General features: G+C 41.6%; 1 protein-coding gene across 3 annotated transcripts; it reads left to right on the forward strand.

Moving 5' to 3' along the window:
• Nucleotides 1-34554: 34554 nt before the first annotated feature.
• On the forward strand, nucleotides 34555-120497 carry LOC143279978 (general transcription factor IIF subunit 1-like). 3 transcript variants are annotated; one of them, XM_076584377.1, is made up of 13 exons: nucleotides 34555-34721; nucleotides 37597-37721; nucleotides 41421-41493; nucleotides 42375-42586; nucleotides 45852-46022; nucleotides 52926-53064; nucleotides 62434-62524; nucleotides 78681-78834; nucleotides 84302-84486; nucleotides 88863-88948; nucleotides 98205-98292; nucleotides 100539-100623; nucleotides 118674-120497. In XM_076584377.1, the coding sequence occupies exons 1-13, from the start codon at nucleotides 34707-34709 to the stop codon at nucleotides 118879-118881; spliced, it is 1632 nt and encodes a 543-aa protein (XP_076440492.1). In that variant the 5' UTR covers nucleotides 34555-34706; the 3' UTR covers nucleotides 118882-120497. The 3 variants fall into 3 exon arrangements, with proteins under 3 accessions (XP_076440492.1, XP_076440491.1, XP_076440490.1); XM_076584376.1 differs by having other exon boundaries at nucleotides 84305-84486; nucleotides 98202-98292; XM_076584375.1 differs by having other exon boundaries at nucleotides 34556-34721; nucleotides 98202-98292.
• The last annotated feature ends 23142 nt before the right edge of the window (nucleotides 120498-143639 follow it).

Below are 143639 nucleotides of genomic sequence, written 5' to 3' on the forward strand. Positions count from 1 at the left end.
CGCGGGTTAGGAGGGAAAACTGTCGTCTGCTAATACAGCTTGTGCGTGAGGCAAGCTAATACAGCTCGTGCGTGAGGCAAATATTGGAGCAAGCATAGCGCTTGGTCACACACACACACACACACACACACACACACACACATATATATATATATATATATATATATATATATAAAGAGAAAAAAGAAAAGAAAACAAACACATTAATCTGTCAAATATTCCAAATTTTCGGAACGATCACGTTCCTTCCTAAAGGGATAAGTTGTTTACATGTTACCAGGGTCACTCTTACGCAGCTATTATGACGCAAGCACGCCATGACGTACATGTTGTGATGCAATTTCACAAAGCCAGGTTTCACCCAGAGCCTAAATAATTGCAATTGTCTATTTTCTGCTACTGTCAAAAAATAAGTTCCTTAAAACCTAACTTACTGAATAACTCAATCAACAGTAGAGAAATAAAACGATAAATAATAGCAATAAGAAGAAACATTAAATAAAAAACAGTGATAAATAAATAAAGAAAATAAATAGATATTTAAAAGAAAGAAAGAAAGAAAATAAGGAAGGGGGCGGGGCGGGGGGAGATAATCAGAAGAAGATTAAGAATGATAATATTCATAATAATAGAATTTAGAAAATAAAAAGATATAAAATAAATTAATTAATTTAAAATAACAAGAAAAACAAGAAAGGCAAAGCCTTCAAGGCTTACTTGTGATACATTTTTTTTTTAAATCCAAGCTTTTTATGTATTGAGTATAATGCATTTACTGTTATATTTATATTTTTCGTATCTAAACTTGGCAGTTTGATCTGATATTCGACCCAACAAAAGATCTGTCATTGTTATCATTTTTTGTTCAAACAGGAACTTCTTTTGCTAAGCATGAAAGTTTTGTTTATTGGAAACGTTTTGGTGCAGACAGTAAAACAAGGGAAATTACTCTGCTGGGGGAACTTAGTTTGCTTTAAACTGATCTTTCTCATCTTAAACATTACATTTTGAAATTATACTCAATACATAAAAAGCTTGGATTTTTTTTTTTTAAAGTGCATCATAAGTGAGTCTTGATGGCCTTGTCTCTCTTTTTCAAGCTTTTTATGTATTGAGTATAACTTCAAAATGTAATGTTTAAGATGAGAAAGATCAGTTTAAAGCAAATCAACTCCCCTAGCATTACAGAGTAATTTCCCTTTTTTTACTATTGCACCAAAACGTTTGCAAAATAAATAAAACTTCCATGCTTAGCAAAAGAAGTTCCTGTTTGAGCCAAAAATGATAATAATGACTGCTCTAGCTGTTGGGTCGAATATCAGATCAAAGTGCCAAGTTTAGAGAATACAAAAAATATAAATATAACAGTAAATGCAGTTTCCATATAATTAGGCTTCATTCTTTATTTTTTTGTGCCCATCCCAGAGGCGCAATATTGTTTTAAACAAGATGATTGGAAAGAACTGATTTTTTCCTATTTTTATGCCAAATTTGGTGTCAACTGACAAAGTAGTTGCAGAGAAAATGTCAATGTTAAAGTTTACCACGGACACACAGACAGACAGACAGACAGACAGACACACACACACACACACACACACACACACACACACACACACACACACACAGACAACCGAACACCGGGTTGAAACATAGACTCACTTTGTTTACACAAGTGAGTCAAAAATGAATAAATAAATTTAAAAAAAATAAAAAGATAAATAAATTAGAAAAAATAAATTAAAATAAAAAATAAACAATAAAAAAAAAGGAGGAGGGGTGTGTGTGTGTGTGGGGGGGGGGGGGGGGGGGGGGGGGTGGGGGGGGGTACATTTATAAACAATCAAATCGTTGAGAACAATGGGCTGTATTACAAAAAGAGAGGCATCTAATAAAAGTACTGATGAGGTGAAAGAAGGGGAAAGGGTTGAATTTTACATCTATGATTAATTGATGAAATAATGTAAAAATAAATAAATAAGATAAAAGAAAAGAAAAAAAAAACAACTGAATGAACTAGAATAGTAGGACATCTATCACCATAATCAGCACAAGCGTCACCTCCACACCCACAATCAGTAGTACTTGATGGGGTGGGGGGTGGGGGACGCGGGGGGGATTACTGTGTACGCATGCGAGTAAGTGAAAGTGTGTGTGTGTGTGTGTGTGTGTGTGTGTGTGTGTGTGTGTGTGTGTGTGTGTGTGTGTGTGCTACATATAGAAAATGATTGATTTAAGTTTTATTTTTTCGTGAACACACGCTGATGCTCCGATGTCAAAGTGCTATCGCTTGCCTGCGTCCCTGACGTGGAGTTCCTAACCATCCAGTGCCGACCCTTCTGCCTCCCACGCGAAATTTCCTCGGTGACGCTGATCGCTGTGTACATCCATCCCACACGAACCTCTCCGCCGCAAGACAAGCAAGTAGAGATCATCAGCGACTTTAAATTTCTCGGACTGATCATTTCCAACGATTTGAAATGGGAGAAAAATACGGAAAAAATTGTCAAGAAAGCACAACAGCGCCTGTAATTTCTTCGGCGCCTCAAAAATTTCGGAATTAAAAAAGAAATCATGGTTGATTTCTACCGAGCAGTCATTGTGCTAACCTTTGCTATTACTGTTTGGTACGGAAACATTTCTGTAGCCCTTAACAGAATCGTAAAAAAACTGCCACCAAAATTACCGGGGCTGATCTACCTTCTCAAGAAGACATATATTATAAGCGGCTACTCAAAAAAGCAAAATCAATCAGACAGGACGAATCACATCCAGCTTTTGGGATTTTCGAGATGCTCCCCTCTGGTCGACGGTACAGAAGTACAAAGACGAAAACCAATCGCTTCGCCAATAGCTTTTTCCCCAAAGCAGTCAATGCCCTGTCTCTCGAACAAATCCAGTATGATAAATAGAATTGTGCAATCAACAACCATCTACCTGAAGATCTAGACATCCACATGTAATATGCAGCTCCTGTTCAAACATGTGTGTGTGTGTGTGTGTGTGTGTGTGTGTGTGTGTGTGTGTGTGTGCACAAGTTCTTATATTGATATGCATTTGTATGTGTCTTAATTTCTACTGTATCTGTCTGTGTATGATTTTCGATTTATGTTCATATCTTGTAATGTACTATCCCCCACCCCCCACCCCCCACCCCATTCCTTGTGACCCCGGTACACTTGGAAATAAAAACATATCCTATTCTATTCTATTACTATCCTCTCTCTGGCGGAGGCCACGAGGTTGTCTTTCCGCCCGTGTCCCTCGGGTGTGGTGGGGCAGTAGTGTGTGTGGGTAGGGGTGGTAACGTGCAGTCCCATCCCTTTTTTACGTTTTGGCCTGTCACTCCTTTCTTCTTTCCCACCCCCTGGTTCTTTTTGTTTTTGTCTTTGTGCATCTTTGGAAGATGTACGGCTTTTTCTGTTTTGAAAATTGTGGTGTGTGTGTGTGTGTGTGTGTCAGACTCTGGGTTTCTTCTCCTGGCTCTCCACCTCCCCAACTTTTCTTAATTCGACCACCAGGATATTCACCGTACTTGCAAGGGTGTTTCAGCTTCATTCTTCTATGTCAAGACTCGGTCGAGAGACTTCTTCCACGTCAGGCTCCCAGTGTCCACACAGTGCTGGAGATGGTGCCAGATACGTCAGCTTATCACTTTGCCTCTCAAACCTGTCTGAAGTGAAAGGTGGACGGGGGGGGGGGGGGGGGGGAGTTAGCACCGGTGTCGTATAAATTTCACATAAATACTGTCGCTGCAACACTATTTCACGTGATATAATGCGTTAGTTTGTTTGTATGAATGCTCAAGCTACTGACCGATGTTCTGATAACACATATATAAAATAATATATATACATATGATAATATATATATATATATATATATTAGACTATAACTATATCTGGCTATATATATATAAACGTCTAAAACTGATCTATAACTACAACAGCCACCATCATTCTCATCATCATGATCATTATCGACATCATCAATATCATCATCACAGTGACACAGACATACACGGTTGACGGTATAAGGCTGAATTGGAAAGGATTATCATAAGAATCCTATTATCATAAGGATCATAATCGCTTTCATTATCATCACCCCTATCCTCCTGACAGACAAGAAAGACATCCTTGCCCGCTGGGCAGAGCATTTCAACATCCTCCTCAACAGGGACTCATCCGTATCTGACGAGGCAATTGCAGCCCTCCCACAGCTACCAGTCAATGACTCGCTAGCTGCCCCTCCCACCAAGGTCAAGACCCAGAAGGCCCTGAAGCTGACAACGTCAGGAAAAGCACCAGGAGTGGATGGAATCCAGGCTGACATATACAAGAATGGAGGCGAGGTGCTGACAGACAAGCTGACCGCCCTGTTCCAGTCTATCTGGGAGAGAGGGGAGGTCCCCCAGGATTTCAAGGATGCTTCTATTGTCCATATTTACAAACGGAAGGGAGACAAAACATCCTGCGATAACCACCGTGGAATCTCTCTGCATCGCCGGCAAGATCTTCGTCCGCATCATACTGAACAGACTGGTTGACCATGTCTCCAACACAGTCATCCCTGAAGCACAGTGCAGCTTCCGCTCAGGCAGGGGAACATGTGGCATTGTGTTTGCCGTACGCCAGATGCAAGAGAAGTGCCGTGAGCAGAACAAGGAGCTCCACATGGTCTTTGTAGACCTGACTAAGGCCTTCGATACGGTGAACAGCCAGAGAGCCTAATCCAGCTGATTTCGTCATTCTACGATGGCATGCAGGCGAGAGTACAGGAAAATACTGACATGTCGGATCCGTTTCCTGTGGTAAATGGACTGAAGCAGGGCTGCGTCCTGGCACCCACACTGTTCTCCATTTTCTTCTCTGCCATGCTGATTGACGCCTTCCAAGACTGTGACCGGGGCATCTACATTGAGTTTCGCACATATGGCAAACTTTTCAACTTGCGGCAACTCCACGCCAGGTCCAGGGTGTTTGAGGCACTGATGAGAGAGTTCCTCTTCGCTGATGACTGCGCGCTTGCTGCACACACCCATGAGGATATGCAGTTCTTTATGGACAGGTTCTCAACCTCCTGCAGACGCTTTGGACTCACCATCAGCCTCAGCAAGACCGAGTCCATGTACCAACCAGCTAGCTCACAGAACGCCAGTGCCTCCCCCCCATCTGCAATCAAGATCACTGACACAGAGATCAAGTCAGTCGACAAGTTTTGCTACCTGGGCAGCACCCTATGCAGCAACGGAGCCCTTGATGCAGAAGTGACGCTGCGCATCGCCAAGGCCAGCTCCGCCTTTGGCAGACTCAACAACAGGCTGTGGAACAACAAAGGCATCAGGCTCAGAACCAAAATGAAAACCTACAGAGCTGTTGTGTTGACCACCTTGTTGTACTGCTGTGAAACATGGACGACGCATCGCCGTGACATTCAACAACTTGAGCAGTTTCACCAGAGATGCCTATGAAAGATCCTCGGCATAAAGTGGTAAGACAGGGTCTCCAACCTCCAGGTCCTAGAGAGGAGCGGCCTGCCCAGCATCGAAAGCCTGCTGATCCAGTGCCAGCTACGCTGGACAGGACACGTTGTCCGCATGACAGACAGCAGGATCCCGAAGATGCTTTTGTATGGCCAGCTGAAGGAAGGCCACCGTGAACTTGGAAGACCCTGCAAGCGCTTCAAGGGCACCTTGAAGACAAACCTCAAAGCGTGTGACATAGACATCGCTTCCTGGGAAACTGATGCCCTTGACCGCTCTCCCTGGAGGATGCTGTGCTCTAGTGGCATAAAGACGTTTGAAAACAAGAGAACGCTGGCCATTAAGGAGAAGAGTGAGCGAAGGAAGCAGGGCTCAACTTCTGGAGATGTTTTCCCTTGCAACACCTGTGGGAAGTGTTGCGCATCCAGAATCGGCCTCTTCTCCCATATGAGGACACACACCGACAGATAGGCCTGCCTGCCTACTCATCCGTCGGACCGACGGGAGACTCCATCATCATTGTTCACCATCATCATCATTATCCAGTCATCATCATCATCATCATCATCATCATCATCATCACATCACCATCATCAAAGAGTACCTATCATCATGATCATCACAGTGACAGATAAAGACATTCACGACTTCCGATAGTATACTCAATGGTGGAAACACTACCCACCCCCACCTCATCTCTCTGTTAGTGAAAGAGAGAGGAGGTGGAGAGGAAGATAAGGGGGTGGGGAGAGTGAGATGTGCCCTAGGTCAAAGGTGAAGGTCATAGTGACGTAATTTATGTTTTATTCCTTCATGTCATGAAAGAAATGTACACATACGTGTATCTCAGCAGATAAACGTGGTAGAAGATTGTTTTTCGGCAGAATGAACGTGCATGCCTTGATGCTTAAATAAAAGGTTAATGTTTTCCCGTAACCATACTGGTAGCACGGTAATTTGGGACTACTATTGCATGGCTTGCCATCATGTATCTTTTTCATGCTTCTTTATTTTCAATGGATAAAAATCCTATGACACAGAAAGAGTCCTCATTTTGCTTTAAATTATGGATAAAGAAGCTACAAAGATGTCATGAAAATATTGCTGTCAAGCCAGTTTTGAATAATTTCTGTATTAATATTATATAAAATATAAAAATAAAATTTAAAAAAGTCACCAACACCACGAGTTAGCCTAGGCTGATACATGACTTTAACGAGTTCCATTGCTCACTTAACAATTAACGGTGCTTAGCGTGTAAATTAGGTACTGTTACAAGTTAGATACTCTGAATGCCTAGTCTACAAACTACTTATAGTGGCTGCATAGTCAACAAACTATGTAAAGTGGCTGCCTAGTCTACAAACTAGGCAATTTGCAAATAAAGCACGACCGAACAATAACCAGGCATCCTTGTGTGTGGAATAGACAGAATGCCTAATTTCTGGAATAGCCTGTTTAACCGGTTCCCTGCGTACGATTTAAGAACGCACTGTTTCCGTCCAGATTGATTACTTCATTGTGTTGTGTGTTTAGCGTCTTTTCATTATCAGTGATATCATCGCTGCAACGGCAGCGATGGCCAGACTGAACAGGGTATGGAAGAGTAACATCAGATTCCACACAAAATTCCTGCTCTACAAGTCACTGGTGGTCTTCATCCTCTTATATGGATGTAAGACATGGACACTGATGGCAGAAACAGAAAGAAGAATCCAAGCATTCGAAACCAAGTGCTTGAGGAGACTACTACACATCTCCTACAAGGAGCACAAGACCAATGACTATGTGCGGAACCTGGTCAGCAACCTTGTTGGGCCCCAAGAACCACTGCTGGCGACTGTCAAACGACGGAAGATGGCATGGTTTGGTCACGTCATACGACATAACACCCTCTCCAAAACCATCCTGTAGAGGGAGGGCGCAGACGGGGGCGGCAGAAAAAAAGCTGGTCTGACAACGTCAAGGAATGGACCAAAATGACGATGCCAGATCTCCTCACGACAGCTGCCAACAGAACGGCGTGGCGAGCTATGACATCTTCCTCATGTCCCCCCCAACGACCCCAGCGGTCGAGGGAATGAGTGAGTGATATTAAACGATGTGTATGATGTGTGTGTGTGTGTGTGTGTGTGTGTGTGTGTGTGACATGTTGTTACTCAGTTGTTATCCCCCCGTGTGTGTGTGTGTGTGTGTGTGTATGTGTGTGTGTGTGCGTACGTGCTTGCGTGTGTATGTGTGTGTGACATGTCACTTATCTCTTTTTGCGTTTGTGTGTGTGTGTGTGTGTGTGTGAGTGTAACATGTTGTTACATACTGTACCTTTTCTTGTATGTGTGTGTGTGTGCGTGTTCGCGCGCACGCGTGTGTGTGTGCGCGCGCGCGCGTGTGTGTGTGTATGTGTGTCTGTTTCTGACATGTTGTTAGTTGTTATCCCTTTTCTTGTATATGTATGTAAGCCTATGTATGTGTGTGTATGTGTGTGTGCACGCGTGCGTGCGTGTGCGTGTATGTGTGTGTGACAGGTTACTTGTTATCTCTTTTTGCGTTTTTCACCGTACCATACTATTGTTTCTTTCTTTTATTACGTTTTGCAGTTATTGTAAAGTGGCTTGAGTGTTGCAAGGTGCTGCACAAATTTTTATTACTATTAATATAATTACTATTATCAATTATGGATTCGGTCGAACCACGCCATTTAAGAAATTATACACACACACTCAATCATGTTTTTTGTTGTGTTTTTGTTTTGTTTTTAGTCAGCGAGACATAAGTGATAGGACTTCGTAAAACCGAATGATGCTGCAACTGTCATAACTTTCAAAATCGATATACCACTAATTAACACACACGCACGTGCGCGCACACACGATCGTAATATACTCACGTGTACAGAATCGAACATGCACAAACGAAAACAGGCAAATGTATGCCCTTGCACTTGAGCATGTGCACACACACACACACACACACACACACACACACACACACACACACACACACACACACACACACAAAGAGACACGGAGAGACAGAAACTGACAGACTGACAGACAAAAAGTGTGTGTGTGCGTGCATGCGCGTACGTGTAGTGCGTGCGGAGTTCTACGTGTGTGCACACTCGTTTATGTCAACATAGTTGTGTGGGATTTGCGTGTGCTTGTATGCGTTTGTCAATGCGTGTGTCCACCGGCATGTGTGTGTGTGTGAGTGAGCGAGTAAGATACCCAGTTTTGTGTGTGCGTGTGTGTATGTGTATGTGTGTGCGTGTTTGTGTGCGTACACCGTTTTCTCGCCCAGTTGGTAGAAATATTTGTTGAAACACACACACACACACACACACACACACACACACACACACACACACACGAACGCACACACGAACGAACACGAGACAGACAGACAGACAGAGAGAGATACTTTGACGTTCAACTGACGAACACAAGCATATAAACCAGTGATAAGTCTTGCAGGACAAGTTGGAAAAGAGTCGGCCAAAGACGACTGAGCTTCATTAGAGGTACTCGTCTTGTTCATTGTGGAATTAGCTATTTCAAGCTATCTGCATCAGTTGGTTTATTAGTTTTTGTGAACATTTCTAAACTCCAATCACACACAAACACAAACACGCACGATGAAATATTTAACCTGTGACTGAATCGCTAAAGTGAGATGAAAAGAAAAATCTATATGGACTCACGAGAAAGATCGAATCATTCACACGATCAGAATAAAACATATCTACATTTAAAACACCTACACCAGACAGTGAGTCTAATGAGAATGAATCAGGTTCACTGCAGATCATTCGAAACTTGGAAACCAAAAATACATAATATTGAAGAGAAATTATCATTTAGGAGGCTTTTGATAGTCATGTGTTGGAGTCAAAAATAAAAGTCTCGTACGAGACGAGGTCCTGTACAGGTTCCGCGTATACGGAGCAGACTTATGAATAATTTGCTGAGCATGTCTCGTATGCGCGGAGCAGGTACTGTGTATTCACAATAGAATCAGCATTTACGGATGGTGGTCCCACATTTCCAGACTAGGTCTCGCGTGTACAGATGGAGCAGATCCCACATTTTACAGAACGGGTCCCACGTATACGGAGCAGGTTCTATATGTAAAGAGCAGGTCCCGTATAAGTGGAACAAGTTCAGTGTGTGCACAGCAGTTCCGATTTTGTTGCAGCTCTGTGCCATGAATAACATGAAAGATGGATCGACTCTTGAAGCACCAAGATCTGGACCTCCAATGACCATAGAACTTTGTTTAAAAAAAATCAGGGGAAGGAAGAAATGAATGAATAAACAAAAGGAAGAAAAATGATAAAAAATATACACATTCGGCCTGGGGAAACATGGATCTGGGAGAATATGTGGTCACTACTGCAAAAATTCACGTGCAACCACTGCTCACGAAAAACACATCGCAATACAAGGCAGCCAGACCATGGGAAAAAGACCGGGGCTAGTTGGCTCCTATTCGCGTTCAACATTTATTACAGAATCAGAGGAATAATGCATGGTTCAAAGTGAAAGTTGATATTTTGCCTAAATTTGTAATGGAAATAAACAGCTAAACTATTGTATGAAAACTCACAGTTTGGCAAGTTGGCCCCTCTTTTTCAAAACGATTCACATAAACGCTGAACAGAGCAGAAAGGAACAGGAGAGGCAGACAGAAAAAACAATGATATAGGACGTACACCCCGAAGTATGAGCGACGCCCTGGGAGTCAAGGAACAGGAAATGAAATGAACCGAACTTGTTGCCAGGTCATTAGTGGTGTCCCTACGGTCTGAAGACTATTGGAAAGAAGAAAATGGTGATAATGATAATGATGACGATGACGATGACGACGATGATGATGATAATCATCATCATCATCATTTCCTTGTGACCAGAAAAGAAAACAATACTTCGGACTTAAAAATTGGAAAGGGGAAACAGAAGTCTGAATACAGGGGGTGAGCCGAGTGAGGATGAGCCCCCAGCTGCTCTATAAAATGCTCCCAAGGCGTGCGTCTCAAATAGCCTCTTTTAGCCAAAGCCCAGCTCTTGACCTCATGGCAGAGCCAAGATGACTGGGTGAAGGCAAGTAAATGGGGCTTTAAAACCAGTCGTTTCGGGTAGATGGTGTTCGTCAGCCTCGTGAGACAGTCCATCTGGGGGAAGGAAAACCCCGATTCCAGACCTCCGCTGCCTTGCCGTCATACCCTCTTAAGGGAGAGGCTTTGGAAGTAACTCTGAAGAAAAGTAAAGACAGGTATATTCTTCAGTCTTGGCCGGCCGGTCACCTACCAGAGCGAAACTGGACAACAACAACAACAACAACAGAAACAAACAACAACAAAATGCTAAGACAGATGTACTGGGCCATTGTGGCGCATAACGGCGGTAAGTGTTATGGACGGGACAACTGGCCTCGCCCCATACCTTTGCGGAGACAGAGGGTAAATATTACTGGCCAAAGAACATCAGACTCTCGACATTCTCCTCCAGTGGGTGTTTACAACAAGAAGATTCCACTCGCAGAGAGACTATGTGCTGAGAACATTAATGTGGCCTGTATCCAAGAGACACACCTGAACGCCAGGTGTTATGACGAAACTGACCGCAGATGAGATTAGTGGACTGGTAGATTGAGAACAACATGCTTCTTCTGAATGATCCAGATGACCCACAACGTCGATGGATTTAAACAGACAGTTTTTACAACTGAAGACCTTCAGTTCCCGGAAAATCAACAGGAAGATGCAGAGCCAGTTGGTGGGCAGTCTGGCCAGTGTTACTGGTTATCAGTCTGCAATACAGGCCCAGCAACCCATAGTCCTTCCCCAGATGAATTACAAGAAAACAGAATAGGAAATGTTCTCACGCCTCTCCGACAAATATTGCAAAGCCATCAGGTTAGATGACTTATAACACTAATTCAGCCTCCAGTCGCTTCAACCAGGCGTTCCTAAAAGTATCCTCTAAAACATTTCAACGCGGCGCCCGCAAATACTACAGGCCGCACTAGACAGAGGAACCACAGGAGCAAAAGTAACAGGAGAGAAAGTAAGAACTGGAGAGAACAATATTGCCCTTAAAGCCTGTGCAGCCAAATGTCGAAAGGCCTACATTCAAGCTGCAAGAATGAGTTGGAGGGAGAAAACAGAAAAACTGAACCGTGACAGACATGGAAATAAGCTTTGAAATGACACAAGGTCAGCCCCTATCGTGATTGAAAAATACCAGGCGATAGTGAGAGGGAAAAAGCATCAGATTATTTTATGTAACTATGAGATCAGCGACATCCAGATTCTAGAAAACAGGAAACAATGTTCATGACGAGCTAAAGAACCACCAGGACGAACAAGATCCACCAGAATACATGAACAAGCCTTGAGTTGGAGGAAGCACTGAAGACCCTTGAAGGATAAGAAATCTCCCGATCCTGACTGCTACCAACCCTGACAAAATTACTAAAGAGATGCTCGAAAACCTCGGCACCTAAGCAAATTCCTAACTCCTCGCTCTCTTTGATAACAGCTGGGAAATTGGCATGTTCCACAGAACTGACGAGAAAAATATGATCTGGATACAAGAAGGGCAAGGACTGAACGAAAGCAGCTACCGTCCCATCAGCCTTACCAGTTGTGTTGACAAGCTCATGAAACGAATGATCAACACCGTTCCAAACATTGAGGATAGCTTTCAGAAATGGAAAAGGTTATCGACAAAGTGTGGGAAAATGGGCTCCGCCTAAAACTCCAAAAGAGTGGTGTGGCCGACTGTATATATCAGTGGATCTTTCAGTATCTGAAAAAAAAGGGAGGCCCGAGATTACGTGAATGGAGCATACAGTCGAAAGAAGACACTGAGAAGAGTGCCCCGAGGCGTGTTGAGCCCAACCTTGTTCCTGATCTTCATTGTGAGAGATCTGCCACGCAAAGTCCAGGGAGCCATATATACTGCTGTCAAAAGACAGGCTGGGGCCCTAAAAACAGCAGCAGCCCATAGCTTTCATGCTACCCATAACGTAATTTTCCGAGTTTCCGTCCGTCCTGCGACTTACAGTTCAACAAAAATACTGACCTAAACGACCTGTTCTCCACTCTTTCCTCTCTTTGCAAGAGCCACGCTGTCGCCCTACAATTTATTCCCTGCACTGTATTGAGCATTGAGACTGCTGACTCCCTCGCACTCCACAATAGCAAACAAGATAGGTCCACCAGAAAACTGGTGAAAACAATCATCAAGACCAATCTACAGAAGTGGATGCAGCAGCATTTGTAAAATTTGTAAATTCCTACTACGTGCTGATTATGCGGAAACATGATCAGACTCGGGATAAGCCACAACCACATGAACAATCATTTAAACGCTGAATTCCTCATTGGTCACTCAGAACGGTGACACCAGATAACAGAAATTTGCTCAGGAAGAGGTTGTGGCCTTATCCTACTTCAGTGATCCAGAAGCTCTGTGACTAAGTGGGAGGACCTGAAAATTGTTTGGAACAAATTTTCTTACTTTTAATGATCAAAATCGAACCAGTTTCCAACACATGGGCGCTAGATTTTCATGGCAAGAAGGCATGACTTTGTCATGTGACTAAAATGATTGATAACCGCAAAAACTTCAAATAAAAAGTCCGACAGGCATACCCCGCAGGCCAGATAGCCTCAGTTTCCCCTTCTGATCTTGCATGACACACAGACCAGACTTGTCAACAGGCGATAGGGTGACACCAGCAAACGGAGTCAATAGGCAGTCTCAAGCAAACGGAGTGACACAAATTAAGACCGTGGACTGTGGAGCGTCTCGACTGCCTCAGCTGTCGAACGACGCGGCAGCATCTAAGCTAAGAAAGCACATTGAGCAGATCCCATGTGCGCAAAACAGATCCAGCATTTGCAATGTTAGGTCCCATTTTCCTGAACATGAACAGTTCTTCCGGTGTCTGTGATTTTGTTGTTGTTGTCGTTAGCTCCATTTACAATTTACAGTGCCGTTAACGATATTCATGGAAGGCATGTTCGAACCAAAAACAGCGAACAGACTTGGCTGATTTTGCTGAGCGTTGCATTCGGTTTTTGTCTACTGCAGTAACAAAATTCAGACGACAGTGTATGTTTGTGCTGCTTGATATTCAATGAATAAGAAACTAGCGATGATCACATCACGCGTCCATTCTCGTGTCTGTTCAGCATTGTTTTTTACTTTATTACAGGAGGCTGTACCAACATTGAAACATGTTACATATATTTGTGTCCATAAGATGAACAAAACAACATAACAATTTTTTCACTTAACCCTTTCACCGCCAGTCAATTTAGTACAAAATTCCCTTGTGGTATGAACACAGAAAAGACGGTGACTAAGATTAGCTAGAGATTCTCCCTGCGATGTATAGAAAATATGGCCTACATTAAGAGAAGTAGGTTCATGGATAACCAATGAATCGGTCCACTACCACGCCTGTGCATAAATGCGAGCTTGGCGGTGAAAGGGTTAACACTTGCTGTCTTTTTTTTTTCTCTTAATATAATTATTTCGGACACGCCAGTCAGGGAGGGTTAGCTCTGAAAGTAAGACGAGTCTCTTTGGCCTCCGTCTTCAGATATCCTTTATGCGCAGTTATCATCTGGAACAGTAACCATCTGGAAGGCTGACCATGTGCAGAAAATATCCGGAACGATCTACTTTTTCCACATTTCAATTACTGGGCAAAAGATACTTCATACACAAATACCGCCCGGAAGTATATCATTTATACACGCTCACGGTCCGGAAACTTTTACACACATTGAATAAATGGAAGTATGTCCTTTATGAACAGTATACATTCAGGTCAGGTCAGGGGCATAGCCCTTGCTACTGGTACCATGTGACCTAGTACTACCTGCCGCATGTGAAATCTCCCAACGACAGACCAGGCGGAGGAGGAAACCTTTCCTAACGGCTGTGAAGGAGGAAGAGGATGACCAAAGGGCAGGGGGAGCCCTCATCAGACTTGCACGCAAGCTCCAAACAGCCAGGCAGAAACCCCCTAGGAAGCTGAACATCCACCGCCTCCCTATAACCAAGGACGTGCTGCAGCAGCAAATCAAAGCTGCTCTCCAACAAATTCCTGCATCGACTGATGTAGAAGAGTAATGGAGCACCTTTAGAGATACTGTGCACACAGCAGCAGCTGACACACTCGACTTTGTACAGAGCAGCTACAAAGACTGGTTTGACGAGAACGTCTCTGGAATCTCCAAGCTCCTGAACACACTGTATATACGGCATCAGGATCACATTTCCGATAAAGACTGCCAGATGAGAGAACCAGTTCTTGCAAACCAAACAACTTCTACAGAAGAGGCTGCGTGAGATGAAGAACACCTGGTGGGAGAGAAAGTCCTAAGAGCTTCAGGATTTCAAGGATGCTTCAATTGTCCACATTTACAAACGGACGGGAGACAAAACATCCTGCGATAACCACCGTGGAATCTCTCTCCTCTGCATCGCCGGCAAGATCTTCGCCCGCATCATACTGACCAGACTGGTTGACTATGTTTCCAACACAGTCATCCCTGAAGCTCAGTGCGGCTTCCGCTCAGGCAGGGGATCATGTGACATGGTGTTTGCCGTACGCCAGATGCAAGAGAAGTGTCGTGAGCAGAACAAGGAGCTCCATATGGTCTTTGTAGACCTGACTAAGGCCTTCGACACGGTGAACCGCCGTGGTCTGTGGAAGATCCTCCTAACGTTCGGCTGCCCAGAGAGCCTAATCCAGATGATTGCGTCTTTCCACGATGGCATGCAGGCGAGAGTACAGGAAAATACTGACATGTCGGATCCGTTTCCTGTGGTAAATGGACTGAAGCAGGGCTGCGTCCTGGCACCCACACTGTTCTCCATTCTCTTCTCTGCCATGCTGATTGACGCCTTCCAAGACTTTGACCGGGGCATCTACATTCGGTTTCGCACAGATGGCAAACTTTTCAACTTGCGGCAACTCCATGTTTGAGGCACTGATGAGAGAGTTCCTCTTTGCTGATGACTGCGCACTTGCTGCACACACCCATGAGGACATGCAGTTCGTTATGGACAGGTTCTCAACCTCCTGCAGGCGCTTTGGACTCAACATCAGCCTCAGCAAGACCGAGTCCATGTACCAACCAGCTAGCTCACAGAAAGCCAGTGCCTTCCTTCCACCTGCAATCAAGATCGATGACAGTCAATACAACAACGGAGCCCTTGATGCAGAAGTGACGCTCCGCATCGCAAAGGCCAGCTCCGCCTTTGGCAGACTGAACAACAGGCTGTGGAACAACAAAGGCATCAGGCTCACTACCAAAATCAAAACCTACTGACTACCTTGTTGTACTGCTGTGAAACATGGACGACGTATCGCTGTGACATTCAACAACTTGAGCAGTTTCACCAGAGATGCCTACGAAATATCCTCGGCATAAAGTGGCCATTAAGGAGAAGCGTGAGCGAAGGAAGCAAGGCTCAACTTCTGGAGACGTTTTTCCTTGCAACACCTGTGGGAAGTGCTGCGCTTCCAGAATCGGCCTCTTCTCCCATATGAGGACACACCGACAGATAAACCTGCATGTCTACTCATCCGTCGGACCGACGGAAGACTCCATCGTCACATTTGGAAAAATATCCTCTATGCACAGTTACCATCTAGAAGTATATACTTTATTGAGTGGATAAAGCGTTGGACTTTCAATCTGAGGGTCCCGGGTTCGAATCTCGGTAACGGCGCCTGGTTGGTAAAGGGTGGAGATTTATCCGATCTCCCATGTCAACATAATGAAAAAATCTTGTGTATACCTGCTTGTTGCTGAACCCCCTTCGTTTGTATATGCAAGTAAAAGATCAAATGCGCACATTCAAATCCTGTAATCCATGTCAGCGTTCGGTGGGTTATGGAAACAAGAACATACCCGGCATGCACACCCCCGAAAAGTCGGAGTGTGGCTACCTGCATGGCGGGCTAAAAACGATCATACAGGTAAAAGACCACTCGTGTAGATACGAGTGAACGTTGGGATTGCAGCCCATGAACGAAAGAAGAAATCCTTTGTGCACACATACTTTTTGCACACTCATTCTCTGGAAGAACATACTTTGTGGACAATCGCTTATCTGGAAGGATATCGTTTTGGCACTGTCACTGTCTGGAAGGAACTCCTTTATGCAGATCCTTTTTTTTTCACTGTCAGTAGTCTGGGAGGATATCCTTTATATACAATAACCATCTGGAATTATGTACTTTATGCACACTCACTATCCGGAAGGATATCCTTTACTCAAAGTAAATAACAGGAAGGATATCCTATATCTGCAGTCAATAACTAGAAGTACCTTTCTTGCATATTCACTCCTTAGAAGTATAACCTTTTTGGAAGAATCTACTTTTTGCACTAGAGGAATTCCTCAATGCTCATTATCTGGAAGTGTATATCTTCTATGCGCACATTGAATAAGTGGAAGGATATACTTTATCCACAGTGAACAAGGCAGGCTAGCCTTTGTCCATACTCAATCACGATCTGTCATATATATAGAAGGATATCCGTTATGCACAGTTACCATCTCGAAGGATATTCTTTATGCACACTCATTATGTTGAAGTATGTGCGCTTACTATCTGGAAGTATATCTTTATGCACAGTGTATATTTGGAAGTATATCTTTATGCAGCCACTATCTGGGCACCCTTTTTACATAGTGTGGAAGGATCTACTTTTTGCAATCAAATATGTGGAAGGATATCTCTTATGCACACTTATGTATCTTGGGGGATACCTTTTTTTACGGACATGAAATGGAAGGATATCCTTTATGCAAATTAAATAACAGGCAGGATATCCTTATGCACACTCACTTTCTGGAAGGATATCCTGTGAGCAAGCTCATATCTGGAAGAATATCATCTATGCACAGTACATAGCTGGAAGGATATCATTTATGTACATTTACCATCTGGAAGGATATCCCTCATATCTGGTCAGATATCGTTTATGTAGAGCCACTTACTGGAAGGACATCCTTAATGCACAGTGAATAATCGAAAGAATATACGCTGTGCAGTTTCCACCTGAAAGGTTATCCCCTTCACACAAATACTTGGAAGGATATCATTTTATTCACAGTGACCATTTGTAAGGATATCCTTGTATGCACACACTGTCTGGAAGAATATCTTATATGCACAGAAATAACAGGAAGGATATCCTTTATGTAGTCACTGACTGGAAGAATCAAGTATATGGAAGGATATCATGTATGTGCAGTCACTCTATGGCAGGATACCATTCATGCCGTCACTAACTGGAAGAATATCTGATGATTGAAATGATATTTTCATGCACTGTCCCCATCTGAAAGGGTATCTCATGTTCACTCACTAACACCCATGGCATGTGAGAAAGGATACTTCACATACAATATGTTCGAGAAAGCTTATTTCATATCCCTTACACAGGACGGGTTAATTCAAATCATCACATGCACCTTCTCTGGAAAGTCTTACTTCCTATCGTCGTAATACGGGACACATGGTAAGGAATACAACCCAGAGCTTGTTTCACACCCTCGGTAAATGGGGAAGGTTATTTCAGATCAGGAACACAACACAACACAACAGGAACCTGTGCTAAAGCTAATTTCACATCTTCGGTATACGGGACAGTTTATTTCACATCCCTGGGAAATGGGAAATGACAATAAACGTACAATATGTTCGAGAAAGCTTATTTCATATCCCTGTTGCATACAGGACAGGTGATTTCAAATCATCATGGTAACGGAAAGACTATTTCACATGCTTCTTATCTGGAAAGTCTTACTTCATAATACCGTCATACCGAACAGGTTATCTAACATCCCCATGGTAAGGGATCTTTGATGTGACACAACTGGAATATATGCCAGAGCTTGATTCACACCCTCGGTATACGGTGAAAGTTATTTCAGATCCCTGTTTTAAGGGAAAGGTCATCTCACATCCAGAACTGGTGGTAAAGCTCAGTTCACATCCTTGGTTTACTGGACAGATTATATCACATCCCTTTGATAATGGAAAAGAAAGGTTATTTCATATGCACGGGACAGGTTATCTAACATCCCCAAAGTAAGGGAAAAGATATGACACAATCGGAATATATGCAAGAGCGGGGAAGGTTATTTCAGATCCCTGTTGTAAGGAAAAGGTCGTCTAACATCCAGAACGTGTTCAAAACCTTAATTCAAATCCTCGGTTTACGGGACAGATTTCACATCCTTTCGATAATGCACAAGTGATCTAACATCCATGGGATATAAGAAAGGATATTTCACATGCAATATGTTCGAGAAAACTTATTTCACATCCCTGTGATAATGCACAAGTTATCTAACATCCATTGCATTTGAGAAAGGATATGTTCGAGAAAGCTTATTTCATGTCCCTGTTGTATACAGGACAGGTTATTTCAAATCATCGTGGTAAGAGAAAGGCTATTTCATATGCACCATATCTGGAAAGGCTTATTTCATATCGTCGTAATACGGTACAGGTTATCGGGGAAGGCTATTTGAGATCTCTGTTGTAAGGGAAAGGTCATCTCACATCCGGAACTTGCGCGAAAGCTTATTTGACAGTATATTTCACATCCCTTTGATAATGGACAAGTTATCTAATCTCCTAGCCATATCAGAAAGGATATTTCACATGTAATATGTTCGAGACAGCCTATTTCATATCCCTGTTGTACACAGGACAGGTTATTTCAAATCATCATGGTAAGGGAAAGGCTATTTCACATGCACTGTATCTGGAAAGTCTTACTCGTCGGAACACGGGACACATGGTAACAGAAAATTATGAAACAACCCAGAGCTTGTTTCACACCCTTGGTATACGGAGAAGGGTATTTCAGATCACTGCTGTAAGAGAAAGGTCTTATCACAACAGGAACCTGTGCTAAAGCTTATTTCATGTCCTTGGTTTACGGGACAGTTTATTTCACATCCCTGTGATAATTGACCCATTATCTAACATCAAGGACATCTGGGAAAGGATATTTCATATGAAATATGTTCGAGAAAGCTTATTTCATATCTCTGTTGGTTACAGGACAGGTTATTTCAAATCATCATGGTAAGGGAAAGACTATTTCACATGCACCTTATCTGGAAAGCCATACTTCATATCGTCGTAATACGGGACAGGATATCTAACATCCTCATAGTAAGAGAAAGGATATGACAGAACTGGAATTTATGCTAGAGTTTGTTTCACACCCTCAGTATACATGGAAGGTTATTTGAAATCCCTGTTGCAAGGGAAAGATCATCTCACATCCAGAACGTGTGCTAAACCTTAATTCACATCCTCGGTTTACGGAACTGATTATTTCACATCCTTTTGATAAAGCACAACTGATCTAACATCTATATAAGAAAGGATATTTCACATGCAATATGTTCGATAAAGCTTATTTCACATCCCTTTGATAATGCACAAGTTATCTAACATCCATTGCATTTGAGAAAGGATATGTTCGAGAAAGCTTATTTCATGTCCCTGTTGTATACAGGACAGGTTATTTCAAATCATCATGGTAAGAGAAAGGCTATTTCATATGCACCATATCGGGCAAGTCTTACTTCATATCGTCGTAATACGGCACAGGTTATTGGGGAAGGCTATTTGAGATCCCTGTTGTAAGGGAAAGGTCATTTCACATCCGGAACTTGCGCTAAAGTTTATTTGACATCCTCGGTTTATTGGACAGTATATTTCACATCCCTTTGATAATGGACATATGAGAAAGGATATTTCACATGCAATATGTTCGAGAAAGCCTATTTCATATCCTTGTTGTACACAAGACAGGTTATTTCAAATCATCATGGTAAAGGAAAGGCTATTTCACATGCACTGTATCTGGAAAGTCTTACTTCATATCGTCGCAACACGGGATACATGGTAACGGAAATGTTATGAAACAACCCAGAGCTTGTTTCTCACCCCTGGTATACGGCGAAGGGTATTTCAGATCACTGCTGTAAGAGAAAGGTCATATCACAACAGGAACCTGTGCTAAAACTTAGTTCACATCCTTGGTTTACGGGACAGTTTATTTCACATCCCTGTCATAATTGACCCATTATATGGGAAAGGATATTTCACATGCAATATGTTCAAGAAAGCTTATTTCTTTTCTCTGTTGGTTACAGGACAGGTTATTTCAAATCATCATGGTAAGGGAAAGACTATTTCACATGCACCTTATCTGGAAAGTCATACTTCACATCGTCGTAATACAGGACAGGATATCTAACATTCTCATAGTAAGAGAAAAGATATGACAGAACTGGAACATATGCCAAAGTTTGTTTCACACCCTTGGTATACGTGGAAGGTCATTTCAGAACCAGAACGTGTGCTAAACCTTAAATCACATCCTCGGTTTACGGAACTGATTATTTCACATCCTTTTTGATAATGCACAAGTGATCTAACATCCATGGGATATAAGAAAGGATATTTCACATGCAATATGTTCGAGAAAGCTTATTTCTTATCTCTGTTGGTTACAGGACGGCTTATTTCAAATCATCCTGGTAAGAGAAAGGCTATTTCATATGCACCATATCTAGAAAGTCTTACTTCATATCGTCGTAATACGGTACAGGTTATGAGGGAGGGCTATTTGAGATCCCTGTTGTAAGGGAAAGGTCATCTCACATACGGAACTTGCGCTAAAGCTTATTTGACATCCTCGGTTTACTGGACAGTATATTTCACATCCCTTTGGTAATGATATTTCACATGCAATATGTTCGAGAAAGCCTATTTCATATCCCTGTTGTAGACAAGACAGGTTATTTCAAATCCTCATGGTAAGGGAAAGGATATTTCACATGCACTGTATCTGGAAAGTCGTAACACGGGACACATGGTAACGGAAAGGTTATGAAACAACCCAGAGCTTATCTGACATCCTCGGTTTACGGGGCAGTATATTCCACATCCCTTTGATAAAGGACAAGTTATGTAACCTCCTTGGCATATGAGAAAGGATATTTCACATGTAATATGCTCGAGAAAGCCTATTTCATATCCCTGTTGTACACAGGACAGATTCTATCAAATCATCATGGTAAGGGAAAGGCTATTTCACATGCGCTGTATCTGGAAAGTCTTACTTCATATCGTCGTAATACGGGACACATGGTAACGGAAATGTTATGAAACAACCCAGAGCTTGTTTCACACTCTTGGTATACGGAGAAGGGTATTTCAGGTCACTGCTGTAAGAGAAAGGTCTTATCAGAACAGGAACCTGTGTTAAAGCTTATTTCACATCCTTGGTTTACGGGACAGTTTATTTCACATCCCTGTGATAATTGACCCATTATCTAACATCAAGGGCATATGGGAAAGGATATTTCACATGCAATATGTTTGAGAAAGCTTATTTCGTATCTCTGTTGGTTACAGGACAGGTTATTTCAAATCAACATGGTAAGGCTAAGGCTATTTCACATGCACCTTATCTGGAAAGTCATACTTCATATCGTCGTAATACGGGACAGGATATCTAACATCCCTATAGTTAGGGAAAGGATATGACAGAACTGGAATATATGCCAGAGTTTGTTTCACACCCTCGGTATACGTGGAAGGTTTTTTTCTGATCCCTTTTCCAACGGAAAGGTCATCTCACATCCAGAACGTGTGCTAAACTTTATTCACATCCCCGGTTTACGGAACTGATTATTTCACATCCTTATGATAATGCACGAGTGATCTAACATCCATGGGATATAAGAAAGGATATTTCACATGCAATATGTTCGAGAAAGCTTATTTCACATCCCTTTGATAATGCACAAGTTATCTGACATCCATTGCATTTGAGAAAGGATATGTTCGAGAAAGCTTATTTCATGTCCCTGTTGTATACAGGACAGGTTATTTCAAATCATCGTGGTAAGAGAAAGGCCATTTCATATGCACCATATCTGGAAAGTGTTACTTCATATCGTCGTAATACGGTACAAGTTATCTGGGAAGGCTATTTGAGATCCCTGTTGTAAGGGAAAGGTCATCTCACATCCGGAACTTGCGCTAAAGCTTATTTGACATTCTCGGTTTACTGGACAGTATATTTCACATCCCTTTGATAATGGACAAGTTATCTAACCTCCTTGGCATATCAGAAAGGATATTTCACATGCAATATGTTTGAGAAAGCCTATTTCATATCCTTGTTGTACACAGGACAGGTTATTTCAAATCATCATGGTAAGGGAAAGGCTATTTCACATGCACCTAATCAGGAAAGTCATACTTTATATCGTCGTAATACGGGACAGGATATCTAACATCTGTTGCAAGGGAAAGGTCATCTCACATCCAGAACGTGTGCTAAACCTTAATTCACATCCCCGGTTTACGGAACTGATTATTTCACATCCTTTTCATAATGAACAAAGGAAAGGTCATCTCACATCCAGAACGTGTCCTAAACTTTATTCACATCCCCGGTTTACGGAACTGATTATTTCACATCCTTATGATAATGCACAAGTGATCTAACATCCATGGGTTATAAGAAAGGATATTTCACATGCAATATGTTCGAGAAAGCTTATTTCATATCCCTTTGATAATGCACAAGTTATCTAACATCCATTGCATTTGAGAAAGGATATGTTCGATAAAGCTTATTTCATGTCCCTGTTGTATACAGGACAGGTCATTTCAAATCATCGTGGTAAGAGAAAGGCTATTTCATATGCACCATATCTGGAAAGTCTTACTTCATATCGTCGTAATACGGTACAGGTTATGGGGGAAGGCTATTTGAGATCCCTGTTGTAAGGGAAAGGTCATCTCACATCCGGAACTTGCGCGAAAGCTTATTTGACATCCTCGGTTTACTGGACAGTATATTTCACATCCCTTTGATAATGGACAAGTTATCTAATCTCCTAGCTATATCAGAAAGGATATTTCACATGTAATATGTTCGAGAAAGCCTATTTCATATCCCTGTTGTACACAGGACAGGTTATTTCAAATCATCATGGTAAGGGAAAGGCTTTTTCACATGCACTGTATCTGGAAAGTCTTACTCGTCGGAACACGGGACACATGGTAACAGAAAATTATGAAACAACCCAGAGTTTGTTTCACACCCTTGATATACGGAGAAGGGTATTTCAGATCACTGCTGTAAGAGAAAGGTCATATCACAACAGGAACCTGTGCTAAAACTTATTTCATATCCTTGGTTTACGGGACAGTTTATTTCACATCCCTGTGATAATTGACCCATTATCTAACATCAAGGACATCTGGGAAAGGATATTTCATATGAAATATGTTCGAGAAAGCTTATTTCATATCTCTGTTGGTTACAGGACAGGTTATTTCAAATCATCATGGTAAGGGAAAGGCTATTTCACATGCACCTTATCTGGAAAGCCATACTTCATATCGTCGTAATACGGGACAGGATATCTAACATCCTCATAGTAAGAGAAAGGATATGAGAGAACTGGAATTTATGCCAGAGTTTGTTTCACACCCTCGGTATACATGGAAGGTTATTTGAAATCCCTGTTGCAAGGGAAAGATCATCTCACATCCAGAACGTGTGCTAAACCTTAATTCACATCCTCGGTTTACGGAACTGATTATTTCACATCCTTTTGATAAAGCACAACTGATCTAACATCTATATAAGAAAGGATATTTCACATGCAATATGTTCGATAAAGCTTATTTCACATCCCTTTGATAATGCACAAGTTATCTAACATCCATAGCATTTGAGAAAGGATATGTTCGAGAAAGCTTATTTCATAACCCTGTTGTATACAGGACAGGTTATTTCAAATCATCATGGTAAGAGAAAGGCTATTTCATATGCACCATATCGGGAACGTCTTACTTGATATCGTCGTAATACGGCACAGGTTATTGGGGAAGGCTATTTGAGATCCCTGTTGTAAGGGAAAGGTCATTTCACATCCGGAACTTGCGCTAAAGTTTATTTGACATCCTCGCTTTACTGGACAGTATATTTCACATCCCTTTGATAATTGACCCATTATCTAACATCAAGGACATATCGGAAAGGATATTTCATATGAAATATGTTCGAGAAAGCTTATTTCATATCTCTGTTGGTTACAGGACAGGTTATTTCAAATCAACATGGTAAGGCTAAGGCTATTTCACATGCACCTTATCTGGAAAGTCATACTTCATATCGTTGTAGTACTGGACAGGATATCTAACATCCCTATAGTTAGGGAAAGGATATGACAGAACTGGAATATATGCCAGAGTTTGTTTCACACCCTCGGTATACGTGGAAGGTTTTTTTCTCATCCCTTTTGCAAAGGAAAGGTCATCTCACATCCAGAACGTGTGCTACACCTTAATTCACATCCCCGGTTTACGGAACTGATTATTTCACATCCTTATGATAATGCACAAGTGATCTAACAGCCATGGGATATAAGAAAGGATATTTCACATGCAATATGTTCGAGAAAGATTATTTCACATCCCTTTGATAATGCATAAGTTATATAACATCCATTGCATTTGAGAAAGGATATGTTCGAGAACGCTTATTTCTAGGAAGGCTATTTGAGATCCCTGTTGTAAGGGAAAGGTCATCTCACATCCGGAACTTGCGCTAAAGCTTATTTGACATCCTCGGTTTACTGGACAGTATATTTCACATCCCTTTGAAAATGGACATATGAGAAAGGATATTTCACATGCAATATGTTCGAGAAAGCCTGTTTCATATCCTTGTTGTACACAGGACAGGTTATTTCAAATCCTCATGGTAAGGGAAAGGCTATTTCACATGCACTGTACCTGGAAAGTCTTACTTTATATCGTCGTAACACGGGACACATGGTAACGGAAAGGTTATGAAACAACCCAGAGCTTGTTTCACACTCTTGGTATACGGAGAAGGGTATTTCAGATCACTGCCGTCATATCAGAACAGGAACCTGTGCTAAAGCTTATTTCACATCCTTGGTTTACGGGACAGTTTATTTCACATCCCTGTGATAATTGACCCATTATCTAACATCAAGGGTATACCGGAAAGGATATTTCACATACAATATGTTCGAGAAAGCTTATTTCATATATCTGTTGGTTACAGGACAGGTTATTTCAAATCATCATGGTAAGGGAAAGGCTATTTCACATGCACCTTATCTGGAAGGTCATTCTTCATATCGTCGTAATACGGTACAGGTTATCGGGGAAGGCTATTTGAGATCCCTGTTGTAAGGGAAAGGTCATCTCACATACGGAACTTGCGCTAAAGCTTATTTGACATCCTCGGTTTACAGGACAGTATATTTCACATCCCTTTGATAATGATATTTCACATGCAATATGTTCGAGAAAGCCTATTTCATATCCATGTTGTAGACAAGACAGGTTATTTCAAATCCTCATGGTAAGGGAAAGGCTATTTCACATGCACTGTATCTGGAAAGTCTTACTTCATATCGTCGTAACACGGGACACATGGTAACGGAAAGGTTATGAAACAACCCAGAGCTTATCTGACATCCTCGGTTTACGGGACAGAATATTTCACATCCCTTTGATAAAGGACACGTTATGTAACCTCCTTGGCATATGAGAAAGGATATTTCACATGTAATATGTTCGAGAAAGCCTATTTCATATCCCTGTTGTAAACAGGACAGATTCTATCAAATCATCATGGTAAGGGAAAGGCTATTTCACATGCGCTGTATCTGGAAAGTCTTACTTCATATCGTCGTAATACGGGACACATGGTAACGGAAATGTTATGAAACAACCCAGAGCTTGTTTCACACTCTTGGTATACGGAGAAGGGTATTTCAGGTCACTGCTGTAAGAGAAAGGTCTTATCAGAACAGGAACCTGTGCTAAAGCTTATTTCACATCCTTGGTTTACGGGACAGTTTATTTCACATCCCTGTGATAATTGACCCATTATCTAACATCAAGGGCATATGGGAAAGGATATTTCACATGCAATATGTTTGAGAAAGCTTATTTCGTATCTCTGTTGGTTACAGGACAGGTTATTTCAAATCAACATGGTAAGGCTAAGGCTATTTCACATGCACCTTATCTGGAAAGTCATACTTCATATCGTCGTAATACGGGACAGGATATCTAACATCCCCTATAGTTAGGGAAAGGATATGACAGAACTGGAATATATGCCAGAGTTTGTTTCACACCCTCGGTATACGTGGAAGGTTTTTTTCTGATCCCTTTTCCAACGGAAAGGTCATCTCACATCCAGAACGTGTGCTAAACTTTATTCACATCCCCGGTTTACGGAACTGATTATTTCACATCCTTATGATAATGCACGAGTGATCTAACATCCATGGGATATAAGAAAGGATATTTCACATGCAATATGTTCGAGAAAGCTTATTTCACATCCCTTTGATAATGCACAAGTTATCTGACATCCATTGCATTTGAGAAAGGATATGTTCGAGAAAGCTTATTTCATGTCCCTGTTGTATACAGGACAGGTTATTTCAAATCATCGTGGTAAGAGAAAGGCCATTTCATATGCACCATATCTGGAAAGTGTTACTTCATATCGTCGTAATACGGTACAAGTTATCTGGGAAGGCTATTTGAGATCCCTGTTGTAAGGGAAAGGTCATCTCACATCCGGAACTTGCGCTAAAGCTTATTTGACATTCTCGGTTTACTGGACAGTATATTTCACATCCCTTTGATAATGGACAAGTTATCTAACCTCCTTGGCATATCAGAAAGGATATTTCACATGCAATATGTTTGAGAAAGCCTATTTCATATCCTTGTTGTACACAGGACAGGTTATTTCAAATCATCATGGTAAGGGAAAGGCTATTTCACATGCACCTAATCAGGAAAGTCATACTTTATATCGTCGTAATACGGGACAGGATATCTAACATCTGTTGCAAGGGAAAGGTCATCTCACATCCAGAACGTGTGCTAAACCTTAATTCACATCCCCGGTTTACGGAACTGATTATTTCACATCCTTTTCATAATGAACAAAGGAAAGGTCATCTCACATCCAGAACGTGTCCTAAACTTTATTCACATCCCCGGTTTACGGAACTGATTATTTCACATCCTTATGATAATGCACAAGTGATCTAACATCCATGGGTTATAAGAAAGGATATTTCACATGCAATATGTTCGAGAAAGCTTATTTCATATCCCTTTGATAATGCACAAGTTATCTAACATCCATTGCATTTGAGAAAGGATATGTTCGATAAAGCTTATTTCATGTCCCTGTTGTATACAGGACAGGTCATTTCAAATCATCGTGGTAAGAGAAAGGCTATTTCATATGCACCATATCTGGAAAGTCTTACTTCATATCGTCGTAATACGGTACAGGTTATGGGGGAAGGCTATTTGAGATCCCTGTTGTAAGGGAAAGGTCATCTCACATCCGGAACTTGCGCGAAAGCTTATTTGACATCCTCGGTTTACTGGACAGTATATTTCACATCCCTTTGATAATGGACAAGTTATCTAATCTCCTAGCTATATCAGAAAGGATATTTCACATGTAATATGTTCGAGAAAGCCTATTTCATATCCCTGTTGTACACAGGACAGGTTATTTCAAATCATCATGGTAAGGGAAAGGCTTTTTCACATGCACTGTATCTGGAAAGTCTTACTCGTCGGAACACGGGACACATGGTAACAGAAAATTATGAAACAACCCAGAGTTTGTTTCACACCCTTGATATACGGAGAAGGGTATTTCAGATCACTGCTGTAAGAGAAAGGTCATATCACAACAGGAACCTGTGCTAAAACTTATTTCATATCCTTGGTTTACGGGACAGTTTATTTCACATCCCTGTGATAATTGACCCATTATCTAACATCAAGGACATCTGGGAAAGGATATTTCATATGAAATATGTTCGAGAAAGCTTATTTCATATCTCTGTTGGTTACAGGACAGGTTATTTCAAATCATCATGGTAAGGGAAAGGCTATTTCACATGCACCTTATCTGGAAAGCCATACTTCATATCGTCGTAATACGGGACAGGATATCTAACATCCTCATAGTAAGAGAAAGGATATGAGAGAACTGGAATTTATGCCAGAGTTTGTTTCACACCCTCGGTATACATGGAAGGTTATTTGAAATCCCTGTTGCAAGGGAAAGATCATCTCACATCCAGAACGTGTGCTAAACCTTAATTCACATCCTCGGTTTACGGAACTGATTATTTCACATCCTTTTGATAAAGCACAACTGATCTAACATCTATATAAGAAAGGATATTTCACATGCAATATGTTCGATAAAGCTTATTTCACATCCCTTTGATAATGCACAAGTTATCTAACATCCATAGCATTTGAGAAAGGATATGTTCGAGAAAGCTTATTTCATAACCCTGTTGTATACAGGACAGGTTATTTCAAATCATCATGGTAAGAGAAAGGCTATTTCATATGCACCATATCGGGAACGTCTTACTTGATATCGTCGTAATACGGCACAGGTTATTGGGGAAGGCTATTTGAGATCCCTGTTGTAAGGGAAAGGTCATTTCACATCCGGAACTTGCGCTAAAGTTTATTTGACATCCTCGCTTTACTGGACAGTATATTTCACATCCCTTTGATAATTGACCCATTATCTAACATCAAGGACATATCGGAAAGGATATTTCATATGAAATATGTTCGAGAAAGCTTATTTCATATCTCTGTTGGTTACAGGACAGGTTATTTCAAATCAACATGGTAAGGCTAAGGCTATTTCACATGCACCTTATCTGGAAAGTCATACTTCATATCGTTGTAGTACTGGACAGGATATCTAACATCCCTATAGTTAGGGAAAGGATATGACAGAACTGGAATATATGCCAGAGTTTGTTTCACACCCTCGGTATACGTGGAAGGTTTTTTTCTCATCCCTTTTGCAAAGGAAAGGTCATCTCACATCCAGAACGTGTGCTACACCTTAATTCACATCCCCGGTTTACGGAACTGATTATTTCACATCCTTATGATAATGCACAAGTGATCTAACAGCCATGGGATATAAGAAAGGATATTTCACATGCAATATGTTCGAGAAAGATTATTTCACATCCCTTTGATAATGCATAAGTTATATAACATCCATTGCATTTGAGAAAGGATATGTTCGAGAACGCTTATTTCTAGGAAGGCTATTTGAGATCCCTGTTGTAAGGGAAAGGTCATCTCACATCCGGAACTTGCGCTAAAGCTTATTTGACATCCTCGGTTTACTGGACAGTATATTTCACATCCCTTTGAAAATGGACATATGAGAAAGGATATTTCACATGCAATATGTTCGAGAAAGCCTGTTTCATATCCTTGTTGTACACAGGACAGGTTATTTCAAATCCTCATGGTAAGGGAAAGGCTATTTCACATGCACTGTACCTGGAAAGTCTTACTTTATATCGTCGTAACACGGGACACATGGTAACGGAAAGGTTATGAAACAACCCAGAGCTTGTTTCACACTCTTGGTATACGGAGAAGGGTATTTCAGATCACTGCCGTCATATCAGAACAGGAACCTGTGCTAAAGCTTATTTCACATCCTTGGTTTACGGGACAGTTTATTTCACATCCCTGTGATAATTGACCCATTATCTAACATCAAGGGTATACCGGAAAGGATATTTCACATACAATATGTTCGAGAAAGCTTATTTCATATATCTGTTGGTTACAGGACAGGTTATTTCAAATCATCATGGTAAGGGAAAGGCTATTTCACATGCACCTTATCTGGAAGGTCATTCTTCATATCGTCGTAATACGGTACAGGTTATCGGGGAAGGCTATTTGAGATCCCTGTTGTAAGGGAAAGGTCATCTCACATACGGAACTTGCGCTAAAGCTTATTTGACATCCTCGGTTTACAGGACAGTATATTTCACATCCCTTTGATAATGATATTTCACATGCAATATGTTCGAGAAAGCCTATTTCATATCCATGTTGTAGACAAGACAGGTTATTTCAAATCCTCATGGTAAGGGAAAGGCTATTTCACATGCACTGTATCTGGAAAGTCTTACTTCATATCGTCGTAACACGGGACACATGGTAACGGAAAGGTTATGAAACAACCCAGAGCTTATCTGACATCCTCGGTTTACGGGACAGAATATTTCACATCCCTTTGATAAAGGACACGTTATGTAACCTCCTTGGCATATGAGAAAGGATATTTCACATGTAATATGTTCGAGAAAGCCTATTTCATATCCCTGTTGTAAACAGGACAGATTCTATCAAATCATCATGGTAAGGGAAAGGCTATTTCACATGTGCTGTATCTGGAAAGTCTTACTTCATATCGTCGTAACACGGGACACATGGTAACGGAAAGGTTATGAAACAACCCAGAGCTTGTTTCACGCTCTTGGTATACGGAGAAGGGTATTTCAGATCACTGCTGTAAGAGAAAGGTCTTATCAGAACAGGAACCTGTGCTAAAGCTTATTTCACATCCTTTGTTTACGGGACAGTTTATTTCACATCCCTGTGATAATTGACCCATTATCTAACATCAAGGGCATATGGGAAAGGATATTTCACATGCAATATGTTCAAGAAAGCTTATTTCATATCTCTGGTGGTTACAGGACAGGTTATTTCAAATCATCATGGTAAGGGAAAGGCTATTTCATCTGCACCTTATCTGGAAAGCCATACTTCATATCGTCGTAATACGGGACAGGATATCTAACATCCCCATAGTAAGAGAAAGGATATGAGAGAACTGGAATTTATGCCAGAGTTTGTTTCACACCCTTGGTACACATGGAAGGTTATTTCAGATCCCTGTTGCAAGGAAAAGGTCATCTCACATCCAGAACGTGTGCTAAACCTTAATTCACATCCTCGGTTTACGGAACTGATTATTTCACATCCTTTTGATAAAGCACAACTGATCTAACATCTATGGCATATAAGAAAGGATATTTCACATGCAATATGTTCGATAAAGCTTATTTCACATCCCTTTGATAATGCAAAAGTTATCTAACATCCATTGTATTTGAGAAAGGATATGTTCGATAAAGCTTATTTCATGTCCCTGTTGTATACAGGACAGGTTATTTCAAATCCTCATGGTAAGGGAAAGGCTATTTCACATGCACTGTATCTGGAAAGTCTTACTTCATATCGTCGTAATACGGGACAGGTTATCGGGGAAGGCTATTTGAGATCCTTGTTGTAAGGGAAAGGTCATTTCACGTCCGGAACTTGCGCAAAAGCTTATTTGACATCCTCGGTTTACGGGACAGTATATTTCACATCCCTTTGATAATGGACATATAAGAAAGGATATTTGACATGCAATATGTTTGAGAAAGCCTATATCATATCCCTGTTGTACACAGGACAGGTTATTTCAAATCCTCATGGTAAGGGAAAGGCTATTTCACATGCACTGTATCTGGAAAGTCTTACTTCATATCGGGACACATGGTAACGGAAATGTTATGAAACAACCCAGAGCTTGTTTCACACCCCTGGTATACGGAGAAGGGTATTTCAGATCACTGCTGTAAGAGAAAGGTCATATCACAACAGGAACCTGTGCTAAAACGTATTTCACATCCTTGGTTTACGGGACAGTTTATTTCACATCCCTGTCATAATTGACCCATTATATGGGAAAGGATATTTCACATGCAATATGTTCGAGAAAGCTTATTTCTTTTCTCTGTTGGTTACAGGACAGGTTATTTCAAATCATCATGGTAAGGGAAAGGCTATTTCACATGCACCTTATCTGGAATGTCATACTTGATATCGTCGTAATACGGGACAGGATATCTAACATCCTCATAGTAAGAGAAAAGATATGACAGAACTGAAATATATGCCAGAGTTTGTTTCACACCCTCGGTATACGTGGAAGGTTATTTCAGATCCCTGTTGCAAGGGAAAGGTCATTTCACATCCAGAATGTGTGCTAAACCTTAATTCATATCCTCGGTTTAAGGAACTGATTATTTCACATCCTTTTTGATAATGCACAAGTGATCTAACATCCATGGGATATAAGAAAGGATATTTCACATGCAATATGTTATTTCTTATTTCTTATCTCTGTTGGTTACAGGACAGCTTATTTCAAATCATCATGGTAAGAGAAAGGCTATTTCATATGCACCATATCTGGAAAGTCTTACTTCATATCGTCGTAATACGGTACAGGTTATGGGGGAAGGCTATTTGAGATCCCTGTTGTAAGGGAAAGGTTATCTTACATTCGGAACTTGCGCTAAAGCTTATTTGACATCCTCGGTTTACTGGACAGTATATTTCACATCCCTTTGATAATGATATTTCACATGCAATATGTTCGAGAAAGCCTATTTCATATCCCTGTTGTAGACAAGACAGGTTATTTCAAATCCTCATGGTAAGGAAAAGGTTATTTCACATGCACTGTATCTGGAAAGTCTTACTTCATATCGTCGTAACACGGGACACATGGTAACGGAAAGGTTATGAAACAACCCAGAGCTTGTCTGACATCCTCGGTTTACGGGGCAGTATATTTCACTTCCCTTTGATAAAGGACAAGTTATGTAACCTCCTTGGCATATGAGAAAGGATATTTCACATGTGATATGTTCGAGAAAGCCTATTTCATATCCCTGTTGTAAACAGGACAGATTCTATCAAATCATCATGGTAAGGGAAAGGCTATTTCACATGCGCTGTATCTGGAAAGTCTTACTTCATATCGTCGTAACACGGGACACATGGTAACGGAAATGTTATGAAACAACCCAGAGCTTGTTTCACACTCTTGGTATACGGAGAAGGGTATTTCAGATCACTGCCGTCATATCAGAACAGGAACCTGTGCTAAAGCTTATTTCACATCCTTGGTTTACGGGACAGTTTATTTCACATCCCTGTGATAATTGACCCATTATCTAACATCAAGGGCATATGGGAAAGGATATTTCAGATACAATATGTTCAAGAAAGCTTATTTCATATCTCTGTTGGTTACAGGACAGGTTATTTCAAATCATCATGGTACTGGACAGTATATTTAACATCCCTTTGATAATTGACCCATAACCTCCTTGGCATATGAGAAAGGATATTTCACATGCAATATGTTCGAGAAAGCCTATTTCATATCCCTGTTGTACACAGGACAGGTTATTTCAAATCCTCATGGTAAGGGAAAGGCTGTTTCACATGCACTGTATATGGAAAGTCTTACTTCATATCGTCGTAACACGGGACACGTGGTAACGGAAAGGTTATGAAACAACCCAGAGCTTATTTGACATCCTCGGTTTACGGTACAGTATATTTTACATCCCTTTGATAATGGACAAGTTATGTAACATCCCCCGCTCTGCCTAATTTTCCCTCTCATACAATCACAACACATGGAGAGGCTTCTATAAAGAGAAATGTCGTGACATTGTGATATTCCACTCCACCCAGGTGTGATCTCTACCACCGATCGAGGTACTTCCACATTTTATGTGTTTTCTATGAGGTTTTGACCTGCATGATAGTGTATGTCTGGCGTGCTGTTGTCGGTATTTTCTTATATGAGGGGAGTGTAACTGGGTGTGTATGAATGAGACTGCGTGTAGCGGGAAGTGAATGGTGTCTTATCTTGCTTAAATTAAGCTTATCAATTAAGTTGTACATTATCTTGTCTTAGTCATATTTTTTTTTATTTGCGGAAAGTTCCGGCAGAAAAATATGGTTGCTGGTGCACATAAGCTGGGCTGCTTTTTGTTTGCGAATAACTGTATCACAGAAGGACAACAACAACGAAAGGTCGGCATCTGTGGGAACGGAAAGAATACTAAAGAATGTGTTGAGAAAAGAAAATTGCTCGTCCAAAGGGGTTTGACCTCCCCCCCCCCCCCCGCCCCTGAAACCAGGGCGTTGGAGACTACGAGACTAAGATATTCAATTTCGCTTAGTAGCCAGTTATGGCGTCACGGATGCGTGTTGGATGCATGCTGACAGACTGGACTGACTTCACTGTTGTCTTTTGCCCGAGAACTGCATTGGTGTGACGTATCAGTTTAGATTTACCGGTGATGCAGATAGGAAAATCCTGCTTTTGACAATGGCGAATAAACCAGTAAGTATGCTAAACTTGAGATAATTATCAAACATTATTGACTTTAATTTTCAGTTTTAGTGGTTGTACTTAATAGCAGTAGTGTAGGCAGTAGTAGTTGAAGAAGGGACTGGCATTTTTGCCTTTAGGCCTCGCGGCCTATAAACGTCCCCTCTGTATTAATATCTTTTTGGTTTGCATTGCATGCTTCATTTTAGATATATCAAAGCAATTATTCGTCAGTTTTATAAAACATGTTAGAATTTTGGATCGCAGTCCAGAAAGTTCTTAAAACTGTTATTATCTTTTGCAAATTTAACTGAAGGTGTAGCGAGTTTCACATGTTAACAACACGAATAGAAAAGTTATATTTTCTTTTGTTAGTACAGAATGGTTGAACAAATATTTTTCCTTCAGAATTTCTTGTTATGCTTGACTGGCGAAGAGTAAAAAAAAAAAAGTTAGTATCAATGTCTTCAATGTTGTTAATAATTTTGTAAGTCTTTATCATATTTCCCCTAATCATACGTCCCTTCAGAGTGCAAATTTAAATACTTTAAATTAGTTTAATCTTTCTCCATATGTCATATTCTGGCATACCTTCAGCATTTTAGTAGCTCTCCTTTGAACATTTTCAATAGCTATTGATTGATATTTCCATGTAGGATACCACACACCATTCCCATATTCCAAATGAGGTCTAACAAAAGCCTTATAAAATATAATGTCAAATGTTAACCTTATCTTTAAAAGTAAAAACTCTATATTTCCAATTATTTGGTTAGCTTTATTTATAATTCTCTGGATGTGAGCCCCAAAGGAAAGTTTGTCATCAAACGTCACTCCTAGATCTTTTTCCTCTTTACACGCATTTATAATTTGAACATGATTACCAGTATTCATCGTGTAGTAATAACCAGGGTTTTGTTTGCCAGTATGCATAACCTTACATTTTGATATATGATGCTGTGCCTAAATGTGCTCTCAACAAGTCTCCAACTATATGCATGCACAGGTTTCCTTCTATTATACTATGCTGACCACCACTAACAATATTTTGAACAGTATAGGGCTTGAGAAGATGACGTCATGTGCGGTGCATTGTGGGACCGGGCGCCACTTTGTTGGTCACAATGAATGTAAACACACTCAAACCACGCGATTTCTTCCCTTGCTCTGCCTTACTGACTACGATCATCTCCACTAAGATACTGAGCGATGCCAAATACTTGCTGCATTATTGGCTGTACAAGCCAAGGATACCATACTGATTCAGGACCCACTGTGCTTGGCTTTTATCGAATTCCCAAGTTGAAAACTAAAGCAGGAAAGCAGGTTGAAAAATTGACAAGACAAAGGAGGCAGGCATGGGTCGCAGCTATCCAGTGTGCCACAGTGACGTTTGCAAATACCAGTGAACATTTGCATGTTTGTTCAACTTCAAGACATTTCCATGGAGATAACAATGTTGTTAGCTACGAAATAAAGTGAATTATCAAGTGTTCTCCCCCCAAAGGCTAGTTATCATTACATGTGTTGAAGCTTTGGCTTACACAAGCTTTTCTAGTGAATTCTGACCTGCGTTTAGATGAAGGCCCACAATCTGTTGGTTTATCAAATGGAATTAGCAACAACAACAAAAATTCCAACTGACAATACTTGAACGTATTTTATTTATCTGTTAGTGTTAGTTTCACTGATCAGTCTTGACCTGTGTCTGTTACTGTGTTACTGTTTCATCAGTCTCGACCTGTGTCTGTTACTGTTATTTTCATCAGTCTCGACCTGTGTCTATTACTGTTAGTTTCATCAGTCTCGAGTCCAGTTCCCTTCTGATGAACAAAGGAGAGAGAATTAATGTGGGCCGTGTCAGTGTCATTGTGGATCTTGCTCAGGAAATTTGGAGCACACTGTTTATATATAATCACTGTTTCAAAGAAAACCACAGAATACTGAAACAAGACGTGTCTTCAGATCAGTGTATAAGGTGAACATCAAACTGGATGTGCACATACACACACACGTATACACACACACACACACACTGATGTGCACACACACACACACACACAATGACACACACACATTGATGTGCACACACTCACACACACACACTGATTGACTGATGTGTGCACACACACTCACACACACAGTGTGATTGACTGATGTGTGCACACATGCACACTGATTGACTTATATGTGCACACACACTCGCGCGCACACACACACTGATTGACTAATGTGTGTACACACAATGACACATGTATGCATGTGGTTCGTCCGTCGGGATTGATGAGGACCATCTAGTCATCCTGGGGGTGGGTGGGTTGGGCTCTGTGGGTGCGCAGATGACTGGTCAGGCCAATCCACGCCCGGAAGGTTCTGACGCAGTGTGGACAGGGGATGGAGCTGCGGCAGATGCAGGATTCCTGGTTGAGCAACAAAGCTGATGAGATCCAGGGCTTTGCAGACAGAAACGACATGAAGAACCTCTATAACGGCCTGAAAGAAGTCTATGGTCCCACCACCTCCGGATCTGCTCCACTCCTCAGTGCTGATGGTTCTACCCTGATCACTGACAAGGACGGGATCCTTGAGAGATGGGCTGAACACTTTGTAAGGCGCTCTCTCATGGCCAGATGTGTGAGAAATAATTATTAAAAATCAAAATCTAATCATGTTCCCGCCAACTTACAGCGGTCAAATTTATATCAGCGTGATCAGTATGATTTATTCTATTTTATCGTGAAAAGAACGGTTTTGTTGCAGACATTTTGACCATTATTGTATCTGCGCTGGACTACAAGAGGGCAACCAACATAGATGACATAATTTCATTAATGTAGGAATGAAATTGGTGAATGATGAATCATGAATGCTTTTTTGCTTGTTGCAGGGTCCTTCAGGCCTGGGAGGAGGGATGTCCATGAGTGTGGGTGCAGGAGTGGGGGCGGGTTTGGCACCTGGAGCAGCCAGCAGTACCACCTCACAAGAATACAATGTGCGTGTGCCGTGTGCGAGGTGAGGGATCAGTGGATTCAGTCCTATAACTTTATCATTCATTCATATGCTAATTTATCACAGAGACTGGGAGTATGCTTGGATGTGCATGATAGGAAAAGACATTACACTACAGATTCTCTGGAGACTGTTCCTTGATGTTCCACCGTGGACACTAATGGACTTCTTGAAAGAAGTGAACATTTTTAATCAGATTTGGGTTTTTTAAACTCTGGAAGATTTTTAAACTTTTAAAATGAAAAGATTGAAGCAGTGGTTAGTTTATATTGCATTTAATTAATTCTTTTTTACCCTTGACTTGAAGTAGATGTTAACCTGGCGATATCCTGGAGATGGCCTTAGTGATCGGTGAGATTCTATTCTAACTCGCTAACTCTAAGCACAATAAATGCGCATAATTTGATTTTATTTGATTTGTGTGTCTGTGTGTATGCGTAATGTTTATTTTTGAAAAAAACCTCTTGTGCATCACTTGTGAATAACCCATTATCTTAATATTTTTTCTGTATTGTTAATTCATTTTCCGTGTAGAAAATACACTTTTAGTTACCTTTTGTCAGTTGGGAAATTAATCCAGATTTTTTTTTTTTTTTTACATCTACCTTTTTTTCTTTCCTTAAATTCCCCAGCAAATAGGATTCAGTTATTTGCCAAATTCCTTGGCAGGCTAAGGGTTAATTAATTTAAAGATTTTTTTTAGATCTGTCTGTCAGGTCTGTCTGACTGTTGCCTTCTGAAAATTCCTTGTGACAATACAAAAACCTATGGTGAACATTCTTTCCTCTTTGCTGGTCCTCATATCTGGAACAGCCTTCCTCATCATATCCATGCATCTTATTGTCTCCGCCTTTCACTCTTCAGTTCAATTTCATCTTTTTAAAACCTATCTGTAAGCACTCTCCGCTTCCTTCTCTAACACCATCCATGTCAGCTCACTTTGGATGCATGATGAACGAGAGAGGGAGAGTGGGGAGGCGGAGGAGGGAGGGGTTTTGAGAAAGAGTGGTCATGAATGGTTTATGTAATTTGTAACTTTTTCTTTCATGTATAGCGCCCTGAGCTCTTGAGAGAGAAAGGGCGCTATATAAATGTACATTATTATTGCTATATTATTATTGTTATCACATCACCGATGAAAAATTGTGCCAAACACCAGTTGCCTTGTTGAAGTGGTTAGCGTCGCAGACTGACAGTTTGGAGGACACGGGTTTGAATCCCAGTGGAGGTGGGTTTTTTTTACCTGTGGCCGGCTCCAACCCAGAGTTGAGTGTGCTATGGGCTTCAGTGGGAAGACTGTGACCACACAGTTGAGTATCATCCACTTCACGGACGCGTCTTTGGGTGTGTTGCTCTAATTTCCTGACCAACACTGCAAGTGTCTGTATCTCTCAGGCCTGGTTGATGCTGGGATATCATTATGACAGGCAGTGTAGAGTACAGCCTTGTCATGTAGTCCCAAATCTAAATGGACCTCCATATCAGCATCATCATCATGATCATCGTCATCCTCCTCCTCCTTCATCATCAATATTAAAAAAAAAAGCTCCAAATCATGTGACCTGCTCTCAGTCTCATGGTGATCTCAGTTTTGATACCCCACCAATTCAGTGCTTGTGAGTCTTCAGTGTTGGTGGATTCATGGGGGACTGCCGTTGGAGGGACATGGTGGCGGTCTCCACTCTGGGGGAGACGCTCACTCAGTCTGGCTCCAGGACTAAGCCATTATTGTCATTAGTAGGGGGCTTAGTAGGTGGTGTTTTAAGTATGTTAAATCAGAACAGGCACTACCGAACACCACCAAAGTGACTCAGCAGCAGTGCAGTCTTCTCTGGTGTGTGCCTTCTGGTGACCTAACATCGATGGTTCCTTATGGACTGCCAGCACTGGGACTGTGGCAGACGAACCTGGGTGTGGATGTGTTTGGGGGACTTGGAATGAGCAGCATGGGAGTAATGCCATTGAAACGGTGCAGATGATGGGGCAGCAAAAAACAGCAACAAAAAACAAGTATGCCAGACCATCAAGCAGCACATTGGACGTTATGATCTGCAGACATCAGTTAAGCAAAGAAAGCTGTGCTGGTATGCCCAGGTAACAAGATCCAATGGCCATCTAAAAGAATCCTCTAAGGAACTGTTTAGGGACGGAGATGGAAAAGGAAGACAAAAAAAAGAAAAAAGAAAATGAAAAAAAAGATGCAGAATAGACAGGAAAACCTTTTTGCAGAAACCCAGACTTTGACACCCAGCCGACAAACCTGGAAGAATCTGAACTGTTTTGTGTGGCACCCCAATGACTCTTCAAAGAGTTGAGGGAGAAAAGTATATCATTGAGTCAAAATTTTGTAGAAAATAGTATCAACACTAAAAGTTTTTGAATATGATTTGTGATTTTTTTTCATTTTCTTTTTTCGTCATATATTTTATATAAAGTTATTAAAGCCTTTCACTTCCGACCGCGAATATAGCCACAGTTTCCGGGTAACTGCATAATAACTTAAGGTGTCCAGCCACTCAGTTGCATCGGCTTACATCCCTTGCAATATATGGTGAAACCTTGATGAGTGTACAGAGCAATTTCTCAGCAAGTTCGAGCTGAATTTTCATGTGGGATTTTGCATTTTATAAAGCAAAAAGCTGTTGAGCGTGTCAACATGGCTGCCAGAACGTACAGTACATAAGAGGTGGCTAGAATCTTATTTGATTTTCTGCACAACATCAACAATAGCATCAACAAACATGTGATAGAAAATGAAAGTAATGTTCTTGTTGATCAACTGAAGTGATTCTGGTTATTTTGATGATGATTACATACTACAAGGGGGTGGGGTCGTGTCAGAAGTGGGTACAGAAAACCCCCAATATTTTAGCTCGAAACTTTCATTTTGGGATTTTCATCTGCTATGAAACCCTCCAGATGAAAGCTTCAAGCCAAAATATTGTTTACAGTGAGCTTTTGTGTTGTAATATTGTATGACAGTGTATGTGGGTGTTTGGGTAGAAGGGGGTGTGTGTGGTTATTTGTTGTAACCAGTATAGTGATCACTGTACATGCTTGTTGTGTATGATACATTTGCTGGTATTTTAGCACTCTTTCCCTCCATAAAATGAACTTGAATTTTTTATCTTTTTTCCAAAATATTCTGTGTATTTTTTTTTTCCTAAAAATCAGAGTTATTTTCCCCTGATTGGGAGTTACCTCATCATGTCAACATTGAAGTTTTGATGATTATAATCTCAATTCATTTTCCTTTAAGAAAACATATACTTTTGTATACGTTTGAGCATAATTTTAATTTTTATGATTTTTTTTTTCAGAGGTTGGTGATTATTTTGCATCAATCAAAATAGTTCCGGAAGGGACAGGGCTAAGGAAACATACCTGTGCTTGATTCTCTGTCTGGTGTGTATGTGACATTGTCCTGCTACTGTCACTGTTGCCATTGTATGTTTACTGAAGATAACATTGCTCCTGTTGTATAAATTGCCATAGTGATCTGTCTGTTGTCTTTATATATATGTTTTTTTTTCCTTGTATGCGCTTTAAAAAGTTCCGATAAGACCCCCCTCTCCTTCCCTTGACCCTGCCACCCACTCCTGGTATTTGAAGTTTTGTTTTTGTTCAGCAGGAATCACTTGTGAGCCATGAAGACTTTGCCTCTTGTTTTCAATCAGTGCATATTATGCTGTTGTGTGCCAGAGACCGCAAGAAAAAGCTGTCCTTGATGAAATTTGCATCAGGCATTGGAGTGGATTTTGCAAAATTGGGCAATGTAAGTTCATGAAATTGTTGGAATATTCATAAACTTGGCAATGTGAGTTCATGAAATTGTTGGAAAATTTGGAAAATACATGTGCAGCTTTGTATTATCAAGACAGGATTGTGAGTTGTGCATACTTGAACTATGTAAAAGCTCAAGTAGGTGATCTTTATGGAATGTGTTACTAATACAAGTGACTTGTAAATTTTAATGTGACTTAACCAGAAAATTTTGTAAAAGAGTGCTCTCCCCTTGCTAGGGAATTTGAGGATTCAGGGTAATGAATCGAAAATTCTTGCACAAAAACTTTCTGAGATACAGAATGAAAGTGAACATTTATGAACAAAAATGAATGAGGATTCTAATCTGAGTTTTTTTTCCAGATTGTTTTTAATTCCACCCCCACAGAATGACACCCAGAAAGAAAAGAAACAAAATACACTAGCTGTAGATAGCATGCTTGTCTAATAAAAACTTGGAAATCGAAATTAGAATGGCTTACAAGTTGATGATATTTGATAATGATCACATCACTTGTAGTCATGCAAGTGAGTAACTGTACTAGCAATGACATAATTTATATGAAAATTTATACCCGTTTTTTGTGAAAAAACTCGGGCAAATCTTATTTTCCTGGCAGCGAAAGGGTTAAGATGAGTTATATTGGCTATTGTCTCCCCAGAACAGATTACTCTCTGAATAGTAGGTATCAGTATTACACTTTTACTGAGTGAACCATATTTCAGATGGGATACATGATGTCTTTCAATTCTGTTGTATCAGTCAGGTTGTGGAGAGAAATTTTTTCCCTTTCCTGGTCCTTAACCATAGTGTCAGATGTGTCTTAATGATACCTGGAAGCTGAAATCTGACTCAACAGTTTCTGTCCTCAGACTCCTGCCAGACTGGAGCGAGAGAACAACTTGAAAGAATACAAGACAGCCAATGACCTTGACACAATGCCAAAGTTTGGCGCTGGCAGCGAGTTTGGACGGGACCAGAAGGAGGAGGCTCGGCGGAAGAAGTATGGCATCATTCTGAAGAAGTACAACCCAGAAGAGCAGCCCTGGCACCTCAAAGTCGGCAGTGGCAAACAGGCCAAAAAGTGAGACAAATGTCTTCATGACAGGGATACAGGAGAGGGATATATTTGGGTTGTTGTGTATTTCATTTTGAGGTATCTTAAGGAAATTGCTAGACATGGGTGAATCATGGTGCATTTGTTTGAAAAGTGAAGGATTATGTTGTGAAATGAATTATGATACTTGTGTACTTTTTATACAGCAAAGCAAACCACAGTTACATATACACTGATCATTTGCATGTGCACATCAGCTTACATTGAAAACAGGAAGAAAAGAGTGGTGAAGTATTTGATTGAGCACAATAGCCGAGTGGTTAAAGCATTGGATTTTCATTGAGTTTCAATCTAAGGGTCCAGGGTTCGAATCTCGGTAGCGGCGCCTGGTGGGTAAAGGGTGGAGATTTTTCCCAGGTGCAGACCTGCTTGTGCCTGAACCCTCTTTATGTATGTATATATATGCAAGTAGAAGATCGAATACGCACATTAAAGAACCTGTAATCCATGTCAGTGTTTGATGGGTAAAGGAAACAAGAACATACCCAGTATGCACAGCCCCGAAAACTGGGTATAGCTGCCTGCATGGAGGGGCAAATACCCCCCCCAAGAAAAAAACAAACAACAAAAAAACATACATATATGTAAGAATGTTACATGTCTGTCTGAATGTGTATGTGAGTGTGCCTGAAATCTGATTGAATGACACAGGAAATGAATGACAAGCGCCCAATGGCAGCCGTCAGTCGGCTATACCCAGGTGGGCAGCCTGTTGTGCAAATGACTTCGTTTTTTTTTTAAAGCGCATAGAGCTTGGTCTTCGACCATGTATAGGCATTATATCATGAATATCCATATCAAGTATCTGTCAAATAAATGAAGATAGCTGTGATGCATGATTAATGATCATTTGTACTGGTTGAAGTATTGTTTATCTGAGACAAAGATGGACATTGTTTATTTTGTGAAGTGGTGTTGGTCTGAGGCAGATGGAAGTAGATAATACATGGTTTTTTTTGTAAATTACTGAACTGCCAAAGAGCGAGATTGGTGGGGTGGGTGGGTGGGGGGGGGGGGGGGAGTCTGTAGTAGTTTTGTGTGGTGAAATAGTGTTGGTATGATATGGGTAATGTGTAAATTTATACTGTAAAGTTGTTGATCTGCATTGGAAAGAAGTAAGGTTTAAGATTTGTTCCATGAAATGGTTTCATTCCTACTTAAAACTGGTATAGAAAATGTAGCAAAGTGGATGAAACAAAACAAACTAAAAATGAACGATGACAAAACAGAACTCATGTTGACTGGTAATAAAGATAAGCTCAAGCAGATAAATACAACGTCTATCAGTTGTTCTGCCATAGAAATTTCTTTTTCTAGTTCTGTCCGCAATCTTGGTTTTTACCTCGATTCATCCCGTATGACGGAAACTCATGTGAACCATCTGTGTAAAGTTCTTTACTTTCAGCTTCGTAAGATTAGTAAAACCCGCCCCTTCCTATCTGTTGATGCCGTCGACAAACTTGCTGTTGCCTTCATTTTATCCTGCCAAGATTATTGTAATTCTCTCTTAGCTGGCCTTCCCAATGATAAACTCTACAAGCTCCCGAAAATACAGAATAGTGCAGCTTGACTCGTCCTTAAAAAGTTGAGGAGAGAGAGCGCTACTGCTCTCCTGCAGAGACTTCATTGGTTGCCTGTTCAAGCCAGAATTGAAAATAAAGTTGCCTGTCTATGCTTTCAGTGCCTGAATTGTCACACCACACCCTCATATCTTTCTGAGCTTGTTAACCTGTACTTGCCAAACAGAACATTGAGATCTCTTGATTCCTCCTAGCTAACTGTTCCCCGATACTTCCTAACTCCTGTGGAAAGAGTTCATTTTCTGTCTTCGGCCCAACAACTTGGAATTCTCTGCCTATTGCTCTCAGACAAACAACTCATCTATCTACCTTTAAAGCAAATCTTAAAACTTTCCTTTAAAAAATACTCGTCATAACTCAAATGGTGCTGTTGTCCCAGGCCCATGGCAATATGAGTGTGTGTGATGGGAGAGTAGAGAGAATGGGGGTGGGTAGATGGATGGTGGTGGTGTGGTTCAAAAGGGAGAATGACCCAATTTGTACCCCTTTTACCTTTTCTATCCAAATTTTTATTTTACAATTTTTACAAAATCTGTTGCATGCAGATTACAATTATGTTCCTTTTTACATGTATCATTGTATGTATTTTAAGTGAAAATTGCTGTCATCCCAGCTGTTTAATCATGTGTGTGTCTGTGCGTGCGTGTTAGTGTGAGTGTTCGAGTGTAACAGTTGTAGTATTGATAGTATGTTACTTTGTGAGCTTTATGCATTGTGTTTTTATAATATTAATGATTCTGTTTTATGTTTCTGCTACTTTTTATATGCTTTCTTGTTTCACTTTAGGTACTGGATTGTAAAGCACTTAGAGCTTGCTTATGTTTGTATTACAGCGCTATATAAAAATAAAATATTATTATTATCATTATTTCTGTATCAGAGTGTTTAGCAGTATGTTATCCCAGGTTAAATAGGAGAAGAAAAACAAAACAAAACAAAACAAAACAAAAAACCCTACAAAAATGGAAAAATAATGTGGAGGGTGGCCTCACTTTACTGACATGAACAGCTCCTTGTGAGCTATTGTGTTTTGCATTACTCATTTGCCACAACAGATTTCTCTGTGAAATTTGGGCTCTTCTCTCCAGTGAGAAGATGTCACTACAGTGCAGCACCGCTCATGTAATTTTTTCCCCTTTTGATCTGCTTGCAAGTATATTGTTTGTTTTCTTGCTTAAGTGGGTTTTTCTGCAGAATTTTGCCAGGGATGACCTATATGTTGCCTTGTTTGTTTGTTTTTTTTTGTTTTTTTTTACGTTTGCTAAGTGTGCGCTACACACTGGACCTTGGTTTATCATCTCATCCAAATGACAAGTGTTTAGACCACAACTCTGGTCAGGGGGGGAGAAAATACTGCTGCATATGGGATTTGATCCCGTGTACTCAAATTCTCTGGCTTCCTAGGTGCATGCGTTTCACAAGACCACCACACCATTTGGTGGGAGGACTAAGATAGAACAAGCCTTTGTGTGGTTGTGAATGGGGGATTCAGGATCAGTAGTGACATATGGAAAAATGCTGTGTAGTAGGCATAGAATGGGCATTATTGCCAAAGTGTGTGCACATGTTTTACTAAGGCTCGCACAACTGATTGGTCTGTCTGCTTGAACAGATCTGTTTTATCTTCACTTTTTTGTTTCTTGTGTGGATAGGTACCGTGGGGTTCGAGAGGGAACTATTACAGAGAATACATCATATTACATCTTCACCCAGTGTGCTGATGGAGCCTTTGAGGCCTTTCCAGTGGAAGAGTGGTACAACTTCACTCCTATGATTCGCTACAAATACCTCAACTCAGATGAGGCTGAGGAAGAGTTCAGCAGGTAGGATTTTTTTTTTTTTATTGTAATTATAATTCTCAGAATAATTAATGAGTTGTAAGTGAACATTTAAAACAAATGTAGTGTGTTTTTTGAATCTCCTGAGCTATTTTTTAATGTGGCTGTTTGTTTCATGTACAGGCCCACACAAAGTACGACTTTCACCAGTTATAAGCTTAGGAAATAAACCAGATGTCATATCTCAGAGTATATTTTCTCGTTTTGTTTGGTATTTCTACATGCCTTCTTGATTGGTTATTATTTTCCTGATTCCTGATTCATATTTCAGTGAAGATATTTGTTTTCTAAGCATGGACATTAGATCTTTTGTCTTAACTCACTCTGGCTGATAGAACGCCATAGCGTTCCTGACGTAAGGTAGCATTCTGGACGACAGAACGCTATAGTGGTTTCAACAATTAAAAATTTTTCCACGTTTTCCTCATGGGGTAGAATAAAAATCGCAGCTACACCGGGCATTACGAACGTGTCAAGGGTCAAATGGAAAGTTTCTTCATGAGGTTCCATAACTATACACTTGCTAGCCAGCCTTTGACCTTGGTACCCCATATGACAAGCTAATCTGCATACATATCGAAAATGGCATTGCAGGTGATACAAGTGGATATTTTTTTTTTTTTATCAAACTTAACTAGATCACTACAGCAGGTTTTTTACTGCTGCTGAAGTGATTGAAATGCTTCAGACTGAAGGTTTTGACATCAACCAGGATGATGAAGACTTTGAATAAAGTATCTGCTGTGAAGAAAGCTACCAGCAAGAAGGTACCGACGGTGACTCAGCTTCTGAGGGCTGAGAAGAGAGGGAGAGGGGTGGTCGTACACACAATGTGAGGAGAGGGGTCAGTGGGTCAAGTACAGTGAGTTTCATTCAGTTACTTTGTGGGTTTTTTTAAAAAATTTTTTCCTAACCCTAACGAATGGGTCGTCTGAGGAGGAAAGCAAGGGAGAAAACTATTTGTCCGGAGTGAGTTAATGTATAATGAATATGATGCTATGTCTGGGTTTTTAGATAACCTAGTGTATTCAGGGACATCAGTGCTGAAATGTGTAAATGCGCTTTTCCATTTCATTAAAAAAACCACAACAAAAATTTGTCTGATGGTTAAGCACATGGGTGAATCAAAATAGACATTGTACATTTTCACCATCTCAAGCTCTCAGACGCTCTGATCACATAGAAGTAGGCAGTTGCCAATTTGCTAGCCTCCACAATAGAACTGAACTCTGGATCTGCCAACAAACCTGCCCTTTTTCTAAAAACCAAAATCCTAAAAGAAAGAACACCCTGCAACTTCTCTTCTGATAACACAGAGAGCTATAACCTTTCTTTCACTCTGAGTGAGTTAAAATCTGTCCTTCAAACCTGCACAGATTCCTCTCCTGGATTGGACGAGGTTCATTATAAACTTTTAAAACATCTTCCGGAAACCTGTCTGGAAACTCTACTCAAAGTTTACAACCACATCTGGACCACAGGCTTTTTCCCACCCTCTCGGCAGAAAGCACTCATAATCCTTGTACCAAAACCAGGAAAAGACCTCTCAAAGTCAAACCCTTCCAATTACCGCCCAATTGCACTGACCAGCTGCATCTGCGAACTGATGGAGAAGATGGTCAACAGTAGACTGATGTGGAAACTAGAGACCGACGGCCTTCTGGTGAAAGAATAGTGCGGTTTCCACAAGCATCCTACTGTTGACCATCTGATCCATCTGGAAATCACAGTGAGAAACGCTTTCGTCAACAAACAGCATGTGGTGGCCATTTTTTTTTTTTTTTTTTCCTGAGAAAGCCTATGATACCACCTGGAAATTTGGAATCCTCTCAGATCTGCACAAGCTCGGCTTCCAAGGACACCTGCCCCAGTTTATCCACAATTTCTTGCAAGACAGACAGTTCCAGGTGAGGGTCAGCACCACCCTCTCCGACATTCACGAGCAGGAGCTGGGTGTTCTGCAAGGGAGCATTCTGTTCCCTGCTCTCTTCAGCATCAAGATCAATGACGTTGTCCAGTTGGTTCAGAAGGGATTGGACAGCTCTCTGTTTGCAGACGATTTCACCCTATACGCAACTGGCAGCACGTATGCCAGCATCCACCGACGGCTCCAGCTCTGCGTAGACAAAATTCAGCGTTGGGCAGAGGAGAACGGTTTCACCTTTTTGTCCACTAAAACTCAAGTATCCATTTTCACAACTTTTGTCAATTCTATCTGGACCCTGAAATCCATCTGGGAAAATCCACTATTCCGGCGGTCAAGGAAGCCAAATTTCTGGGGGGTCATTTTCAGTCAGAAGCTGAATTTCCTCAGCCACATCAAACAGCTGAAAACATCCTGCCAAAAAGCTCTGAACATCATCCGAGTCGTGGCACACATGGACTGGGGTGCTGATAAGAGAACACTCTTGCACCTCTACAGAGCCCTGGTCTGGTCCAAACTGGACTACGGGTGTGAAGTCTACGGCTCAGCCAGACCGGCTTACCTGAAACTGCTGGACCTGATACACCACCAAGGGCTCATCTCAGCTTAGGTGCATTCCGCACTACCCCTGTTCACAGTTTGTATGCAGAGGCGGGGGAACCGCCTCTCTCCAACCACAGAATTACTACTTGAAACTGTTTTCCGAACTGAAAAGTCCAGCTTACAATAGTGTCTTCAACAACCCCTTCAACAAGAAATTTGGAGACAACCCAAATTGCATCCCTCCACTTGGACTCCGAATTCAGCCACACTTAGAAAATGCCAATCTGGATGTCGGCAGCTTCTGAGATTTCTCTAAGTTCCCCGACAGCCCACCTAGACCTTTAAAACACCAGAGGTCCAGTTCGATCTAGCCTCATACCAGAAAGACACCAGTTCACGAGCCTATAGAAACTTACTTTTCGGAACTCTGCCACAAATTCCCCACCCTTCAAAAAATCTTCACTGACAGTTCCAAGTCGGAGGATGGAGTCACCCTTCCTGACTAGCCCTCAACGCAACACTTCCTATCTGACAGCTCAGTGTAAACAGCGGAACTGACCACACTGGTTCTGGCGGTAAAAATGACTCTCCTTTTGAAACAAAAGAGCTTCATGATCTTTTCCAACACCTTGTCAGCCCTGGAGACGATCGCACCTGCAGGAATCTGACTCATCCCAAATGGCTAGAATTCTACGATACTTTTACTCTTATAACAAAGAAAGGGTATGATGTTGTGTTGGTCTGGGTTCCCGGCAATGTTGGCATTCATGGTAACAAAAGGGCAGACCAGCTGGCCAAGAACGCTGTAAAGGAAGAATTATCTTGATCCTTCATACCATACACGGATGTGAAGTAGAAGGTGAACACTTATGTTAACCCTTTCATTGCCAGGAAAATAAGATTTAAGTGAAATCTATTTGCCAGGGTTTTTTTCCCCAAAGAACGTGTATATATATGTAAAAAAAATTCTGTGCTCTTTGTTATTGGAGAAAGACCCATATATATTTTCTGAAAAATAAATGTTTAAAGAATACAAAACACATGATGTTTTCTGATTTTATGTATTTTTAGTGACATGCTGTTGTTTTGAAATCAGTGCTTTGGTTTTTTGTCACATTTTCAACTTGTTCATTACAAACATTAGTCAGGTAATTTGCACTAAAATATGTTTTCTGGACAAATGGATAATACTTGCACACACAAATTAATCTAGAACAACCACAATAAAAAAAAAAAAAAAAAGAGAGACATACATGATGCACTGTGACCTCTCCAAGTGATAATATGGATGTGAGGCTACGCCCCCTCGGTCTCCACCCCTCTCCTCTTCACCCCTCTCACACACCGTCACACACTGTCACATCATCCAGTTCTCATCAGTTTGTGCTGGCTGAGTGCCAAGAAAATTGCTCACACTGTGTCCTGCTAAAAATTCGGTCACTTTCTGTCAACTGCTAGGGTTGTAAAGTTGGCATCACTCACTGATAGTCGTGTCTTAGCCAGTCTCTTCATTGCTCCCTTTATTTTCTATCAAATCATCCTTCATAAGTTCACCACTGTCTTTTCCTTCGAATTTACACTTCAGTTCTTTCTGAGCATCAGCTAAAGAAAGCAATCTTGGTTGGTTTCATGCAACCACGATCGCATGTCTTGAGCACGGGGTCCGACATTTTGTTGAGCGAGCAAGGAGAGGAGCCATGCAAACTGCAACAACAATCCAACCAAAATGTTCAGATAAAGGACTGCCTCATGACCGCTCATGACGTAGATGGGGTTTCTAGCTATGAATAGAATCTAGAAAGATTCCCCAAGCTAAAGCTACCAGCATTTTTGTCAACGAACTGAACGCAAAGCAGGGAAAAGTCAGAATATTTCGATGACGAGTTGTCTCGTCATTGTGGCAACGAAGCGTACATGCTAGCGCTGATGAGTTATCTCGTCATATAGGCAGCCTAGGGGTTAAGGATCTTTGGCAAGAGGAGTGGAACACCCAGACGGACAACAAGCTGTTCCAAATCCGTCCAGACCAAAAAGAGATTAGAGACCCTCCCATCAGTGGTGCGCATGGGGCACACTTTTTTTTTAATTTTTTTTTTTTTTTTTTTACTCATTCTTACTTGTTGAAGGGGGAGGAGAACTGTATTCCCTGTGATGAGCCTCTCACCGTGAAACAAGTGCTCCTTGACTTTTGGGATCTGCATGACGTTAGACACAGACATTACACGGCAGATTCTCTAAAGACTTTGTTTTGTGATGGCCTGCTGTGGACGCGGATGGACTTCTTGAAAAAAGTGAACATTTTTAATCAGATATGAAGGTTTTTAACTATGGAAGGTTTATGAACTTTGAGTGGAAAGCTTAAACTTGTTTAAAGCGGTGACTAGTTTTTGACTCACTTGTGTAAACAAAGTGAGTCTATGTTTTAACCTGGTGTTCGGTTGTCTGTGTATGTGTCTGTGTGTCTGTGTGTCCATGGTAAACTTAAACATTGCCATTTTCTCTGCAAATACTTTGTCAGTTGACACCAAATTAGGCATAAAAATAGGAAAAATTCAGTTCTTTCCAGTCATCTTGTTTAAAACAATATTGCACCTCTGGGATGGGCACAAAAAAATAAAAAAGAAGCCTAATTATATGCAAACTGCATTTACTGTTATATTTACATTGTTTTTATTCTTTAAACTTGGCACTTTGATCTGATATTCTGACACAACAACAAGAGCAGTCATTGTTATCATTTTTTGTTCAAACAGGAACTTCTTTTGCTAAGCATGGAAGTTATATTTATTTTGCAAACGTTTTGGTGCAGATAGTAAAGAAGGGAAATTAATCTGTAATTAATGCTAGGGGACTTGATTTGCTTTAAACTGATCTTTCCCATCTTAAACATTACATTTTGAAATTATACTCAGTACATAAAAAGCTTTTGTGTTTTACTCTCAGTGTACAGGGCTTTCACTATGTTCATTCGCCCAAGTGGTCTTTTTCGGAAAATACTAAAATCAGTAGGACGAGTGGACTTATAGATCTATTGGCTGAGCCTTGAAGGTCATGGGCAAAAGTCAATTGCGTACACATATTTATAGATATTCAAAGCGCGTGCTGATATTCTTCACTAACGCGAACGACGCCATTTTGTTTCAAGTTGTTGACCTGCCCGTTCAATCCTATATTCAATCGACAATACACGATAACATGTGATGGAAAGTTGGAGAAGGAGACCGTTGAATATTTATTCAGAGAAAGATTTGTGAATGCCTCATCACTTACTGGATTATGTCCCAAACTGCCATAAAAATATCCACAGAATCAGTCAGAATTCAGAGTTAAAAATTGTAAACCATGCGAGTTAATACCCTTGAATTGGTGAAACGTAAAAATTTCCAGTCTTGACTTTTCTCAAAACGAAGTCTTTTTCACTTCATACGACATTTAGAAGTACTTGTACTTGGCTCTACATGTTATTAGTTTAACAAAACACTAAATTTTCATATCAGCTTTAAAACTATAAAACTAGAATGAACATAAAAGAGAAATTGAATCGACCGTGCCGTACTTCATTCCTGGCGGGTGTAACTAAACATGTACATCTATCAAGATCTAGAGAAAACAGCTAAATGTTGCAGTGTGATTGCGGCAATAGCCACGTCTCCTTTACCGTGGACTTAAAAAGAATTTTTATTGCCCTTAAAGGTTTTTTGAATGCCCAAGATACACCAGAATAATATGATTTAAACAGTGTTCTCACTGTGAATACTGCAACCGATTTATCGCCCTTTAAGAAGGTATGTTCAGATATTGAATTTTAGAATGTCAGTTAAGGAGCCACGATAGTGTAATGGGTAAGACAGTTTCTTCTCACCCGAACACGCGGGGTCAGGACTTTTCTTTCTTTTTTTTTTTTTTTTTTAACCCGAAGCTTTATAATAACAAATACAGAACACATTTTAACGATTATTATTTCTTTTTTTTTTAAAGTGTATCAGTTTTTCTATCACAAGTGAGTCTTGAAGTCCTTGCCTCTCTTGTTATTGTATTTTTTTACCCATGACCTGAAGTACTAACATGGCGATAGCCTTGAGATGGCCTTAGTGGTTGGCGAGGCTCAAAGCACCAAAATTTGATTTGATTTGAGGTGTGCATTCTTGAATCTCCCATGGATCATTGATAGTGTAATAATATCATATATGATATGCATTTTGTCAGTGGTACTGTGCTTTTCTTGTGTGCGCACTCCGTATCATGTTGATGAATTTGAATAAGCAGGTCATTGGTGATGCTTGTATGTATGCCAAATGGATTATTGGGAACTCTTTAGATATATATAATTCTGTTACTTTTTAAAGTTAATAGTAATTGATTAAGCACTTTAAAAATTTTAAAAAGATACATTTAATTTTTCTATGTTTTTCATGTTTCAGACGAGACAAAACCTTGAACTACTTCAACATCATGTTGAAAAAGCGAGTAAAGAATGAAGACAGAGATACCGAACTGGATGAGGAAGAGAAAACAGCCAAAAGCAAAGCTTCAAAGTCAAAGAAAAAAAATAAAGACTTTGTAAGTGTGAAAATAAAGAAATGTTGATGATTTAAATGTAACTAGTTTTAAAGTGTCTTGTTCTATGCTTATGAGTTATATAAATACATACATGTGTATGAATGTCGGTTTGTGTGTGTGTGTGCATGTGCGAGCGTCTGTTTGTGTATGTGTGTGTTTGTGTGTGCCTATGTGTCAGTGTGTGTATGGGTGGAGGGTAGCTGCTATGTACAAATGTATGTTGAAATGTATGTATGCAGTGTGTGTGTGTGTGTGTGTGTGTGTGTGTGTAGTTATTCACATTTTGGTGCGTGTACATAACATTGATATAATGTGTTATGTAAACAGAAGTGTTTTTGTAAAGCACCTAGAGCAGATTTCTGGATAGTGTGCTATTCTAGTATCCATTATTATTATTGTTATGTTTATTAATATAATCAGTACAAAATAGAATTACTGTAAAGTTCGGTCTATTGAGCGCACTGGTATATAAGCCGCACCCACTAAATTTTGGAAAAAATTGAACTTTATACATACATAAGCACACCGGTTTGTAAACCGCACTTATTTCTGGTACCGGAACACATACTGATACTACAGGAAAGCTGTCGATACTGTAGGTTATGAAATAAACACAAGTGGGAACAACACAAAGAAAAGCAAGCGAAAATACTGCTAGTGCCACAAAAAAATAATAAATAAACACAACGAAAATAAGATCCATAATTTAGGGTTAGTCACATTTATTCAACGTCATCCTGCTCACTGAATCCACTAAAATCTTCGTCTTCAGTGTCTGAGTTGAAGAGAACCAGCACAGCTTCCTCCGCCATCTTGTTACTGACTTCAGCCTCGCTTTCACTTCATGAACATGAAGGTGTAGGTCGCTGCTGGTTCGTCCCTTGCACTGTCGTCTCCTAGGTCAATCGCCTTCAATTTGAAGGCTGCATCATAGGCATAACGTCGCGTTTTTGGCATGATGAGGGTGTACGCCTGAGCACAGTAGAACTGAATGCTGATCTGAAGGCTTTAATGTGTGCGGATTTGATTTATAAAATGTGAACAGTTAGCACACAATCCTGAAGCTCATCCAAAAATTCATGGACAGAAATCATGATTTTGGTGAGTTGAAGGGCAGCTAAGAATAGACGAGAACGTGACACTCCTGGGATCGTTAAAATCCGTAGATAAGCTGCATCATTGTATAAGCCGCAGAGGTTGAAGCTGGGGTAAAAAGTTGCGGCTTATGGACCAAACTTTACAGTGGTAGTAATTTGGATAAGTGTGCATGATGATACACACTTACATGCACAGATGCTTTTATGGTCTCAGGGCTCAACATTAATGATTGCTTGACTGTCCTGGGCAAGAAGACTGTCAAGTTGGGCAAGTTAATTCTTTTCTGAACTTGCCTGATCAGGCAAGGGATATTTTTAAAGACTGGTATGTTTTTGTTCTTAACCATCAGTCACACTCCCAATACAATCCTATCATATATTGTTTAGGAGATGACATTTTGAGTCACGACTTAAGTGATCAGGATGAAGACTTGTACAGTTGTGACTTGCCATTAGTTGCTTTCTTTGGACAGCCAGTAGTTATTTTTCTTGCAACCCTGTCCGGTTTGTCTTCTGGCGATCACACAACAACAAGGGACCGAAGTCTTATCCATCTTGCAACTTGGTGGTCATGGATCTATTCCCCTGACATACTGAGCACATCATTCTCCATGCTTCAAGCTGCAGAACAGGAAGAGGATGAAATTTTAGTGCAAATTACCTGACTAATGTTTTATAATGAACAAGTTGAAAATGTGACAAAAAACATAACAATGATTCTCAAAACAACAGACTGTCACTGAAAATATATAAAATGGGAAAATAAGGTCCTTTGACCTTTTAGCATGATAATTATCACCACAGCTGCTGCAGGTAATACCTGAGAGATCCAGTCTCTTAGAGAAGTACTGACAAAGAATCTAAAGTAGACCAGAAGGATCTAGAAGATTCACTTAGGTTTGCTTTTGAACATGTGTGCAGGTGACTGGCATAGAAATCATCACCTTACAGGCAATCATGATGCTAAGTTAATCTCATTTTCTCTTTTCCTTCTCTATCGAAAACGATGCAGTCTGGTTTGAAAATTGCTTTCTCCAGTGTCTCAGAGGAACCTAGAAGTTATTGGTTACTGAGCAGGTTCTTCACATTCTGTGGAAGTCCTTCAGTGACAAAGGTTCTTTGTGAAGCCTTGAAAACAAAATCTGAGGTACCCATGCCCTTGGCTTTGATTCTCGGGAACTCGTAAAGACATTTTCCATACTAGACGAGAAGTAAGCAGATTCCAGCAGTTTCCGTCTGGCTATATCTTTCAGTTTCTCTTAAAGCTTCTCCAACTACAGATATTTGTAATAAGTTTCCTTTCTTACTTTTCTGTTGCAAATCCTTTGCAATCAGGTTTGAAAAATTATTTTTCCGGTGTCTCAGAGGAATGCCTAAAGTTTCTTGGCTGCTGTTGAACAACTTCATTATCTTTTGTGGAGGTCCTTAAATGGCAAAGCGTTTATAGCCATGCCCTGGGCTGAGGCCCTCAAAAATTTACAGATATGTCCATGTGATATAAGGAATCTGCCATCAGTCTGTCTTACTATGTATCAGTTGAAGCTTTTTTAACTGAACCTGCAGCCGTCGGTGATAAGAAAAACAGACAAAAGGCTCTCCAGTCGATTCTTCAACATTTATAATGCAGTCTGGGACTTCGTATACTTTTGGTGTGATATTGTTACATGCTTGCTCTCTCCTGATGACATTTCTTCTATCATCTTTTACCATCACCAAGTTCACTTTGGCAGATACGCATATGTAAACGCAAAATCATGAAACCCAAAACTGTCCACTAGTTAATCATCGGTCACAATCAAGACCACACTATAAAACTACAGATCCCATAAAATCATATTCTTGAAATATTTCCTGTTTGAGGATAGGAGAGATAGACAAGATATTTTTACATTTATAAGACTTGACATGACATCTACATGGTTGAAGCCTTTTTACAGGTTGGACCCATGATAACCTCTCATTTACCTTCAAGATGCCAAATTGTGTTGCTTCGTTTGGAAAACAATTGTTTAATCTTTAAAGAACACTCTAAATACATTAAAATCAATCTGCTTTATTCCTGTGAGTGTTAGGGGGGAAGGTGGTAGGTGCTTGGTGGATAAATTCATATTCCTGACTAATATTGCTTATTTGCATTATATAGACAATGTATTTTGCTTTTCCTGTTCTGCAGCTGAAGCAACATTTTTCAGTCTTTATATTCAAATGTTGCAAGTCCTGATGACATATGTGCAATCTTAAAAACTATTTTTTCTTTTGTGCTTCTCTGTTCAAAGAAAAAAACACTTTGGCTTGCAAAATGCTTTCTCCGATGTCTTGGATGACTGCCTAAATGTTTTTGGCTGCAGTTTAACAACTTCATCATCAAAGGGAGATTGTTTTTTTGTGTGTGGTTAATTCTGAAGCTTTTTATAGCTATCTCCATGCTGTGGGCTTAGGTCCTAATAAATTTCCAGACATGTCCATGCGATATAGGCAGTCAGCAGGTTCCAGCAGTCACCATGTAAGTATATTTTGTCTGATGCTTCTCCAACTGAAATTGCAGCCATTTGTGTTAAAAATACAGACCAAAGGCTCTCCAGTCAATTCTTCAACACTTATAATGCTGTCTGGGACTTCCTCAACTTTTGATGGGAGATTGTTTCATAGTTGCTGTCTCTTGACGCCATTTCTTCTATCTTCTTTTACCATAACCAGGCTCACTTTTACAGATACATAAAACGAATGTAAATGTGAAATCCTGATACCCCAACCTGTCCACTATTCAATCATCAATCATCGGCAGCAAACAAGAGCACACAATAGAATTATCACCCCCCTAAAATCACATTCTTGAAACATTTGCTGTTTGAGGATAGGAGTTAGACAAAATCTTGTTAATTCATAAACATCTGGTTGGCCCCATGATGGCCTCACAATTACCTTCAAGATTCTATATTGTTTGGCTTCGTGTGGAAAACTATTGTAAAATAATCACAGAACACTCTAAATATGTTTGAAACCAGTCTGCTTTATTCCTGTGAATGTTAGGGGGAGGTGGTAGGTGATTTTCCCATCCGACGCGTCACTCCGACAGCATGACTTTTTAAAATCCAAGTCCGCATATGCGGACATTGGCATCCAACGCTTTCTCCGACGATTTCTCCGATTCGGGTTGGGATGCCCACGGCACTAAGGGACATTATAATTATTCCCCTTGCACTCGTTTTCACCTGTGTCGGTTACGGTGGCATCGAACCACGGACTCTCACACACAACATGACACTCCTCCCTGTTCAGCGAGGACACGTCGCACAAGGGGGATATGTGCTCTAAAGACACCTTCCTTTTCGGCGCCAAGGGAGGCAACTCCACATTTGTAACCTAGGCGCTCGAAGCTGTGGTTAGTTTCGCCGACACAGCACATCACTCCTGCTCCACGTGCTGTCCACCAACGATGTTTTCTTTCGGTTTCTCATTGGGTCCTCATGCCCAGTCAGGGACTTTACACATCTTTGCATAGCAACTGCACTTTTTTTGCTGTTTCTCAGGCTATTGGCCACAGGAAATGCATCACAATATTTCCCCTTCTATCCATTTGATTTATTATCACAAGCAACAATCACGAAATATATATATACATATTTAAAAACAACCCCCCCCCCAAAAAAACAACAACAACAACAAAAAAAAAAAATCTCTATATATATATATATACACATATATATATATATATATACATATATATATATATATATATATACACACACACACACACATATATACATATGTATGAGATATATTGCTACATTCATACACATTTCTGCTTTCACTTATAGATGCGTACTTATCCATCGGTATACACATGTGTATGTGCTTATGGGATAGGTTCAGACGACTTTCATATTAACATGTACAATTATATTTCTATCTCTATTCATTGACATCTATTCATTGAGATTCCCTACATAGCAATATAGGCACACTTGCATTTGCGGCCTTCTGTTCACAATGCCCAGAACTCTCTGCCTCTACGTACTGGCACTTTATTCATATGCGTATGTACATCTCATATGTAGGTGCATGGACAGATTCCTTTCCATTGATGATTATGCACACTTACCCACTTACTTGGGTATATCTGTGCACGCTACACGTATGCTTATACAGCCGCTTATTTCTTGTGTCTCGATCTCTTGTCATTGGCATACTTCTGACATCATCACTTGAGCTGATGGAAGTTTTTATTCCCTTGGCACATATATGTATTCATTTTCATAAATTCATCCCTACCTTGCTTTTGGAGGACGACTGCACTCACAAAAATAAAATAAAATAATAATAGCCTCATTCACGCCTGAATGTATGCTCCTTCACATTTCAGTAGTGGCTGGTCCTTAGGGATCCACACACACCCCCTTCACACCCACAGGGCTAAGAATGCCTCTCTTGGTGCAAGGACGGACAAGGCAACCCAACTCATTTGCCTGCAACAATCACCCATAAGGCTGGAGATGCACAAGGAAGGATGAGGCAGTCCAACTTAGAGGTGCCACTCTGGACACACATGCCTTTCATTCCTTCCAAGTTTGTAAGGCATCCCTTTCTCCCCTTGCCTACAACAACCCTTGGTTTGCACCACTGTGATTGTGACAAAAGCTCCACACAGGCCCTACATCCTAGCCAGCCTTCCCATGAAGAGGTGTCTATCTTGCCTTACAAGTTTTAGTGACCCAAAAACTGCCCACTGGGCAGGAGACAGTCACCCTCAGCCCATCTCTTCTACTCCTCTCTAGTAGCAGAAGGCCTGGGTCATAATTGTTTTCCTCTACATTTGGGAGAAAGGCATATTGACGAGGACGGATGCGTCCCACAAAGCACAACGAACCGTCCATTAGCCACAGGGGTGTACCTTTCTGCCCACTCATACCAGCACGGCAGATGCCGCATTCAAGCACATCAGTTCACCCCATCACCTTGCTTGAACACAAATCCAGCATCAACGTCTCAAACAATTGGCGTTTGAAAGCACTTTCTGCACTTAGTCTTCCCTGTCCGATCCTTTCGGCCACTACACACAACCACTGCTGTGGTTACAGATGGCCATTCCTCCTCAAGCACTGTCTTTCCAATGAGACACTTCCTGAGGTTTCTAGCCTAGGCAGGCTATCCCATCATGGAGCCCCAGCCTTCGGTCAAGGGCCTGTCAGAGGATGACTTTGTTGTCACTTCGGAAGCAAGCACCATGTCTTTCTGACACACGGTTGCACCACAAGACCCCGTCAACTCTTTCCGGCTTCCTTACATTGCAACATAATCTGCATGGTGAACACCTTCGTCCCTGAAGCACACAGCAGCTGTTTCCTGATTTACCCATGCTGATTGGTGTCCTCCTAGGAACAGTATATGATAATCAGTCGTGTACGACAGTCTCCATCAGAACAGCAGAGGAAGCATCTGCTGTCCAGTCTATTCGGGCTGGAATTCGATTATACAATTTATAGTAGAGAGTGTTTTGCCCAAGTTGCATCCCCGGTCCCTCAATCAAGAGGGCCTTAGGACTCATCATTGGGACGGTTCCCAAAGGCTACTTAGGCCTAAGGCTACAGCACTAAGTCCCAGTGCAATTTGACTTCTAGTCTGAGAGACATAGTCATTCATGAAAGACTAAGCTGCAAATGATTTCCCTTTGCAATTAAGAAACCACTGATAATACAGCTCTCACCTTGCAGTTGGCCATACTAAAAACGTATGTCAGATCAGTGCCTTGATGTCAATAGCCAGTACAACACATCTTGAGCCTCTTACCTCCCTGCCCCGCCCCGCTCCATCCCAGACTCAGTGCGCACCACACACAGCCAGAGGCCTGTCATGGATCCGGTCCCCTTTCTCACTAAAGAACCTTCAGCAAAAATTTTCCCCATGGAAACCCTCTTCCATTTGGGAATTCCACCACAGAATGAGACTTAATGACCTGGAGGCACATGAAGTGCACTTCCACAGCCTGATCCAACCCAGCCATTGACTGCCGACAACTTTCTGCAGGTTACTCCAACATGCCACACTCAGGCAGAGAAGCCACCAAGCCTTCCGTATGCCCCTTCGTGATGGTACCTACCTGGGCAATTACACAACCCTGTCCCAGAGACACCAGGGACATCAAGTCTTTTGTTGCCAAATGTCTGCCATTCTATGCATAGGGAACATACCAGTGCTGTCATTTTTTGACAACGCAGGGTGGGAGGGGGGGGGGGGAGTGCCCATCGCCTGTCAGCTCGCATGGAGGAGCTCCACAGATCTGGCTGTCATGCCTGAGGCAGGCCCAACATGGTGACCTACCTCTGTCTCGTGCCACAGTTTCCTTCAAACACAAAAACCACTTCCACTATCGGCCCACATCCGTTGTGGAATCATCAGATCAAACCACATGCGCACCTCCTTGCATTGACGCTCATCCGCGCTCATCCACTCAGCTGTGGTCCACAGACCTCCCCCACAATACAGCTGTGGACCTCTGTCTTCTTTACCCGCACTAATGTCCTTAGGTGACACAGTACACTCTACTTTCGTCAAATTCTACTTGAGGGACACCTATCGCCTTAGGGATAATGGCTCATCGACTTCTACCAGAGAGATGTCGCACGCCTGCGGGTTGATGGCGCAAGAGCCATCGCTTCTGTGGTAGCTGCACAACAGACCATCACAGCACACAGACAGTAGAACAGGCGAGCCCTCCACCTTGTCGCGCTATTCTGCACTAGTTGGGTCACGGTTAAGTATGTGTAATTAAAAGGAAATTTTCTATCTAAAATTACGTTTAAATAACATACTTACCGTGACCCAAATTTAAGACCCTCCCGTCCTCCCCGCTTCCTGTTCTCCCTGCTTGCTGCGCTGGTGATGGCATATTGCCGTCAAAAGAGGACGATAACCAGCGGGACAAAGGGGAGGTTACCTACTTCCGGGAGGTTATCGGCCGTAGTTTCGTCTGCTCCGCATAGGCGGATAGTAGTTTGCACAGGACAGGAATGTCAGACCCCTGCCGGAGTCTGCACTAGTTGGGTCACGGTAAGTATGTTATTTAAACGTAATTTTAGATAGAAAATTTCCTTTTTTACATCTATGTCTAGTCATGATACATTACAGCTATGAACACCTCCTGAAACCTGGAGGGGGTCAGGCTGGTGTTCTCCTGACCCACTCCCGGGAGGGTCACTACCTTGTCGTGGTCGGGAGGCTCAGTGGCCAGTGATCGAGCGAGCTATGTCGGCGGGGGCATCAGTGCTTCTTGGGGTTTGGTGCTCTGATCCCAGGTCTTAATTGACAGCCTACATAGCCATCGTAGCTGTCAGGGCTGAATAAGTGGTGGTTTTGTACTGATGCCCCTGATAGGGCTTCCCATGCCAAACAGGTCGTGAGTGAGGCCCAAACTAAACGTGACCCACTGTCCCTTTCGCTGTTCTCTTTTTACTGCCTCTTTTCTGTCCTCAGCTCCCCATCAAGCCTTCTTTTCCACATTCTTTTTTCTCTGCGGCCTTCTTTAGGCCCGCCGTGTTTGCCGTGCGGCGCAACCTGTGATGGAGGGGAATGAGATCCTGGGGATTGAGAGAGCACGCTGCTCTCAACACATCCCTTTGGCTCGGACCTCTCCTAAGACAGGCGGCACACATTGGCCCATGTGTGTCAATCGGCTACCCCTTCGTGGGGCTGGGTCAAGACTGGCAGTTTAGTGGCTGACGAAGGTAACCCCCGTAGTGCTCGGTTCTCTGTCCCCGGGAGCTGGGCATGATCGGGGGGGAAACACGTTGGAGCTGGACTGTTGGTCGTATATCCCTCCCGAAACCTGGAAGGGGTCAAGCTGGTGTTCCCTTGACCCTGGCCCCTAAGTTGGACCCCATGGTGGGTGGGTAAGGGAGGGATGAATTCACATTTTTTTCAACATGACTTCCAAAAAACTACACCCCCCTAACTCTGGCAAAAGACGAAGACAGGGAACGGACGACTTAGACTCCGATTCGGAGGTCGTTGAGAGCTCTGGATTTTGGCCATCGTGGCTGGTGATGGAGGGCGCTGATGACGACAAGCCGTTGTCGGCTCTCAGCCCCTTCGCTATCCAGAAGGGCTTTCAGTGTCTGGCAGGATCGCTGAAGTCCATCAAGAGGCTGAGGAGCGGAGCATTTTTAGTTCAGACGGAGTCCAAAAGGCAGGTTTGATGGAGAAGTAGCACCAGATGTCACTTAAAGAGGTATGAACGTTCATACCAGCTGAAAAAACCCCCTGTTGTGCTTTTCAGATGCTGACAGACATGGATGACTGGGCCAACATATCTGATGATGATGAAGATGGGGAAGACGATGAGGATGATGGTGAGAAAAGTAAAGAAGGTAAGGACACTAGGAAGGCTGACATTCTGTTGACTTTGAACCACCTGTGGGTATCTTTGCCATTGCACACACACACATGAAATTACAGTAAATGTTGAATGATATGTGATGGCATGGTAAGGTTAGAAATCAAGTAAGGGTTAGAAATCAAGTAAGTGTAACTGGTAATTCAGAACTAAGCTAGGTACTGGCAACCTGCCCTCTGTGCATGGCTCAGTGTGGCCAATTTTGACCTATTTTCCTCACACAGCACAAATGTCAGCAGAGTGAGCAACATTTTTAGCACAGTAGCATAGCTGAGACTGTACTCTTTCTGTATGTACCCAGTTGGTCAGTGGTGGTTGCATATTTCAGCAAATAAATCAAATAGTAAAATTTTGTCTCTTTTTTTTTTTTTTTACGGCTTCAGTTCAGTTCAGTTACTGAAGGTGTCCATGCATTCAGACAAATCCATAATGCAACACCTTTTCTGCTAAATAGATGCCTGACCACCAGTGCAATCAAACTTAACGCTTCATCATGCTTTGAGGGAAAATACAATAACATGAAATAAAATATGTTAAATAAAGAATGGATAAAAAGAAGAAAGTGAATGAATATAAGATAAATATTATAGTAATAATGATAAAAATAAGAAGAATGATCAATAAATAATGCATGGATAAATGTTCAAAAAGTGTGAACAGTGGTGGTTGTTCGACCAAGTTAAACATCATATTAAATGATTGGACTTAACGATGAATGTGGTTGGAGTTTATTTTCTTTTCATTTTGATCAATTGTTGGGTTCAAGATAGAAAAATGACAAACTTTCCTGTCATGATTTTCCCCAGTCATTCAGTTGAGGCTCATTTTCTGCAGATGGATCTGTGTAGATTTGCTCCAAATTTCTTGGTTATAATCGTTTTAACATGGAAAAAGCAGTTACTGTCAGCGTTTTCAAAATCGGATACCTTTTCAATAAATCATTTACTCATATATTTAATGCTTTGTCAGTAGTTGTTGTTGTTTTTTGTTGTTTTTTTCCCCCAGAACATTCAGTTACAAAGTTGACATTGTAGTCAGGATTGTTGAATTTTGCAAGTATTTTCTTATCTGCAGTTGTTTTACTGGAAAAAGAGTAATGATGATTATTTGTATAATCAAAATCAATAACTTTATCATGCATTTTTTCTCAGTCATATTTCATTTAACCCATTGACTGCCATAAAGGTATTATGTACATGCATAGTGACGTCACTGATGACGTCATCAGAAAAAGAGGAATAGCACTGGAAGGCTGAAAATTCACACAGTTCATCTAGAGTGTTATATCTCCAGACTGTTTTCTCAGTTTTAGGCTTATTGTTTTGGATAATGTTTTATGACCTGAAACACTACTTTCTGCTGTTTTCCCCCTGGCACTGAAAGGGTTTTTAATTTTAGATTTTAAGATCATAAATCTTTCAATATTTTCAGTTTTAAAGCTACACATGTCTCTCACTCCAACTCCTACCAGTCCTGCAAGTATTATGAATTAAGCAATATAGAAGTTATAATCAGGACTCATTACTGGCTTATTGTCTGTACCAAGGTACAGAAGTCCACTGTTCGACATATGCAGACATGATAAAATGTTAACCCCTAGGCTGCCTGCATGACGAGATAACTCGTCATGGCAAGCATGTATGCTTCGCTGCCACAATGATGAGATAACTCGTCATCGAAATATTCTGACATTTCCCTGCTTTGCATTCAGTTCGTTGAAAAAAATGCTGGTAGCTTTAGCTTGGGGAATCTTTCTGGATTCTATTCATAGCTAGAAACACCATCTGCGTCATAAGGCAGTCCTTTATTTGAACGTTTTGGTTGGGTTACTGGCCGCAGTCTTTGCCTGGCTCCTCTCCTCGCTCGCTCAACAAAATGTCGGACTGACTCAGTGCTCAAAACATGCGCTCATGGCGAACTAAATCAACCAAGATTACTTTCTTTAGCTGATGCTCAGAAAGAATTGGAGCATAAATTCGAAGGAGAAGACAGTGGTGAACATTTATAGGACGATTTGATAGAAAATAAAGGGAGCAATCAAGAGAGTGGCCAAGATACAACTATCAGTGAGTGATGCAGGCTGTTCAACTCTAGCAGATGACAGGTCACCAAATTTTTAGCAGGGCACCGTATGAGCTATTTTCTTGGCACTCAGCCAACGCGGTCTGATGAAGTGACGGTGTGAGAGGGGTGAAGAGGAGGGGTGTGGAGACTGAGGGGGCGTGGCCTCACATCCATATTATCACTTGCAGAAGTCACAATGCATCTATTTCTTTTTCAGTTTTTTTATATTGTGGTTATTCTAGTATGATTTTGTGTGTGCAGATATCCATTTGTCCAGAAAATGATATTTTAGTGCAAATTACCAGACTAATGTTTGTAATGAACAAGTTGAAAATGTGACAAAAAACAAAACACTGATTTCAAAACAACAGCATGTCACTTAAAATGCATAAAATGGGAAAACATCATGTGTTTTGTATTCTTTATTCATTTCCCTTTCAGAAAATATGTACTTTTATGGGTCTTTCTCCAATAACAAAGAGCACAGAATTTTTTGAAAATTTATACCCGTTTTTGTGAAAAAACCCTGGCAAATAGATTTCACTTAAATCTTATTTTCCTGGCAGCGAAAGGGTTAATAAACTGAAAAATGTGTTAAGTTACAAGTTTATATATATATATATATATATATATATATATATATATATATCTCTGTACACTGAAATAAAATCACACACACTCACACACTCACTGAAGCTCATGATTCTCTTTTCATCTCTTACCACTGTCATTTATTCCCACCTCCATCAATTGAAATATTTCACAGGAAGCCTGAACTTTCAGTCAATAAATATATAATTTTTTCTAGCTTTGAGTCAAGAACTTGGCTAAATTTGAAGAATGTTGGGACCCGGCTAAAATTGCAACTTACAGAGGATAGCCAATAGGATCATTGAAAACCGACTATATTCATGTGCTATCTTGATTCAGAAGGTCTAGGGGAGACTACCAATACCTGTTCACTGTTCGTTTCCATATATTAGCCCCATCTTATTACATTCAGGAGTACATAACATAAAAAGAAAAGGAAAAAAAAAAAAAAAAATCCACCACACCGAAAGTTTCTGTTTTACAGAGCCTCAAATTTGACAAAAATGTCTGTTTCTTATGTCCAAAATACCCAGATAAGGCATTTTTGGAGGACAGCCACACAAAAACTATGCACTGGAAACAGCTGAAATCTATGATTTGGACCCCATACAACATAGTGTTTGGTGTCATATACTGTACCATGTCAAACTGATGCAAACTAGGCCTATGGTTTGCTCTGTTTGGCCAAATTTCGCGCGGCTAACAGTGAAAAGACGCCCCTCTTAGTCTGGCCCGCTCTTAGCCAATCAAACGCCTCTAACAGCTATAAGCGCTGAATCATTCCTTTGGCCAAGGCTCTCCACGCCATCTTGTCAGGTTTTCGCTCTGTCTCGTCTAACGCTTTTTTTGGCTATTAAGCGTTTTCATTTGGCCTTATTTTGTTGTATGCGGCTTGCATGTGTATTGTGCTTACATTCTGTGTACTCGTTTCGACTCGGCCCCCTCGATTTCTTCGTATTTTTCTACCTCTGAGTCGATCCTGTCTTTCCTTTCTCTGTTGGGGATCGTATTGTTCGCTGGGTGCTTACGCGCGGTACCATGCCTCGTTTGCCATCCTACGAAGGCAGGGATCATGATGCTGGCAGAGATACTCGCCAAGAGACTCTCCCAGGCCCGGAGCTCATGATTTCTCCCGATAGGGACCGCGGCGATGCGTCTGCAGACGCTGATCGCGGAGGGGACGCTCGTCCCGATAAAACGGTCATGAAGGGGACCGGGGGGAAAGGGATTCGAGCGTCACCTCCCGAAGTGTCCCAGCGCGAGGCGGGTGGAAGGGGGAGTAGCACGTCCTCTCTTGGTGGTGGGAACTCGCGGCTGGGTGCGGACTCACAAGGGGAGGCCGCCCCCCGCCGTTATCCGGGTCCCCACACGGAGACGGCCCTCAGGGGCCCCAGTGCTGTTTCCCCTCCTCCCTCCTCGGTCGACCCCCCTCCCCCACCTCCTCCTGGGGGAGAAAAACAGTTGGTTCCGGGGGGGGACCTCCACTTAGCCCACCCCGGGCCAAGCCACCCCAGTCTCCCCACGGGAGGGGATTCTGGGCGCGTGGCAACCTGCTCTGCAGGTCTCCCCGCTATCCGGCCGGTCTCCCCTGCTGGGGGAGTCCCGCGCGTGTCAGGCGGTTCCGGGCAGTCAGACCGCCGGCCTTTCGGCCTGTCTGACACCCAAGTCGGACCTGACCTCCCTCCGACTTGGCCAGGCTTTTCCCTTCAACGAGGTCAAGGCACCAGTGACCCTTGGGGCTGGGGTCACGGGATGGCTGGTGCCCACGGGTGGTATCCCCCATTCTACCCGTACTGGGGTGCACCTATGGTGCATGCTGGGTTCCCGGGAGGACCAGGGACTAACCCCTGGTCCGCTCCCCACCGGACCCAACCCAGCACAGACCACAGAGTGACATACACAGCCCCGACAAGAGGGATTGACTCTTCGTTGGGCAGGTCGAGCTCCTCGACCAGTGTTAACACTACAGCCTCGAATAGGTCCTCTGTCAGCACGCAGGTGACCGCCACGGTCACTACGGCTTCCTTTTCAGGACCGACGGCAGCTGAGGGACCCCGCTCAGCCCGTGGGAGCCTGCTGGTCCCACCTACCCAGCCCTCGGTCCTAAAAGGAGATGAGTGGGTGTTCGTCCCCTCACAGCACTCGTGGGTCCCTCTGGCGTCCAGGGACGCTCTCTCTGAGAAGGTGTGGCACCCACCATCCCAAGCATGGTTGGACCTACGGTCCACACACTCCCCACCCTCTTCAGGTGTCAAGGACATAACAGAGGAGACCAGGGTCCCTGCTCGGGATCGCCCCAGCTCATCCCGCTGGGCTGACCACAGCCCACAGGACGCCCCCGTGGGTACATCCACTTGGGATGGCACCCAACAGGGGATGGACTGTGAACAAGAAGGACAGCCCCTGTCTTCGGATGAGGACGAACAAGCAGATGAGCACTCTTCGCCCCCATCCCAGTGCGACAGATGGAGCCCACGCCTCCCTAGGGACCAGCCTGAACCAAACTCGGACTTTGCCGAGCTCGAACTGACCCTCCCCAATAGGGTCACACATGCTGAATCAGTCCCTCAGGCAACTTTGTCACCCTTAACCCTCCTACGGTCAGGTGACTCTAACTCCAGAACCACAAGGCGACTCAGAGTGCCAGAAATGGCTCAGGAGTGGCTTAATAAGCCAGCCCGCACCGTCAGGGGTGCTGCTTCCATCCCTCCTCCAGGCAGGGAGTCACTCTCTGCCCCGGGCGCTTTTGCCCCAGGCAAGTTCCTTAAAGATCCCTCCAAGGGAGGAGTGTGGTCCTGGTACACACAGGACCACCCTGCCTACAGGGAAGCAGAGCCCTCCGCGCAGGACAGGATGTTGGTCTCACAGCGCACCACCTTCCCCACCTCAGCTACTCTTCCCTTTAAGACATTTGCAGAGTGGGACAAACTGGCCCGCCGCTGCCTCCTCGAGGTGTCCACGGCTTATACCTTCTTTGACGCGTTCCTCCACAGAGCCAATGAGCTGTGGGAACGACGTCCAGTTCAGCAGGACACAGAGTCTCCTTCCTCTGGCCTGCCTGGCCTCTTCTCAGACCCGAGGTTAAACACTTTTGGCAATCGAGTAGCGTCTGGTCTCACGGCAGCTGCAGACGCAGCTACCAGCCTTCACTTCAATACGGTGCTAGCGCGGCGGGATGCTGTTCTCCGCCTCTCTAACATTCCAGTAGAGGAGAGGGCTGCTCTGCGGTCCATCCCAGCACAGCAGCACTCCCTCTTCGGCCAGTATGCGCCGCATTTTGTCAGCCACAGGGCAGAGACAAACCGGGAGGTGGCCTCATATTTAGCCCAATCCTCCCAGGGGCGCCAGGGTTCTATGCCTTTGAAGAGACCCGCCACCAGGGCTCCTCCATATACCTCGCCTCCTAAGCCAAAGCGGCGTGCTCAGAATCAGCGGCAGAGGAACAAACCACCTCATGGCCGTCCAAGCCGTCCGGCCATGCCCAAGGCCAGAAGGCAGCACCCCCAATGACTGGGCCCCGATTCAGCACCGCCAGTCGTTCAGCCCCTCCAAGTAGGAAACTTGTCCCGGCACGCGCATCAGTGGCGTGCTCTGGGACTCAACGACTGGATTGTGTCGGTGCTAGAGTCGGGGTACATGCTCCCTTGGGTGGGGGACCGCCCCCCTCTAAGATCCACTCCTCCTCCTTATGTGCCCAGCTCGATGGAGCAGGAGAGCATCTTAGAGAAAGAGATATCGCACCTACTCCTCATAGGGGCGATATCTCAACTCTCGGACCCGGGCCCCGGTTTTTACGGCCGGTTGTTCGTGATTCCAAAAGTCTCCGGAGGGTGGAGACCAGTCCTGGACTTGTCCCCCCTCAACAGTTTCCTCCCCAAGATGAAATTCAAGATGGACACACAGGCACAGATTCGGGAGACCATGCAACAGGGAGATTGGGCGACGTCCATCGATCTGAAAGATGCTTATTTCCATATCCTCATCCACCCGGCATCCCGCCGGTACCTGAGGTTCGTGTGGAGGGACAGAGTGTTCCAGTTCTCTGCCCTCCCATTTGGTCTGTCCCTTGCCCCTTTCCTGTTTACCAAGGTGGTGCGGGAATTGGTGTCAATCGTCCGGTCGGAGTCCATTCGGCTCTGTGTGTACCTGGACGACTGGCTTATTCTGGCCCAGTCACAGGCTCTGTGCCAGAGTCATACAGCCAGACTTCTAGACCTGTGCTCCCAACTGGGCTTCATCACGAACCAGGAGAAATGCGATCTGTCCCCGAGCCAGTCCTTCGACTTCTTAGGGATGAGATTCGACACGCGGTCCATGATAGTCTCTCCGACGCCAGATCGGTGGGACCGTCTGGCAGGCCTCCTCAACCACTTGCGCCATTCCTCCCAAGCAACGGCGCGGACACTTTCTTCCCTCCTGGGCATGATGGAGTCCATGGCACCTCTCATCCCTCTGGGCAGGGTTCTCAAGCGCCCTCTTCAGAGGGCACTCAGGCTATGGTGGTCCCAGAGCACTCAGCCATGGGATACCCGGATATGTCTGGGCGAGTGGTTCCTCGAGGTGACATCAGAGTGGTTAACCACCCCTCTTCTGACACAGGGGGTGCCCATAGCCCCACCTACTCTTCAGGTGGCACTATTCACAGACGCCTCCTCCATGGGCTGGGGAGCCCACATGGACTCACTCCATGCAGCAGGGACTTGGTCCCCGGAGGAGCGCCTATGCCACATCAATGTTCTGGAACTGGAGGCAGTTCGCAGGGCTCTCCAGCACTTCATAGCGGAGGCCAAAGGCAAGACCATTCGCTTGTTCACGGACAACACAACAGTCGCTTGTTACGTGAACAAAGGGGGCGGAGCGCACTCGGCAGACCTCTCTCTGCGGACCGAGGCTCTCCTCCGTTGGTGCCACAGCAGGGGCATTGCACTTTCAGCGAGACACATAGCAGGGAAAGACAACATTTTGGCAGGTGCTCTCAGCACGTCCAAGAGTGTCATACACACAGAGTGGACCCTGGACAAGGACACCCTGCAAGGAGTGTGGGAACAGTGGTTCCGGCCGATGGTGGACCTCTTTGCGACAAGGTTCAGCAAGAGACTTCCCACGTACGTCTCTCCAGTCGCCGACCCAGAAGCATGGGCAGTGGACGCTCTCTCTCTAGACTGGAGCAGTCTGATTGCCTACGCGTTTCCTCCCTTTCCAATCCTGTCCAAGGTGATACGGAAAGCCAGGTTGGAACGCCCGCAGATGATCCTCATTGCGCCGAAATGGCCAGCCCAGCCCTGGTTTCCGGTCCTTCAGTCCCTGACACATGTTCCACCACTGGAACTGGAAACCAAACCTCATCTGCTGAGGCAGCCTCGTTCGGGCATTCCTCACTCCAATCCTCAAATGCTCCACCTGCACGCGTGGCTGCTGTGCGGGCGGATCTGTCAGCATCACCATTGAAGTCTTCCACCCCTCGGTCAGCCTCTGTGTCCGCCGCGCTGACCAAGGGGGGTGCCTCCTCCGACCTCCTCTCCATAGTCTCCAAAGCCAGGAGGGAGGGAACAGAGACTTTGTATGACTTTCGATGGAAGAAATGGCTGAGTTGGTGTACAGCTCAGAACATTCCCCCTACTAACCCTACGAGCATGCAGCTGGCCAACTTTTTGGCTCACTGCTCCTCGGTTCTCAACCTGTCTGCTAGTTCTGTGAGAGGGTACAGGTCTGCCATTTGTACCACTATCAAACAGCTAGGTGGTCCCGCTTTTGAAGCTGATTTCCTGCTCAGAGAAGTGGCTAGGGGCGCCTCTCTGAAGGAAGCTAGGAATCCCAGAAGAGTGCCCCTCTGGGACTTGTTCCTGGTGCTGGATTTCATTCGAAAACAGCCCTTTGAGCCATTGGGGACTATTCCTTTTGACCTGCTCACTCTCAAGACCACTTTCCTTCTGTTGCTGGCCACGGGCCGTCGTAGAAGTGAGATTCATGGTCTTAGTGGTCTGCCACAAGATCTAGCATTCCACAGAGATGGTTCCATCACTCTTCGTTTCCTTCCAGAGTTTCTGGCTAAGAACCAAGACCCCGAGGTCCCTTCCCCCTCTCTGAGGGTCAGACCTTTGTCGGATATTCTGGCACAAGATGATGAAGATAGGCATCTCTGCCCCGTTCGGTGCCTCAAATACTATTGCAATAGGTCTCGCCATAGGCGTTCTTCTCAGAGGCGCCTTCTCATCTCCCTCAATGAGAATTACAAGAAAGATATCGCTGCAGGCACCATTTCCCGCTGGGTTTCCCAAGTCATTCGTAGAGCCTACTCTCATGCACACAAGGATCTCAGCTGTCTTAATCCCAGAACACACGAAGTGCGGGCCATAGCTACTTCGGCTGCTTTCCAGCACTCGGTACCACTGCAGCATGTCTTGGAGGCAGCCTTCTGGCGGTCGGAGAATCCCTTCATCAACTTCTACCTCCGGGATTTCCGTATGACCAGGGCTGACGGTTCCAAGGGGATTTCCTTTGTCGCGGCTAACACTGCCGTCTCAGTTTCAAGGGCTCCCCATACGAACCAGTAGGCGTTGCCCTCCTCCATTTGCTTTAAATTCTGCATCAGTTTGACATGGTACAGTATATGACACCAAAAGGAGGAGTTTGTATTATACTCCATGTTTGGTGTTTACATATACTTACCATGTCAAACTCGAATGCCCGCCCGTCCGTCCCCGCGTCTCCGCCGTGGTTCTCATGGGGCATTTTCATTCATGGCCACGGAATGATTCAGCGCTTATAGCTGTTAGAGGCGTTTGATTGGCTAAGAGCGGGCCAGACTAAGAGGGGCGTCTTTTCACTGTTAGCCGCGCGAAATTTGGCCAAACAGAGCAAACCATAGGCCTAGTTTGCATCAGTTTGACATGGTAAGTATATGTAAACACCAAACATGGAGTATAATACAAACTCCTCCTATTTTGCTTATTTTTTTCTGTACAGTTAACTTGATTTACAAATGAATAATTGGCCTTTAAAAATGGGGTTTTCCTTAATTTGTGCAATGGAAAAAGTGACGTCACAAGCTGTCAAACTTAAAACAGCTCTAACTCAAAATCTATTTGATGGATTTGCTTCAAATTTTGCATGAGTGTTAAGAATGTTAAAAGAAACAATTCTATTCAAACAGTAATATACAAACATCAAACAAACTAATAAAAATAACTGATGGTGGAACTTGTTTAGGCTTCGACCTTGCGGTTTGACCTTATTTGAATATTGGGGATGGAAAATTCCACAACCTATAAACAAATCAAAACAACCGACCCTTGGACAACACGAATGTCCGCCATGGCGGAAGTGCGACACGGGATCAGTTTCGCTGATTACGGTAGGCAGTTCTCGGAACGAATACGCACTCGCACACAAGTAAATAAACAAATAATGGATTGAAAGATTAATGGCTTGTCTTTATTTCCATTATGTTTTAAACAAGATTTATACACAATTTCACGCAAAAATCATCAAGTGAAAAGTGACAAATTTCGGCCTGCTGCCGGCTTTCCCGCAGCCTTTGTTAGCGGGTGCCGGTACCTAATATTACCTCACAGACCAAAATTTCCCGGTCTTTGTTGCTTTCAGCATGCAACTGAAATAGGGCAAAAGAGTGCAGTATTTTTCTACATGGTTTTGACAGGGATGCACCTCAAAACATTGAAAATACTACAGTTGCAGGGTGTTTTGTGCAAAGATGCTTACCAACAGGACAGATAAAAGTTTGAAAATGTGATATTTAAAAAAAAATCCCATTCATGATTTTGACCCTAACGACTTGTTTTTGTGTACAGCAAAGAATAACTGGATACGACTTCAGCCAGGTTTTTGTGTGCTGCATCACATATCCTTGGAACTACGTCAGATAGAAACATAGATTCTTTTCTGCTGTATATTTTTTTCATGGCTCTTTAGATTTTATGAATTTGTATGTTTTCAGTTTTTGTTTTCATTTTTATCAATCTGAAATTTGGGTGATGGTTTAAAAGCCTCCGTCTACTGGTATTTACCCCGGAGTCAGTCTAGGTTTGCCTTGAATGACCGCTGGCATCATGTGTGGCTAGCCAAGATCGATCCCCCCCTTGATGGAATCTTACCCCCTTTCTATACATTTAATCAATCTGTTGAAAAAGGAAGTGGGGTCAGTCTGGGCTAGCCTTTATTGACCCCTATGGCCTTTCTCCCTCTGCCTCTCCCTTCCACTGAAATTTATGGAAGCGAGGGGTTCCAGTGTAACAGCCCATATTGAAGCTCTCCCTACTACTATGCAGTATTCAGACTTCTCAGTTCTTGGCAGAATTTGACCTTTAGCTGACCACTACTGACTTTGATCATTGCTGACCATTACTGACCACTGCTGGCCACTTCGAAAAAGTGGTCAGATTGCATTGTTTTGTCAGGTTTATTATGACACCTTGGCAGATTTTTGACCTCTAACTGACCACTGCTGACAATAACTGACCACTATCTGACTATTGTGAAAGTTTTTCAGTATTAGAACCATTGACTTCCTGATAGTAGGCAGGACCACTAATTTTTAAAAAGCAATCAGACGGGAACCAAACTTTACAGGCACATAGATGTTGATGAGATATAAAACCATGCAAAATTTCAAGGCTGTATCTGTAATACTTTTTGAGATACAGCTTCTTGAAATTTTCAAAAAAAGGCATATTTTTTCCAAATCGCAGGATTTGCTATGTTTCAAAGCACATAAAATTTAACCCTCAAAGTGCTGGATATAATAAAACATACTTACAGAAATCATGCTTAAAACAAAGGGATAGTTTGCCTCCGCTACCTGTGCTCTGATTTGGGGCATTTGTATGCTTATCAGTAAGAATAAATAGGTAAACCTATACATTTTTGGAAAGTAGAGTGAATGAAGAATCAGATAAAAGTAAGAAAAAGGCTGTACCTTGTATGCAGTTGGAGATATTCCATAGGATATAATTAACAAATTTTGCACACTCGTTTTCCAAAAACGTCAACCACAATGTTTATAGGTATTTTCACATCTTTTACAGAGTCAAAATCTCAAAATTGGAATTAAACTGTTGCAAAAATGTTCTGGCTGCAGAATCATGATATGAATATAACTGAAACAATGAAATTATAAGCATTGTATTATTTGTTTGAGACACACCCACCGACGCCACGCACGCGCACATCTACAATACTTTATGCAATCACAGGCAAAAACAGAAATAAATGTTTTCTTTTAGCTCATGTTGCTTTCAAAAGCAGCAAGAATGCTTTAATTCAAAATAATTTCCATTTTTCTAGCTTGATTTGGTCAAGAAATCGCAATAGACCCATGCCTAACCCACTTTACCACCCCTCCCCACCCCCATCACACACCCCCCAGTTTTTGTGGCTGGAGACACAAAACTGAATGAACAACAAGCAAGCCAGCATGCCCAAGTGTCAAAATAACAAAGCCGTTTTCACCAGAATCCCTGTCAGCAAATGAATCATCACTAGTGACAAGGTCACTCATTTCCTGAGCTTTGTCAACTTCAGTGTCACTCATTGTTTACAAAAAATACGAAGATCTGGACTTATAAACTCGGTCAAAGTTTGTGCAAACTCAAGCAGGGAGGCAGCAACACCAGAACGAGGCAGTTTTACGAAGGCTGCCGAGCATAGCCGTACGATGTCGGTCCTTATGTAAACAGAGCCACGATCGTGGCCCATCGCACTTTACCGGGAAAGCCACGATCGTGGCTCATCGCGCTCTCCGGGTTAAACTACTTTTGGCACAGAGATAAAATTTGATAAACATGTTTTTTATAATACTTGCTTTTACCTTATTTTTATTTATTTATTTTTTTTTTTAGCTCCCTCCAGTATTCATGTTCTTAGATATAATTGGATTTTGCTAATGTAGCCTTCCAGTATGCCCTAGTACAGATCTACCCATACAATATCAATGCCATTCTCTTTAGTCTGTTACATATGGAGACATCAGAACCCAGAAACACCAGCAAATGGACAAATACACAGCAACCTATGGATGTGCCCACAGTTTGATAGTTTTCAGTACAGATCTGCCCGTGTAATGTCGTGAAAGTCATTCTCTCATTTTTTCTTCAATCTAATCTTGATTTAACTTTAACTCTTGAACAGTGAGATCTGACCTCAGTACACAGAAACACTGACACATCTATTTCTCTTTATTAGGGGCGCTTCGACACGGCATACATGAAAGTGAGTCTGAAATATTCCCAGCTGACTTAGCAACAAGATGATTTGTCATTTGTACAGACAGACATACACTACACACACACACACCTTTCAGGCTAGTTTAACAAGGTAAGCACTCATGGATGAACCAGAATGAATTTTCTCATCATTTCTGCATTCCCTTTCATGTATGATTCATGTATTAACCAGTAGAGTGCCTATAAGACGTCAGCTGACGTCCTGCAAAAAGTATTGCCATAGTGCCTATAAAACGTCCACTGACGTCCTGCATATGTTCCGATTTTTCCTTCATTGGAGTTTGGTTCAGTTCACACAGACTCTGAACACTTAGTTTGATGTGTCTGGATTATAAAAATACTATTTAAATGAACTTAAATCAGGTAGAAGACCTTTCTACTCGATAATAATTTGCTAACTGACCACATGATACGCGCGTGGAAAAGGGGGTTTCATCATGCAAACAAATGCATTGAAAAAACTGTGTCTAGTAAAACAGATAGTCACAGTCAGCAGATTTACACAATTCTGAAAGATCTGCTTGTGATTATGGACAGCTTTTGCGATGGAGAAGGATCTCTCTTGTCTGATGATTGGTTTGAAAATGAAGGTGATTAACACAGTTATGAAACTAACACCCCATTTTATGGTAATTCAGTCCATCCATCCAATCAGACAGCGTTTTTGAACAACTGGCTATGATTGACAGAATACGTACAGCCAGTGTTGGAAGAAGAGGAGAGGGAGAGGAGTGATAAGACGATAGGTCGAATGCCAGCCAGAGTTCATCAAGGGGGCGTGGCTTTTGGGAAGCGTGTACTCACATTTCAAAGCAGACTGAAGGCAATCGACAACCGCCAATGCCCCACAATTTTCACGTAACGCAGTGCTGAACCTGCACTGGATGTGAAACACGTGCTTTTTGTTTTTAGCGCTTTGTTTTCGCTGAATCAGGGGGATGACTTGTATGAAGAGGTGGCAAGCTGACTGCACAGCAGACACTTTGATCGGCCCATGTGCAACTTGAAAGGAGTGAATGTCATCAAACAACTTCACCCTCTCACTTGCAAATGCTCTGTGCTGTCAAAAAGCTTGCCAGTTCAGTTTCTGGGACTGTGATTGACCCTTTATGCTGTCTTTACTCACTTTTGGCATTGTTGGGATAGTGATTTACTTACATGTCTGCAAGAGCTGTGATTTGTTTTCATAAGCTTATAGCCTGTTTTAATTTCTTCTACAGGTATAATCTGACAATAGGCTTGCTATTTCTAGCTGTATTTTGTTTCTTTTCTTTATGGATGTCATTATGTAGAGGTGGAAATAGACTTTCTTGTTGCACAAAAATTATTATCTTGACTTTACATGCCTGAACAGTTACCTACAATCAACCTAACTGGGGAAAAAAGCCCAGAAGCAGAATCTACACTCATTTTCCTTCACAAAAACGTTTACTTTCTTTCTGTATCGCCCACAGCTTTTTTGTGATTTATTACCCCCGAATCCTCAAAATTCCCTGGCAAGGGGAGAGCTTTTTATTTATTTTTTTTTTATATTTTTTTTACAAAATTCTCTGGCACTGAACTGGTTAAAGAAATGAAGTAATATAGAAATCATTGGTGAAAAACAATGGTAGGACAAGGCTCATTTAGGCTAGCCTAAACTTTTTTACCCATCCCACTCACCTGGTAGTTGGTGCATGGGTCTTTTGATGGGAGAAACGTGGTGGAAAGGAGTAGAATGAGAAACAGGGAAGAAGTTCTTTTCATGTTAACCCAATCAGAATTTTGTAATTTAAAAAAAAGAAAAAAAGGAAAGTGCTTTGCCTTTTCCAGTGAATTTTGAGGATTCAGGGATAATGTTTGTTTGTTTTTTTGTTTTTTTTTTGGTCAGATTCAGATTAAAAAAGTATAGAAGATACAGAATCAAAGTAACATTTTTGTGAAGGAAAAGAATGGGAATACTTGCAGGACATCAGTAGATGTCTTAAGGCACAATGGCAACATTTTGTGTAGGACATCAGCTGACGTCTTACAGGCACTGAACAGGTTAAGCTTACCTCTGGGTTTATCAGTCCAGAATAACCTTCGTTTCTACTGGGGGTTGAATCTCAAGTAGGAGAGGTAAGGTCACGTCTGAGGCCAGATTCACCATGTTGATCATTCCAGCAAAAGAATTATATAGCGATACAAGGGGTAATCTGGACCATTCTAGATGAAGGACAGCATAGTGCAAGAAAACTGAGGAGGAGGTGCGTGGAGGAATTCTAACCAGGCCAACTTCAGCCCCAGGGGTCATTTCCAGCTAGGCCAGAATGACACCCCTAACAACAAGGGAGGGGAAAAATCCAAAAAGGGGAGGTGAGGGCAGTTCTGACTGGGCCAGTTTAACCCCTATGAGTCATTTCAGGCTAATGTATATCTGAGCTAGCCAAATTTTACTCTGGGGTAAAACCAGCGGGGGTTTTAGAATAGGCTGCTACACCGGTACCAGACTAAGCATGATGAAAAAGTTGTGTGAGAAGGTGGTATTATTTATGCCAAACAGATGAATGTGCCAGTGAAGAAAAGCTGATTCTTACATGTTGTGTAGCTCCTCCCCTCCCAGAATACAAACGATTTGATTAAAAAAGAAGTGTACAACATCATTTGAAGCAGATAATCATTAAATGAAAATGAAAGGATGTGAAGTTCTTTTGGGGTTGGAAGGCAAACCATTCCTCATTTTGTCTCCACACATTCTCCTGTTTTTTCCCTGTTCCCAGTTTTCATGCCCCTTGTGTTTAGGTTTGGGTATTTTCTTGTAAACCAAGTAATTGTATTTTTTTAATGAAAAAACTGGCTTATGTTACTAAATCATCTTTTGGCTGTATCTTCTTTTAAAAATATCTTTAATGTTTATTATTAGTTGTTTAGTATTAGTTTATAATAATAATGATAATGTTAATTATTATTTGTTATTGTTGTTAATTTTTGTACCATGTTTAAATAAATCTTAACGAATCCTCAATTTTAGGGCATGTTGCAACTCTTATAATAGTACCAACAGTCTGATCCTGCATGTCGGCATAAATATTGAGAGGAAACAAAAATATGAGTGATTTGTTTCACAGACTCTTGAAAAACATTCATTCAGTTTTTCATTCTTTCATTATGTAAAGAGTAATAATTTTTCCATTATTTTCCTCCTCCGTACCTCTCCTGTTAAAAATTTGTAAACCACAGACAAATTGTAATACACAGCTGCTGTGTCCCCAGACATAGAGAAAGAGAAGAAGAAAGGGAAAGGTAATGTCAAGACACAGAAGAAAGTGAAGAATGCCAAGCAGAACTCAGATGATGAAGCCATTGAGGAGAGTGATGAAGGAGACTTTGATGACAGAGAGGTGGACTACATATCTGACAGCAGCAGGTAAGTGCTGGACATCCCCAAAGAAAAGAAACTGGGTTCTTGTGCATCCAGATAGTATAAAAAGCGGGTTCACTGAAATTATGCATGGTCACTTTTCAGTTTAAAAAGTTCCATTATAGTACAGTTTAAGATATTTTGATGGCATATTCCTTGTGTGCATTCAGAAAAAAAAGAAAAAAGAAGAAATATGATGGAATATTCCTTGTGTGCATTCAGAAAAAAAAGGAGAAGAAAAAGAAATTATGAATACTTGTTTCTGTTTTAAGATAAAATTTTAAGACTGTTTATATGATATTTTAAGACTGTTTATATGATATAAAACATAAAACAAACTTTCTCCCTTATATGAAAATGTGTATTGGTATATAGATGTGCTCAATTGATTGTCTTTTTGACTCACTTTTTGACAGCACATGTGCTGAGCCTGTAAACTGATCTGTATAAACCATAAAGGTGGAAAGAGTAAATTTTTCTATAATTAGGGGATATGAGAACTATTTGGAAATATGTAAATATGCTTTTCCATTTAACCCTTTCGCTGCCAGGGAAATAAGATTTAAGTGAAATCTATTTCCCAGGGGTTTTTTTTTTCACAAAAAACGGGTATGCATTTTCAAAAAATGCTGTGCTCTTTGTTATTGGAGAAAGAACCATAAAAGTATATATTTTCTGAAAGGTAAATGAATAAAGAATACAAAACACATGATGTTTTCCAATTTCATTTATTTTCAGGGACATGCTGTTTTGAAATCAGTGTTTTGTTTTTTGTCACATTTTCAACTTGTTCATTATAAACATTAGTTGGGTAATTTGCACTAAAATATATTTTCTGGACAAATGGATAATACCTGCACACACAAATTATACTGGAACAACCACAATAAAAAAAAAATACAAAAAAATACAGATACACAATGCATTGTGACTTCTCCAAGTGATAACAAGGATGTGAGGCCACGCCCCCTCAGTCTCCAGCCCCCTACTCTTCATCCCTCTCACACAGTCACTTTATCCAGTTCTCATCAGACAGCATTGGCTGAGTGCCAAGAAAATTGCTCACACTGTCTCCTGCTAATAATTTGGTCACTTTCTGTCGACTTCAACAGCTGTACAGCTGGTGTAACAGGCCGAAACCTGTCCCTGGCTGGTTCTTACCCTGGGTAAGAAGTAGCCTAGGCTGTTTCTTACCCCAGGTTTAAACCAGCCAAGGCCATTTCATAGCCTTCCTGGCTGGAATATACCCCCTGTGTACACATCACTCACCCAACCTGTCTGTATTCACATTAATGATGATAGTGATGATGATAATGATAATAATAATAATGATAATAATAAAAATAATAATGATAATGGGACTTCATATAACTCATTCCAGCGCTCAAGCCACTTTGCAGAATGATGTGATGATGTTCATCAAAAAAGTGATGTGAAGATATTCGTCCTTCAGATTAGAAGATGACCATGGCTTCAAGAGTCAGATGAAAGATCGGTGGATGGTGAGGCCAAATCGGGCCCTGAAGTCTCACCCACATGTGGGACACAAGTGGGTGGGTGCTGTTGAGGCAGTGGTGCTGCTCGGGCCTTGCACACAGCACGCTTTCAGTGCGCTTCGTTGATGCACCTGGCTTCAGCTGCACGGGCTTCTGTGGTGATAATGCTGTGCCAAGCTGGACGGTCCAGAGCAAGTGTCTCCCATGTGTTGGTGTTGACGCCCAGGACTTTGAGGGATGTTTGAGGCAGTCTTGGTAGTATTTCTTCTGTCCATATAGCAGCTGGTTAGACAGTCGGCTGTCTGACATTCTTACCACATGTCCAGCCCACTTGGCTTGGACTTTCTGCAGGAGGGTTAAGACGCTGCAGAGGCCAATTCGTTTCCAGGACTTCCGTGTCGGGGGACTTTGTCCTGCCACCTGATGTGGAGGAGTCTGCAGAGACAGCTCAGGTTGAGCTGTTTGGCGTGTCTGCTGTAGACAGTCCAGGTCTTGCTGGTGTAAAGGAGGGTGATAAGGATCACTGCACAGTAGACTTTCAGTTTAGTGGTAGAGCTGAGTCGTCTCCGCTCCCAGATGTTCTCACGGAGTCTCCTAAAGGCGGCGCTGGCTTTGGCGATCCTGTTGTTGACCTTAGCGTTTATGTTCACACATGCACGTGCACACACACACACACACACACACACACATACGCATGCGTGTGTGCGCGCGCGCACACACACACACACGCGCGCACAAAACACACACACACACACACAAACACACAAAAACAACAACAAAAAAACAAAACACACATACACAAAACATGGTTCAGGCGCCGATCAGCGACTTCCTACTTAATGCTTCAGACGCCAATTGGTGACTTATACGCTAAATGCCTCAGGCACCGATTGACAACTTGTACGCTAGAATTACCAACCTCGCTCAGTCTTCTTTTTGTAAAACCACAAAAATTTGAAATTTTCACCACTTGTTTCCGGAACGTCCACTCTATGTTTGGCTTGCAAGTTGACGCACGTTGTCAGATATTTCCGAATTTATTTAGCAGATTTCTCCTGTCGAAGCATGGCCAGCACTTCAGGAAAAAAACACCACGTAGGCAGTTGAAATGATTTTAGACAATAATTCGCCCGCCGAAGTGCCGATTGCTGACAGTGACGGTGGAGAAGAATTTGCCAGACCGGTCGAGAACAATTGACAAGTAACACAAATACATTTAACAACGTACAAAGACATTTGTGAAAGGAGCCATGAAACCTTCCAGTTTTGCAACATACAGCGTGTGTAGTGTTGGTGTTTCCAAATGGGATGTGGTGTTTGTTAGTGTGTTTTTTGGCTATATCAAAGACTTTTGAAAGGAACCATGGAACTTTCAGTTTTGCAACATACAGTGTATGGTGGTGGTGGTGGTGATGGTGGTTGTGTGTGTGTGTTCTTCTCATCTCTGCACATAGGTGCGTGCACATTTTATAACATTGTGTTATGTCTATGTTTCCAGTTGTATTTCCCGGTCTGTGTGTTAATTTTTCACTTGAAATGGTGTATTTTATGTTTAAAACAACTAAGAATATGTGAAAACTAATCAAAGGTGCGTACTTTTTCATTTTCATCAACTGATTTAAAAATTCTGTCAGTGTGTTCATACAAATAAACATGCTTATCATCTTTGCATTCTTTGCCCTTTAACTCTATCACCGCGTACCTCAGCTGGGTGGATTTTCTCCTCACACAAGGTGTTCAGTGGCCGTGTGTAGCCTGTAAACGGGCTACTTTTAGTACTTTTCAAGAGGAAATTTGTTACCTTTCATTACAGATTCAGTATCATGATTGGTATCATTGGAAAAAAGAATCTTCCATCAATCTCACTGTTGTGTTTTTGTTACTGTTTTCTCCCTCTTTTGTATCATCCATGCAAGGAAACAAAGATGCCCAAAGTGGAAAAAAGCAAAACTTATAATCTACACAAAACATACCAAAGAATGTGTCAAAACATCAGATAATAATGTAATAATAAAATCTTTCACTCACCTCAAGCATCCAGAGAGGTAATCTCGAAAAATAATGTAAAATTCAGCTTCACACACAATCACAAAACAAAAAAAGATGATTGGAAGCACACACTGTCACTTTCGGTGCCGAATTGTCTCCTCACTGAAGATTCTCAAAGGTTGTTGTTTTGCTGTTCTGTTCAGTTTCTGTCTGTCCGAAAATAGCCCACAAAGTCAGAATTATAAACTTAGTGTGTGTGTGTGTGTGTGTGTGTGTGTGTGTGTGTGTGTGTGTGTTTACTGGATAACCACACAAAGACATAGTGTTATAGACAGATTCAATGATTGTTCACAGCACATAAACAGACTGACACACAGAGACTTACTGAACACACACACACACACACACACACACACACACACGGTATGGTTTGAACAGTGCATGATCTAAATTCAGCACCTCAAAAAGTACAGACAGATGAAGATGTAAACTGACCAGTGAAAGCAGGAACACGGAAAGTTGTTGATGTGGCGCACCCACGTTAGCTGCCTCTGATTTCCATCAACAGCAGGTTGCACATTGTTGTTGTTGTTGTTGACTGGTTCATAATTTCTTTGAACATAACAACCATGGAATCATCACTGTCACGTGTCTCCTCGGTATCGTCAATTTCTTCGTCATTTTCACTGTCAACCGTAATGACAACATCTTCAAGTATATTGCCTTCATTTTCTCTGGCTTCATCTTCATTTTCTGAACAGTACTTTCATCACCAGAGCCATTCTGAACAACTTCTTGAAGCACTTCTTCAAGTGACACAACTGTCCACTTCATCCGTTGCAACGCCATCCTTGATAGCAAAATGACTGGTCTCGAGTCCTTTGTTTCAAGTTGGGGATTCAACCGAATACCGCTGACTAGGTCAGCAGAAACTGGTCTAAAAATAGATGGATGATTGGTATGTGGAATTCCATGCGTTTTTTTTCCCTCGGACTGTTGACGAGCAGTCTTTGTTTCAAAACAAAAACCGGCACGCACATGCACGCGCCGCGTGTTTAAATGGCGCTACCACGCACATATGCATGGTACGTGCTCAGCGCAGCTTCGGCCTCCTTGCATGTATGTATGGTACGTTGTTATAAAGTGAGCTATGAATGAAGATGATTGAAAGAATAGAAGCGAAGTTATGGCCAGTTAAAGTAGGTTGGTGGTGACACAGTTTTCCCTCTCCTGCACAGCTGGTTTAGACTGAAGTGTACTGCTGCTCAGCTGGCTTGTACAGTGAGCTAGCTCTGCACCTCTGGCGATGAAAGGGTTAAAGGTTGAATGCACCAAGAAATAATCTTGAAGGAATTAATTTGAATTTTTGCCCTTATTTCTTGTAAAATGACTGGACAATGTGCCAGCGTTACCTGTTACCAGCCTCTGATTTTCACACATATACAATACAAAACACACACACACACACACACACACACACACACACACACACACACACACAAATGATACAAGTATGTTAAGATTGCTTTTTCTTTTTATCCGAACCTGTTCCTCTGAAATTGACAAATGTCCCTCAGGGTTTTTAGACAGGCCTTTACAGCTTTTAGATTTTAGCCCTGTTGGAAACATTGTTATTTCTTTTGTCTGTTTGTTTGCATGTGTGCAAGTTTTAAAAATATTAACATCGACCCCTGTAGAACAAAAAAAAAAACACAGCAGCAATTCTTTCAGTTTCTGGGGTTGCAAACAACAATTTTTTTGTTATCTTCAGGGGGTCTTTGCCCCCAGCCCCTCCAGCAGGGTGTTGCCTCTGAACCCCGACAGGTGGTTTGTGTGGCCCCCAGGCTTAAGTGGTTTTTTTTTGTTTTAGTCCCTCACATCCTTCTGCAATAGAGTGAAAACTGTCCTTTGCACATGCTTATTGATGACTGTATAAGCATGGGTCAGCTGTGTATATATATTATATGCATTGGTTTTATGGTGTGCAGTAGCAGTCTCTCGGAGCCGGAAGAGAAGGAGAAAAAGTATGAAGAGAAGGGTGTGGCAGATGAGAGTGGCCTCCGCAACATCCTCAACTCAGATGAAGAAGAGGAGGAGGAGGAAGATGTTAAGGAAGAAGAGGAAGTCGAAGAAGAGGAGAAAAAAGATGATGAGAAACCCCCCAAAGAGAAGAGTAAGTGTTTGGTTTTGTTGGGAAGAATGAATGTTAGTTGTTAAGCCTTTTACTTCTGATCTTGGATATATCCATGCTTTAGGGTAAACTGCATTATGAACTGTCTAGCCACTCATTTGAATATGCTTACTTCTTTGCAAATAGTGACTGCCTTGATGAGTGTTTGAAGCAATATCTCAGCAAATTTTGGCTCAATTTTAATGCATTTTTTGTACTTTGTGAAGTGAAAAGCTGTTGACAGGCATGAGATTTTTCCGACTATAGTCAGATTTCTGACCGAAAACTGGCTCCAGAGGCCATTTCAGCTTATCTGTATTTGGTCGAGATTACAAAACTTTCACTCGCGGGCTTTACGACTTGCAAAGATACCTGATTTCATCAGTCGTCTTCAGTCATTGACAAAATGAGAAAACTCACAAAGGATAAGAAGGTTTTTGCAGCAGAGATTGATAAAGGAGTGAAAAATAAGTGGAACTGGGCCTGGCAAGATGAGACTGTGAAAACAGAAGTGAAGAACAAAAAAAACAACTTTACAAGTAGGCGACACCATTCACAAAATTGACGCCACAGGGCAAGGCCAAGTGCGATTGGTATCAGATTGTATGGGTGCAACTCTTCAGTCTAGGCATGGAAATCTGTTTTCAGATTAAAAACGGAGCGTCCGTTTTCTGTAAGAAAAAAAAGAAAGAAAAGCAGAAGGGCCGTTCTATATCCTTTACCGATGGTCGGTCAGAAATGAAAACGGTATGCTCTTTTGAAAGCGTCATTTGTTGACCCCTTGACAGGCAATCCAGTGACTTGTCAGAGCACCAAAATCGAAGTCAGAAAGTTTCCTAACGGTCAGTTGAAGTTGTCAAAATACTGGTAACGAAAGGCGATCCCAACATGGCTCGTATTGTCAGATATAACTGTGAAAAGCATGCACGCACGCACATACCGTGCACACACATGCAGTCGATCACACACGCGTGCACAGACATGCGAGCGTCTGCGTGCGCGCACACACACATACACACACAAAAACTTGTGCACAGGCATAGATTCACCTAAACGCTGTTGCCTGTAATCTCCATCCCTGTCAAGCCACAAGGGCCCTGGGTACATCTGCTTGACCCTCTGTTCATTCAGCAAAAGCTGCAAACTTTGCTACTTTATGCACAAGTAACATTGTTGCCGATTGAAACAGAAACTTTGTAGCAATTGATGTCAGTGCTTTTTCTGACACAGCTAGTGCTGCAGTACATACAGTTCATGACAAGAGTCAGTTTATTTAGATTTGAGACCTATGGGTGCCAGATTACCAGACTAGTTACACACGCATGCACAGACACAGAGCTGAATTGAATGTGCGCTCGCTCGAGCGCACTCACACACACACAAACACACACACACACACACACACATACACACACACACACTCACTGTTCGTCTAATATCACTTCAAGTGGAAAGACGTTAAACTGAAGACGAACACACACACTCTCTTTGAAACAATTTCACATGAATGCACTCACATATACACATACTCTGGGGTTTTTTTGCTCTTTTTTTTTATCTCTCTCTCCACACTTGCATATCTGCACACATATGAGCAGTCACACAGAGCTTAATAATATGCACATGCACGTACACACTCACACACACACTCTCTCTCTCTTTCTCGCACACACACACACACACACACACACACAGATTTGTATTTAAAGTAATGCACATATATGCACACTTATAAACTTTTTCCTCCCACCTTCCCCCCTCTCTCTCTGTTTCTTTGTCCCTCTCTACCTCTTTCTGTCTCTCCCTCTCTCTCTCTCTTTCTTGAATATACACAGAGTTGTATTGAAAACACACACACACACACACACACACACACACACACACACACACACAGAGAAATGCGCACGCGCAGAGAAAGACAGATCTGTTGAATTTGAAAGCAATGCATACACATGCACAAATACAACTTGCATTCTTTCCTCCCACCATCTCCCCTCTCTTTCTCTCTGCCTGCCTCCCTCTCTCTCTTGCTCGTTTACACACAGTTGAATTGAAACCACACATACACACACGTGTGTGCACACTCACGCTCACTTGCTGTTGCTCTCTCTCTCTTTTTTTCTCCCTCACACACAGAGTTTAGTTGAATACACACACAAACACAGTCCAGGCTGGGGAACTCACAGCGATCTGCAATTTTCAGAAGAAGAGCAGTTGATTTCAGAGGGGGAAAAAGTCACTCCGCAACCCCCGCCCCCTCCTGCAGACTTCACTTTCATGATTTGCTGAGGTACGCCTGCCCTCTCTCTTGAGTCTGCTACCAGGCGGTGAGGGAAGGTGGGGAGTGGGGGGGATAAAACCACTGTCAGTGACTGGCAACATTGGCATTGAGCCAAGACACTGACCACAATTCTAGCTGAGAATCCTTGACTGCTAAAGTGATCATTATAACAAGTCACAGATCCACCCCCTCCTCCCTCCAGTCATTCAACTTCCCCCCTTTTTTTTCCTCAACCAGCACACATGCCTGTCAGTGGAACAGAGACTACAGCTGAAGAAACCAGATGGTCAGTTATACTGGTACAGTGCAAACTTTTGTGCTAAGAACATTTTCCTTGAAAACAACAACAACAACAACAACAACACAAAAGATTTAGAAGATAATGTCCCCAAGGCCGACTTTTACAGGTTTGAAAGCAAAAACACTTCAGTTTAGGAAGAATTGGACTGATTTTTTCTTCTTCTGTGGGTTGGAATTCCTCAGCAGCATTGGTCACCCACAAGTGCAGATTTTATGGTTTGAAATTGAGAAAAACCTTCAGCTTCAGGTGGGGGCCTTCTGCGACCCCCAGGCCCCCACTTTTCACACTCAGTCACAATTTCCCAATCTCATGCCTGGACTTGAACATGTCAGCATGGCTGCCAGGATGTACAGTACCAAAGAGGTGGCTAGAATTTTGTTTGATTCTCCTCAGGATCAACAATAGCAAGTTCGAAAATGTTGTTGCAAATGAAAGTAATGTTGTTATTCAACTGAAGTGATTCTGGTTATGCTGGTAATGATTACTTGCTACAAGGTGCATCAACAGGAAAGGGGCGGGGTTGTGTTAGAAGTTGGTACAGAAAAATCGCAATATTACCTTTGAAACCCTCCAGGTGAAAGTCGAAATATTGTTTACAGTGAGCTTTTGTATTGTACTGTTGTGTGATAGTGTTTGTGGGTGTTTGTGTAGGAGGGTGTGTGGGGGGCGTGGTTACTGTTAATATGGCTGCCAGGACATACGGTATAGAAGAGGTGGCTAGAATTTTGTTTGATTTTCCACACATTGACAACAGCAACTATCAAAATGTGTTGATAGAAAATTAATTAATCATGGGAGTGCATCAGGCAAAAGACACACCAAACTCAGGTCAGATTAACTCTATGGAGACGTAGTTAAATAGTGCATGTAGTTTTACTGTGATGGGCAAATATGGACATATTTGAAAAATTCAACACACTTACACACAAAGACATACAAATTATATATCACTAGAATGTTTACCATCTCTCCTTTTAACAGTTTAAAACAGTTTTCTCATTAAATGCTGCTAAATATTTTTTAAAAATATTTTAAACTATGTCACTAAATACTGAAAAACAAAAAAAGGAAAAAAAGAAAGAAAGGTATACTGTACCCACCAGGCATGTCATATCCATCAGCTAATCCACAAGGCAGCATAAGATGATTTTCTCACACAGTAAGGTTCCCTGATTCTCATGAATCAGTTTGAAGTCAAATGTTGCACAACAAACTGTTAAAAAAATAAAATAGAAGATCACAACACTGCTTGATTATGTCAAGATTGACTTCTCACCCAGTCCAGAAAAGTCTAGAAAAAAAAAAGCCTTTCACGCAGTTAACCGTCAAGGGGAAATAACTCAGTTTTTCCTAGACTGATCCCTCAAGACAGCCTGATTAGTTTCCCTTTAATTGAACACTGCTGAGTGTATGAAAAAAAATTCTGTGATCCGCCGAATCCTACACTACGGCACATCATTTTGAGCAGGCAGAGTGCCGGCGCCGAAGCGCTGCATCTCCAAAGAGTTAAAGGGAAAGGATGTGCATGTGGAAGTCAGAAGGTGGTTACTGTCGAAATTTGCACTCTGGCTTTCTCTGGCAGAGCTGAATTCTGAACTAAGTGGTCAGATTTTTGATGGAAGCTAACAGCCAAGATTTAATTTTTGACAGGTTTTCAGTCTTGAAATGGAACCTAGAGGTCTTCTTGGCTATAAGCAGCATGTTTGATTTATTTTTGAATGAATTATCTTCCTGATGATTAAAAGTTTGTTCATGGGCATTTGTGCAAATACACAATACACGTGTATCTTTGATCAGGAGGCAGTGAAAGCAGCAGTTCCAGCTCTGACAGTGACTCTGACATCGACAAGGATGACAAGTTTACTTCTGCACTTCTCATGCAGGTACAGACATATTTGTATAACTGTTTGTGTTGTGTACTGCTTTTTGACTCACTTGTGTAAACAAAGTGAGTATGTTTTAACCTGGTGTTCGGTTGTGTGTGTGTGTGTGTGTGGTGTGTGTGTGTGTGTGTGTGTGTGTGTGTGTGTGTGTCCATGGTAAACTTTAACATTGCCATTTTCTCTGGAAATACTTTTGTCTGCCAATACCAAATTTGGCTTAAACATAGTATGAAAAAAATCTTCACAGTCGTACCAATAATAGGTTGTAAGTCTCCTGAATTAAGCCATATTTCTGTATCATTAACAGTTTTATTTCGTTAAGGTTCGTTCCGAAACACAAAAATTTTAAAAACTGATTCTTACTGACTTGCTGGAAGGTAGGTTGTGTAGAGAAGACATGACCTCGTTTTTCATGTTCGCAATTAAAAGCAAAGAAACACACATTCTGGACAGAACACATACAGTGACACTTACTGCAGTATTGATGTGTTCACTGCATATGAATATTCTAAAGTGGACACTGAATTAACCAGAATGAACAGAAAAGGACATTTTAAATCGACTGTTTCACTGCCTTGTCTGCACAGCACTGGTCAGAGCAGATCTTGACAAAACATGTTGCAAACCCTGACGCAATGGCAACGTCTCCTTACCGCCAAATTAAAAGAATTTCTTAAATAATCATTGACGTGTTTACTGCATATGATTCTATTGTTTTAACACTATTCATACCAAGTAATTTAGCACAAATTAACACTCCCGGCCCAAGTAATTTTCAGTTTTAATCATGAAAAGTTGGGTTACGTAATAAAAAAAATTGGCAGAAAAAACCCTATGAGTTTGTTTGCTTTGAAATTTTGCATGTGTGTGTGGCTGTGTGTTTGTTCTATATGTTACAACATAAAACATGACACAAAAATAAAAACTTCTGCAATTATTGTTATTTTAATTAGTTAAAAAAAACTGAAATGGGTGACGCACAATACAAACATAGCCACTGACCTGTTTTTTGTTGTTGAAATCCATGGTAATCCAAGAATATAAGTGTCACAAGAAGTGTAAAGCATTTACAAAAAGAATACCATTCAAAATACACACTGATTTTTTCTGAACTTGTTGTTTTCCAGCTGAGGTCAAAGTCACAGTTTTCTCCGACTTGAGTAAAAATCCACTTAGCAAGACGAATGTTCACACACACACACACAAAAAAAAAAAGAAAGAAAGAAAAAAAATATATACAATTATCAACAGCTTTCCTGAACTACTGGTCACCTCCCTCATCCACTCTGGGTTTTTTGTAGGCCACATTGGTGTGGTAGCGCTCAAAACATCATTGCTTCATCTAATGTAATTTCTCCTTCTAATAAATTTTGTTCTTCTGACGATAACTTAGTGATAGGTTTAATAAGCTTCTCAATTTCACATTCTTCCGTGTTTCTCTCTTTGTACAAATTTTCATAAAAACCTTTAACATCGTCAATGATCTCTGTCTGGTCTTCAACAATATTACCATTTTTTGTTCTCAGTTTTATCATTTTCTTACTGACATAATTCCGTTGTTCTAGATTGCAAAAGTATTTTGTAATTTTTTCAGCTTCTGCTATTCATCTTGCTTTGGATCTCAAGACTACTCCTTCCATTCTCTTATCTCGTATTGTTTCCAATTCTAGATTTAATTCTTTAAGCTTTCTTACTTCATTTTCACTTTTGGTCTACATGTTCTCCAAAGTTTCTATATTTTGTATCAATTTATTTTCTTGCCGTCTTTTTGTCTTTTTCTTTATTGTAGCAAAGGAGATCGTTTTTGCTCTTATCTTCATAAGTCATGAAGTCCAAAAAGATTTTGTCTGAAATATTTAGTTCTATCTCTGATCTTGATATTTCTTCAATTGTTGCTCTGATATAACAGTCTGCAGCATATTCAACAATGACATTTGAAATTTCTTCATTTATTTCTTCTGCGTATTGTTTGTCCTGAAGTAATGAACAATTAAATTTCCAAAAAAAATTTTTTAGCTTTTTTGTCTTCTCCAAATTTTAGAGTCAGTGTGACTGTATGATATCCTGGAAGGATGTCTGTATTTTCAAAATACCAGAAGAGATAGTCTGACAACAGGAAGTAATCAAGTCTACTTTGTTTTAACGGTGTAGGTTTTCTCCATGTGGAACATCTATGCTCTGGATTATTTTCTCTCCAAACATCACTTAAGTCAAGTTCTATGCTCATTTTCTCAATTTTTTCTCTGGCTTTTGGATTGTTAACATGTAAGTAGTTATCACAGTCAACGTATGGATCCATGGCAACATTCCAGTCACCTACTGCAGTAATGTTGTGATTCTTATAGTTCTTAATTGTATCAATTAAAAAAAGTTTGATAAAACATTGGGTCATCTTTATTGGGACCGTAAACATTGACCAGAAGAAATTCCTTTTCCATCGAAGAAAAGGTTATAATTAGAAAGTTACCATTCTTATCTCTATGTTTTTAATTTTGAATTCAAAATTATTAGAGAACAAAAGTGCAACTCATCTCGAGTTTGATTGGTATGATGCAAAGAAGCATTTTAATCCCCATTCAGGTGTTACATACTTTTCTAGTTTACTATTAAAGTGTGTATCCTGGAGGCAGTAAATTGAGTATTTCTTCTGTTGAAGATAGTGAAAAACATCCCTTCGTTTTCTCATGTCTCCAAGCCGTTGACAGTTTAAAGTAGCGATTGTAATGCTATCCATCATTAGGTATTTCCATAACAATCGAATGTATAATGCAGCATAAGTCTCTAAATGATTTTTGCTGGAAGAAATGGTTGCAGTGGTGAACAGCTCTGGTCGTTCCTCTACAAACCCTATGAGCATGCAGCTGGCCAACTTTCAAGCTCACTGCTCCTGGGGTCTCAACCTGTTGGCTAGCTTTGTGTGGAGGTTACAGGTCAGCCAACTGTACTACTATCAGACAGCTAGGTGGTCCTTCCTTTGAAGCGGCTTTCCTTTTCAGAGAGGTTGTTAGGGGGACCTGTCTTAACTCACTCGGGATGACATGTTTTCTCCCTTGCTTTTCCCTCACAGACGGCCCATTTGTAAGGGTTTGGAAAAAAATTACAAAAAATACAAAATACAGAGTAAGAAAATGAAACTTTCAGAACTGGTTTATTACGTGTTGAGCTATTTCATTTAAAAAAAAAAAAAAAAAAAAAAATCAAATTTCTCATCTTATTTTTACAGTTTTGCCATATGTAGAAAATAATGCCAATTTTTCACCCTGAATCACCATACCCATGCTCGCTTTCTGCATTAAATTCACTTTCTTCTGCATCATCATCCACCTCTTCAATGTCCAACCCTTCAGTTTGTAGCATTTCAAGTACTTCGGCAACCCTAAAATGTTGCCGTCGCTGCCTTGTTCGCTTCACAACATTTTGAGAAGAGCGTGCTTTGCTAACAGGCTGGCACGTGAGCAGACGACCGTTCAGTGACTTTGTCAGCGTGTGTGGGAGACGGGCCACACATGGCAGGCTGACCAATCATACCATTCGATTGTGGAGTGACCCAGAATAGCGCACTCTGCTTGGCTAATCACAAAATCACGTGTACAGCGCATGATGGATTTTTATTTCTTGAAAATGCTATTCCATTCCGTCGTCTGAAACTGAATACATTTTATGTAGGAATGCTCATGCATTCCTTCGTCCGGAGAGAGTTATAGTGCGTGCAGTTTTACTGTAACGGGTAAATGTGGACATATTTGAAAAATTCAACACACTTTCACACAGAGACAAAGACATACAAATTGTATATCTCTAGAATGTTTACCATCTCTTAACAGTTTTAAACAGTTTTCTCATTAAATGCTGCTAAACATTTTTTTTTAATATTTTAAATTATGTCAGTAAATACTGAAAAACAAAAAAAAATTGAAAAATAGGTATACTGCACCCACCAGGCATGTCATATCCATCAGCTAATCCACAAGGCAGCATAAGATGATTTTCTCACACAGTAAGGTTCCCTAATTCTCATGAATCAGTTTGAAGTCAAATGTTGCACAACAAACTGTTAAAAAAAAAAGAAAAAAAAAAGATCACAACACTGGTTGGTTATGTAAAGATCGACTTCTCACCCAGTCTAGAAGTCTAGGGGGAAAAAAGCCTTTCACGCAGTTAACGGTCAAGGAGAAATAACTCAGTTTTTCCTAGACTGATCCCTCAAGACAGCCTGATTAATTTCCCTTTAATTGAACACTGCTGAGTGTATGAAAAAAAATTCCGCGATCCGCCGAATCATACACTACGGCACATCATTCTGAGCAGGCAGAGAGTTAAGGAATCTAGAAACCCCAGGAGAGACCCCTGTGGTACTTGTTCCTGGTGCTTGATTTCCTTTGAAAGCAACCCTTTAGGCCATTGGGTACCATTCCTTTTGATTTATCCTCAAGACCACATTCCTTTTGCTGCTGGCCATGGGCTGTCATAGAAGCGAGATACAAGGTCTAAGTGGAATGCCTCAGGATCTGGCCTTCTACAGAGATGGTTCCCTCATACTCCGTTTCCTTCCAGAGTTTTTAGCTAAGAATCAAGACCCTTGTCTGATATCCTAGCCCAAGACAATGAGGATAGGCATCTCTGCCCTGTTTGATGCCTCAAATACTATTGGGATAGGTCTCGCCACAGGCGTTCATCTCAGAGACGTCCTCTCATTTTTCCCAACGAGAATTACAAGAAAGACATTGCTGCAGGAACCATTTCTGGCTGGGTTTCCCAAGTTATTCTTACATCCAACTCTCATGCACACAGAGATCTCAGCTGTCTGAATCCCAGAGCACACGAAGTGCAGGCCATAACCACTTTGGCTGCTTTTCAGCATTGGGTACTGCTGCAGCATGTCTTGGAAGCAGCCTTCTGGCAGTTTGAGAATCCCTTTATCAACTTCTACCGCAGGGATTTCCGTATGACCAGGGCTGACAGTTCCAAGGGGATTTCCTTTGTCACGGTTAACACTGCTGTCGCGGTTACAAGGGCTCCCCATGCGAACCAGTAGGCGTTGCTCTCCTCCATTTGCTTTAAATTCTGCATCAGTTTGACATGGTACAGTATATGACATCAAAAGGAGTTTTGATTATACTCTCTGTTTGGTGATGTATACTTACCATGTCAAACTCGAATGCCCACCTGTCTATCCCCATCTCTCTGGTATGATTCTCATGGGGCGTTCTTGATGGCCACAGATTGATTTAGCACTTGTAACTTTTAGAGGCGTTTGATTGGTCAAGAGCAGATTGGGTATGACGGGGCGTCTTTTCACTGTTAGCGGTGCAAAATTTTTACCAGGCAGAGCAAACTGATAGGTCTTGTTTGTATTGGTTTGACATGGTAAGTTAGTATATATCACCAAACAGGGAGTATAATTAAAACTCCCCTTTCTTGGCAAGACCGTATCACGTAAGTTGATTTGTGGTTTGATTGATGTTTTAAGCTTGAATCACGCTAAATGTATATATTTTAATTCTCAGAAACAGAATACTGTGTGGAGTACTTTGAATAAGAAAAGGGCATGTCATGTAAAAATGAATAAATGAATTTAAAGTAGAAAAATATTAAATCAGGACTAATTGCAAAAGACAGTGTGTTTCTCCATGGTAATGTTTTGTCTCTGCCTATCTCTCTTCCTACTCTGCTTCTCTTACGCACTCTGCTTCTCTTACGCAAAGCTACACAGAGTTAATGGACGAAGAGAGGGGCAAGATGAGGATCTTTCTATAAGTGCAACAACAATAACAAAAAATATAGGTTGCACTTAATGGTTAAGTGTACTTTAACTTTTTATACAGCTTTTTTTTTAAACAATGACATCAAAGATATTTTATTTGAATTCTAATGTACATTTTGGTGTCATATACTGTACCATGTCAAACTGATGCAAACTAGGCCTATCGGTTTGCTCTGCTTGGCCAACTGCCACTAAGTCATTGTTTCGTCTGTATCACCTCAGTACCAGGAACCTGATTTTCACTGCAGAATGACTTGTCATGTTTTTTCCAATGCAATGAATCACTTCTTTGTCCCTGCTCTCCAGCCATGATAGTTCCAGCTTTTCCTTTAGTTTAACACTTTATTTTTAAGTCCTCAATTGACTCATCATGAGACCCAGGCACACCAAGCACTCATTATTTTGTTGAATGTACTGTTCCAAATTATTCACCTATCTCTCCGCCTTTGCTGCCTGGAATTTGGCTTTCCTCACTACCTCCTCCAGTCCATCCTTGCCAGTCGTTTCTGACACCTCTCCGAGTCTGTCTTCAGTTTGTCATTTTCCTGTTTTAAATAAGATATTTCCCCTCTCACATTTCGCACAGTATTCAAATGAAGTTGCTGGTAACACACATCACACAGTTTTCTCATAATGTTGATGTGTGAAAAATATTTTTGGCATCATGGCACCTGCCACCACCTGTTGACCCAGACTCAGAAGTAGAAACACTGTCCGCTAAAGGAGATATTCCTGTAGTCATGGTCTGGTCACAGGTATCACTGTCTTCACTGGCTGCAGGAAAGTGGGTTTTGATAGACCCCATGTCCGTTCTACCATGAACACTGCATGCTTTTTCCCCTCACCTTTTTCAACAGTTGTGATTTTGTTTCATGTGGGAAATAAGACAATAACGCTGTGAAATCTTGACTGGAAACTGTTGATTCATCACCTTTGTGCTTGCGCTTAGCTGACCCAAGTCATTACAGCATGTCTTAAGTGGATCAAGACTTTCATTTACAGTGTGGTTTTGATTCTTCATACATTTTTCTGACATGCACAAAATGTACCTTTCCACTGGCAGAGAAAGTATTGGTGTTTACCTACGATTTATTGACTGAAAAATTCAGCATATCCAGTTAAGTTTTTTGCTAAAAATGCAGTGAGATGAAAGTTTCAGTTTTCAGTTTTCAGTAGCTCAAGGAGGCATCACTGTGTTCGGACAAATCCATATACGCTACACCACATCTGCCAAGCAGATGCCCGACCAGAAGCGTAACCCAACACGTTTAGTTAGGCCTTGAGAAAAAACAAACAAAAAAACAAAACAAAAAAACTACCACTACTAATAATATGTATAAGGCGCAAAAACTTGATAAGTCAGCTATAAGCGTACATAAATAAATAAATTATAATTATAATATAAAAAAGTAGTAGTAGTAGTAATAATAATAATAACAATAATAATAATAATAAAAAAAGATAAATAAAAAAGACAACAACGATGATAAATAAGCAAATAAATGCAAAACATGGAGACACACATCCACACATACACCCACACATGCACAACAGACACGCACCAAACATGCAGCTTCACAGAAATGAAAGCACAGTCAAATACACATAAACGTACATGAGCCCCAACACACACACACACACACACACACACACACACACACACACACTCTCACTCACTCACCCACTCACTCACTCTCTCTCTCTCTCTCTCTCTCTCTCTCTCTCTCTCTCTCGCACTCTACCCTGCACCTCCTCTACCCCCCTCCTCCACACACTCATTTCTAGGCTACGTATCGCAGCTTCCACGGCACACACACACACACACACACACACACACACACACAGATGAACACTTACTTGTACAAGCACACACACATACGCACATATCCCCCACCCCCAACCCCGCACACATATATACAAAGATATATATATATACACACCCGCACGTTCCAATATTTCGTTGCTCCCACAGTGTAGGCATGCATACACACACATACCTCATCCTCTACCCCCGCCCTTCCCCCCGCACCCCACCCCCCTCACACACACACACACACACACACACACATACACACGTGCACAGAACTCTCCTGACACTTGTGTACACTTACACCCTCGCGCATGCACAAACGCGCTCAAACACACTGACCCACACATACACACAAACACACGCACAGAGGCTGCCACTGATTGGCCGCAAGAGGGATGGGAAAAGATCTCTGATGGCAAGAACGTGGCGTCTAGTGTGTTGCTCAGTCTATTGTATTTGGAAAAGCCCACAGAGACTCTGTTCCGTTTTGAAGAAATTTGCGCAATGTTGGTTTGGAAATGATGCCGATATTTGTTTGATTTGCAAAGCATCGTGCTCTACCTTTCATGCTAGACTTATGGCCGCTCCCTCTCTCTTTTATTTCTTTGAGGTGATCGATGGTGTGATGGCCTTGTACCTGTTCTTTTCGATATTCTTTGACTTTTCTCAGGATTTCCGATTTTCCTAGATGTAGGCTGCTCGTTGTTGCGTCACCAGCAAGTCTGTCAGCCCGCTCATTTCCCTTAACACCTGCATGTCCCGGGCAGTATGACCATGTGAGTTTTATAATCTGAAAGTTGCACATTGCCTTATGCCACTCTGGGCTTCCCATTCCATTTTCAATTTTCTGTACGAAGTTCATTGAGTCGGTTAGAATCATGGCATGTTGGTTTCCGGGCGTATGGATGGACGATAGCCACTGGAGGGCATGTGTCACAGCTTCAACTTCCATCGTTAGGCTGGAGGTTGTGACTTTGTAGGCAGCATTCTCTTCCCTAATTTTTTTCCGTTTTGTTTCGCAATGAATCCACAACCGGATTGGTCTTTGGTGACTGAGCCATCTGTGTATATGATGATGTCCTCTTCTCTACTGTTTTCTTCTATGAGTAGCTTCACTTCTGCATCAGTTTTGCCCTCTGGCCATTCCCAACAGTGTCTTCCAAGAGTGGGTGAAATGGCTGTGTTGAATAGATGGTTGAGGTTTTCGGGTTTTTTCTCCCATTCTTTTGTTTCTTTCAGGTCTTGCAGTCGGCATACTAGCTGGATTGTGTCTTCTGCTTGCCCCATCCATGATCTTCCTTGTCCTAGACGGCTGCCTTTTGGTTCTTTGACTGCGTCATGCAGTGGGTTTTGAGGGTTTGAGATGAAAGAAACTCAGCCACCATGCATGAGGGAGCGATCACTCTCACTCTTCATATGTCATCACAAGCGATGCTTCCAAGCATTGGAGAAAAAAAAAAAAAAAGGAGGGGGAAGGTTGAAAAGAAACAACTGTTGTTTTTTTTCCCCCACCATCCCAGTGTAAACTGACTCACAGTATGTTGTCTACACATGCACTCATGCATACACATCTGCACACACACACACACACACACACACACACACACACACACACACACACAAATGTTTGTGTATTGCTCTTTATAAAGTTACATCATTTAACCATGATTTTCACACAGAAGGAGAGGATGGAGAGAAAGAAACTTGGAGAGAAGGGAGACTGCAAAGGGGCGGCATCCTCCTTTGGCATCGATGGCACTGACTCCAAGTGTAAGATTATTCTATTCTTCTTTGTGTTTGTGAATAATGAGATGCATGCAGATGAACAGGTATTAAATGCACAAGTTGTGCATATTGAAGTGATAAGTGGAGTAATTAACAGTTTAAAAGATAACTGATAACAAGTAGATAGGGTGTGATAATGTGTAAATGTGATAGATGAGGTGATAATGTGATGTATTTGAGTTTGTGTTAGAGGAAGATATTTTGATGTCTCATTTTTATGCTGCTTCAGTGGTCCAACATTTAAGCATTTTTTCATCCACTGAATGTCCTGAGACTCAGTGGTACAGACTGAAATAATAATGATAATAGCAGGAGACAAATCCTTCATGTGTGATTCCTGCTTTTTTGTTGTTGTTGTTGTTGTTGTACGCTTACAGTTGACTTCATCAAGTTTTTGCGCCTTGTACATATTACTTTATTATTAGTAGTAGTAGTCCTTTTTATCTATTATTTATTTACTTTTTTTTTCCCTCAAGGCCTGATTAAGTGCGTTAGATTACGCTGCTGGTCAGGCATCTGCTTGGTAGATGTGGTGAAGCGTATATGGATTTGTCCAAACACAGTGATGCCTCCTTGAGCTACCAAAACTGAAACTAACAAAACAGAAAGCACCAGAGCTCACTATCAGAAACCAGCATTTGGTGAACCAAAAGTTGCTTGCTGGAATTAAAAATTCAGTGTTAAAACAGCATGTCCGTCAGCATTTCATGATTTTATAATCATAATGTAGACCTGTCAAAATTTAAAACTTTCACTGTCTGTATCATGACTTTCTGATTGAACAGGTCATGATAATCACTGCAGACAAGTCTTTTTTTCCTTCTTCTTCTTCTTTTTTTTTTTTTTTTTTTTTTTTTTAAGCAAGCCTTTCTCTTTTCTGCAGTCTTTGATGTACTGTCTGTGCTCTGGTGATTAGGCAGTGAGATTGTAGATACTGGGATGGGCACTCACTGTCCATCTTGCAGTGTTATTTGCCTATTTGATATATTTTTTTGTTTGGCTTTGAAGTTTTGTTTTGTTTTTTTCTGAGAGATAAGGTACAAGGGGAATAGGAGGCAGAGAGGGTCTTGAATTTCTTGGGAGATTTGAGACAAAGAAAATATATAATTTCTTGAGGGATAGAAGGTAGACCGGATATTTCTTGGGAGATGGAAGATAGAGAATATTTTGATGTATTTCTTGGGAGAGGAACATTTGAAAGATTTGAGGAATTTCTTAGATGAAAGAGATGGAAGGAAGAATTTCTTAGAAAATGGAAGGCAAAGGGAAGTTCTTTGGAAATAGAAGGCAGAGGCATAGCTGCCAGCCATTACAAATTTTCTGGAATTTTTTAAAATTCCAGTCCCGATTACGAAATAATGATTCCTGGATTTTTTTCTGTTCTGGATTTTGAAATTTTTAGGGGGTAATCCTGCAATTCTTGAGAAACAAAACCCATGTGCTTGTTCTGTACACTGATCCATGTTTTTCAGCTGGTAAGGCAAGAAGTGGCACAGATTTTTTCATTAAAATTGCCTCAACTAGTCAGTAAAGGTCTAGGCGATGCGGGCATTGAAGCAGCAAAAAACAACAACAAAAAAACACACCATAAAACGGGTGTATTAGTCAGTTATTTCACTAATTACAGCTGTTGCAACCCGACTGCCAATTATCTGACAGTGAAACTGGACCAAATCTAGTGCTGCCGTCTTGACTTAATCTGTTCCAAGAATCTAAGACCTGTTTTTCATCAGTGTTGATCCAGCAAACTCTTGTGCCATACATTATATGTTACTTAGATATCAGAGTGAAATAGGCCATTTTGATGAAATTGAGAGGTTCTTATCACAACAAGTGAGCTTTGAAAAAAAAAGTGTGTGTTTGTGTGTACTATACTTTTCTCACTTGACCTCAATTTTGACCCTGAAAACACACATAGACTCACACACAGATGTGCATACTCAAGAAGCACACGTGTGCGCATGTGCGCGCGCACACACACGTGCATACAAATGCACAAACACACACACACACACAGATGCACATACCCATGCCGCGCAACACATACAGCACACACATACACACATGTGTGGGGGTTGTTATTATGCAAGCATGTCTGTTCAGAATCTTAGATTCATTTACAATTGCTGTAGTCCTTGTCACATTATCATTAGGAACAAAGAACAAAATCTACTTAGATAACTGAGCAGATGACTGGACTAAAAGCTTTGAACAATTTTCTTTTGTTTCAGCTATGAAGCGGAAAGCTGATGGAGAAAACCCTCCTGCCAAGAAGTCCAAGAAAGATCATTCTACTCCTCCTGTGTCTTCCTCAAAGTAAGTGAAAATGTGTGTGTGTGTGTGGTGTGTGTGTGTGTGTGTGTGCGCGCGCGTGTGTGTGTGTGCAAGGTGCCAAGTGCCAAGGTGCAAGTGATAAGAGCAGTAGACTTCCAATCAGAGGGTTTGGGGTTCAGATCCCAGTTTTACTGCCTGGGGCGTTTTGCATAGATTTTGGTGAAAAATTGTAGAAAAAAAAAATCATGATGTGGGATTATGATTTAGTTTGGTTTAACCCCTTCACTGCTAGTACGTTTTGCTATGGCCTATGCTGAGAAAAGTTTCAGAAAAACAAGAAAAACACGCCAATGATTTTAATTTGCTTATATTTCAAAAAGTACTGAAGATAAGTGCATAAAAGTATATATCAAATGAAAGGAAAATGAACCAAGATTTTGTTTTTGATACTCACATGTTCAAATAATGAGTCAATCTGACAGAAAAATTCCATCAAATGCATTAATAAAAAAAAAAATTGGGACTGTCATTCCATCATGTAGGTGCTACAATATCAACCAGGTTATCAACCTGTCTTTCTTGTGACTGGTGTGATCAACCACACACACTGTCAAGGCTGAGCAACAGTGCCCAGGTGCATAACACTCCAACACAGTCCACACAAAGAATGAAAAGGGTGTACTCACCCAGGATCTATTGCCAGTAAAAACGCTGTGTGGGGTACTTGCAGAAACGGTCTTCAAGACACAGTGCTGGTTTGCTGGGGCAGTCTGGGCAGTAGAACCCCACATCCTTTCTTTGTCCTTCCTTCCAGCAGACTGCACCGCCTTTGTGGCCAGGCCTTCTGTGGGGTAGGTGGGTTGAAGTGTCGTCCACACAAGACAAACAGCGTGGTCATCTTTAGCAGTGTCTTGGTCACCAGAAATCATGGCACTAATTACATCCTTCTGAAGTCCAGGAGTGTACTGCTGTTGCCTGCTTTTTTATAGAGGATGTGTGCATTCAGCATGGCAATTTGTAGAAAATGCACACACAGCTATTTGTACCACTTCAGGGTTTTCCTTGTGACATTGTAGGGCTGCAGCTGTTGGTCATGATGGTCCATGGCACCCATGTTTTTGTTGTAATCCAGAATTGCTGGAGGCTTGTTTACTGCCCTTTGGTCTTGCTGCTGCTGGTCTTCAGTTGTAGGTTTGTGGCAAGTTGTCAACTCCAGATAGTCCAGGATGAGCATCATGATCATCAGCATGCTGCGTACCTGAAGCACATTGCATAAAAGACTAAGTCTGTTGGGTTTGGGGTTTGTTTTTTTGTTTTTTACATATAAAAAGATCATGAAATGGTACCATTTTATTTTTGATTGTTTTCAGAAGCTGAAATACAAACACACACATACCTACCCCACCCCCCACCCCAAACCTCCAAAACACACACACACTGAAACTGGTTCATGGTATGCCACACCCCCTTCATTCTCTCTTTCTCATACAAAATGACAACACATCACACGCGCGCACGCGCACACACACACACACACACACACACACTTCTACAAGTGTTGTATTTACAAAGTAATTTAGGCATACAGTTCTGTATATCATTCTCTGATTTCAGTTTTATAAACATCATCTCTTCCCCCCCCCCTCTCTCTCTCTCTCTCTCTCTCTCTCTCTCACACAAACAACAACAACAACAACAACAACAACAAACCAATACACACTCAGGAACGAACACACAGAAAGCTGCAGGCGAGCGACACACGCTGTCATCAACAATGAGCCAGCCAGCAAGCCACGCCCCCTTGGGCTATGATGGTCAGACACAGTACCCACGTGACTGACTCTCTCTCACTCACACACACTGATCAGTGACTGACGAAGCCACTTACCACAGCTAACACATTCAAAACACACACAATGCAGTCATATTCATTGTTACAACAAACGGAAAGCAAATAATAAACTGACAAACCTCGAAAACACCCACCTGCATCTTGAATCAGCTGAGCTTGTCTGTCTTCAGTTTCATCAAGCAACTCCACCTCCCACACCCCTCCACTGTCAAAATCAGGGTCTTCGGCATCAGCTTCACGCAGTTCTGTCTCATTCAGTCCACAATCTTCATCTCTACTGTTTGCATCGCGAAAGAATTCTTTCAATACAAGTGCAAGTGTTGGGGTTTGTCTGCGTTCAGCCATGGCTTTGCAAACACAACTTGAGCTTCATACAAACTTGCAAAACTTTCGCCATAAATATGACAATCCAATGAATAATTTTAGCTTATGGAACTCAGGAGATAAAGAGCTCTCAGGGGAGCTAATTTAATGGTTAGCAGACTGTATTTTCTGTAATGCGGGACTCGAAACATAGAATGTTGTAACATGACGTATGGCGCACGTCAGTACAGCATTGGTGAGCGACATTTCATGACGTACGCTGTACGTCAACAGCGCAGTCAAGAGGTTAATAAAGTGTCTAGAAACACGTCTGATGTATTTTTTCAATAAACTTTGCCTCTAAAGAAGTGTATTTTGTTGTCTTGTTGACTGGGTGTGAGAAAAAAAACAGGGAGAAAATGTTAAAAACTGAAGAAAAATGACAACTTTCAGCTTGGTTTTTCTCTAATTTCACTGCGTCAATCATTAAGTCTTACCACTCAGAATGTGGAGCAAACAGTGACCTTCAACTTGGCCTACATCAAGAAATGAATTTGTTCAATCCAGAGATTCACGAAACCAAAATGTGTCGCTTATGAGGTAGCCCGAGTTCAACTAGGCACAAATTGTCATTGGTCGAAAATGACGTATTGCTGTAATGGCGTTTTCTGATTGGCTGAGAGCCTAGTTAACTACCTTCAACTTCGGCAAACTCTTTGAAAGAAGCAACACATCGATTCAACTTAAGTAAAAGTAATTTTAATTAACATTTTTGATCTGATTGCTGTAAAAATCACAATGCTGAGAGGAGAGAAGAAGTTTGAGACCCTTCATAAGTTTGGGACCAAAAAATGGAGAAGAAAAGCTGAAATGATCGCTGCAGAACCAGATGATATTGAACCACAGGCTTTGACATCAAAGTGCGATGATGAGGAAATTCACACGGTCGCTTCTGGACACAAATTGAAGTGGTTTAGCTTGAAAAGAGAAAAATTATGCTGGACTGTGACAGCGACGTGTATTCAGAAGAGAATGAAGGATAACCAGGGTGAAAAGGACGAGCCTGGTCGACCACAAGCGCAAGATAACCAATGGCAAAAGCATACATGATCATCAATCTCACTTGTCTCCAACCCCTCATCTCAGACTGTTTGTGTCCAGATTGCAAAGAACCGGTAAGCCGATGGTTTGATTTTTTCCCTTCTCTCAAATTCTGTATATTTTATAAATATTTTTCATTCATACAGTAGGTATTAGTGCAGTTGTTACTGTGTGTTTGTGTGTGTGATGTGCTGGGTGTTGAGTGTGTGGATATCATGTGGGTGTGTGCAGTGTGTGTGTGTGTGTGATTGTGTTTGTGCGTGTGTGTGTGTGAGCAGTTGGTGTGTGTGTGTGTGTGTGTGTGCAGAGTGTGTGTTTGGTGTGTTTGTGTCTAACTCTAAAAATGATTTTCAGTCATAGATCTTGTGCAAATCAAAGTCTATATTTTTCCTCAGAACCCATGTATCCTGGAGCTGGAGTATCCTAGAGCTGGAGCTGACTGCTATCATGTTGTGGAGCAGGAGGATGTCCAGAGGGTGAAGGGTGCCTCAAGGGAAGCTTCAGGCTCAGCCAAAGAGAAGCAATGAAAGATAATTGACACGATACATTGTTGCAAGCGACAAGATGGGAAAGAGAGGGAGAAGTGTATGGAGCAGGACAGTTTTAATGAAACAAACATTTTGTTTTTATTGTAGATATACTTCTTTGACATCAGAAACCATATATTGTGTGCACTCCATTTGCTCATGTTCGGGGTGGAGGCAATTGGACCGGCTGACTTCTTGATACCCGCGTACATGCTGCCAGTGTTTCCATAGTCTGCTGCAGACTGTATGCTCTGGCTCATATTCAGCCAGTAATCGTTGGCGCAGCGCCGAGCTGTCTGCTGACACTTGATGCGTGCAGACCTCAGTGCGTCCCATGTAGCTTGGTGGGGATTGGTTTTATGTGCTAGGTGTGCTGTACACTTGGTCTCCACCGCTGGTTCCATTTTTTGCCAGCTTGCCTCAAACCAGTTCTCATTTCTCTGCTCCTTTCTGCCAAATGCTGCCATCCCTGACAGGTAGACAGCATCGCACACATGTTTCCTTTGGTGTCTATGCTCAAAGCTTCTGTACAACCATTCTCCAGTGATGCACAAAGGATACCCAAAAAACTCCTGAACTTTGGCTGGGTCTGTTGATCGACAAGTGTTGATATGTGGGCGGGCCTTGGATTTGGAATGATGCATTCTGCGCTGGATGAGTCATATCTTGGAGTGGATGAGTGTGTGATCAGTGTCACAATCAGTACTATGGAAGTTGCTTGTGTATTTACTTTGTATTTAATAACCTGGTGTCCATCGACACTTGCAGAATATAATTTGTGAAAAGGTTTGTAATGTGGTTGTGAAATAACATATATTGAATGAATAGAACTTTTGAGGCAAGTTAAGTTCAGAAATATAAAATAGATAAAATGAAATATAAAAGGGAGGCAAGAACTTTTGAAGGAATTTGAGGTGGGGGTGGGGGTTGATATTGCAAGGAAAAATGCCGTATTTGGTTATATTCTTCACTCATATTAACATATAATATCCATCAACAGTGCGCACAGATTCAGTTCATATTTATTATTTACTTAATCCTTTCACCGCCAGGTGTGCAAGTGTTTAATATCTGACAGTGCCAGACATTTGTTTGTCACAACTGATTTTTTCTGTACATGTAAAGTTTTCAAAAAGCTTATATCTTTATAGCAACTGATCCAATGTCCCTGTTGTTTTTTGTGAAATAAAAAGAAAAGATTGATTTTTTTTTTGCTCCTAAATTAATATATATTTCCATTTTATGGGATTCTTTTTAAAATTTATTTTATATTTAATTTATTTTATGAAATGTTTAAGAAATGATGGGTCTCCTCAACACATACATGACTAAAAATGTGACTTCACCAAGAACTGAAAGAATAACAAAAAAACCAACAGTATTAGCTCCAGAAAATCTTAGCAAGTTAGTAAAATCTGCTGTGCTTTTTTTTCTTTTAGTCACACCTATTTTTCTCTCATACTGTATTCAAAAGTTTTTTTGCTTGAAACTACTGATTCAAATTCTTTGCTATTTTTTCATGAAATTTAGATGACTTATGAAAATGTCACTGAAGCCAGTGAAATGATAGTAATATAACAGGAGCACAACAGTCATAGTACAGAATCACCCATAGTGAACAGTAAAAGTGTGTTGATGCATAGTTCACAATATGAACTGTGAAATGGTCAGGGACACACACACACACACACACACACACACACACACACACACACACACACACCACGTGTGATGATGATATCCACTGACAAATGGTCAGGTCAGGTCAGAGGTTCTGTGTTACTAGTAACCATATAACCCAATAATATTTGCTGCTTGAGGGGTATGTGGAAGTTTAGGAGACAAAAATGAAGTAATAAATAGATAAAATATTTTTTTGGAAAAAGCAAATAACTGCATAATACATGTGGGCACACAGTCACATGCATAATGAAAAAAAGAAAAGAAAACTAAATACCTGTTCTTTAAAATGTAGCCAGTTCAGTGCCAGAGTATTTTGTTTTAAAAAAAAAAAAAGTGCTCTCTCCTTGCCAGGGAATTTTGAGGATTTGGGGGTAATAAATCACAAAAAATTCTAGCACAAAAGCTATGGGTGATACAGAAAGAAAGTAAATGTTTTTGTGAAGGAAAATGAGTGTAGATTCTGCTTCTGGGCTCTTTTACCCAATTAGGTTAGATAAGATCATTTTTGTGCACCAAAAAAGTCTATTTCCACCTCTACATAACAACACCCATAAAGAAAAGAAACAAAATACATCTAGAAATAGCATGCCTATTGTCAGATTATACCTGTAGAAGAAATTAAAACAGGCTATAAGTTTATGAAAACAAACCACAGCTTGTGCAGGCATGTTAGTAAATCACTGTCCCAACAGTGACAAAGGGGTGGGTAAAGTCAACGTAAAAGGTCAATTACCGTCTCAGAAACAGCTGGCAAGCTTTTTGACAGCTGAGAGCATTTGGGAGTGAGAGGGTGAGGTTCTTTGATGACATTCACTCCTTTCAAGTTGCACGTGGGCTGATTAAAGTGTCTGCTGTGCATCCGGCTTGCCACCTCTTCAAACAAGTCAACCATCTGAGTCAGAAATCGTACAAACTTGCAAAACTTTCGCCATGAATATGACAATCCGATGAATAATTTTAGCTTGTGGAACTCAGGAGATAAAGATCTCTCAGGGGAGCTAATTTAATGGTTAGCAGACTGTATTTTCTGTAATGCAGAGCTCGAAACATAGAACGTTGTAACATGACGTATGGCGCACATCAATACAGCATTGGTGAGTGACATTTCATGACGTATGCCGTACGTCAGCAGCGCAGTCAAGAGGTTAAGGACAGTGGTGAAATGGTTAACGAAGAAAATAGTGAGTAAAATAAATTGTACTTGAAATGCTACAAACTGAAGGGTCGGACATTGAAGAGGTGGATGATGATGAAGAAGAAAGTGAATTTAATGCAGAAAGCGAGCATGGGTATGGTGATTCGGGGTGAAAATTTGGCATTATTTTCTACATATGGCAAAACTGTAAAAATAAGATGAGAAATTTGATTTTTTTTTTCTTTATGTAATAGCTCAACACGAAATAAACCAGTTCTGAAAGTTTCATTTTCTTACTCTGTATTTTGTATTTTTTGTAATTTTTTTCCAAACTCTTACAAATGGGCCATCTGTGGGGAAAAGCAAGGGAGAAAACTTGTTGTCCCGAGTGAGTTAATCAAAGAATGCATATTGGCACACAGTTGTGTATTTATAAAGAAGGAAAAAAAGTTTATAACTTACAAATTGTATCAACTTTGTTATCTCTCTCTGTGTGTGTGTAATATATATATATATATATATGTGTGTGTGTGTGTGTGTGTGTGTGTGTGATAGTCGTGTCCAACTATGACCATCAGAGCAGCAGAGGAGGCAACTGCTGTTCCGACTATTTGGGCTAGAATTTGATTATAGTGGAGAGTGTCTTGCCCAAGTACATCCCCACTCTCTCGGCCAAGAGGGTTTTAGGACAGTCGGCATTGGGATGGTTCCCAAAGGCCAACTAGCCCACAAGGCTGCAGCACTAAGAGCCAGTGCAATTTTGCCTCCTAGTTTGAGAGTCATAGTCCTTCACAAAAGACTAAGCTGTAAATGGTTTGACTGGAGAAACCATTGATAATACAGCTCTCACTTTGCTGATCTAATTTACTGACCACAAAGTTTAACTCACTCGCTGCTATTGTCCGCATATGCGGATGTCGTCGGACAAAGCGTTCGATGCCAATGTCCGCATATGCGGATTTTGATTTTGAAAAGTCACGCTGTTGGAGTGACGTGTCGGATACGAAACTCAAAAGCAGAACTGATTCTTAAGTTATCTCCAGCCAACTTTTCATTCACACACACAGCGTGTGTGCAGTGACACGCTCATTAGCAGACGACAACGAAGCATACCCTCGGTCAGCTCTGAAGTTGTTTGACAAGATGGCATCGCGCCGAAGTGTTCGACATGGTAGGAGAGGTCAAATGCAACACAGCGTTGAAGCTACTTTGAAAATGATCCAAACTGAAGGCTCCAATGTTGAAGGAGATAATGTTGGTTCGTCGGACAGTAATTTTGAACCATATCCCGATGAACTAGAAATAGATTCGGCCGCTGAAGAGGGTGTTTACAGTGGAGAGGAAAGCAAGTCCTGACCATGTGCCAGCTGACCGACACTGACAACGTAATCACTGAGGAAACGGACGACTTTGCTGGTGTTTTTACCAGTGATTGGACTGAAAATGGTGAGTGTGTATATATATATGTGTGTGTGTGTGTGTGTGTGTGATTGCATGCATATGTTTACTTATTTTCTGTTTTACTTGTTCATTTGTAGAACAAGGTGCTGTAGAAATGACAGTAATAGTACTAATACTGATGATACTGTCATTATTGTTTGTAATATTGTAAAAAAAAAAATAATAATAATTAAAAAATAAAAATCTAAAGTAGTTTTCTTTGACTACATGTAAAAATACTTACCACATTATGCTTCCATTCATATAAATATTTAGAATAAACAAGGGAATAAGCAAACAAATAATTTAAACAACAATAAGAAGAAAGAGTCAGACCTGCATGATCATTTGTGTGTGTGTATGGTTGCAGGGCATGTTGCTGTGCTGAAGTGGCAGGACAAAAAACCAGTTCATGTGCTGACAACAGTCATGCTGCCAACTACCATGGTCAGTGTGACAACACGACACCGTCCTGAAAGACAGAAGCCAGTTGCAGTACAAGACTACATCACCAACATGGCTGGAGTGGATATGAGTGACCAGCTACTGCAAGTGCAAGGTCTGTGAAGACCTGTTCAAGCGCCACAACACACCAAAACACCAACCAAACTGCCAACTGGTGTCCAAAATGTGGAGTTCCACTGTGTGTGAAGCTGTGCCCAGGACTCAACATCATCTGCCATGAGCTTTTTCACCCCAGACAAGACTATTGTCAGTGATAATACATCAGGTTTTTGTGTGCAGTGAACTCCCTTTTTTATGTAGAGACAATATTTTCTTTTGTGTGCGTGATTTTCAACTTTCTCCACCATCTGTTCATATTTCATTGCATGTACTAGGTCTTCAGTTCCTCAGTGTTAGGATGTGATGTGGAACATTTGTAAGCTGTTCAAGGACACTTGGTATACCTTTCTGATGGGTGCAGAAATGCTACAAAATACACAAAAAATGAATACCTTGATCAACAACAAGATGGTGAGTAAATAATTTAATTTTTTGCACAAATATGGAACAACATTCACTGAATACACATACTAAATTTCAATTCTCTGGGTGTTTATTTGTTTTTTTGAGAATTTGTTTCCCCATCCAATACAAACCCTGGGTTTTCAGGGATTCACAAGGGCAAAAACTCTTGGCATGGAATGAGTTAATGGAGGCATAACTGCCGGGATGGGACCTTTAACATTACATTGAATCCATATTTAACTTGCAGGACTTAATTCTTTGAATAAATGATATGTATGTTATTTTATTTTATTTCATTTTATTGTATGGGAGGGGTGTTTTTAGGAAAGTTAGTGTAACTGAGTTAATATGAACCAAATCTCTTCTTCAGCATTAGTTCACAGCAACTTCAGCAGTTGCTCACAAGTTGGATTTGATGTGTATGGCCGATTTACTCTTGTTAGCGCAGCCGTACTTAATTTTTGATCATATGATGGATACTTCAGTGTTTCATGGAACAGCAACATGGGTAATTGGATCTTTGACATGCATATTTGATTGTCTGCATCTGCACGCACAGGAATACGATAAAGGCACTAGCAGGTTTGCATTTGTTGTTGGCCTTGATAGGATTGAAAGTTCAATAATGCTCAAACTATTTCACTGCTGTACCTCTGAAAACAGAGTAAAACAGATAGAAATATAATTGGTGTGTGGTAATACAGAGACAAAAATGTGCACAGCATGTTGAGGGTAGATCTTATCCACATAGAAAGCAGATCTTAATGCTGGCTGCCTGGATGGACCCAAGAAAGCTACAGTGCTTGCAAAAGGCCTATGGAGACCTGTCTGGATACACAGCCAGTAATGACTCTCGTCTCTTCCTGTTGGTCCACCTGACAGTGCTGAGCTTATTCAAGGTGCCTGTTGCAGTCGTGGGATGAGGGAATTTCCCGGTGACAAGAGAAACATGGTCAGACTCACAGGAAGAAACGAGGGGGAGTAGTAGCAGTGGTGTCAAGCAAGATCTCCATAGGCCTGTAGAAGTGTCTAGCTACCGAATACAGCTGGTTGGGCGCAGACCATCTGTCCCATCTGGCAGTGAAGTAAGGGAAATAAGTCTCCTGGAAAATCCTTCTGTAGCCAGTGCATATCACTTACTGAAAGAATTAGCCAGCCTGTTAAAACTAAAAATAAAAAAAAGAGAAAATCCTTGACCTCCCGTGATGGACAAACATCCCCTGTGAATGAGTGGATGTATTTTTGCTGGTCCTCAGATATGATTATTAGCTGCTCCTCCATGAAGTGAAGAAGACAGGCCCCTGCTTTGCTGTCCCAGGGTTTCCTCTACAGTGGTGTATGAGCACATGCCCAGGCTCAGCCATGGGCAGCTATCTCTCCAGGGCACTTTTACATGCTAGGACTGCCTATGGTCCAGATCAATTTCTCAAAAATCTGTCACCCTGGTCAACCACACCAACTCTCCCAGTCCAGCAGTGGCATTGCATCTGTAGGGCTTGGAGTACTGGGAACAATGAACCTTTAACCAGTTGAGTGCCAGATAATTTTGTAAAATAGTGCTCTCCTCTTGCCAGGGAATTTTGAGGATTTGGGGGTAATAGATTAAAAAGAATTCTAGGACTATGGGAGATACAGAAAGAAAGGAGACGTTTTTTGTGAAGGAAAATGAATGTAGATTCTGAATCTGCCACCATGCACACCCCAGTCAGTTTGGTTGTAGATAGCTGTTCAGGCATTCAAAGTGAAGATAATGATTTGTGTGCCAAAAAAGATCTATTTTCACCTCCACAGAATGGCATCCATAAAGTAAACAAACAAAATAGCATACATATTGTCAGATTATATCTGTAGAAGAAATTAAAAACTGGTCACAAGTTTAAAAATCAAATCAAACCTCATGTAGACATGTAAGTGAATCACTGTCCCAACAATGACCAGTGTGTGTACAGTCAACATAAAAGTCAGTCATGTTCTTTGAAACTGAGCATGCAAGCTTTTTGACAGCAAAGAGCTTTCACCAGTTAGAGAGAGAAATTATTTGATGACAATCACTCCCTACAAGTTGCACGTGGACCAATAAAAGTGTCTGCTGTGCATCCAGCTTGCCTCCTCTTCAAACACGTTAACCATCTGATTCAGTGACAAAAACATTAAAAACAAAAAGCATGTGTTTCACGTCCAGTACTCATTCAGCCCTGCTTTTGATGAAAATCATGGAACATTGGCAGGTGTTGATTTACTGCAGTATGCATTGAAACGTGAGTACACTGGTGTTCATCTGCCACACCCACTCCACACCCTTTGGCTGACATTCGACCTGTCGTCTTACATCACTCCTCTCCCTCTCCTCCCCCTTTGCCAACGCTTATTGCCCATATTCTGTCAGTCATAGCCACTTGCTCAAAAAATACTGTATGGTTTGATGGGCGGACGGAATTACTGTCATTATCAGTCACCTTCGTGTTCAAACCAATCATCAGACAAAGAGAGATCCTTCTCCATCATCGAAGCTGTCCATTATCACAAGCACTGTTTTCAAAATTGTGTAACTCTGCTGACTGGGGACACTCCCTTTACTGGCCAAAGTTTTCAAAGCCCTTTTTTTGATTCACTTGTGTAAACAAATTGAGTCTATGTTTTAACCCGTGTTCGGTTGTCTGTGTGTGTGTCTGTGTCTGTGTGTCCGTGGTAAACTTTAACATTGACATTTTCTCCGCAAATACTTTGTCAGTTGACACCAAATTAGGCATAATAGTTGGAAAAATTCAGTTCTTTCCAGTCATCTTGCTTAAAACAATATTGCGTCTCTGGGATGGGCACAAAAAAATAAAAAATGAAGCCTAGTTATATGCAAACTGCATTTACTGTTATATTGATATTTTTTGTATTCTCTAAACTTGGCACTTTGATCTGATATTCTGACACAACAACAAGGGCAGTCATTATTATCATTTTTTGTTCAAACAGGAACTTCTTTTGCTAAGCATGGAAGTTTTATTTATTTTGCAAACGTTTTGGTGCAGATAGTAAAAAAGGGAAATTACTCTGTAATTAATGCTAGGGGACTTAATTTGCTTAACTCTTTCGTTCCTATTTTTCTATGAACCATTACTCCCCCTTGTTCTGAGATCCCTACCATTCGCATATTCCCTTCATTCCTGGATTTAGAGAAGAGAAAGAAAGTATGAAGCAGGGTACTTATTTTGGAGGCTTACGGTAACGCGGCTCATTACAATACACTCAGATTGTCATATACTGTTGTGTTCAGAATTGATGTGAGAAGTTGTCTCAGACCCTGTTGACACTATAGGGTGACATCTCTGGTGACACTCAGGTATAAAACAGGTGACTTTGGGGTCAAACACAATGCATACAACTACGTACTACATGCAGGACAGTGTTTTGCTTGCAGAGTATGCACATCATGCAGGTACTCACTGAGTAGTGCTTTGCATGTATCTCAGTGCCACACTGCTAGTCATATCCACGAAAAACTGTCACAATTGTCACTACTATTGTCCTTATCACATGAATGATTTGAACTTTGTCTCAAAGAGAATATATGCCTTTCACTACACTATCAGTCACTGAGCCAGAATCAGATCATTATCTACACAATTCTTGAACAAAAACTATTCAGAAACGATACTGTCTCTAAATAGGCATGTCCATGTCACAATCATCACATAATGTGCCACACAAAGGTGACACGTGTGTGATATACCTTGAAGCAGTCATGCCAGTTACTGCACAAGTATACACAACAATTTTAACACTTCTTACTTTTTTAACTTTTCATCACCCGCTATCTGTGCTTCTGTAGCAACAGCTAATTGCACTCTCTCCTTGTCATTCGTTTGAAACAGATCGAAATCATTATCTGTTAGAGCATTGTGAAACTCATCATCAGAAAACTGGTCACAATCCAAACTTTCTACACATTCCGTTTTTCTGTGTCCGTGTGTCTACACAGCACATCAGCAAGAATGTAGCGGCGCCCACTTTCCCACGGCCTAGGGAGGGGGAAGGGGGTGTCTGGCATCAATTCCACTCATAAACACTGCCCCGCTAGTGACCTGGTCAAGGATAGATGACGTGCACTGATGACACGACTCGCGGGAAGTTCAAAGCGCTTACCGCGAGAACCGATTTTCCGGGCTGCAGGAAGGAAAGGGGGAATTCTCTGCTGCACGGTTTTCCGGCCTACAGGAATGAAGGGTAAAAATCCTGTAAACCGGAAAACCGTGCTGCAGGGATGAAAGAGTTAAACTGATCTTTCTCATCTTAAACATTACATTTTGAAATTGTACTCAACACATAAAAAGCTTGTGTGTTTTACTCTCAGTGTACAGGGCTTTCACTAAGTTCATTCGCCCAAGTAGTCTTTTTCGGAAAATACTAAAATCAGTGCGATGAGTGGACTGTACAGATCTGTTGGCTGAGCCCTGAAGGTCATGGGCAAAAATCAAATGCGTACACATATTTATACACATTCAAAGCGCGTGCTCATATTCTTCGTGAACGCGAACGATGCCATTTTGTTTCAAGTTGTTGACCTGCCCGTTCAATCCTATATTCAATGGACAATACATGATAACGTGATGGAAAGTTGGAGAAGGAAACCGTTAAATATTTATTCAGAGAAAGATTTGTGAATGCCTCATCATTTACTGGATTATGCCTCAAACTGCCATAAAAATATCCACAGAATCAGTCGGAATTCACAGTTAAAAATTGTAAACCATGCGAGTTAATACCCTTGAACTGATCACGATAAAACAAAAAAATTTCCAGTCTTGACTTTTCTCAAAATGAAGTCCTTTTCACTTCTTACAATGTTTAGAAGTACTTGTACTTGGCTCTACATGTTATTAGTTTAACAAAATACTAAATTTTCATATCAACTTTAAAACTATAAAACTAGAATGAACATAAAAGAGAACTTGAATCGACCATGTCGTACTGCATTCCCGGCAGGTGTAACTAAACTTGTACATCTATCTAGGTCTAGTGAAAACGGCTAAATGTTGCAGTGTGATTGCGGAAATAGCCATTAAAAAGAATTTTTTATTGCCCTTGGTGGTGTGTCCATCGAGATCGATGATGACCATCGTTGTCATCCAGCTGGGGGATGTGGGGAGGGTGGTGGTGGGGTGGGGGGGAGGATGCTCATGAATCTATCTGTGAATGCGCAGATGGCTGAATAGCCCAATCTGCGCACAAAATGTTCGCTGACAGTTGGGGCAGACAAAGACAGGCATACCATTGTCAGGGAGCTTGTTTGCCCGTGACTTTCTGGCCTGCCTCTTCTGAACAGCTGCAGCAGTCCTGTTGGCCTCGCACAACTTGGCGCCTTTGTGCACAGCAGCGCGCCATTTGTCACGGTCCACTGCAGATTCCTCCCAGGAGTCAGGGTTGATATCAAACGCTTTCAGAGAGACTTTCAGAGTATCTCTGAAGCGCTTCTTCTGACCTCCGTGTGATCTCTTCCCTTGTTGCAGCTCGCCATAGAAGAGCCTTTTGGGCAGCCGATGGTCTGGCATGCGCGCCACGTGTCCAGCCCAGCGAAGCTGGGACTTCATCAGGATGGTGAAGATGCTGGGAAGGGTGGCTTTTGCGAGCACCTCTGTGTCTGGGGTCCTGTCTTGCCACTTGATGTTCAGTAGCTTCCTGAGGCATGTTGTGTGGAAGTGGTTAAGCTTCTTGGCATGTCGTTGGTACACTGTCCAAGTTTCGCAGGCGTACAGTAGTGTGGGGAGAACTACTGCTCTGTAGACCTTTAGCTTGGTCTCAAGACTAATGCCTCTTCTGTTCCAGACATTTGCATTGAGTCTACCAAAAGTTGCGCTTGCTCTTGCAATCCTGACATTCACTTCATCGTCAATCGTCACATTTCGTGACAGTGTGCTGCCAAGGTATGTGAACCGCTCCACCGCACTGAGTCTCTGACCGTTGACTGTGATGTTGGGCTCAACGTAGGGTTTCCCTGGGGCTGGCTGATGGAGAACTTCAGTTTTCCTCGTGCTGATGGTAAGGCCGAAGTTCCTGCTGGCAGTGGCAAACTTGTCGACGCTGAGTTGCATGTCAGCTTCAGATCCAGCGTTGAGGGCACAATCATCAGCAAACAAAAAGTCTCTGATGATGTCTGTCATGACCTTCGTTTTTGCTTGAAGCCTTCTGAGGTTAAACAGCTTGCCATCTGTTCAGTACTTTAGGCCGATTCCAACATCGCCATCTCTGAAGGCATCAGTAAGCATTGCAGAGAACATGAGGCTGAACAGCGTCGGAGCCAGGACGCAGCCTTGCTTGACACCATTTGTGACAGCAAAAGGAGCAGATGTTTCGCCATTGTCCTGGACTCGAGCCTGCATGCCTTCATGGAATTGGCTGACCAAGGAAATAAATTTCCGAGTGCATCCGTACTTGGTCATGATCTTCCACAGTCCCTCTCTACTCACGGTGTCGAAGGCCTTAGTGAGGTCGATATAAGTGGAGAACAGATCAGCATTTTGCTCCTGACATTTCTCTTGCAGCTGCCTTGCAGCAAACACCATGTCGGTGGTTCCGCGCTCTTTCCGGAATCCACATTGGCTCTCAGGCAAATGACCTTGGTCAAGGTGTGCTGTGAGGCGGTTTAGTAGGATCCTTGCCTGCGATGGAGAGCAAGGAAATGCCCCGATGGTTATCACAGGCTTGCCGGTTCCCCTTTCGCTTGTACAAGTGAATGATAGATGCATCTTTGAAATCCTGGGGGATCGTCTCTTCTTTCCACATGAGTGAGTACAGCTGATGGAGCTTCTTTGTCAGCACAGTGCCTCCATCCTTGTAGACCTCTGCTGGTATGGAGTCTGAGCCAGGTGCTTTGCCACTGGATAGCAGACAGATTGCTTTCTGGGTCTCAAGAGGTGTTGGCGGATCGTCCAGTGCTTCGTTGATGGGGACTTGTGGGAGACAGTCTATGGCTTCATCATTTATGAAGGAAGGGCGATTTAAGACACTGTTGAAGTGCTCAGCCCAGCGTTCGAGAATTTTCTCCTTCTCGGTGATCAAGGTATTCCCATCAGCACTGAGGAGGGGGGATGATCCTGAGGATGTGGGGCCGTAGACTTCTTTTAAGGCATCATAGAACCTCTTCATATCGTGCCTGTCAGCATATCCCTGGATCCCATCAGCTTTGTCACTCAGCCACTTATCCTGCATCTGGCGTAACTTTTGCTGAACAGTCCTGCGGATGGCATCGTACACATCCTTTTTTGATGTGGACTTTGGGTTGCTCAGGTAGGCTTGATGCAGACGGCGTTTCTCATCCAGAAGCTGCTTGATTTCATCACAGTTTTCATCAAACCAGTCTTTGTGCTTTCTGGTCATGGGTCCCAGGGTCTCTAAAGCTGTACTATAGATCAGCTCACGCAGGGTCCTCCAGTCAGACTCCACATTCTGGTTGTCCAGAGAGGCGGATTCCAGACAATCTTCCAGCAGCTCCACAAAGGACTGTTTGATGGTGATGTTTTTCAGCTTGGCGATGTTAAGCCGTTTTGGAGCCTTCTGGCCTTGGGGGCGTCTCTTGGGCTGGATTCGAATGTTCAGCTTCGAGACTACAAGGCGATGGTCTGTCCAACACTCAGCGCCGCACATGGTCTTTGTTACACGTACATCTTGCCTATCCCTTTTCCTGACAATGACATAATCGATGAGATGCCAATGCTTTGAGCGAGGGTGCATCCATGACGTCCTGTTACGGGTAGGGAGGCAGAAAACTGTGTTGGTTATCAGCAGTTCGTGCTCTGCACAGGTCTGAAGCAAAAGCAATCCATTTGGGTTGCAGTGGCCCACACCGTGCTTTCCAATCACTCCATCCCAGGAGATGTAGTCAGAGCCAACTCTAGCATTGAAGTCCCCAAGAATGATAAGCTTATCTGCTTTAGGGATAGCAGCAATGACAGAGTGAAGGTCCTCGTAGAGCTTCGCCTTCACTTCATCCGGGTTGGTCATGGTTGGGGCATAGGCACTGACAATGGTGAGGTGCTTCTGGCCAGATGCCAGTGGGAGTTTCATGGTCATAAGCCTATCGTTGACTCCCTTTGGGATTCCAGCTAGCTTGCTGACAAGTGCTGTTTTTACTGCAAAACCAACACCAGCCTCACGTCGCTCTTCGCTTCCTCGTCCACTCCAGAAGAAGGTGTAACCAGATCCCTGTTCACAGAGCTCGCCTTCGCCTGCAAGCCGAGTCTCACTCAAGGCTGCGATGTTTTGAATGCCCAGGATACACCAGAATGATATGATTTAAACAGCGTTCTCACTGCAAATACCGCAATTGATTTATCGCCCTTTAAAAAAGTATGTTCAAATGTTGAATTTTAGAATGTCAGTTAAGGAGCCACGATAGTGTAATGGATAAGGCAGTAGTTTGTTCTCACCCGAACACGCAGGGTTCGAATCTGTTAGGACTTTTTTTTCTTTCTTTTTTTAAAAAAAAATGCGAAGCTTTATAATAACAAATACAGAACACATTTTTACGATAAGATTTTTTTTTTTTTTTTTTTTTAAAGTGTATCACAAGTGAGTCTTGAAGGCCTTGCCTCTCCTGTTTGGATATGATGCAACCCCCTTTCCACATGCATTCCACATGGTCCAATTAGAAAATCATTATTGAGTAGAAAGGAGTCTTCTACCTGATGTATGCTCATTTGAATAGTATTTTTATAATCTAAACACATCAAACTAACCATTCAGAGTCTGTCTGTGTGCATTGAACCAAACTCCAATGAAGGAAAAATTGGAACAAGTGCAGGACGTCAGTGTACATCTTATAGGCAGTAAGGCATTATTGCAACACTTTTTGCAGGACGTCAGCTGACATCTTATACTGTTATAGGCACTCAACTGTATAAAAGGTGTCTTGGTTGCAAAAGGAATGTCGCATCTTTGCTGGATTCCAGATCCTTCAGTGCTGGCTAACTCATATGCTAACACTGTTTTGAGGTCCATTCCAGCATCCAGATTTAGTATTGTGCATTATTACTATTATTTGTGTACCTAATTTTGTTTTGTGAAATTCACATTTATCACATCTTCTCAACAGTGATGGCATAACAGAGGAGACCATCCGGCGTTACCTGCAGAGGAAGCCAATGACAACAAAAGACTTGCTGCAGAAGTTCCGCTCCAAGAAGCTCAACATGACCTTCGAACAGATGAGCAACATGATAGCTCAGCTCCTGAAGAGGATAAATCCAGAACGGACCACCATCAACAAGAAACTTTACCTGTCTTTGAAAAAGCCAGAGTGAGCGAGTTCTGTTGACAATGAACATACTAATGATATGGGAACCAGCAAGGGGAAATGGATTGAGAACTGAAAGTGAGATGTGCCTCAGTTTGTAATAACAGACAGTTGAGGTAACAGTTCAGCTGCTGTTCAAGAACACTACAGTTTGTTATCACCAGGTGAATTGTCCGAAGACAAATGAATTCTTCTTAACACTTGAAATAAGGTGACATGTTTATCACTTGTAGTAATGTGTAAAAAAAAAATTAAAAAAAAAAAAAAAAGTGTGAGTGAATTAGAAAATCATCACAGGAAAAATCTTGCACACATCTCATGTGTGGTCTGCACAAGTCTGAGAGAATCACTGAATTCCAGGGAAGTTAAGAAAGCAAAAGCACTCACATGCCTGTTACATTTATTAGCAAGTATGATCATTTTGTGTATATATGTTGTTGTTTTTTTATTACTATATATATCAGATACTGTGACAGAATCAGCAGTTTGTTGGACTTTAGATTCAGCGTTCACCAGTGATCAGGGTTGGAGGCACCATCTTGGCATGGTTTTGTGTTCTTGGAAAAGGCACTGTATTTTTCCTTACTCCACTAGGGTTTGCATGGGTAACTGACTTTGGTTGGGGAAGGTTAAAATGGCAGAAGGAGTGGATGGTATTGTATCATGTTGTATTTTGTATTGCATTACATTTTTCAAAACAGATTTTTCTTTGTGAAATCCGGGCTGCTCTCTTTAGGTAAAGCATGTAACTGCAGTACAGTACTACTCTGTTTTATTTTCCCTGCCTGCAAGAGTATTTGTTTTCTTTTTAAAGTGGATTTTTCTATAGGATTTTATCAGGCACAATCCTTTTGTTGCCATGAGTTCTTTTACATGCTGCACACGGGAGCTTGGTTTATCATCTTATCTGAAGGACTTGGACCAGTGTCAAGACCACCACTTAAGGTGTAGTGGAAGAGGAGAAAATAATGGCAAATGTGAGATTTGAATCTGTTTGCTCAGATTTTCTTGCTGCCTATGTGATGCGTTACCACTGACCAGGCCACCACTGATCATTAGTTGGGATGGTAGTGCCAAGTTATTGACAGTGGTTCAGATGTCTTTAGCCACTATAGTTAATATTGTGATTTTAGTAATCAGTTAGTTACAGCCACTCAAATGTCAGATCATGGTTTCAGTTTGGTGGAATGCTAGGCAGGATTGATAGTTAGATATGAAAGAATTTGTCACAGCCTCAGCTTTTGTGAAACGTCCCAGCATGCGTACAAAATTGGGTATCTGTTTGCTTGCATAAATGTGTGTGATGTATAGGGATGGTACACCTCTGAAGTGCAGCATGTAGTATCTACTTAAATACATGTGTGCAAGAATCCAATTGACACTATGAGGGATGGGAGTTGCTATGTTTCGAAAATAGAAACTTGTGTAAGTGTGGGTTTTTTCCAAATTTTAAGTATGTATATTGCAATTGTTCTATGAAATGATAAATTTGTGAAAACATGGTTGTTTTATATTGTATGTTATCTTTTTCTATTTGGAAATATGTGCACATACATATAAGAATGTAGGTGCACTTATGAAAAGAAAAGATTTTTGCAAATTGATAATAAAATCTGTTGTGGATCTGATGTCAATGAAAGATGGAGATAGTGTGCCTTGCAGTGAACATGATTAGAAAGTAATAAAAGTTGTGTCATTGCAGTGTTCTGCTTCTTCCTAACTGGAGATGGAGAAAGCAGAAGAGTTATTAGGATTATTTTAAAATATTTCTAAATATACATCCTTTGACATGTCAGAAACAGGATTGGTTCTGCATGATCTCTTTCTTGTGTATAAATGCATTGAGTAACAATCTTTTCACAGATTTAAACTGATGTCAGCCATGATTAAAACCAAGAATATAGGGGGAGGAGGAAGGGAGAGGGGGCAGGGGGGGGGGGGTGCACAGAAACTGAGCTGCAAGCAGCTACAATAGCAGGTAAAAAAGAACTTCAAAGCCTGCCAACTTGAAGAAAGAAAAAAAAGATACCCATTAACATGCATGCATACATTCATGAAGCATGAAAAAGAAAAGGGACACACTAAAATGTTGTTGGAAGTCCAACATGCTCCAAAAAATGAAGTTACACCGAACAGACTGCAAAGTAGCAAAGCTGAGCCCACTTAACAAGTTAAAAAAAAGTGCATGTGTGACAGCAGAGTAGGCTGCAAGGCACTGATTGGTGCACAGCATTGCAAGCCTGACAAAATGAAAACTAAAAAGCTGCCAAGCTGTTCAAGACAATGTACAACCCCCCTCCTCCTCTGCTTATGCCTCTTCTGTGACCTGTAACCAGAGTGAAGAAGTCCACAGCACTCCCTGTCTTTCAGTGCTAATGGGAGCCCTGTCAATAATTTACAAGATTTGAAGGGGTAAGGAGAAAGGGGATTAAAATTGGTTTGGCATTATATACTATACCACTGTCAAAAAAGTGTGAGCTATAGTACTCATGTCTGTGACATATACAAACATTTTGAGCAACAGAGCAAGTTTTCTTTGTTGGCCAAGTTTTACAGCTTACACAAATGAAAAGATACTCGAGCCGAAAGGTGATGACCAGTGCATGCTGGTTTTTCTTCTCAGCAGTCAGTTTGATTCATATTTGCATGGTCTTCTGCACAGATCTACTGATGCGTGCCTTCATGTCTCGTTTGCAGGCATCCTTGAAGCAGATTGTCCATATCAGTATATGCCACACTGTAGAGGATGTTTTGGAATACAGACATTCTCCATGTGGCATGTGGCTAAGCCAGCAGAGGTGATGGTTGTTAAACAGGGACAAGCTGGGAACACCAGCATGAAGCAAGATGTCACTGTTGAGACTGTTGTCTTACAAGGTGATGCCTAGTATTCAGAGTAGTTGTACCTCAATATTACATGCGCATGATAAATATATTGTGCTGACTACTAAATCATCAATTAATAAGAGTACACACACATGCACACACAGTGAAAAAGACATTAAAGTGGAATGCAACAAATTGATCATCTACCAGCATAACAAATTTGAGGAAATCTTTACAGGCCAAGGACAATGCAGGGCTGATAACAGGTCAAGTAACAAACCACCTCAAGAAAACTGTTTCACCTGGAAAATGAAATCGGAGAAAGTTGGATGCAATTCATATTAGAGCAACTAAACACAGGAAACACCGAGTGTGGTGATGATATGGATACTTACATACAGTGCCTATCTTCAGTCAGAGACCAAACTCAAGTGCTTTTATAAGCATGGAATTATTTGCACAACAGGCTTCCTACCTAGGTAGAGCCGACGGACAGCTGCCATTGGGTGCTCATCATTAGCTTCCTGAGTCAATCAGGTTTCACTCTCTCTCTCTCTCTCACGCATGCAGGCACGCACGCACGCTTGCGTAACAGTATGTGTATGACTGTTTTGTTTCTTAACTCCACCATGTGGGCAGCCTTCCTCTGTGGGGGTCTTTCAGTATTCAGAATCCCCGTTTCTGGATATTCAGTGCTAGAAATTTCCTCAGTTCTATTGCTCTCTATATTTCTGCCTTTTTCTTCCTTCCTTGTCTGCTTTTTCTGCCTTCCCAGTGCATCCCCCTTTTTTTCAAGCAAGCCTTGACACTTTTTCTGTTCTGCAGTCTGTGATGTACTGTCTGTGCAGATTTTCTCTGGCAGTGAGGTAATGAAATTGTGAACTCTGGGATGGATGCTAGCTGTCAATTCTGTTGTGTTTGCCTGTGTGGCCTTTTTATATATTTTTTGTTTGGAGAGAGTTGAGAGTGTGTGTGTCTTGTGTCTGACCCCTTATCATGGTCCAGTTAGAATATTTTTCTCAGCTCAAAACCATTAAAAATTAACCTATTTGCGCTTTTGAAGCTGATTTGTTTCTATGTACTGTGCAGTCGAAGTTTTGGTCCACACCATTCCTTCAAAATCAGAGACTCTGATAAAAAACAATGTGCGTGTATGCCAGGAAAAAAAAAGCGCAGTGAATAATTATGAGATGATCGATAAATGACTCCCCAGCAGCTTGATTTTCTCTCTGCCCCTTTCTGATTAACTTTTTAACCCATCCACCTATGGCTTGGGAATGTGATGCACAGTGATGTCTGAGGTGATGATTAAGTGATGACCTCATGGAAAAGCTGCCAAGACTTCAGCAACCCCCCACACTCACACACACACACAAGTATAATAACCTCCCCCATGCGCCCATTATTAGTCTCTGCCGCTGCAGCCCTCAAAGCCGATTTCATCCCTTGAATAACGTAAAAAAATCGCTTAATTTTCTGTGGACAGAGTGATTTTTCTGTGGTGATTGACCGATAATTTATCATCGTGTTATGTTTTATTATTGAATTATTAGTGAATGACAGAGAGGGCCGACAGAGACGGGCCGAGAAACACCTCGACAACGGCCGAAAACCGCGCACCAAATCGACCGTTGAAGTTATGCACCACTTAGCGGACCCTTCCCGACTGTGAGCTGGGTGGGGGCAGCATTTGAAATCGTGTAGGTTGGGGGCTGAATGAATCGCCAAGTGTTACGATCACCTGGTCAGGTTTTTTACCGGTACCCTGCCCGCTTCAGCACCAAAAGCTAAGTGATTTTTCTGTGAATTTGAGTAATATTTGTGCCATGGCGTTATTGTATAATGTTTGCATTATTAGTAATTATGTTGAGAGGGCTCCAAAGATGATTTGTGCCGTTAGAATGCACGGGAAAATCGCTTATTCTTTTCCGCGTGAGACAGAGTGATTTTTCTGAGTGATTGCCGATGCTCATTATCAATCGTGTTATTGTTTCATTGTTGAATTATTAGTGAATGCCCGAGCGGGCCGACAGAGAGGGCCGAGAAACAACCTAGGAACCGGCCGAAACCCGCGCCACAAATCGACCGTTGAAGTTATGCAACACTTAGCGGCCCATCCTGACTGTGAGGCTGGTCGGAGGCCAGCATTTAGAAATCGTGTTAGCTGGGGCCTGAACTGAATCCGCCAAGTGATGTAAGATCACCAGGGTCAGTTTTTACAGGCCAACCTGCAAGCTTCAGAACAAAAGCTAAGTGCTTTTTCTGTGAATTTGATTAATATTTGTCATGGCGTTATTGTTTTAATGTTTGAATTATTAGTAATTATTGAGAGGGCTCAAAGATGATTTGTCCGTTGAATGCACGGAAAAATCGCTTATCTTTTCTGTGGACAGAGTGATTTTTCTGTGTGATTGACCGATAATTTATAATCGTTGTTATTGTTTAATTATTGAATTATTAGTGAATGGACTGAGAGGGCCGACAGAGAGGCCGAGAAAACACCTAGAACCGGCCGAAACCGCGCACAATCGACCGTTGAGTTATGCAACACTTAGCGGACCCTTCTGACTGTGAGCTGGGTGGGGGCAGCTTTGAAATAGTGTAGTGGGCTGATGAATCCGCAAGTGTAAGATCACCTGGTCAGTTTGTACAGGCAACCTGCAAGCTTCAGAACAAAAGCTAGTGATTTTTCTGTGAATTTGATTAATAATGTCATGGCGTTATTGTTTAATGTTTGAATTATAGTAAATTATTGAGAGGGCTCAAAGATGATTTGTCCGTTGAATGCACGAAAAATCGCTTATCTTTTCTGAGGACCGAGTGATTTTTCTGTGTGAGTTGACCGATAATTTATCATCGTGTTTTGTTTAACTTCATGGAATTATTAGTGGAATGACAGAGAGGGCCGACAGAGAGGGCCGAGAAACACCTAGAAACCGGCCGAAACCTGCGCACAAATCGACCGTTGAAGTTATGCAACAATTAGCGGACCCTTCCTGACTGTGAGCTGGGTGGGGCAGCATGCTTGAAATCGTGTAGTGGGGCTGAATGATTCCGCCTAGTGTTAAGATCACCTGGTCAGTTTTTACAGGCAACCTGCAAGCTTCAGAACAAAAGCTAAGTGATTTTCTGTGAATTTGATTAATAATTTGTCATGGCGTTATTGTTTAATGTTTGAATTATTAGTAAATTATTGAGAGGGCTCAAGATGATTTGTTCCGTTGAATGCACGGAAAAATCGCTTATCTTTTCTGTGGACAGAGTGATTTTTCTGTGTGATTGACCGATAATTTATCATCGTGTTATTGTTTAATTATTGAATTATTAGTGAATGACAGAGAGGGCCGACAGAGAGGGCCGAGAAACACCTAGAAACCGGCCGAAACCGCGCACAAATCGACCGTTGAAGTTATGCAACACTTAGCGGACCCTTCCTGACTGTGAGCTGGGTGGGGGCAGCATTTGAAATCGTGTAGTGGGGCTGAATGAAGCCCGCCAGTGTTAAGATCACCTGGTCAGTTTTTACAGGCAACCTGCAAGCTTCAGAACAAAAGCTAAGTGATTTTTCTGTGAATTTGATTAATAATTTGTCATGGCGTTATTGTTTAATGTTTGAATTATTAGTAAATTATTGAGAGGGCTCAAAGATGATTTGTCCGTTGAATGCACGGAAAAATCGCTTATCTTTTCTGTGGACAGAGTGATTTTTCTGTGTGATTGACCGATAATTTATCATCGTGTTATTGTTTAATTATTGAATTATTAGTGAATGACAGAGAGGGCCGACAGAGAGGGCCGAGAAACACCTAGAAACCGGCCGAAACCGCGCACAAATCGACCGTTGAAGTTATGCAACACTTAGCGGACCCTTCCTGACTGTGAGCTGGGTGGGGCAGCATTTGAAATCGTGTAGTGGGGCTGAATGAATCCGCCAAGTGTTAAGATCACCTGGTCAGTTTTTACAGGCAACCTGCAAGCTTCAGAACAAAAGCTAAGTGATTTTTCTGTGAATTTGATTAATAATTTGTCATGGCGTTATTGTTTAATGTTTGAATTATTAGTAAATTATTGAGAGGGGCTCAAAGATGATTTGTCCGTTGAATGCACGGAAAAATCGCTTATCTTTTCTGTGGACAGAGTGATTTTTCTGTGTGATTGACCGATAATTTATCATCGTGTTATTGTTTAATTATTGAATTATTAGTGAATGACAAGAGGGCCGACAGAGAGGGCCGAGAAACACCTAGAAACCGGCCGAAACCGCGCACAAATCGACCGTTGAAGTTATGCAACACTTAGCGGACCCTTCCTGACTGTGAGCTGGGTGGGGCAGCATTTGAAATCGTGTAGTGGGCTGAATGAATCCGCCAAGTGTTAAGATCACCTGGTCAGTTTTTACAGGCAACCTGCAAGCTTCAGAACAAAAGCTAAGTGATTTTTTCTGTGAATTTGATTAATAATTTGTCATGGCGTTATTGTTAATGTTTGAATTATTAGTAAATTATGAGAGGGCTCAAAGATGATTTGTCCGTTGAATGCACGGAAAAATCGCTTATCTTTTCTGTGGACAGAGTGATTTTTCTGTGTGATTGACCGATAATTTATCATCGTGTTATTGTTCTAATTTTGGAATTTAGATGAATGAACAGAGGAGGGCCGACAGAGAGGGCCGAGAACACCTAGAAACGGCCGCCCGAAACCGCGCACAAATAGGACCGTTGAAGTTATGCAACACTTGCGGACCCTTCCTGACTGTGGACTGGGTTGGGGGGCAGCATTTGAAATCGTGTTGTGGGGCTGATTGAATCCGCAAGGGTGTTAAGATCAACTGGTCAGTTTTTACAGGGCAACCTGCAGCTTCAGAACAAAAGCTAAGTGATTTTTCTGTGAATTTGATTAATAATTTGTCATGCTTATTGTTTAATGTTGAATTATTAGTAAATTATTGAGAGGCTCAAAGATGATTTGTCCGTTGAATGCACGGAAAAATCGCTTATCTTTTCTGTGGACAGAGTGAGTTTTTCTGTGTGATTGACCTGATAATTTTAACCAATCGTGTTATGTTTTAAATATGGGATTATAAGTGATGACAGAGAGGGCCGACAGTGAGGGCCCGAGAAACACCTAGAAACCAGGCCCGAAACCGCGCACAAATCGGACCGTTGAAGTTATGCAACATTTGCGGACCCTCCTGACTGTGAGCTCTGGGGTGGGGGCAGCATTAGAAATCGGGTAGTGGGGCTGAATGAATCCGCCAAGGTGTTACGATCACCTGGTCAGTTTTTACAGGCAACCTGCAAGCTTCAGAACAAAAAGCTAAGTGATTTTTCTGTTAATTGATTAATAATTTGTCATGGCGTTATTGTTTAATGTTTGAATTATTAGTAAATTATTGAGAGGGCTCAAAAGAAGATTTGTCCGTTGAATGCACGGAAAAATCGCTTATCTTTTCGTGGTGACAGAAGGGAGTTTTTCTGTGTGATTGAACCGATAATTGATCATCGTGTGAGTGGTTTAATTATTTAAATTATTAGTGAATGACAGAGAGGGCCGACAGAGAGCGGCAGAGAAACACCTAGAAAACACCGGCCGAATACCGCGCTCAAATCGGACCTGAAGTTGTGCAACACGGAGCGAGACCCGTCGAGACTGGGGGAGCTTGGGTGGGTCAGCAGTTGATATTCGGGTAGTGGGCTGAAGAAATGCCGGCCTATGGGTTAAGATCTCCTGTCAGTGTTTACAGGCCTAGCCTCTAGCTTCTGAAACAAAAAGCTAAGTGATTCTTTCTGTGATTTTGATTAATAATTTGTCATGGCGTTATTGTTTAATGTTTGAATTATTAGTAAATTATTGAGAGGGCTCAAAGATGATTTGTCCGTTGAATGCACGGAAAAATCGCTTATCTTTTCTGTGGACAGAGTGATTTTTCTGTGTGATTGACTGATAATTTATCATCGTGTTATTGTTTAATTATTGAATTATTAGTGAATGACAGAGAGGGCCGACAGAGAGGGCCGAGAAACACCTAGAAACCGGCCGAAACCGCGCACAAATCGACCGTTGAAGTTATGCAACACTTAGCGGACCCTTCCTGACTGTGAGCTGGGTGGGGGCAGCATTTGAAATCGTGTAGTGGGGCTGAATGAATCCGCCAGGTGTTAAGATCACCTGGTCAGTTTTTACAGGCAACCTGCAAGCTTCAGAACAAAAGCTAAGTGATTTTTCTGTGAATTTGATTAATAATTTGTCATGGCGTTATTGTTTAATGTTTGAATTATTAGTAAATTATTGAGAGGGCTCAAAGATGATTTGTCCGTTGAATGCACGGAAAAATCGCTTATCTTTTCTGTGGACAGAGTGATTTTTCTGTGTGATTGACTGATAATTTATCATCGTGTTATTGTTTAATTATTGAATTATTAGTGAATGACAGAGAGGGCCGACAGAGAGGGCCGAGAAACACCTAGAAACCGGCCGAAACCGCGCACAAATCGACCGTTGAAGTTATGCAACACTTAGCGGACCCTTCCTGACTGTGAGCTGGGTGGGGGCAGCATTTGAAATCGTGTAGTGGGGCTGAATGAATCCGCCAAGTGTTAAGATCACCTGGTCAGTTTTTACAGGCAACCTGCAAGCTTCAGAACAAAAGCTAAGTGATTTTTCTGTGAATTTGATTAATAATTTGTCATGGCGTTATTGTTTAATGTTTGAATTATTAGTAAATTATTGAGAGGGCTCAAAGATGATTTGTCCGTTGAATGCACGGAAAAATCGCTTATCTTTTCTGTGGACAGAGTGATTTTTCTGTGTGATTGACTGATAATTTATCATCGTGTTATTGTTTAATTATTGAATTATTAGTGAATGACAGAGAGGGCCGACAGAGAGGGCCGAGAAACACCTAGAAACCGGCCGAAACCGCGCACAAATCGACCGTTGAAGTTATGCAACACTTAGCGGACCCTTCCTGACTGTGAGCTGGGTGGGGGCAGCATTTGAAATCGTGTAGTGGGGCTGAATGAATCCGCCAGGTGTTAAGATCACCTGGTCAGTTTTTACAGGCAACCTGCAAGCTTCAGAACAAAAGCTAAGTGATTTTTCTGTGAATTTGATTAATAATTTGTCATGGCGTTATTGTTTAATGTTTGAATTATTAGTAAATTATTGAGAGGGCTCAAAGATGATTTGTCCGTTGAATGCACGGAAAAATCGCTTATCTTTTCTGTGGACAGAGTGATTTTTCTGTGTGATTGACTGATAATTTATCATCGTGTTATTGTTTAATTATTGAATTATTAGTGAATGACAGAGAGGGCCGACAGAGAGGGCCGAGAAACACCTAGAAACCGGCCGAAACCGCGCACAAATCGACCGTTGAAGTTATGCAACACTTAGCGGACCCTTCCTGACTGTGAGCTGGGTGGGGGCAGCATTTGAAATCGTGTAGTGGGGCTGAATGAATCCGCCAGGTGTTAAGATCACCTGGTCAGTTTTTACAGGCAACCTGCAAGCTTCAGAACAAAAGCTAAGTGATTTTTCTGTGAATTTGATTAATAATTTGTCATGGCGTTATTGTTTAATGTTTGAATTATTAGTAAATTATTGAGAGGGCTCAAAGATGATTTGTCCGTTGAATGCACGGAAAAACCGCTTATCTTTTCTGTGGACAGAGTGATTTTTCTGTGTGATTGACTGATAATTTATCATCGTGTTATTGCTTAATTATTGAATTATTAGTGAATGACAGAGAGGGCCGACAGAGAGGGCCGAGAAACACCTAGAAACCGGCCGAAACCGCGCACAAATCGACCGTTGAAGTTATGCAACACTTAGCGGACCCTTCCTGACTGTGAGCTGGGTGGGGGCAGCATTTGAAATCGTGTAGTGGGGCTGAATGAATCCGCCAGGTGTTAAGATCACCTGGTCAGTTTTTACAGGCAACCTGCAAGCTTCAGAACAAAAGCTAAGTGATTTTTCTGTGAATTTGATTAATAATTTGTCATGGCGTTATTGTTTAATGTTTGAATTATTAGTAAATTATTGAGAGGGCTCAAAGATGATTTGTCCGTTGAATGCACGGAAAAACCGCTTATCTTTTCTGTGGACAGAGTGATTTTTCTGTGTGATTGACTGATAATTTATCATCGTGTTATTGCTTAATTATTGAATTATTAGTGAATGACAGAGAGGGCCGACAGAGAGGGCCGAGAAACACCTAGAAACCGGCCGAAACCGCGCACAAATCGACCGTTGAAGTTATGCAACACTTAGCGGACCCTTCCTGACTGTGAGCTGGGTGGGGGCAGCATTTGAAATCGTGTAGTGGGGCTGAATGAATCCGCCAGGTGTTAAGATCACCTGGTCAGTTTTTACAGGCAACCTGCAAGCTTCAGAACAAAAGCTAAGTGATTTTTCTGTGAATTTGATTAATAATTTGTCATGGCGTTATTGTTTAATGTTTGAATTATTAGTAAATTATTGAGAGGGCTCAAAGATGATTTGTCCGTTGAATGCACGGAAAAATCGCTTATCTTTTCTGTGGACAGAGTGATTTTTCTGTGTGATTGACTGATAATTTATCATCGTGTTATTGTTTAATTATTGAATTATTAGTGAATGACAGAGAGGGCCGACAGAGAGGGCCGAGAAACACCTAGAAACCGGCCGAAACCGCGCACAAATCGACCGTTGAAGTTATGCAACACTTAGCGGACCCTTCCTGACTGTGAGCTGGGTGGGGGCAGCATTTGAAATCGTGTAGTGGGGCTGAATGAATCCGCCAGGTGTTAAGATCACCTGGTCAGTTTTTACAGGCAACCTGCAAGCTTCAGAACAAAAGCTAAGTGATTTTTCTGTGAATTTGATTAATAATTTGTCATGGCGTTATTGTTTAATGTTTGAATTATTAGTAAATTATTGAGAGGGCTCAAAGATGATTTGTCCGTTGAATGCACGGAAAAATCGCTTATCTTTTCTGTGGACAGAGTGATTTTTCTGTGTGATTGACTGATAATTTATCATCGTGTTATTGCTTAATTATTGAATTATTAGTGAAGGACAGAGAGGGCCGACAGAGAGGGCCGAGAAACACCTAGAAACCGGCCGAAACCGCGCACAAATCGACCGTTGAAGTTATGCAACACTTAGCGGACCCTTCCTGACTGTGAGCTGGGTGGGGGCAGCATTTGAAATCGTGTAGTGGGGCTGAATGAATCCGCCAGGTGTTAAGATCACCTGGTCAGTTTTTACAGGCAACCTGCAAGCTTCAGAACAAAAGCTAAGTGATTTTTCTGTGAATTTGATTAATAATTTGTCATGGCGTTATTGTTTAATGTTTGAATTATTAGTAAATTATTGAGAGGGCTCAAAGATGATTTGTCCGTTGAATGCACGGAAAAACCGCTTATCTTTTCTGTGGACAGAGTGATTTTTCTGTGTGATTGACTGATAATTTATCATCGTGTTATTGTTTAATTATTGAATTATTAGTGAAGGACAGAGAGGGCCGACAGAGAGGGCCGAGAAACACCTAGAAACCGGCCGAAACCGCGCACAAATCGACCGTTGAAGTTATGCAACACTTAGCGGACCCTTCCTGACTGTGAGCTGGGTGGGGGCAGCATTTGAAATCGTGTAGTGGGGCTGAATGAATCCGCCAGGTGTTAAGATCACCTGGTCAGTTTTTACAGGCAACCTGCAAGCTTCAGAACAAAAGCTAAGTGATTTTTCTGTGAATTTGATTAATAATTTGTCATGGCGTTATTGTTTAATGTTTGAATTATTAGTAAATTATTGAGAGGGCTCAAAGATGATTTGTCCGTTGAATGCACGGAAAAATCGCTTATCTTTTCTGTGGACAGAGTGATTTTTCTGTGTGATTGACTGATAATTTATCATCGTGTTATTGTTTAATTATTGAATTATTAGTGAATGACAGAGAGGGCCGACAGAGAGGGCCGAGAAACACCTAGAAACCGGCCGAAACCGCGCACAAATCGACCGTTGAAGTTATGCAACACTTAGCGGACCCTTCCTGACTGTGAGCTGGGTGGGGGCAGCATTTGAAATCGTGTAGTGGGGCTGAATGAATCCGCCAGGTGTTAAGATCACCTGGTCAGTTTTTACAGGCAACCTGCAAGCTTCAGAACAAAAGCTAAGTGATTTTTCTGTGAATTTGATTAATAATTTGTCATGGCGTTATTGTTTAATGTTTGAATTATTAGTAAATTATTGAGAGGGCTCAAAGATGATTTGTCCGTTGAATGCACGGAAAAATCGCTTATCTTTTCTGTGGACAGAGTGATTTTTCTGTGTGATTGACTGATAATTTATCATCGTGTTATTGCTTAATTATTGAATTATTAGTGAAGGACAGAGAGGGCCGACAGAGAGGGCCGAGAAACACCTAGAAACCGGCCGAAACCGCGCACAAATCGACCGTTGAAGTTATGCAACACTTAGCGGACCCTTCCTGACTGTGAGCTGGGTGGGGGCAGCATTTGAAATCGTGTAGTGGGGCTGAATGAATCCGCCAGGTGTTAAGATCACCTGGTCAGTTTTTACAGGCAACCTGCAAGCTTCAGAACAAAAGCTAAGTGATTTTTCTGTGAATTTGATTAATAATTTGTCATGGCGTTATTGTTTAATGTTTGAATTATTAGTAAATTATTGAGAGGGCTCAAAGATGATTTGTCCGTTGAATGCACGGAAAAATCGCTTATCTTTTCTGTGGACAGAGTGATTTTTCTGTGTGATTGACTGATAATTTATCATCGTGTTATTGTTTAATTATTGAATTATTAGTGAATGACAGAGAGGGCCGACAGAGAGGGCCGAGAAACACCTAGAAACCGGCCGAAACCGCGCACAAATCGACCGTTGAAGTTATGCAACACTTAGCGGACCCTTCCTGACTGTGAGCTGGGTGGGGGCAGCATTTGAAATCGTGTAGTGGGGCTGAATGAATCCGCCAGGTGTTAAGATCACCTGGTCAGTTTTTACAGGCAACCTGCAAGCTTCAGAACAAAAGCTAAGTGATTTTTCTGTGAATTTGATTAATAATTTGTCATGGCGTTATTGTTTAATGTTTGAATTATTAGTAAATTATTGAGAGGGCTCAAAGATGATTTGTCCGTTGAATGCACGGAAAAATCGCTTATCTTTTCTGTGGACAGAGTGATTTTTCTGTGTGATTGACTGATAATTTATCATCGTGTTATTGTTTAATTATTGAATTATTAGTGAATGACAGAGAGGGCCGACAGAGAGGGCCGAGAAACACCTAGAAACCGGCCGAAACCGCGCACAAATCGACCGTTGAAGTTATGCAACACTTAGCGGACCCTTCCTGACTGTGAGCTGGGTGGGGGCAGCATTTGAAATCGTGTAGTGGGGCTGAATGAATCCGCCAGGTGTTAAGATCACCTGGTCAGTTTTTACAGGCAACCTGCAAGCTTCAGAACAAAAGCTAAGTGATTTTTCTGTGAATTTGATTAATAATTTGTCATGGCGTTATTGTTTAATGTTTGAATTATTAGTAAATTATTGAGAGGGCTCAAAGATGATTTGTCCGTTGAATGCACGGAAAAATCGCTTATCTTTTCTGTGGACAGAGTGATTTTTCTGTGTGATTGACTGATAATTTATCATCGTGTTATTGTTTAATTATTGAATTATTAGTGAATGACAGAGAGGGCCGACAGAGAGGGCCGAGAAACACCTAGAAACCGGCCGAAACCGCGCACAAATCGACCGTTGAAGTTATGCAACACTTAGCGGACCCTTCCTGACTGTGAGCTGGGTGGGGGCAGCATTTGAAATCGTGTAGTGGGGCTGAATGAATCCGCCAGGTGTTAAGATCACCTGGTCAGTTTTTACAGGCAACCTGCAAGCTTCAGAACAAAAGCTAAGTGATTTTTCTGTGAATTTGATTAATAATTTGTCATGGCGTTATTGTTTAATGTTTGAATTATTAGTAAATTATTGAGAGGGCTCAAAGATGATTTGTCCGTTGAATGCACGGAAAAATCGCTTATCTTTTCTGTGGACAGAGTGATTTTTCTGTGTGATTGACTGATAATTTATCATCGTGTTATTGTTTAATTATTGAATTATTAGTGAATGACAGAGAGGGCCGACAGAGAGGGCCGAGAAACACCTAGAAACCGGCCGAAACCGCGCACAAATCGACCGTTGAAGTTATGCAACACTTAGCGGACCCTTCCTGACTGTGAGCTGGGTGGGGGCAGCATTTGAAATCGTGTAGTGGGGCTGAATGAATCCGCCAGGTGTTAAGATCACCTGGTCAGTTTTTACAGGCAACCTGCAAGCTTCAGAACAAAAGCTAAGTGATTTTTCTGTGAATTTGATTAATAATTTGTCATGGCGTTATTGTTTAATGTTTGAATTATTAGTAAATTATTGAGAGGGCTCAAAGATGATTTGTCCGTTGAATGCACGGAAAAATCGCTTATCTTTTCTGTGGACAGAGTGATTTTTCTGTGTGATTGACTGATAATTTATCATCGTGTTATTGTTTAATTATTGAATTATTAGTGAATGACAGAGAGGGCCGACAGAGAGGGCCGAGAAACACCTAGAAACCGGCCGAAACCGCGCACAAATCGACCGTTGAAGTTATGCAACACTTAGCGGACCCTTCCTGACTGTGAGCTGGGTGGGGGCAGCATTTGAAATCGTGTAGTGGGGCTGAATGAATCCGCCAGGTGTTAAGATCACCTGGTCAGTTTTTACAGGCAACCTGCAAGCTTCAGAACAAAAGCTAAGTGATTTTTCTGTGAATTTGATTAATAATTTGTCATGGCGTTATTGTTTAATGTTTGAATTATTAGTAAATTATTGAGAGGGCTCAAAGATGATTTGTCCGTTGAATGCACGGAAAAATCGCTTATCTTTTCTGTGGACAGAGTGATTTTTCTGTGTGATTGACTGATAATTTATCATCGTGTTATTGTTTAATTATTGAATTATTAGTGAATGACAGAGAGGGCCGACAGAGAGGGCCGAGAAACACCTAGAAACCGGCCGAAACCGCGCACAAATCGACCGTTGAAGTTATGCAACACTTAGCGGACCCTTCCTGACTGTGAGCTGGGTGGGGGCAGCATTTGAAATCGTGTAGTGGGGCTGAATGAATCCGCCAGGTGTTAAGATCACCTGGTCAGTTTTTACAGGCAACCTGCAAGCTTCAGAACAAAAGCTAAGTGATTTTTCTGTGAATTTGATTAATAATTTGTCATGGCGTTATTGTTTAATGTTTGAATTATTAGTAAATTATTGAGAGGGCTCAAAGATGATTTGTCCGTTGAATGCACGGAAAAATCGCTTATCTTTTCTGTGGACAGAGTGATTTTTCTGTGTGATTGACTGATAATTTATCATCGTGTTATTGTTTAATTATTGAATTATTAGTGAATGACAGAGAGGGCCGACAGAGAGGGCCGAGAAACACCTAGAAACCGGCCGAAACCGCGCACAAATCGACCGTTGAAGTTATGCAACACTTAGCGGACCCTTCCTGACTGTGAGCTGGGTGGGGGCAGCATTTGAAATCGTGTAGTGGGGCTGAATGAATCCGCCAGGTGTTAAGATCACCTGGTCAGTTTTTACAGGCAACCTGCAAGCTTCAGAACAAAAGCTAAGTGATTTTTCTGTGAATTTGATTAATAATTTGTCATGGCGTTATTGTTTAATGTTTGAATTATTAGTAAATTATTGAGAGGGCTCAAAGATGATTTGTCCGTTGAATGCACGGAAAAATCGCTTATCTTTTCTGTGGACAGAGTGATTTTTCTGTGTGATTGACTGATAATTTATCATCGTGTTATTGTTTAATTATTGAATTATTAGTGAATGACAGAGAGGGCCGACAGAGAGGGCCGAGAAACACCTAGAAACCGGCCGAAACCGCGCACAAATCGACCGTTGAAGTTATGCAACACTTAGCGGACCCTTCCTGACTGTGAGCTGGGTGGGGGCAGCATTTGAAATCGTGTAGTGGGGCTGAATGAATCCGCCAGGTGTTAAGATCACCTGGTCAGTTTTTACAGGCAACCTGCAAGCTTCAGAACAAAAGCTAAGTGATTTTTCTGTGAATTTGATTAATAATTTGTCATGGCGTTATTGTTTAATGTTTGAATTATTAGTAAATTATTGAGAGGGCTCAAAGATGATTTGTCCGTTGAATGCACGGAAAAATCGCTTATCTTTTCTGTGGACAGAGTGATTTTTCTGTGTGATTGACTGATAATTTATCATCGTGTTATTGTTTAATTATTGAATTATTAGTGAATGACAGAGAGGGCCGACAGAGAGGGCCGAGAAACACCTAGAAACCGGCCGAAACCGCGCACAAATCGACCGTTGAAGTTATGCAACACTTAGCGGACCCTTCCTGACTGTGAGCTGGGTGGGGGCAGCATTTGAAATCGTGTAGTGGGGCTGAATGAATCCGCCAGGTGTTAAGATCACCTGGTCAGTTTTTACAGGCAACCTGCAAGCTTCAGAACAAAAGCTAAGTGATTTTTCTGTGAATTTGATTAATAATTTGTCATGGCGTTATTGTTTAATGTTTGAATTATTAGTAAATTATTGAGAGGGCTCAAAGATGATTTGTCCGTTGAATGCACGGAAAAATCGCTTATCTTTTCTGTGGACAGAGTGATTTTTCTGTGTGATTGACTGATAATTTATCATCGTGTTATTGTTTAATTATTGAATTATTAGTGAATGACAGAGAGGGCCGACAGAGAGGGCCGAGAAACACCTAGAAACCGGCCGAAACCGCGCACAAATCGACCGTTGAAGTTATGCAACACTTAGCGGACCCTTCCTGACTGTGAGCTGGGTGGGGGCAGCATTTGAAATCGTGTAGTGGGGCTGAATGAATCCGCCAGGTGTTAAGATCACCTGGTCAGTTTTTACAGGCAACCTGCAAGCTTCAGAACAAAAGCTAAGTGATTTTTCTGTGAATTTGATTAATAATTTGTCATGGCGTTATTGTTTAATGTTTGAATTATTAGTAAATTATTGAGAGGGCTCAAAGATGATTTGTCCGTTGAATGCACGGAAAAATCGCTTATCTTTTCTGTGGACAGAGTGATTTTTCTGTGTGATTGACTGATAATTTATCATCGTGTTATTGTTTAATTATTGAATTATTAGTGAATGACAGAGAGGGCCGACAGAGAGGGCCGAGAAACACCTAGAAACCGGCCGAAACCGCGCACAAATCGACCGTTGAAGTTATGCAACACTTAGCGGACCCTTCCTGACTGTGAGCTGGGTGGGGGCAGCATTTGAAATCGTGTAGTGGGGCTGAATGAATCCGCCAGGTGTTAAGATCACCTGGTCAGTTTTTACAGGCAACCTGCAAGCTTCAGAACAAAAGCTAAGTGATTTTTCTGTGAATTTGATTAATAATTTGTCATGGCGTTATTGTTTAATGTTTGAATTATTAGTAAATTATTGAGAGGGCTCAAAGATGATTTGTCCGTTGAATGCACGGAAAAATCGCTTATCTTTTCTGTGGACAGAGTGATTTTTCTGTGTGATTGACTGATAATTTATCATCGTGTTATTGTTTAATTATTGAATTATTAGTGAATGACAGAGAGGGCCGACAGAGAGGGCCGAGAAACACCTAGAAACCGGCCGAAACCGCGCACAAATCGACCGTTGAAGTTATGCAACACTTAGCGGACCCTTCCTGACTGTGAGCTGGGTGGGGGCAGCATTTGAAATCGTGTAGTGGGGCTGAATGAATCCGCCAGGTGTTAAGATCACCTGGTCAGTTTTTACAGGCAACCTGCAAGCTTCAGAACAAAAGCTAAGTGATTTTTCTGTGAATTTGATTAATAATTTGTCATGGCGTTATTGTTTAATGTTTGAATTATTAGTAAATTATTGAGAGGGCTCAAAGATGATTTGTCCGTTGAATGCACGGAAAAATCGCTTATCTTTTCTGTGGACAGAGTGATTTTTCTGTGTGATTGACTGATAATTTATCATCGTGTTATTGTTTAATTATTGAATTATTAGTGAATGACAGAGAGGGCCGACAGAGAGGGCCGAGAAACACCTAGAAACCGGCCGAAACCGCGCACAAATCGACCGTTGAAGTTATGCAACACTTAGCGGACCCTTCCTGACTGTGAGCTGGGTGGGGGCAGCATTTGAAATCGTGTAGTGGGGCTGAATGAATCCGCCAGGTGTTAAGATCACCTGGTCAGTTTTTACAGGCAACCTGCAAGCTTCAGAACAAAAGCTAAGTGATTTTTCTGTGAATTTGATTAATAATTTGTCATGGCGTTATTGTTTAATGTTTGAATTATTAGTAAATTATTGAGAGGGCTCAAAGATGATTTGTCCGTTGAATGCACGGAAAAATCGCTTATCTTTTCTGTGGACAGAGTGATTTTTCTGTGTGATTGACTGATAATTTATCATCGTGTTATTGTTTAATTATTGAATTATTAGTGAATGACAGAGAGGGCCGACAGAGAGGGCCGAGAAACACCTAGAAACCGGCCGAAACCGCGCACAAATCGACCGTTGAAGTTATGCAACACTTAGCGGACCCTTCCTGACTGTGAGCTGGGTGGGGGCAGCATTTGAAATCGTGTAGTGGGGCTGAATGAATCCGCCAGGTGTTAAGATCACCTGGTCAGTTTTTACAGGCAACCTGCAAGCTTCAGAACAAAAGCTAAGTGATTTTTCTGTGAATTTGATTAATAATTTGTCATGGCGTTATTGTTTAATGTTTGAATTATTAGTAAATTATTGAGAGGGCTCAAAGATGATTTGTCCGTTGAATGCACGGAAAAATCGCTTATCTTTTCTGTGGACAGAGTGATTTTTCTGTGTGATTGACTGATAATTTATCATCGTGTTATTGTTTAATTATTGAATTATTAGTGAATGACAGAGAGGGCCGACAGAGAGGGCCGAGAAACACCTAGAAACCGGCCGAAACCGCGCACAAATCGACCGTTGAAGTTATGCAACACTTAGCGGACCCTTCCTGACTGTGAGCTGGGTGGGGGCAGCATTTGAAATCGTGTAGTGGGGCTGAATGAATCCGCCAGGTGTTAAGATCACCTGGTCAGTTTTTACAGGCAACCTGCAAGCTTCAGAACAAAAGCTAAGTGATTTTTCTGTGAATTTGATTAATAATTTGTCATGGCGTTATTGTTTAATGTTTGAATTATTAGTAAATTATTGAGAGGGCTCAAAGATGATTTGTCCGTTGAATGCACGGAAAAATCGCTTATCTTTTCTGTGGACAGAGTGATTTTTCTGTGTGATTGACTGATAATTTATCATCGTGTTATTGTTTAATTATTGAATTATTAGTGAATGACAGAGAGGGCCGACAGAGAGGGCCGAGAAACACCTAGAAACCGGCCGAAACCGCGCACAAATCGACCGTTGAAGTTATGCAACACTTAGCGGACCCTTCCTGACTGTGAGCTGGGTGGGGGCAGCATTTGAAATCGTGTAGTGGGGCTGAATGAATCCGCCAGGTGTTAAGATCACCTGGTCAGTTTTTACAGGCAACCTGCAAGCTTCAGAACAAAAGCTAAGTGATTTTTCTGTGAATTTGATTAATAATTTGTCATGGCGTTATTGTTTAATGTTTGAATTATTAGTAAATTATTGAGAGGGCTCAAAGATGATTTGTCCGTTGAATGCACGGAAAAATCGCTTATCTTTTCTGTGGACAGAGTGATTTTTCTGTGTGATTGACTGATAATTTATCATCGTGTTATTGTTTAATTATTGAATTATTAGTGAATGACAGAGAGGGCCGACAGAGAGGGCCGAGAAACACCTAGAAACCGGCCGAAACCGCGCACAAATCGACCGTTGAAGTTATGCAACACTTAGCGGACCCTTCCTGACTGTGAGCTGGGTGGGGGCAGCATTTGAAATCGTGTAGTGGGGCTGAATGAATCCGCCAGGTGTTAAGATCACCTGGTCAGTTTTTACAGGCAACCTGCAAGCTTCAGAACAAAAGCTAAGTGATTTTTCTGTGAATTTGATTAATAATTTGTCATGGCGTTATTGTTTAATGTTTGAATTATTAGTAAATTATTGAGAGGGCTCAAAGATGATTTGTCCGTTGAATGCACGGAAAAATCGCTTATCTTTTCTGTGGACAGAGTGATTTTTCTGTGTGATTGACTGATAATTTATCATCGTGTTATTGTTTAATTATTGAATTATTAGTGAATGACAGAGAGGGCCGACAGAGAGGGCCGAGAAACACCTAGAAACCGGCCGAAACCGCGCACAAATCGACCGTTGAAGTTATGCAACACTTAGCGGACCCTTCCTGACTGTGAGCTGGGTGGGGGCAGCATTTGAAATCGTGTAGTGGGGCTGAATGAATCCGCCAGGTGTTAAGATCACCTGGTCAGTTTTTACAGGCAACCTGCAAGCTTCAGAACAAAAGCTAAGTGATTTTTCTGTGAATTTGATTAATAATTTGTCATGGCGTTATTGTTTAATGTTTGAATTATTAGTAAATTATTGAGAGGGCTCAAAGATGATTTGTCCGTTGAATGCACGGAAAAATCGCTTATCTTTTCTGTGGACAGAGTGATTTTTCTGTGTGATTGACTGATAATTTATCATCGTGTTATTGTTTAATTATTGAATTATTAGTGAATGACAGAGAGGGCCGACAGAGAGGGCCGAGAAACACCTAGAAACCGGCCGAAACCGCGCACAAATCGACCGTTGAAGTTATGCAACACTTAGCGGACCCTTCCTGACTGTGAGCTGGGTGGGGGCAGCATTTGAAATCGTGTAGTGGGGCTGAATGAATCCGCCAGGTGTTAAGATCACCTGGTCAGTTTTTACAGGCAACCTGCAAGCTTCAGAACAAAAGCTAAGTGATTTTTCTGTGAATTTGATTAATAATTTGTCATGGCGTTATTGTTTAATGTTTGAATTATTAGTAAATTATTGAGAGGGCTCAAAGATGATTTGTCCGTTGAATGCACGGAAAAATCGCTTATCTTTTCTGTGGACAGAGTGATTTTTCTGTGTGATTGACTGATAATTTATCATCGTGTTATTGTTTAATTATTGAATTATTAGTGAATGACAGAGAGGGCCGACAGAGAGGGCCGAGAAACACCTAGAAACCGGCCGAAACCGCGCACAAATCGACCGTTGAAGTTATGCAACACTTAGCGGACCCTTCCTGACTGTGAGCTGGGTGGGGGCAGCATTTGAAATCGTGTAGTGGGGCTGAATGAATCCGCCAGGTGTTAAGATCACCTGGTCAGTTTTTACAGGCAACCTGCAAGCTTCAGAACAAAAGCTAAGTGATTTTTCTGTGAATTTGATTAATAATTTGTCATGGCGTTATTGTTTAATGTTTGAATTATTAGTAAATTATTGAGAGGGCTCAAAGATGATTTGTCCGTTGAATGCACGGAAAAATCGCTTATCTTTTCTGTGGACAGAGTGATTTTTCTGTGTGATTGACTGATAATTTATCATCGTGTTATTGTTTAATTATTGAATTATTAGTGAATGACAGAGAGGGCCGACAGAGAGGGCCGAGAAACACCTAGAAACCGGCCGAAACCGCGCACAAATCGACCGTTGAAGTTATGCAACACTTAGCGGACCCTTCCTGACTGTGAGCTGGGTGGGGGCAGCATTTGAAATCGTGTAGTGGGGCTGAATGAATCCGCCAGGTGTTAAGATCACCTGGTCAGTTTTTACAGGCAACCTGCAAGCTTCAGAACAAAAGCTAAGTGATTTTTCTGTGAATTTGATTAATAATTTGTCATGGCGTTATTGTTTAATGTTTGAATTATTAGTAAATTATTGAGAGGGCTCAAAGATGATTTGTCCGTTGAATGCACGGAAAAATCGCTTATCTTTTCTGTGGACAGAGTGATTTTTCTGTGTGATTGACTGATAATTTATCATCGTGTTATTGTTTAATTATTGAATTATTAGTGAATGACAGAGAGGGCCGACAGAGAGGGCCGAGAAACACCTAGAAACCGGCCGAAACCGCGCACAAATCGACCGTTGAAGTTATGCAACACTTAGCGGACCCTTCCTGACTGTGAGCTGGGTGGGGGCAGCATTTGAAATCGTGTAGTGGGGCTGAATGAATCCGCCAGGTGTTAAGATCACCTGGTCAGTTTTTACAGGCAACCTGCAAGCTTCAGAACAAAAGCTAAGTGATTTTTCTGTGAATTTGATTAATAATTTGTCATGGCGTTATTGTTTAATGTTTGAATTATTAGTAAATTATTGAGAGGGCTCAAAGATGATTTGTCCGTTGAATGCACGGAAAAATCGCTTATCTTTTCTGTGGACAGAGTGATTTTTCTGTGTGATTGACTGATAATTTATCATCGTGTTATTGTTTAATTATTGAATTATTAGTGAATGACAGAGAGGGCCGACAGAGAGGGCCGAGAAACACCTAGAAACCGGCCGAAACCGCGCACAAATCGACCGTTGAAGTTATGCAACACTTAGCGGACCCTTCCTGACTGTGAGCTGGGTGGGGGCAGCATTTGAAATCGTGTAGTGGGGCTGAATGAATCCGCCAAGTGTTAAGATCACCTGGTCAGTTTTTACAGGCAACCTGCAAGCTTCAGAACAAAAGCTAAGTGATTTTTCTGTGAATTTGATTAATAATTTGTCATGGCGTTATTGTTTAATGTTTGAATTATTAGTAAATTATTGAGAGGGCTCAAAGATGATTTGTCCGTTGAATGCACGGAAAAATCGCTTATCTTTTCTGTGGACAGAGTGATTTTTCTGTGTGATTGACTGATAATTTATCATCGTGTTATTGTTTAATTATTGAATTATTAGTGAATGACAGAGAGGGCCGACAGAGAGGGCCGAGAAACACCTAGAAACCGGCCGAAACCGCGCACAAATCGACCGTTGAAGTTATGCAACACTTAGCGGACCCTTCCTGACTGTGAGCTGGGTGGGGGCAGCATTTGAAATCGTGTAGTGGGGCTGAATGAATCCGCCAAGTGTTAAGATCACCTGGTCAGTTTTTACAGGCAACCTGCAAGCTTCAGAACAAAAGCTAAGTGATTTTTCTGTGAATTTGATTAATAATTTGTCATGGCGTTATTGTTTAATGTTTGAATTATTAGTAAATTATTGAGAGGGCTCAAAGATGATTTGTCCGTTGAATGCACGGAAAAATCGCTTATCTTTTCTGTGGACAGAGTGATTTTTCTGTGTGATTGACTGATAATTTATCATCGTGTTATTGTTTAATTATTGAATTATTAGTGAATGACAGAGAGGGCCGACAGAGAGGGCCGAGAAACACCTAGAAACCGGCCGAAACCGCGCACAAATCGACCGTTGAAGTTATGCAACACTTAGCGGACCCTTCCTGACTGTGAGCTGGGTGGGGGCAGCATTTGAAATCGTGTAGTGGGGCTGAATGAATCCGCCAAGTGTTAAGATCACCTGGTCAGTTTTTACAGGCAACCTGCAAGCTTCAGAACAAAAGCTAAGTGATTTTTCTGTGAATTTGATTAATAATTTGTCATGGCGTTATTGTTTAATGTTTGAATTATTAGTAAATTATTGAGAGGGCTCAAAGATGATTTGTCCGTTGAATGCACGGAAAAATCGCTTATCTTTTCTGTGGACAGAGTGATTTTTCTGTGTGATTGACCGATAATTTATCATCGTGTTATTGTTTAATTATTGAATTATTAGTGAATGACAGAGAGGGCCGACAGAGAGGGCCGAGAAACACCTAGAAACCGGCCGAAACCGCGCACAAATCGACCGTTGAAGTTATGCAACACTTAGCGGACCCTTCCTGACTGTGAGCTGGGTGGGGGCAGCATTTGAAATCGTGTAGTGGGGCTGAATGAATCCGCCAAGTGTTAAGATCACCTG

The sequence above is a fragment of the Babylonia areolata genome, chromosome 3, assembly GCF_041734735.1.
Source record: "Babylonia areolata isolate BAREFJ2019XMU chromosome 3, ASM4173473v1, whole genome shotgun sequence".
Lineage (NCBI taxonomy): Eukaryota > Metazoa > Mollusca > Gastropoda > Neogastropoda > Buccinidae > Babylonia > Babylonia areolata.

What these genes read in the sequence shown, in the direction of transcription:
- LOC143279978 (XM_076584375.1), top strand. An exon ending in AGTGGCAAACAGGCCAAAAA is followed by an intron (nt 42,587 to 45,851) that starts GTGAGACAAATG and finishes TTGTGTGGATAG; the next exon opens with GTACCGTGGGGTTCGAGAGG. An exon ending in GAAACCCCCCAAAGAGAAGA is followed by an intron (nt 84,487 to 88,862) that starts GTAAGTGTTTGG and finishes ATCTTTGATCAG; the next exon opens with GAGGCAGTGAAAGCAGCAGT.